At 59.2% G+C, this 103,841-nt stretch overlaps 4 protein-coding genes across 12 annotated transcripts; 2 read left to right on the top strand and 2 right to left on the bottom strand.

The window, feature by feature from the left end:
• Positions 1 to 2,367: 2,367 nt before the first annotated feature.
• On the bottom strand, positions 2,368 to 10,926 carry LOC112586269. Of its 4 annotated transcripts, none has more exons than XR_006552527.2 (4): positions 10,511 to 10,884; positions 10,120 to 10,271; positions 6,429 to 6,498; positions 2,368 to 5,779 (listed from the first exon to the last, which is right to left on the bottom strand). XR_006552527.2 is itself a non-coding variant. In XM_025290480.3 (3 exons), exons 1-3 carry the CDS (start codon positions 10,638 to 10,640, stop codon positions 5,411 to 5,413), a joined length of 960 nt encoding a protein of 319 aa, XP_025146265.3. In that variant the 5' UTR covers positions 10,641 to 10,884; the 3' UTR covers positions 2,368 to 5,410. The 4 variants fall into 4 exon arrangements, 2 of the variants coding, with proteins under 2 accessions (XP_025146265.3, XP_044802219.1); XR_003110729.3 differs by having other exon boundaries at positions 10,120 to 10,316; positions 10,520 to 10,884; XM_025290480.3 differs by having other exon boundaries at positions 10,120 to 10,884.
• Positions 10,927 to 10,991: 65 nt separating this feature from the next.
• On the top strand, positions 10,992 to 22,973 carry DGKQ (diacylglycerol kinase theta). Of its 3 annotated transcripts, XM_025290469.3 has the most exons (23): positions 10,992 to 11,396; positions 13,035 to 13,114; positions 13,696 to 13,795; positions 14,151 to 14,236; positions 14,306 to 14,431; positions 14,636 to 14,789; positions 14,865 to 14,936; positions 15,035 to 15,135; positions 15,219 to 15,439; positions 15,528 to 15,618; positions 15,717 to 15,771; positions 15,868 to 15,929; positions 16,206 to 16,356; positions 16,698 to 16,736; positions 17,309 to 17,424; positions 18,864 to 19,015; positions 19,131 to 19,279; positions 19,357 to 19,535; positions 19,732 to 19,832; positions 19,934 to 20,080; positions 20,217 to 20,328; positions 21,306 to 21,458; positions 21,676 to 22,973. In XM_025290469.3, the coding sequence occupies exons 1-23, from the start codon at positions 11,123 to 11,125 to the stop codon at positions 21,775 to 21,777; spliced, it is 2,823 nt and encodes a 940-aa protein (XP_025146254.3). In that variant the 5' UTR covers positions 10,992 to 11,122; the 3' UTR covers positions 21,778 to 22,973. The 3 variants fall into 3 exon arrangements, with proteins under 3 accessions (XP_025146254.3, XP_025146256.3, XP_045022258.1); XM_025290471.3 differs by lacking the exon at positions 13,035 to 13,114 and having other exon boundaries at positions 14,197 to 14,236; XM_045166323.1 differs by lacking the exon at positions 16,698 to 16,736.
• TMEM175 (transmembrane protein 175) lies at positions 22,268 to 43,088 on the bottom strand. Of its 2 annotated transcripts, XM_006067379.4 has the most exons (11): positions 42,737 to 43,087; positions 31,389 to 31,549; positions 31,222 to 31,260; positions 29,720 to 29,817; positions 28,120 to 28,171; positions 27,962 to 27,997; positions 27,382 to 27,465; positions 26,860 to 27,024; positions 25,272 to 25,350; positions 24,998 to 25,133; positions 22,268 to 23,955 (listed from the first exon to the last, which is right to left on the bottom strand). In XM_006067379.4, the coding sequence occupies exons 2-11, from the start codon at positions 31,539 to 31,541 to the stop codon at positions 23,283 to 23,285; spliced, it is 1,515 nt and encodes a 504-aa protein (XP_006067441.1). In that variant the 5' UTR covers positions 31,542 to 31,549; positions 42,737 to 43,087; the 3' UTR covers positions 22,268 to 23,282. The 2 variants fall into 2 exon arrangements, with proteins under 2 accessions (XP_006067441.1, XP_006067442.1); XM_006067380.4 differs by lacking the exons at positions 31,222 to 31,260; positions 31,389 to 31,549 and having other exon boundaries at positions 42,737 to 43,088.
• Positions 43,089 to 43,187: 99 nt separating this feature from the next.
• GAK (cyclin G associated kinase) lies at positions 43,188 to 96,613 on the top strand. Of its 3 annotated transcripts, XM_025290466.3 has the most exons (28): positions 43,188 to 43,446; positions 57,918 to 57,979; positions 58,652 to 58,711; positions 59,617 to 59,731; positions 61,720 to 61,862; positions 64,452 to 64,577; positions 66,014 to 66,103; positions 67,256 to 67,391; positions 67,609 to 67,721; positions 69,210 to 69,267; positions 70,604 to 70,727; positions 77,733 to 77,782; positions 78,253 to 78,401; positions 78,723 to 78,845; positions 79,640 to 79,773; positions 82,819 to 83,013; positions 83,366 to 83,483; positions 83,806 to 83,885; positions 87,172 to 87,365; positions 87,799 to 87,942; positions 88,030 to 88,422; positions 88,646 to 88,825; positions 89,273 to 89,383; positions 90,361 to 90,477; positions 94,296 to 94,520; positions 94,968 to 95,116; positions 95,736 to 95,912; positions 96,128 to 96,613. In XM_025290466.3, exons 1-28 carry the CDS (start codon positions 43,302 to 43,304, stop codon positions 96,227 to 96,229), a joined length of 3,813 nt encoding a protein of 1,270 aa, XP_025146251.2. In that variant the 5' UTR covers positions 43,188 to 43,301; the 3' UTR covers positions 96,230 to 96,613. The 3 variants fall into 3 exon arrangements, with proteins under 3 accessions (XP_025146251.2, XP_044802216.1, XP_025146253.2); XM_025290468.3 differs by lacking the exons at positions 43,188 to 43,446; positions 57,918 to 57,979; positions 58,652 to 58,711 and adding an exon at positions 58,726 to 58,893 and having other exon boundaries at positions 59,583 to 59,731; XM_044946281.2 differs by lacking the exons at positions 57,918 to 57,979; positions 58,652 to 58,711; positions 59,617 to 59,731; positions 61,720 to 61,862 and having other exon boundaries at positions 43,322 to 43,446.
• Positions 96,614 to 103,841: the final 7,228 nt, after the last annotated feature.

Below are 103,841 nucleotides of genomic sequence, written 5' to 3'. Positions count from 1 at the left end.
GTAGCCTAACGCTCCGGCCGGGTAGCTGCTCCATGGCTGAAACGGCGACGACTGGACGGTGCAGGGAGGTGACCGGATGTGGACCCGTTTGGAAGGTGGGCTAGTGGCCCTTAGGAATTTGGCCAGAGCTGCGTGGGGACCTGCGGTTTTTCTGAGAGAGGAGTCTGTTGTAAAGCAACCGGGGTGGTCCGGGGTCTACGCTGCTTTTGAGAAGTGCAGCGGACATCTCTGTGGACGCTGGGCAGCCTGGCCCGTGTGTTGGGCGAGGTGGGATCAACAGTGTAAGTGTTTCAGCTTCGAATCGCACACGCACACTGCCAGTTTCTGTGCCACTTCACTTCCTCCACCAGACATCTCGGGGCTCAGGGAGGGGCCTCCGGCACCCACATTGACCTCCCTCGACAGCAGAGCCCGCCCGGAGTCCACCCTCGTCCGCTGTCCCCTGGGGTGAAGACGGAGAGGAGCTGCTCACTTTCCAAGAGTGACCGACGCCATCCAGCCACTGCATGGAGCCGAGCTGTGCAGCCAGAGGAGAAGGACAAAGGCAGCAGAACCCAGGAGCGTCCAGGTGAAGTGCAGACGGCAAAGCCAGAGCGGGAGCCTTCAACGCAGCTGGAGGAGAAAAGGACCCCTTACCTCAAAGAGCCAGACAGCGAGAAGAGCACCGAGCTTCCATCAGAAGCTACCAGAGCCAGTGGAAGGGAAAGGAAAACAAAGTCGATTGCTGTCAGCCAGGTCGTCTAAACCCAGCAAAAAGTGTGCTTTGAGACGAGGTCAAAAGAGACACTTCCGAGGGTCCAGCTCCGAGGACATTCGTCACCACCCACCCTCCTTGATGGTAACTGGTGTCCTTCCAGGAGGTCAGGGATCCTCATGGGAAGGAAGAACGTGTGGCAGAAGTGTCTGTCGTCCGCAAACCCGATGGAGAGCGACCCCCACACACGAGAGCGCTCGTGAGGCTTGAGACAGGTCCCGAGACGGAAGCCCCTGAACACAGTTGCCAGGAGCTGTGAGGGGCGCAGCGGTGTGCGGGTGGCTGGCCGCCCCGTGCCCTGAGTGGAGCTGCTGCCCGGAGGGCCTGGCAGCTGCGATTGAGTCAAGGGTCTTACAGTGAGGAGATGATCCTGGGTTATCTGACTGGGCCCTAATGTCCTTGTCGGGGGGAGATTTGACATGACAGAGGCCCCGTGGGGACTTCAGAAGAGAAAGCCTCCTGAAGACTGCCCTAAACTCTGTCCTCGGGACTTGTTTCAATCAGGCGTGGTTAGACCAAAGGACACAGACCCCAGAGAAAAGAGGCAGGCCCACATGGGGAGGCCGAGAGCAGAGGAGCATTATTAAAGGATCCCATGTGCAGGGCATCTCGAGTGCCCAGTGGCAGCACGCGTCCCCTTTAACAGAGGAAAGGGCAGTGGAAAGCTTTAGAAGCTGGCATGGGGGTGAGTTGGCCAAGGTGCTTGAATAAAGGGAGATTCAGGCCTGGAACGAGACAGAGACCTGCCTGGAGGCCCACTTGCTGGACTGGAGTTTGGAGAAGGCTGCCCGAGGAGGCCCGTCTGTGTCTCAGCTCAGCCCTCTGGGCGCCCTCAGGGCCAGGCTGTGAGACTGACCCTTGTGTGTGTCAGCCCGAAAGAACCAGCTCTCCCTGACCCCGTGCGTGGCCTTCGTGCGCCTGGAGACGTGCAGGATTTCAGCGTATTCATGTGAGACCGGAGAGTCCTAAAGTCCTTCACTCCTAAGCGGGGATTTTAGGCGATGCTTGGACAGTGTGATTGCGTGGGAATGGGCCACTCGGGGGGCCCGCTGCTGGTGGGCTGAGGTTGGATTCGTTCCGTCACCAGGGCTGAGGGCCAAGGGTAGTGGGGCTGCATGGAGCCCTGTCACAGGGTGGGAGGCGTGGTATGGCTGGAAGCCCCCTTCGCAAGTCCAGGGATGCCCACACTGAGACTCCGGTCGTCCCCCAGGTGGCCAGGAGGTCTGGGGGGGAAATGCGTTGCCCCCAGACCCAACAGAGACTGAAAGACGCTGGATCTGTGTGTCCCTCCTCCTCCTTGGAGGAGGGCGTTGCCATGGTGAGGCCTCACCTGTGCTTGGAGGAGGGCACTGCTCTGGTCCTGGGCTCAGGGCCAGGCCTGCCCTGGGCAGCCTGGGAGTGGGGCCAGCGGTGGGAGAGGAAACCATTCTGGGTGCTGGCGGCCGAGGCCTCGGTGCTGACCCTGTAGAATTTCGGATGTGGGGGCCCAGCAGCAGGACCACTGCGGGATGGCGTGGTTTTTTTCCACCTGAAATTTTCCTGGGAAAAGAACAGGCTGAATTAGGCTTCATTCTCCTCTCGATGCCCTCAGGTTGGTTTTTTTCCTTTCAGTCTTTTCTCCTTCTTCATTTATTTATTCATTCGTTTTTCTGTTAGGATTCTTGTCCCTGTCTCTGGCTGGAGAGAGGGCCAGGGGCCCTGCCAGCGGCACCAGCAGTCTTTCTCTTCTTCTTTCTCTTAAACAAAAGTCTGTTTTCTCTCTTAAATGAGCCCTGGCCTCTATCTCTAAGCAGCTAAGAACGGTTTGCTTTTATCTGCCCCCATCAATCTCTGACTGTATTGACGATTTTTGCTCATTTCATGTGTTCTTTCCTGGAGAAGGGAACCAGGATTCTGGCCTGGAGAACCCCCACGGGTCGCAGAGTCGGACACGACTGATCCCCACTCCAGGATTCTGGCCTGGAGAACCCCCACGGGTCACAGAGTCGGACACGACTGATCCCCACTCCAGGGTTCTGGCCCGGAGAACCCCCACAGGTCTCAGAGTCGGCCGCACTGAGCAACTTTGTCTCACTTTCCCTGTGTTCTTGGTGCTCTGGCCTCTGGGGCCTTGATCCTGGAGAGGCTACCCCCCCAGGACTGCACCCCCTTCCCAGATGGGTCCAGAGCCCTCACCCCAGTCGGCCCTTCACCTGCACTCATGCGGTGCCTCATTATGCCCCCCAATCACCCCCAGGCTGACAGTGGACAACCAGGGGCTGCCCCGGCGCTCAGGCCTGCCCGAATCATTCAATCTGCCCAGTCCTGAGTTTCCTCCGTGGTCCTGTGCTGCTCACCACTCCTTCCTGCCAACCCCCTGCGAAGGCTCTGGGCCACGCTTTCTTCACTTCTGCCTCCTGACCCAAACCTCTACTCTGGACGTGCTGCCCCTTCTCTCAAGCAATGTAAATAATAAATTCTTCGTCCAGAGGCAGTGTCTCCCTCACTTTACCACATGTGATTAAAACAAACCCTGGGCACAAATTTTCGAACAGAGATGTCGTGCTGAGGCTCTGACGATGGAGGAGGGGGCCTCGGGCTCCAGAATGCCGAGAACAGGGCTCAGTCACTGGGCGGGAATGCGGAGCTGCCCACAGCCTGAACACGAGACTGGACCATGACACGGGAGCAATGGAACTGCGTGGCACTGGGCAAGGAGGGACAGAGGCACCAGGGAAGGTCCATGCAGCAGCCTGGGTTCACACAGGGCCTCGGCCACATGCCCACGAGGCTTTGTAAAATTCGCTAAATGCCATATGTAAAGTAGACAGCCAATGGGAATTTGCTGTATGGCTCAGGAAACTCAGAGGCTCTGTATCAACCCAGAGGGGTGGGATGGGGAGGGAAATGGGAGGGGAGTTCAAGAGGGAGGGGATATAGGTATACCTATGGCTGATTCATGCTGAGGTTTGACAGAAAACAAAACTCTATAAAGCAATTATCCTTCAATAAAAAATTTTTTTTAAAACTTGCTAAATGAAGACAACGTGACCACGGTGGTTCCCACACTCTCTCGGGTGCCCCGTCACACTTCCCTCTGGCTGGAGTGGTCCTGGAGGGCACTCTGGGGGTCTGGCCAAGGGGAAGTTGGTTCTGGGAACATCAGTTGGGGGTCAGTGGGGAAGCCACTTGCTTGGGAAGTCACGGCCAGACATCCTGGAGTAGAAAACAGCTTCCAGGAACTCCTATCGCAGCTGCCCAGCAGGAAGGCGTGAATCACACCAGCTTTGGGAGAGGATTAAACATCAGCTGACTTAACAGGAAATACTGACATCCACAAGATACCGAGGTCCCTGACTGCCAGCGACAAGGACATAATGTAAGGAGCTCCGTCAGATCTGCGGGGGCATTTAGATTAGTCACAACCCAAGAAAGGACACAGCTTACAGATGAGAGAAGTTGACAAAGTTCTCTCCAGGTGTTTCAGCAGTCTTAACTGTTCATATGATACAATCAGTAATGACTCGTCAAGGAAAACTCTTGTGAAATAGCAGCCACAGGACTCCCCTGGTGGTACAGTGGATAAGGATCCACCTGCCAACGCAGGGATCCAGGTTCGAGCCCTTGTCTGGAAGACGCGTGCCTCGGAGCGACTGAAGCCTGTGGGCCGCGACTCCTAACCCAGAGCTCCAGAGCTGCTCGAGCCCTACTGCACAACAACTGATCCCCCGCTGTGGCTAGAGAGTGTCCCCTGCTCCTCAAAACCAGGAAAGCCAGAGCACAGCACAAACACCAGCGCAACCAAAAATAAGTATGCAAATAAGCCCCCAAAGTGGCCCTCACCGTTTTCTGATCAGTTATGCCAGAGGGACTAAATTCTCTCTCTCTTTTCTCCCTGGACTATGATACTGTTGTAAAGAGAGACAATAAGAAAATGCAGCTGAGGGAACTCCCTGGTGGTCCAGGGGTTAGGATGCAGAGCTTTCCCTGCCCAGGGCCTGGGCTCAATCCCTGGTTGGACAACTGAGCTCCCGTAAGCTGTCAGCGCAGCCCCAGACACTTCTAAACCGTGGATGATGAAGAACCACAGTGGGGTGGCAGGCACTTACGAGTAACAGTTGTCTTTCTCTAGATCTTGTGGTGTTTTGTGCCATTTCTTGATTTTTTTCATGTTTGATTTCTTGTGATTTTTTTCCTTCACATTCTAAATAAGTATGTTTCTAATGTTATCAAAATGATTTTGCCTTTTTTGAGTTAGGGTCCCATCGACTTCAGATTACCCCAAACCTGTGCAGGCCCAGCCCCACACTGACCCGGTCACGTGTCGGCCACCTGGCGATATGCACTGCGCCTCCCGCCCACTGCCCTCTTCCTGGGTCTCGGGCACTTTGCGGCCTCGGTGTGGGCAGTGCTCAAGCAGGATGCAGAGGCCCTCCCCAGAAGGCAGAGGTTGATGACTGGCCGAGAGGGAAACACAGAAGGTCGCTCACCACCGAGTGGCTGGAGGGCCAGCCAGGTGAGGGGAGGGTGCAGACGTGGCCCCTCCCAATATTCCCAGGTCCTGTCTCTGTGAGCCCGCCTGCTCGCGAGGCCCCGCTTGTCCGCGCCATCGGCACTGGGGGGCCAGCGAGGGCACTGCAGATGGACGTGCGCGGAGCCGCGGGAGCGGTGCTCCCCTCACTTCCAGAAGAGCCGTCTTCCTGCCCCTGAGCTGCGTGTCTCCTCTCTCGTGCTTCTGGGGGTGACTTTGCGGTTTTCGTGGCCCCGGCCGAGAGCTTGTTGCACCCAGTGACCTGCATGCAGGAGGCCGGACGGGCCCCATTGCGGAGGCCCTGTGCCGGGCGGGCTCCGTCCAGGCCGCGCGATGGTGCTGCCCGCGGGGTCAGTGCGGCCGAGCCAGCGACGGTGCGCTCGCGTCGGGGAAAACACTATGATCCAGGAAAGTTGAGTCAGAGTTCCTGGAGACCACATAGAGCACGACTTTGAGAATATTGAGAACTGACTGTAATCAACAGAAGAGCCATCTCCAGAATATATAAAGAACTCCTGCAAATCAATAAGAAAAGGAGTCTTAATAGAAAGTGACCAAGACATCTAACCATGCCTCACAGGAAGTGTTGCAGATGGCACAGAGGTCCTATGAGGTGCAGGCCTCCCTTGCCATGCCGCAGGGCAAGAGCCAGAGCCACGTGGACACTCTGCACCCTTGCCAGAAAGGCTGACGCTGTCCAGGCGTGGTAAGGCTCCTGCACTGCTGGTAGGAGTAAGAACCTTTATTTTTGTGTGAAGTTTTGGAAAGCTGTTTGGAATTTTCTTCTAGAAGCGAATATGGCATGTTCTACTTCAACAGACAGGTGGGCATGTGTATGTGTGTATCCAAACACACAGATGAGAATGTTTCCAGAAGTATTTTCCATAACAGCCAAAGTCTGGGGCCAACACTCAAGCTTGCTAGCATGGGTCTGAGTGATAGCACAGAGACGGCAGAGCAGACCCCCACACGCCCCCAAGCGTGAGCAGCAACAGAAAGGCCTGCAGTGGGCTCGAGACAAGGCGCTGGGAGAGGACGTCCTGGCGGAGCAGAGGATGGGAACCTGCCTGCCAACGCAGGGGACATGGGCTCCGCCCCTGGTCTGGGAACCACATGCTCTGGGGCGACTAAGCCGGCGTGCTGCAACTACCGGGGCCCACGCACCTGCAGCCCGTGCTCCGCAGCGAGAGAAGCCACCGCAACGAGGAGCCTGTGCGCTGCAACTGGAGGAAGCCTGTGCAGAGCAATGAAGATCCAGTGCAGTCAAAAATAAATAACATAAATAAAATTATAAAAAGAATTGTTGGGACACCTGGCAGGTCTCTGTATTCTGTCGCTCGCCTAGGTTCCCGCACAAAATGCCACAAGCTGGCTGGCTTAAACAACACTGATTTTCCCACTGATTAAACTCTAGCCTCCATGGAATGGTATTTGGGGCTGGGTCCTTGCGGATAGTCAGGGTTGGAGGTCATTAGGGTGGGGGCCCACGACAGGTTGTCCCAGGAGGCCTTACAAATAGCTGAGAAAAGAAAAGACACGAAAGGCAAAGGAGAAAAGGAAAGATATACCCATTTGAATGCAGAGTTCAAAGAATAGCAAGGAGAGATAAGAAAGCCTTCCTCAGTGATCATTGCACAGAAATAGAGGAAATCAGTAGAATGGGAAAGACTAGAGATCTCTTCAAGAAAGTTAGAGATACCAAGAGACCATTTCATACAAAGATGGGCTTAATAAAGGACAGAAATGGTATGGACCTAACAGAAGCAGAAGATGTTAAGCAGAGGTGGCAAGAATACACAGAAGAACCATACAAAAAAGATCTTCACGTCCCAGATAAACACGATGGTGTGATCACTCACCTCGAGCCAGACATCCTGGAATGTGAAGTCAAGAGGGCCTTAGAAAGCATCACTACGAACAAAGCTAGTGGAGGTGATGGAATTCCAGTTGAGCTATTTCAAATCCTGAAAGATGATGCTGTGAAAGTGCTGCACTCAATATGCCAGCAATTTGGAAAACTCAGCATTGGCCACAGGACTGGAAGACGTCAGTTCTCATTCCAATATCAAAGAAAGGCAATGCCAGAGAATGCTCAAAGCACTGCACAGTTGCACTCATCTCACACTCTAACAAAGTAATGCTCAAAATTCTCCAAGCCTGGTTTCAACAGTACATGAACAGTGAACTTCCAGATGTTCAAGCTGGTTTTAGAAAGGGCAGAGGAAGCAGAGATCAAATTGCCAACATCCGCTGGATCATCAAAAAAGCAAGCATCTGCTTTATTGACTATGCCAAAGCCTTTGACTGTGTGGATCACAACAAACTGTGGAAAATTCTTGAAGAGAAGGGAATACCAGACTTGCCTCCTAAGAAATCTGTATGTAGGTCAAGAAGCAACAGTTAGATCCAGACATGGAACAACAGACTGGTTCCAAATAGGGAAAGGAGTACGTCAAGGTTGTATATTGTCACCTAGCTTATTTAACTTAAATGCAGGGTACATCATGTGAAATGCTAGGCTGGATGAAGCACAAACTGGAATCTAGATTGTCAGGAGAAATATCAATAACCTCAGATATGCAGATGACACCACTCTTATGGCAGAAAGTGAAGAAGAACTAAAGAGCCTCTTGATGAAAGTGAAAGAGGAGAGTGAAAAAGTTGGCTTAAAACTTAACACTCAGAAAACTAAGATCATGGCATCCGGTCCCATCGCTTCTTGGCAAATAGATGGAGAAACAATGGAAACAGTGGCAGACTTTATTTTTTGGGGCTCCAAAATCACTGCAGATGGTGACTGCAGCCATGAAATTAAAAGACACTTACTCCTTGGAAGAAAAACTATGACCAACCTAGATAGCATATTGACAAGCAGAGATATTACTTTGCTGACAAAGTTCCATCTAGCCAAAGCTATGCTTTTTCTTATAGTCATGTATGGATGTGAGAGTTGGACTATAAAGAAAGCTGAGTGCCAAAGAATTGATGCTTTTGAACTGTGGTGTTGGAGAAGACTCTTAAGAGTCCCTTGGACTGCAAGGAGATCCAACCAGTCCATCCTAAAGGAAATCAGTCCTGAATATTCATTGGAAGGACTGATGCTAAAGCTGAAACTCCAATACTTTGGCCACCTGATGAGAAGAACTGACTCATTTGAAAAGACCCTGGTGCTGGGAAAGATTGAAGGCAGGAGGAGAAGGGGACAACAGAGGATGAGATGGTTGGATTGCATCATCGACTCAACAGACATGAGTTTGAGCAAGCTCCGGGAGCTGGTGATGGATAGGGAAGCCTAGAATGCTGCAGTCCATGGGGTCGCAAAGAGTCGGACATGACTGAGCGACTGAACTGACTGAACCACGACAGGATTAGTGTCCCCTCTGCTCCCCAAGTCAGCGAGAAGATGGTGTCTACAGGCCAGACACTCACTCATGTGAACCCACCACGCCAGCTCCCTGATCTCCAAGTTCTAGCCTCTAGAACCAAGACAAATAAGTATCTGTTGCTGAAGCTGCCTGTCCAGAATTTTAAAAGTACCAAAGGTTTAGATTTAAGTTTTGTCTAAGTAGTGAAGTATTTGTTGTTCAGTTGTATCTGACTCTCTGACTCTTTGCAGCCCCATGGACTGTAGCCCTCAGGCTGCTCTGTTCATGGGATTCTCCAGGCAAGAATACTGGAGTGGGTTGCCATTCCCTTCTCCAGGGGAAACTTCAACTAGAAGCTGCTAATTATTTTGGAAGGTATTCTAAGAAGGTCGTGGGACGGTGTGACAGAAGTGTGTTTGCCATTTTATTTAATATGCTGGATCAGAAAGCAGTTAAAATCTGCAGAAATGGTTGGATGTGAATTTTTCTTTTCAAGATGTTTCCCCTGCTTTCTCCACTTTCTCACAAATAGAAAAGCTACCTCCTGAAATTCTGTGTCCTTGGGAGTCAGCTGGTTTGGATTACGGGGGGTGGGCTTCAGTAGAAACCTCTGCTTCTCATAGGTTGAGGGGTGCTGAGGACAGGAGGAGGGGGCAGGCAAGGCTTCAGGTTGTGGGGAGGGGGGAGTCCTGCATGAACTACATGCTTCAGGACGCAGGGGCCGTCTGCGGAGCCCTGGGGAGGGGTGTCCTTGCCTTTGCAGCGTCACCACCCAGGGCTTTGCTCCTCTTTGCCCCTTTGGATGTCTGTCCGGGTAGCTCAGTCCTGGCTCCTTCCATCCGTGGCCAGGCACCACTAAGTGGCATTTCCCGGCCTATTTTTCAGTTTGTTGTTGTCCTTCTGCCCCTGAACTCAGCCCAAGGGGGGCAGGGATGCCAGCCTGGCGCCCAGTGCTCTAACAGGATAGGAGTACCCCAGCAACCCAGGAGTGTGCTCCTCTTTGGGCCAGTCCCCGCCCCTCCCCTCCCCGCCCCCCGCCCCTCCCCTCCCCGCCCCCGCCCCTCCCCGCCCCGCCCCCGCCCCTCCCCGCTCTCCTGCCCCTGTAGCCCCTCCCAGCTGGCCCAGCACTCTTCCGGACATTTCCTCCCTACTGCGCCCTCTCCCGGGACATTGCTCCCCTGGCTGCTTCCGTGCCCGTTTTCCTCCTGCAACCCTTGCTCACCCTGCCAGGCAGGGGTCTGGCTTGAGGGAGGGCAGCCAGGTGGGTCCCAGGGAAGCCCCTTGGCCCAAGACACCCATCTTGGCAACTTGGATGACAATCCCCCGTCAGGCCCACAGGGGCAGGAACTCTGGAGCGCGGGTGGCCTCTGTGGACACCACCCCCACACATCCCAGAGACAACGCTGGGGGCAGGGTGAGGGCTGGGATTCACTGCCCTAACTGGGAGTGCGGTGGGGGGCTGGTCTCCAGGAGGCCTGGGGTAGGGTCACCTGTTGGGTCGCCCGGATGGAAGGAGGCAAAACCCTTGGGCTCCGCAAGGGGAAGATGAGGAGGGGGCTCCTCCTGCAAGGAGAACACGCGAACGGGCGGGGCAGCAGAGTCCCAGTGGGTTGAAGGCCCTGGCCAGCGCTGGCTGGGAGACCTGTGGTGATAAGGACGGGGGCCGGCGTCCGCGTCTCCGAAGACCCTGCAGACAGAGCCGCCCACCCACAGCTGGTGGGAGCACGCGGGAGGCCGGCCCGCCCTGACCCACGGCCATATCCTCCGCCATGCACACCCAGACTGGGGCCCAGGACCTCACCCTGGGAACACCCCCCACCCCGAGACACCAACACCTTCCCCGCCCCTCTGACTCCACATGGGGTCCCTTCCAGGCCCTACTCTGAGTACTTGGGGCTGTGCCGCACGCTTGCCGGGTCGCACGGAACAACGGGCAGGATCCCAGGGCCGGTGGGAGGAGTCCGTCTGCACAGGCGCACGCCTGAGCCCCGCAGGTGCAGACACCTTGCATCGGTGTGTGGAGGTCTTGTGCCTGCTTCGTCGGACCACCAGACCCATCCACCCGCCGGCCGGACCCAGGACGTGGACCGGCTCCCTGGCTCCGCAGGTCGGCCCCGCCTACCCCCCGCCCACCTACAGGGCCCACCCCCGTCCGCCAGGCCCCACCCCAACCGGCCCCTTCCCAGGGCCGGCCCCTTCCAAGGCCCCGCCCACCCCGCAGGCTCCCCCACCCCCATCCGGCCCCTTCCCCAGGTCAGCCCCTCTTAGGTCCCGCCCACTCAGCAGGCCCCACCCCGCCCGGCCCCTTCCCCGGGCCGGCCCCGCCCAAGGCCCCGCCCCACGGGCGCGCGCCTGCGCAGTGAGCACGGGCGCAGTCGGAAGCCCGGCGCGGACCGCGGGGACCGCGGGGACCGCGGGGACCGCAGCCCCGGTTGCCCACAGCGCGCAGCCCGCAGTCGTCCGCCGCCGGGGCTCGGGCCGCCCTGGCTGGGGATGGAGGCGGCGGCCGAGCCCGGGGCCCGAGGCTGGCTTGGCGGCGGCTCCCCGCGCCCTGGCAGCCCGACCTCCAGCCCCGAGCTGGGCGCCGGAAGCCGCTCGAGATCGGGGCCGGGGTCCGGGCCGGGGTCGGGGCCGGAGCGGTCGGGCGCCAGGACCCCAGGGCCCGCCGCGCCGAGTCACAGCTTCAGGAAGGTGACGCTTACCAAGCCCACCTTCTGCCACCTCTGCTCCGATTTCATCTGGGGGCTTGCCGGCATCCTGTGTGACGGTGAGCGCCCGAGACCACACCGCGGACCCCAACCCCTGCTCTCTGCACTTCCAGCAGGGGCCTCCCCGGGACAGAGCCCCTTGCCCTCGGGGCAGGAGCTTGCCAGGCCCAGACCTCCCTGCGGAGGCTATGAAGACCAGCTCCTCGCGGGGTCTGGGGGCGTCAAGCGGCCGCGGCCCCTCCCCAGGACGATGAGGGAAAGAACCGCTCCCTGGGCGTCCTCAGCTGGGTTGGAACCCGGTGAGGGAAGAGCGCGGCAGCCGCGCAGGGCCGGTGCAGTGCCTGGGGACGAGGCCAGCCAACCCTGGGCAGGTGCAAGGGCCAGCAGCGTGGCCAGGCAGGTCTGGCCTGGGCCACTGGCTCCCCAGGGCTGCTGCTGGTCTGCTCTCTCCTGGGTGTGTGCTGCTGCCCACAGGGCTGCCCAGGTTCAGACTCCCAGGGAGCTGGGCCAGGCCTGCCACCCCGAGTGTGACGTGCCCCGACAGGGCCCCAGCCCAGCCGCCAAGCGAGCCTGGTCGGGCGGGGAGGCTCTCCATCCTCCGGCTCCTGGGCGGCTGACACATGCGTCTCAGCAGGGGACGGGACGGGGCGGGGCGCCTCTGCCCTGCCCAGGGAGACAGGCCTGTGGCTCTGGGGACCGAGGGGCCTGGGGCCTGGTGTGCTGAGGAGGCTAGGCTGGGTCTGGGTGGAGGAGCTGCCAGGGAAGTAGCCGGTCCCCCTCAGAGGTAGGACCTCCTGCCGGTGGGTGCTAGGTCTGAGGCGTTAAGGAGCTTACGGAAGGGAAATGGGGGTGATGTGCAGACACTCTCCCCAGCTCCGGAGGGTGAGCTGGTGACCTCGGCACGCAGAGAGGCCTGGCAAGGGTGTGGGAGGAAGAGCGCCTTCCCCTGCCAGGGAGCACCCAGGATGTGTGAGGGGCAGGGGCTCTCTCTGTGGGCCAGAGGAGGAAGCTGAGCGCCACCTGTCCAGAGCTGCCGCCTTCCGAGGCTGTGCCAGGCGGGCCCTCACCCTGCTGCATGCCTCCCCAGGAGGGAGGGTGCCCCCTTGCTGCCTCTGTGGGCCTTGTGAGCACAGCTCATGCCCTGGAGCCTCTGGGCCATCTACCTCTCTGGGCAGGGCATCCTGGTCCGTCAGACTAGCTCTGGTCTGGGCAGGCACCTCGTGTGTGGGAGGGGTAATTAGGGGTGTATGCAGTTGTGGGGAGCTAGAGAAGGGTGTCCCTGGAGAAGTTGGTCTAGGGGCAGGCAGAGATGCAGGAGCTGGCCAAGTCCCTGCCTGTCTACCCACTGCCAGTAGAGACTGGAAGGAGCTGGGCCTGTGTGAGTCGGGGATGGGGGTGGGGGGTGGACAGGGCCTGCTCAGGACACCAGAGCACATGGTCATCCCGGATGGCCAGAGCCACCAAGCTGCTCCTCACTCAGCTCTCGGGGGTGGGGCCGAGGACCAGGCTGTCTCCACGCTCTCTCCCTACCCTGACGGCCAGGGCTTAGGCTCAGGAAGGTCTGGGAAGGTGTGAGGGTGGGCCCACTGTGATAAGCTGTCTGCCCTGGCACGGCCTCCCTCCCGCATGCCAAGCCCTGGGGTCTCTTGATTCCTGGGCAGGACAGGGGCCAACTCACAGGGCTCCCGTTCCCACAGTTTGCAACTTCATGTCCCATGAGAAGTGCCTGAAGCACGTGAAGACCCCCTGCACGAGCGTGGCTCCCAGCCTGGTCCGCGTGCGTATGGAGCTCAGCAGCCGCACCTTTGGGGGAAGGGCGCAGAGGGTCTGGGGGCCCAGCTCCTGTGGTGGGGGCTGGGCTGGGAGTGCCCCCTCGCACTGCATCCCTGTCCCCAGCCCCTCCCAGGGCAGCAGGGGGCCTCCCTTCCCCAGGGCTCTGACCCCGTCTTCTCCCGGGTTCTTGGTACCCAGCAGCCTGTGGCTGGGCTTCCCACCGCCTGTACTCCGTCCAGCTGGCCCCAAATGCATCGGCAAGGAGAACAGGCCTGGGGGTGGCCAGCACCTGGGCAGCTGGGTCAGGCCTGGGCCAGGCCAGCTGGGCCTGAGCTGCAGAAGGGGCTGTCTGAGGTCACACCCTGGGGCTGCCCCAGTCAGTCCCGGACAAGGAACAGAGGAGTCGGCATGCCAGATGGTCCCCAGCAGGATCCCCTGGGAGCATAGAGGGGCCCAGAGGCACACACAGCACCCCGTCAGCAGGGCTCGGGAGGACTGAGGGGCCAGGGCTGGTGATGGCAGCTCCCTGGGCAGAGGAAGGGGGGCCTGGGGACCCAGGCTGAGGCCAAGCTCTGTCCCTCCCAGGTCCCGGTGGCCCACTGCTTCGGCCCCCGGGGGCTCTACAAGCGCAGGTTCTGCTCCGTGTGCCGGAAGGGCCTGGAGGCGCCGGGCCTCCGCTGCGAAGGTACCGCCAGCCTCCCGCTTGGCCCAGCTCCAGGGGCCTGGTCTCTGCGGCCCGGGCGGCCCCGCCCCCATGCGGTCGGGCCGCAGGTCTGGGGTGGGGGTGGGGAGGTGGGTGCGGGGCATCGCAGGGCCGCCCCCTGCGTGCAGAGGTGGGCTGGACGGGAGAGACGCAGAGAAGCTGGTTCCCATCCTGCCACGGGGTGGGGGTGGGGGGCTGGTGTTTCCTGTCTCTCATCAGGGGCCCCCAAACGTTCAGGAAAGTGAAGTCCTGGGAGGGGCAGACCCAGGCCCGAGCAGGGGGCGGGCAGGGTCGGTGGGCAGCGACAAGAGGCCCCCTAACCCTGCCCGCCCCCCAGTGTGTGAGCTGCACGTTCACCCCGACTGTGTGCCCTTCGCCTGCAGCGACTGCCGCCAGTGCCACCAGGACGGGCACCGCGACCACGTGAGTGCGCGGGGCCTGGGGGAGGCCGGGGAGCGCGGCCTGAGGAGCCGCTGACGGCGCTCTCCGTAGGACGCGCACCTCCACCACTGGCGGGAGGGGACCTTGCCTTCCGGCGCGCGTTGCGAGCTCTGTCGGAAGACTTGTGGCTCCTCGGACGTGCCGGCCGGCGTGCGCTGCGAGTGGTGCGGCATCCAGGTGGGCGCGCGGGGCGTGGCCTCTGCGGGGCGGGGCTGGCGTGCGGGGGTCTGGGTCTTGGGCACAGCTCGTCTGGATCGCGCTGCCTTCCGGCCTTTGAGGGTACAGGGTAGACTCAAGTCTCTGGTTGGGGGCACTCGGTGTGGGTCCGCCTGGCCTTCTGCGCCGGAGCCCCGCGCTCGAGCCGCACCCGCTTCCCTGCAGGCCCACTCGGTCTGCTCCGCGGCGCTCGCCCCCGAGTGCACTTTCGGGCGCCTGCGCACCCTGGTCTTGCCCCCCGCGTGCGTGCGCCTCCTGTCCCGAAACTTCAGCAAGATGCACTGCTTTCGGATCCCCGAGAGCGCGGCGCCGGAGCCCGGTGAGTGGGGCGGCGGGGAGGGGTGGCCGGCGCGGGGCCGGGCCCTGACTGAGGCCGGCTGTGACCTTCCCGCAGGGGACGGGGAGGACAGCGCCGACGGCAGCGTCCCCGCTGGCCCGGGCCGAGAGGTGGGGACGCCTGAGTCCGGTAAGTGCCCCCTGGCTGTCCCCGCTCCCACACCCCGAGCCCGACTCCCCCGACCGGCCCTCACTTCACGGACTTGCACGCACTCCCCTGCGGCCCAGGCAAGCAGACTCTGAAGATCTTTGACGGCAGCGACGCGATGCAGCGAAACCACTTCCGTGCAGTCACGGTCCCGCGCCTGGCCCGGAGCCAGGAGGTGCTGGTAAGAGGGGGCCCGGCCGTGGGGGACCGCGGGCACCCACAGGCCTGGCCTCAGCAGGCCCTACCTTTGCTCCCCTCTCACAGGAGGCGGCTCTGCGGGCTTACTACATCTCCGAGGACCCTCAGGGCTTCCAGCTGCAGGCGCTCCCCACGCCTGTGCAGCTTGGCGACACCGCGGCCGCGGGAAGGGTCTGGAGCGCTGGGCCCGCTGAGGAGGAGGGCGGCAGAGCAGCTCCCGAGGCCTGGGTCCTCCGCGCTCTGCCCCGCACCCAGGAGATCCTGAAGATCTACCCGGCCTGGCTCAAGTGAGACCAGGTCCCAGCAGGGCCGTGGGGGGTAGGGGGGAAGGAGTGCAGGCTTTGCCTCCGCAGCTCCTGAGCGTGTCCCCTGCAGGGTGGGTGTGGCCTACGTGTCCATCCGTGTGACCCCGCAGAGCACTGCCCGCAGCGTGGTGCTGGAGGTCCTCCCGCTGCTCGGACAGCAGGTGTGTGCCCCCCCGCCCCGCCCGTGTGCCCTCCCCGCCAAAGTCTTGGGGTGGCAGGGTCCCATCCAGGCCTGATACCCTGAACTGTACCCCCGCAGGCCGAGGGGGTCGAGGGCTTCCAGCTGGTGGAGGTGCTCATGGGCAGCAGACAAGGTGAGGGGGAGCCTGTAGCCCACTCCTGACCGCGTCTGCCCGGGGCTCCAGGACACCTGGGTGTCTGGGGCTAATGGTGGCGTCTCAACCCTGCAGTCCAGCGCACAGTGCTGGCGGACGAGGAGCCCTTGCTTGACCGGCTTCGTGAGATCCGGCAGGTCAGTGGGTGCGGCCACTGGCCCCCGGCGAGCCACTAGCCTTGGGGCATGGCCTGTCCCTTGTAGACGGGGACCCTGCCTGAGGACACCAAGTCCGCGCTGGCCAGCAGCTGGCCATCCTGGCCCGCAGTGCCTCCCTCCCGACGTCCCCGTGTGTCCCTCCTCTCCTGTCCTCCCCTGTTCTGGGGGCTCTTGGTCCAGGACGTCTCCCCTTTGGCCTCTGTGGGAGGAGTGGGGGGTGTCCCTGGTGCCCTGCTCAGTGTCCCCTCCCTGCAGACGTCCCTGCGGCAGATGAGCCAGACGCGGTTCTACGTGGCTGAGACCAGAGTGCTGGCCCCGCGCATCTCTCTGTTCGTGGGCGGTCTGCCACCAGGCCTGTCCCACCAGGAGTACCGCAGTTTGCTGGATGAGGCCGTCGCCAGCAAAGGTGCGCCTGCCTGGACTGTCTCCCTGGGCTGGTGGGGTGCCTGGCCAGGGTGGGGGGCAGGCCAGGAGACCTGAGGGGGGCCCTCCTGCTCCCCGCTCCCGCAGTCATGTGCCAGAATGGTTCCTGACAAGAGGATCTCGGTCCTCACGTCTGAGGCCCAGGGCCTGTTACTTCCTCTGGAGGGTTTCTGAGCCTCCTGATCTGGGCCCTGGGGCTGCCCTGTGCCTGAAGTAGGCGGCACTTCTGGGAGAGTGAGCTTCTCTCTGGTCTGGGAGGCTGGGTGGCCACAGGCCCTGGGGGTGGGTCTCCGGCATCCAGTCACAGTCCCCCCATCTTTGCAGCTGCCCTGGTGACCGTGAGCCATGTGTATTCTGCCCAAGGTGAGCCACCGCAGACCGTGGCCAGGTCTGGTCAAAGGTCACCCCCAGAGCAGGCGGGGGCAGACCCGCCCTCTGGCTGCACCTCGTTGGGGGCCTGGGGGTAGGGGAACCTTGGTGTTTGTTTCCTGGCTCCCAGCTGTGAGGCTTTTGCTAAAACATGACTGAGGTGCGGAGAACATTCTCGCCACAGCCTGTCCTGCTCGGGTTCCAGCGTTTATCCTAGGAAACTTTAGATCTCCCCAGCAGGACAGTGTCGTGGGGCACGTGTCCCCCCCTGGGGGCCAAAAGCAGCTCCCAGCACCCTCCATGGTTCCGTGGGCCCTGGGGTGTGTCTGCCCCACCCCACCTCCAGTAGCCTTGCTCTGTCCACCCAGCATCTCCCGTCTCTGAGCCTAGCCATCCTTGAAGGCCTCCCCCAGGGGAAGGACTCATGCATGCCTTGGGACAGGCTGGCCCAAAGTGGGCGTGGCCAGAACTGGGGTCATTCCCCCGCAGCTGGGGCCCTGGCCCAAGACACTGTGGGGGCGGGGACCTTCAGACAGGCACCCGAGCTCACCGCCCACCTGCCACAGGTGCCGTGGTGCTGGACGTGGCATGCTTTGCAGAGGCTGAGCGGCTGTACATGCTGATCAGGGACACGGCTGTGCGTGGCCGGCCGCTGACTGCCCTGGTGCTCCCTGAGGTGCTGGTGAGTGGCGCCAAGGCGGGCCTGGGGGTGTGGCTCCCATGTGGTTTGTCTTTATCTTGGGCCGTTGGAGCAAAGTCCAAATGTCTGCTGCAAGGCCAGCTCACTCCTCTGGAGGGGCTGAGGTCTGACCTGACGCCGGCTGGCCGGCCCTGCAGGGTGCACGTCCTCAGGCTGTCACGTGTGTGACTGAGTGGGCAGCCCTGGTGCAGTCGTGGGCTCTGGCCCCGCTCGCCCTGCCCTGGAGGCCCCCGGACCCTGCTCGCACCCTGGGCCTCCTCAGTAGGTGGTGCTCCCTGACACCTGAGGCTGTCCTGAAGTCCCAGCAGGGCCCCGGACCCTGCCCTCTGCTCTGTGCCCTGGTCCACCTCTGGTCCTCAGCCCTGCTGGCTGCCAAGGGCACCTCCCATCACCAAGGGTGTCGGTGGCCCCCGACCTAGCTCAGGTCAGGCAGAATTACAGCACAAAGAGTTCAGGCTGTGGCTGGGGGCCACACCTTGCGGTCTCTGCTGCCTTGGCCAACCGTCCAGACAAGGGCGTGGAGATCGCAGGCCCTCCTGGGGATCCTCCGCCCGCACTGTGGCCAGAGACAGGTGGGTCCTGCTGGCCCTCTCCCCTGGCAGCTGCCTGCCCCGGCGAGCAGGTGAGTGCTGCCCGCAGGCCGCCCTGCCCAGGGGCTCACACGTGCCCTCTGTGCGCCCACATCCTCGAGCCATGGCAGAGCCGAGTGCCCTCACTGCCCACGGTGTCTGTGCCTGTCTGTCCCTCATCACCCAGCGGCCCCTGTGGCGGGGGCCCCAGCCCCCCACCCGCACCGTGTGGAGACCCCAGGCCCCCACCCCCACTGTGTGGAGCCCCCAGCCACCCTCCCCCACCGTGTGGAGACCCCAGCCCCCCACCCCCACTGTGTGGAGCCCCTAGTCTCCCACCCTCACCAGTTGGGGACCCCAGCCCCCCCCACCACCGTGTGGAGACCCCAGGCCCCCTCCCCCACCGTGTGGAGACCCTAGTCTCCCACCCTCACCAGCTGGGGACCCGTGCTCTCTCAAGTGCTGTTTCTGCTGTGTGCGGGGAGAGCCTTCACCTGTTGCTGGGGTGAGGCGTGGGGTGGCCCTGTGTGCCCATGTGCCCCTCCTGACTGCCGGGCGGGTCCTGGTGGGCTTCCTGCCTGGACTCATGGGCCCGTGGGCCAGGTGGGGGTGGGGCCTGAAGACACATCATGGCAGGGGGCGCCATGGCCATCGGTTCAGGGCTCCAGGCACCTTCCCTGCCCGTTGGCCAGTGGTTTGTGGGTGCTCTCTCTACTGCCGGGGGTGGCCGCATGGCCTCCCTCCCAAGGAAGGCTGGCCCCAGACCGGCTTGGGGGGCGGGCTGTGGGTTGGGGGAGGCCCGGCTTCCCCCGGGGGCTGCCCCGCAGCCCTGACACAGCCCGCATCTGTCAGCACACGAAGCTGGCCCCGGACTGCCGCCCCCTGCTCGTGTTTGTGAACCCCAGGAGCGGAGGACTCAAGGGCCGTGACCTGCTCTGCAGTTTCCGGAAGCTGCTCAACCCCCACCAGGTCTTTGAGCTGACCAACGGGGGGCCGCTGCCCGGGTGAGCACACCTGGAGGCGTGGGGCAGGACCCTCGCGGGCGCCCCCCTGCCCCGGGGTGGCCGCGCCCCACTGGTCTGTGGGGGTGGCGGACATGCCCTGTCTCCCTGCCGCCAGGTTCCACATGTTCTCCCGAGTGCCCTGCTTCCGGGTGCTGGTGTGCGGCGGGGACGGCACTGTGGGCTGGGTGCTCGCCGCCCTGGAGGACCTGCGGCACCACCTGGCCTGCCCGGAGCCTGCTGTAGCCATCCTGCCCCTGGGCACAGGTGGGGTCGCCAGCCTGCCGGGGGAGGGGGGCCTGGCGCGGGGCCGGTGTGGAGGCAGCCTGTCCTGTGGTTCCCAGGGAACGACCTGGGCCGGGTCCTGCGCTGGGGCGCGGGCTACAGCGGGGAGGACCCGTTCTCTGTGCTGCTGTCAGTGGACGAGGCGGATGCCGTGCTTGTGGACCGCTGGACCATCCTGCTGGACGCTCACGAGCCTGCCTGCGGGGAGGACAGCGAGGCAGACGCAGAGCCCCCCAAGGTACCGGCGTGCCCCGGGCGAGGGCGCGGTGCCCTGTGGGAGGCAGTCTATCCTCATCTGGGCCACGCCCCAGCATCGCTGCGAGTGTGGTTCCCAGGATGGGCAGCTGAGAGCAGGGCCATGGGTGCTGGACTTGCGGGAAGCGGGGAGCCCCTAGGGGTCTACAGGGGCCAAGGGAGACACGTCCTGGCCTCAGATCGTGCAGATGAGTAACTACTGTGGGATCGGCATCGACGCAGAGCTGAGCCTGGACTTCCACCAGGCGCGGGAGGAGGAGCCCGGCAAGTTCACAAGCAGGTCAGGGCGCAAGGGCGGCGTGGGGCTGCCCGGAACTTCCTGGGGGCTTAGCAGCCGTGACCGGGGGCTGGGGCCCCTTGTGACGCTGAGACCCCTGCCAGGTTCCACAACAAGGGCGTGTACGTAAGGGTCGGGCTGCAGAAGATCAGCCACTCCCGCAGCCTGCACAGGGCCCTGCGGCTCCAGGTGGAGCAGCAGGAGGTGGAGCTGCCCAGCATCGAGGGGCTCATCTTCATCAACATCCCCAGGTGCCCACGCGGCCCCTGCCCTCCTGCCCAACCTCCTTCTGACCTGCATGCCCCCCACACATAGGGCTCCCAGGCTCTGGCCCCCGCCCTCCTGTCCAGCCTCCCTCTGACCTCTGTGCCCCTCCCTCTCATGCAGCTGGGGCTCAGGGGCCGACCTGTGGGGTTCCGACAGCGACTCGAGGTTCGAGAAGCCGCGCATGGACGACGGGCTGCTGGAGGTGGTGGGGGTGACGGGCGTTGTGCACATGGTGAGTGTGGGGTTGAGACCCGGGCCTGGGGTGTGCACGGGGAGCATGGGGACCGGGAGACTGGGGCCCGGGGTGTGCACACGGGGAGCATGGGGACCGGGAGACTGGGGCCTGGGAGGTGCACACGGGGAGCGTGGGGACCGGGAGACTGGGGCCTGGGAGGTGCACACGGGGAGCATGGGGAAGGGGAGACGGGCCCGGAAGGTGCACACGGGGAGCGTGGGGACCGGGAGACTGGGGCCTGGGAGGTGCACACGGGGAGCGTGGGGACCGGGAGACTGGGGCCTGGGAGGTGCACACGGGGAGCGTGGGGACCGGGAGACCGGGGCCCGGGAGGTACACATGGGGAGCATGGGGAAGGGGAGACAGGGGCCTGGGGTGTGCACACAGGGAGCGTGGGGACTGGAGACAGGGACCCGGGGTATGTACACGGGGAGTGTGGGGACAGGAGACGGGCCCGGGGTGTGCACACGGGGAGCATGGGGACTGGAGACAGGGTCCCGGGGTGTGTACACGGGGAGTGTGGAGACAGGAGATGGGCCCGGGGTGTGCACACGGGGAGCATGCGGGCATGGAGACAGTGGCCCGGAGTGTGCACCCGGGGAGCGTAGGGACCGGGAGACCGGGGCCCGGGAGGTACACATGGGGAGCATGGGGAAGGGGAGACAGGGGCCCGGGGTGTGCACACAGGGAGCGTGGGGGCTGGAGACAGGGTCCTGGGGTATGCACACAGGGAGCGTGGGGACTGGAAACAGGGTCCCAGGGTGTGCACACGGGGAGTGTGGGGACTGGAGACAGGGGCCCGGGGTGTGCACATGGGGAGCATGGGGACTGGAAACAGGGGCCCGGGAGGTGCACACGGGGAGCGTGGGGAAGGGGAGACAGGGGTCCAGAGTGTGCACACGGGGAGCGTGGGGAATGGGGACCAGGCCCTCGGTGCCGCCCGCGGCCCGCTGAGCCTGGTCCCCCTCCACCAGGGCCAGGTCCAGAGCGGGCTGCGCTCAGGCATCCGCATTGCCCAGGGGTCCTACTTCCGTGTCACTCTCCTCAAGGCCACGCCCGTGCAGGTGGATGGTGAACCCTGGGTCCAGGCTCCCGGGCACCTGATCATCTCAGCTGCGGGCCCTAAGGTACATCAGGGTGGGCTGGGAGCAGGGCTTGTGGCTGGTGGGCAGTCCAGCCATGGCTGGTTCTTCTCTGGCCCTGAGAGGTCACGGGGCCGGATAAGGTGGCCAGCCCTTAGCCACCACTCCGTCCCCTTCCGTGAAACCGGCTGAGACGGTGGCGGCAGCTCTGGGGCCCGTGGCCAGGCGGCCTGCGTTGTGACAGCCGTGTGCCCTGGGACAGGTCCACATGCTCAGGAAGGCGAAGCAGAAGCCCAGGAAGGCGGGGCCCCCCAAGGATGCACGAGCAGATGGGGCGCCGACCCCTGAGGGGGACCCCAAGTAGAGGTGTGTCCTGGAGCAGTGGTCAGCGGCGGACAGATGTGCCCACAGCTCTAGCCTCTGGCCTTCCCGTCTCTTCCCCATGCCACGCGGAGACTGCTGGGTGGGTGGTGCGGGGCTCCCTGGGGCCCAAGTCGCTGTCCTGGAGGACACACCCCCCCCCCCCCCCCGCCCGGGGCCCCTCTGCCACCTCTGGGCCCCTGAGCTGGGCAGCACCAGACCTCAGCAGTGCCCCGAGACACCCCTGCAGGGCAGCAGGCTGTCTGGGCCTTGGGGGTGCCCAGCGCAGTCACGGAACACCCCAGCCACTGGCTTCCCTGGCCACGCGGTGTCTGGCTGGCCCAGTCTGGAGTTCTGCAGGGACCCTGGCATGACTGGGCTGGGAGAGGCAGGCCCTGAGGAAGCCGGGTGGGCCTGGCCCCCAGAAGGTGTGTGGTGCCCGGGAGGCAACAGGAGCTGGCCTGGCCGGGACCCCTGAGGAAGTGAGGCGAGTGTGCGGCGGGAGAGTTTTAATCGGCTGGGGAAAGTGCTTCGCCCCCCACGTGTTAGCAGTCAGCACACGGGAATCGGCTGGGGAAAGCGCTTCGCCCCCCACATGTTAGCAGTCAGCACGCGGGCTTTGTGTCCACCGAGCAGACTCATCTCTGCTTCTCCATGTGGAGACGGGGGACGCAGATGGGCTGCCAGGCGGGTCACTCAGAGCCCCGGAGTCCAGCGGCCCAGAGCCCTGTCTAGGCCCTGGAGGAGCCTGGCCCAGCTGCCTGGGGACCCCGAGGCTGTGAAGGAGGGTCTGGAGGCCCCTCTTCTGACTGTTCGGTCCCTCTGCCTTCGCACTGGCTCTGCCAGGCCTTCACCCTGGGTGGCGGCCCGCCCTGACACTGGCCTCGACCTCAGACACGGCCCTGCCCAGCCCTATACCCGCCAAGCTCGTGCCAAAGCCACCCGGACATGGGCACCGTGAGGGCTGCGGGCCTCCAGTGCCCGGTGTGCGTCCCTCGGGCCTGCGTCCGGGGCTGGACTCAGCTTTCGCTTTGCAGCCGCACCGACTGACGGGAGCTGCCTGTCACTGTCGCTCGGGTGGACGAGTGCTCTCGTGTAAGCGAGTCTGAGTCTGTGTGAGCTCTGCACCCCTTCGTGTGTAATCTACCCCCTGAAGGTGACCGTAATTTATATCTTGGACAAATAGAGTCTGGGCATCCAGCCCTGCTGCTGTCCGTCTCCTGCGTCGCTGTGCCCGGGGTGAGTCGTGGGGGTGCTCTGGCAGCCTGCTGGGGCCTTTGCACTGGGGTGTGGACTGAGTCCAGGGAGGGCCTGGGCCCGCTGTCCCAGGGCCCCCGCCTCCCGCCAGCCCTCTGGGGCTCATCTCTGCTGCCTTGAGCAGACAACAGGCACAAGCAACACAGTGAAGCTGCCGTGAGACTCTTCTCTGCAAAGTGGAAGTAATCCGAGGGTCTGAGGCAGAACATGAATCTTCACGAGGCCCTCGAGGTGGGGCGGGGTGGGGCGGCGCTAGCAGGGGGCAGGGAGCAGAGGGGACTGGGCCTCGTCTGCGGCCCCAGGTGCCGGCCGCGCGAGCATGGGCCCCACCAGGCCCCGCAGGGCCCTCAGGCCAGCCAGCGCCAGGCGCACCAGGAGCCGTAGCAGCAGGAAGGCGAAGGGCACCGCGATCTGCATGGCGTGGAAGATGGCTGTGCTGAAGCTGCTCAGTGCGCAGGTGCAGGCGAAGGCCAGCAGGCTGGCACAGGGGTACAGGGCAAGCTTGGCGAACATGAACGCGTGCTCGCAGCCCCCAAAGCGCGCTGAGGGCTGCAGCGTCTCCCCCTCCTGCAGCAGCGCTGTGGTCCAGATGGCGAACTGGAAGATGCTGGCCAGGAAGATGATGGCGCAGCTGATGCGCACGCTCTCCAGCTCGTCGCGGGGCTGCTTTGTGAAGGCCGACGTCTGCTGGTAGGCCAGGGGCAGGCCGCCCACGAAGGCCAGCGAGAGTGTGTTGAGCAGCCCCATGGGCTGCGTGGCCCTGCGGATGTGCAGGAACAGTGAGTGGTGGGCGAACCAGAGCAGGCCCACCGTGGCGAAGGAGCCGAAGTAGGCCAGGAAGTGCGGTCCAGACTCGCCCAGCGCGGCCACCAGGCTGCCCTGGAACTTCTCCTTCACGTCCTTGGCGTCCGGGACGTTGTCCTCGCTGAGGGGAGAGACACACCAATCTGCGGGGGCCCCGCCTCTGGCATCCGGTCAGCGCGGCCGCCCCACACACTCGAACTTTAGATGAATGAACAGCACCTGCGGAGCTTTTGCGGCTCTGTGTTGACACACGCAGTGCTGTTCACCTGAAGTTCAAGTTCAGCCGCAGCCTTTGTTGTCTAGGCGGACCGCAGCCCTGCCCGCCAGGCCCCAAGCCTGCAGCCCCTCTGGCGTGCACGGGTGGTGCTGTGAGGCCCCACCCCCCTGCAGGGGCCCATCCGTGGGCGTGGCCCCGCAGGCCTTAGGGGCTTTGCCCGGGCCCAGCTTGACTATAACACGAGTCTCAGGCACACAGGAGGCCGTGGACAACAGCCACATGGACAAACCCGGCGGCCGCATGCACGCTGCTGCGGGTGGGGACAGGAGACAGAGCCTGGGGGCTCCCGGGGAACCCCGTCTGGGTCCTCGGGCTGTGCCTCTAGGGGGAGAAAGGAACCCTGACCCATGGGGTGCCCAGCCACAGCTGCCCCTCACTGCCACCCAGCAGGGACGAGGTGGGCAGGGCTCTGGCTCAGGGCAGAACCTCAGTCTGAGCCTCAGAGATTTGTGCCCATGGACATTTGCTCCTAATTTTTAAAAATTCACAAGTTACCGTAAGAAAAGTCTACTCAGAGAAGCTTAGGAGCATCAAGACTTTACATGATCAGATACAGAACATAAAATCAGAGTGTTTAAATGTTAATAAAATATGAATGTACTGAAATATGGCCAAGGAACAAAAAAAGGCTTTAAAAAGGATGGAAGATTTGAAAAAGGAGTAGATAAAACACTTAGAAATGAAGATATGACAACCGAGGCTGGAACTCTGACAGACGTAGAAGCTGCCTGGCTAAGCGGCAGAGTAGGGGACAGGAAGCTGGGGGCCGCCCACCCGCCGCCTGCCGCCCGCTGCAGCCGCCCACTGCCCGCAGCTCCGGGGGGAACCGGCCCTGTCCGGGGCCCTCGGGTGGGAGCCCCTTGGGAGGGTGGCCCACGGCTCTCACCAGATGTCCAGGATGAGCAGAGTGGCCACGATGGCGTAGACCCCGTCACTGAAGGCCTCCACCCGCTCCTTGCTGAGCGGCTCGTGCAGGTCAAAGGTGAAGACCTCCACGCTGTGAGCCGGGGGCTCTCTGGGGCCTGTGGCAGGCCAGGGAGGGTGGCCGAGCCCTCAGCGCTTTGGGCCAGCGGGGGGCCCTGCAGGGACGCCCAGCCCATGCTCTGCGGGCCCTGGCGGCAGCCCCGAAGCCCCCCAGGACAGTCCCACCAGGCACCTACCCACAAGCTGGGCTCTGCACCAGCCAGCGGCCTTGCTCACGTAGGGCAGGAAGATGACCATGGCCATCAGCAGGTATGACTGTACGGAGAGAGCGCTTCAGGGGAGTGCTGAGGCCCGGGGGAGCACGGCCATGGCAGGATCAGGGCGCGCGTGCGCGTGTGTGTGTGTGTGTGTGTGTGCATGAAACAGCAGGCCGAGTGGAACCTGAGCTGGGTGCGGGGTGGGGGCTGACCAGGGCCGAGGGGTGTTAGCCCATGGGAGGAGCAGGCCCCGGGCCCGAGCGTCAGCACTGGGGGAGACGGGCCAGACGGAGGTGGGGATGGTGGGCCAGGGAAGTGACCGTGCTGGGAACTGGAAGCTGGGCCCAGGACAGCATCCCGGATCGGGGTGGGGGGGTGGTGCAGTGAGTGCCTGGGAGGATGGGTGAGGGCTCACAGCGACCGTGGTGGGGACTGGAAGGTGGGCCCAGGACAGCATCCCAGATCGGGGGGGGGGGGGGGCAGGGTGGTGGTGAGCACGCCCGGAGGATGGCCGAGGGCTCCTGGGGAGCTGTGGGGGCGCTGGGCAGGGGGCTCTCCCAGGTGGTGACAGGCAGGTGCCCCAGGCAAGCAGGTGAGGGGATGAGGGCCAGAGCCCCCGTGGGAAGGGGGGACATGGCGGGGGCGGCCTGGGCCCCACGAAGGCCCCCCGCTGCTGTTACCACGCAAGGCTCCAGTCGCCTCCCTGCCCGGGCGCCTCATGGCGCCCACAGTGCCTGCCCAGGGGCCTCTGCTCTGCCTGCTCCTCACCCAGGCTGCTCATTCCACACCAGCTGGGCCCTCTGTCCTCCACACGACAACCTCCACTGCCTGAGCCCAGCCAAGCCGGGGGGCTGACCCACCCACAGTGCAGACGCTGCAAACCCCAGTCCTGCCCTCTGTCTCTGAGCTTCACCCCTGCTGGCCTGCCCTGTCCATGCGGAGCGCCCACTAAAGGCCACGGTCAGGGTCACCACGCCTGGCCCCTGACCAGCAGGAGTGGGGGCCACTGGGAGGTGCAGCCCCCACATGGTGAGGGGACACGTCATCTCCCCTGCCCCACCCGTGGCCTGAGCCGGGGACCCTGGACCCTGGGCCCAGCCCCCAGCTCCACCCTCCAGGCTGTGGCTCTGCGGCCCTTGCCAGTCTATTTTAAATTTGGAATTCTCTTGAAACATTTACTAGACAGTTAAAATGCACTCCTTCACACTTCTTGTGATGCTTGGGTTTAAGGGTTCACTCTGCTTCACCACAGTGCAGGTAAAGGCAGGAGCTGCCCGCGTCGCCGCTGGTGGGGCTTATATTCCCGCCCGTGTAAGTGCAGCGTCTCCAGCTGCAGCTCAGCCAGGACAGAATCAGGCGTCTCCCTACGCTCTGTCTCCGGGCACTCTGAGGGGCCAGCCCACCGTGCCTGCAGCTCCCTTTCCTCCACTTCTGCCCTTCCTGGCTCAGGAAGGTCTTTCCATACTCCCTCTCTCAGTGGGTCACAGCCCCACACACGTGTAGAGGGCCATGCATCCCAGGCCTGCTGGTTTGCGCTGTGGTGGCGCTGGGCAGGTGCTGGACTCACCGCGGGGTAGAAGAAGAGGGAGAAGCCAGCGGCGGCCAGGCAGAGCGCGGGGCCCTGCACGATGATGCCCAGGATGTGCTGCCGGTAGAGGCCGCGGTGGGCAGAGCGCTCGATCTGGGGGCTTAGGAGGTGTGGGAAGTGGAAGGCGTAGAGCACGATCAGCGCCTGCGGGAAACGCTGCAGCTACAGGTGGGCTCACGCGGGCGCCACAGGAGGGCCGGGGGCGAGGGCGGTGGGACCCTCGCGCTGCTCGGGCGGGCGTGGGGTCTCAGCCCAGCCTGAGGGCGCCGGGCCCCATCTCATTCTCTGTCCACATCAGGACGGGGGCTCAGGCCCCAAGCGGGTGCCTGGGGCAGGCACGCCCTGGCAGGTACGGTCTGCACAGCCCCTCAGCAGGGCCCAAGCCCACGGTCTGCACGGCCCCTCAGCGGGGCCCGAGCCCACGGTCTGCACGGCCCCTCAGCGGGGCCCGAGCCCATGCCACAGCTGTGCCCTGAGACACAGGAAGGGGTGGCATCCTACCTGCACGGCCCCGATGGCAATCACACACATGCAGAACAGGAAGATGCCCAGAGGCACCTCGGGGAAGGTCACCATCAAGGAAAACTGCAGCCAGAAAAACCCACAACATCAGGGCCCCCGCGAGTCCGCTGGGCCATGCCTGGGCCACTGTGAAGCCATCAGGGAAGGGAGCATCTCTGCCACAGGAGCCCTTGGGCTGAAGCTTGAAGCCTTTAAAGCTGAAGGTTTTCAGGCTCGTAAAGGCTCCCCAGACCCCAACCCTCTGTGACGCACTGCGCTCACAGCATGGCCCTCCCTCCGAGTCCAGGAGCTGCTGGGTGAGCAGATGGTGGGTCACCTGCAGACATGAGCCCAGCTCGGCCAGGAGGCCGGGAGCTCCGGGGGCCAGGCAGGCGTCTCCCCACCCCCACCCCCACCCGCGCCCCGTGACGGGAACTGGCCGGCTCCCGGAAACCTCTGCAACCACATGGTCCAGGCCGACTGCCCACGAGTCTGAGAGCTTTAGGAGGGCGTGTTCTGGGGTCAGTGGAGGGCGGCTGGGCCTGGGGTGGAAGTGGGGCCGGAAGCCCCTGTGACTCACGGTGAACGGCAGGAAGGTGATGGTCATCATGCAGGCCTGGGAGGGAGTGGGTGTGGCTGAGGGCGGCCGTGGGGCCAGCCCTGCACACCCAGCGCTGACCACCGACCCTGGCTCCTGGAGGGTGGAGCTCTAGCCCAGGAACCGAAGCAGAGACTCACCAGGTTGAGCAGGGCAAGCGTGTCATCTATTTTCCCAACAACTTGGAACAACCTGAACAATTCAAGGAAAAGAACAGAAGTCACTGTGAATAAATGTGGCTCTGATGGCGTGAGACACAGACACTCTCCCGACGGCTTCACACTGAGATGGGAAGAGCCCCGAGGACGCGGCCTGCTCCCCCCAGGCAGGTCTCTGCCAGGCCAGGGCCCAGGGCACACGAGGGCCCAGGCGCTTCTCTCAGTCAGAAGCCCAGGCCGCGGCCCCTGCGTCAGAGAGTGGGGGTGCTGCTGAGCCCCGGACAGGCCGCTGCTGGGCTGACTGGCGCCGGCCATGCCCGCGGCCTGTGCGGCTCCTGGCAAGACTGGGACGGGCAGCCCCTGGGCTGCCTCACTTTCTGTGAATAAGGAGGCAGGGAGGGATCCCTCGAAGCCTCGACAGGGGTCACCTGTGCCCACCAGAGATGCCCACTCTGCTGGAGACACACGTGCAGGACGGCGTGGCGAGACACTCACAACCTGCATGCCGCCGCCTCGCAGGCTCGCCTTCTTGCGCCCCCAGCGCCCCGGCGGGGGGTGTCTCCACCCTGGGAGCCTCCTGGACCCCCCGCCTGTAGGGCTCATCACCACAGCTCTGGGGCCTGGCTCCCCTGGGGTCTGGGGGCCTCCTGGACCCCCTGTCCATGGGGGCTCATCACCACAGCTCTGGGGCCCGGTTCCCCTGGGGTCTGGGGGCCTCTTGGAACCCCCGCCTGTGGGGCTCATTACCACAGCCCCAGGGCCTGGTTCCCCTGGGGTCTGGGGGCCTCCTGGACACCCCACCTGTGGGGCTCGTCAGCACAGCTCTGGGGCCTGGTTCCCTTGAGGTCTGGGGGCCTCCTGGACCCCCCACCTGTGGAGCTCATCACCACAGCTCTGGGACCCTGCTCCCCTGGGGTCTGGGGGCCTCCTGGACCCCGTCCATGGGGGCTCATCACCACAGCTCTGGGGACCAGTTCCCCTGGGGTCTGGGGGCCTCCTGGACACCCTGCCCATGGGGGCTCATCACCACAGCTCCGGGGCCCGGTTCCCCTGGGGTCTGGGGCCTCCTGGACCCCCCACCTGTGGGGCTCATCACCACAGCTCTGGGACCCTGCTCCCCTGGGGTCTGGGGGCCTCCTGGACACCCCGCCTGTGGGGCTCATCACCACAGCTCTGGGACCCTGCTCCCCTGGGGTCTGGGGGCCTCCTGGACCCCCCACCCATGGGGGCTCATCACCACAGCTCTGGGATCCTGCTCCCCTGGGGTCTGGGGGCCTCCTCGACCCCCCGCCTGTGGGGCTCATCACCACAGCTCCGGGGCCCGGTTCCCCTGGGGTCCTGAGGATGCTTTTCCTCAGTGCTGTGCCCAGCACCCCGTCATCGTCCAGGCCTGGGGTGTGCTGCCGTGGCAATGTGCCCATGAAAGCAGTGGTGTGGGAGAGGCCTCCGTGGGGAGCGGGGAGGGGCAGCCGTCCACCCGAGCACACCCACCGCCAGCCTGACCCTGGGCCAGGCGAGGCCACACCTGCTGGGCGCACATCCCACTGGCTGCCTCCCAAGCACAGGCCCTGGCCCGCTGTACCTCGTGTGGGCTGCCCAGGCCACAGTCACGATGAGGAAGGTCATCAGGTAGACGGCAATCCTGGTGGCGAGGAGCCTCTGGACACTCTTGTCAAACTCCTGCAACAGAAGTGCCTCCCACTGACCCCATTCGCCTGGGACAGCGCTGCACCCTGGGACACACCCAGGCTTAGCCTCGTCCAGGCTGGCCCTGGGGTCCCTCCTGACATGCAGCCCCCTGGAATGTCTGCTCTGGAGGCAGAAAGGCCTCAAGCCTCTCCCAGGACGTTGGCAGCGTGACCACAAGCCTGGCAGCCACAGAGAGTTATGGCATTGCCAGGTGAGTGGTCCCGAGGCTGTGTGAGGCCTGGTGAGAGGCTGTGTGACCGCATGCCAGGCAGCACAGGAGAGGGCTCACGCGTCACCGTCACTGGAAACTCCAGACGCAAAACCAACGCCTCGCCCTGTCTGCGGGTCCTCTGAGCCCATGTGAGCAGTCCTGGTTTCCGGATCCCCGGGTCCTGTGGTCTCAATGAGCCTTCTCCTTGGCGCTGGCTGCCAGCCACAGGGCGCCCGCCCCAGCCCACGGCGCCCGCCCTGAAGGACTGTCCCAGCCACAGTCTGGCTCAGAGCCCTTCCGGGCCAGTTGGCACACAGATTGGGGACTTCCCCATGGTGGTCAGCAGCGAGGCGCTCCAGGCCCACGGGTCCCCGTCACCTTCGGCATCTCCCGCAAACACCTGCCTCCCTGTTCTGAAAGTGGTGGCACTGGAGTCCCCAGAAGGTTCCAGAGCAGCAAGAGCGCCCAGGCCCCGTGGCATATGGCTTTCCTGAGCGCAGCCCGCGGGCCCCCGTGGGGAGGCGGCTCCCTGGAGCAGAGAAGGCCGCACGGCCCTTTGCCAAGGCCATCGGGCTCAACCCGCATCTCGGTCTCGTTCAAACTCCGTGAGAAGCAACGACACCACCTGTCTGAGAAGATTCCCAGCAGCATCCAAGCTGGAGCCAGACCGTGGCCCCATGCTGGCCCTGCACAGACCAGCGCCAGAGTGGCCACGAGGGGCTGAGTGCGGCCCTGGGCATGCACACGCCCAGGGACTTGTCTCCTCCCGGGTCAGGGCTGGCCTCGGAGGGGCTGGACGTGTCGCTGTCTCACTTACCCGGTGGAGACGCTCCAAGCTGATTAGCAATGGGAACGTGGCCTTACCTGCTTTCCCACTCCCCTCCCTGCTCACACGCTGGCCCCTCCGCTCCCCAGCACCTGCTTGGTGGGCCGCCCCAGGGGCCACGGCACAGAGCAGGGGGAGTGTGCATGCCAACCACCAGGTGCCCCCGCCCTTCTCAGGTCTCCTCAGGGCTTCATTCACAAGCCAGGACAGGGCTGGCAGGCTCTGGGGGAGAGGTGGCGGACAGCCTGGCCCCAGCCCCCCAACCAGGTGCCCCCAGCCAGGAGCCCGGCCTTGAGCCCACGGGCTGAGCCTCCCGGGCCCCGCCTGCATGCCGTCACCGCAGACCCTTCCCAAGTACCTGCTCTGGGGAGATCTCTGTGTGGGTCACAGGCAGGATCTACAACAGACACAGCGTGGGTCCAGGGATGCTCCCTGGGCACTGACCGCTCCCTGGGTGCCTGTGTTGGCACTCGGGCTGGCCCAGCCGCCCCTCCTGCCCCTCAGCAGCCCGGGGCCCCCACGGACCATCACGGTGGCGATGATGGACAGCAGCGCGTCGCTGAAGCTGAGCATACGATGCGAGTGCTGGGTCCCCGCGGCCGCGTCCTCGTCTGGAGAGCCGGCGGAGACGTCTGCCTGCCCCTCGAGTGTCGGCTCCGGAGCCTGGGGCCCAGACATGGTGGGGCCTGAAAGAAGCACGGGTCTGAGCCGGCGTGGTGCTCCTGGGGCGGGTGCCTCAGAGGGATCTGCTGGGTCCTCCGCTAAGTCAGCTTCACAGGAAACTGCCAAACCATTGACGGGGTTTGCACGCCCACCGCAGTGAGCGCTGCAGCTGCTCCCCTCCGGGTTTGGAGGCTCTTTATAAGTTTGATGACTTTTCAATCTTAGCTGTGCTGACAGACACGCCATTCACTGTGCTTCATACTGACCAGCTGAGTGTCCCCGCGTCCCCCCTTTTCACCCGTGCACCTTTTGTGGTAAAGTGCCTACTAGAATCTTCAGTTCACTTTTTTTGGGGGATTATTTGTATTCGTGTTGAATTTTGACAATTCTTTCCACATTGTGGTTAGAAGTCCTTTGTTAGAAGTGTAATTTGCAGACATTTTCTCCAAATCTGTGACTTGCCTTTCCTTCTCTTACCAATCTTCAGGAGGATGTAAGTTTCTTTTTTAAAATTTTTATTTATTTGACTGCCTCGAGTCTTCATTGCATCATCCAAAACCAGGGATTGAACCTGTGTCCCCTGCACTGCAAGGAGGATTCCTATCCATCAGGGAAGTCCCTAGAAGAATATAAGTTTTAAATTCTGATGAACTCTACCTTACCACTTTTTATTTTATGGATTATTCTTTTGGTGTCATATCTAACAATTTTTAGATATGCTGAACCCAAGATCACAGAGATTTTCTGTTTTCTTCTAGAAGTTTTAAAGTTTGAGGTCTGACTTTTGGCCTATGATCAATTTTGAGTTTTATATAACATGCAAAGTACAGTCAGGTTTCCCTTTCCTGCAGATGGATGTCTGATTATGCCAACACTTCTTGTTTAAACGGCTGTCCCTGCTCCACTGAACTGCCTTTGCAGGCACCTTGGTCAAACGCTGACAGACGCATTCGCAGGGTGTCTCTGGGCGCGCCCGTCCTGCCGGGGATGAGGTGCTCGTCCTCTGCGGCATCACACTGCCTTCGTGCAGCCTCACGGCAGTCCTGATGTCTGCTCGAGTCCTCCAGCTTTCTTCCCTGTCCAGACCATTTGGATGATTCTCGCTCTTTGCCTCTCCCTCATGGTCTCCCGCTTGTCGGGGCCTCATCCATAGTTCCTCAGGCAGAAAAATGGGCTATAGCGGCCCTCACTGCCTGGCCCACTACTGGAGCCGGCCTGGGGTCCAAGCCAGAGAAGGAGGACTGGAAACGCTGAAGCCTCCGGCGTGCGTCATGCGTCAAGTTCCAGCCCCCTTTTCAACGTGTTGCCTTTTGTGCACGTTCTCTTCTAATATTTTGCCCAGAGTTTTCACCTGTCATCAGCGGGAGGGGCTGGCGCTAACAGAATCCTTTTACTTTACAAAAGGGAGGGCGACGGAGCAGGGGAAGGTGGGACGGAAGGGCGTCTGACAAGCAGGACTGGAGGCGGTGGGCTTCTTTGGGGCCAGCTTTGGGGACAGACGCCCATTACATGGCTTCCTGCACTTTTTGCATGTTTAAGTTGTTTTCAATTAAATTTTATTCAAAAATTCAGTAAAGATCAAATATAGACACAGAAATTCTCAACAAAATGTTAACAAATGGAATTCTGTAACATACAGAAAGAATTATATATCATGCCAAGTGGGATTCATTCCAGGCATGTAAGGTTGGTTTAAAATTAAAAAATCAATTACTGTAACACACCATATAAATAGCAAAAAAGACAAAAACCATCATCTTAATAAATGCAGAAAAAGCATTTGACAAAATCTAACACTTCTTCATGATAAAAACTATTCAACAAAATAGGAATGTAAGGAAACTTAATCAACCTGATAAAAGGCAAACATCATACTCAATGGTGAAAACCCTGAGAAACGGTCCCATCTCAGACCAGTGGCGTGACAAAGGCCTCTACTCCCGACGTTGTGCTGGGACTTCCAGACATGGCAGCTGAGCAAGGAGAACGAGCTAGAAGGCACACAGAAACCGTCTTTCTCTGTAGACGATGTGATGCTGCACAAAGAGAACCCTAAGGAACCCACACAAGGAAGCTGTTAGAGTAAATGAGTCCAGCAAGGCTGCAGGAACAAGAGCAACGCATAGAGCAGCTGCATTTCTACTCACCAGCGATAACCAACCCTACAACACATTTAAGAAAGCAATCGCGTTTATAATAGTGTCAAAAATACCCAGGAATAAATTTTTAAAAATGAATGTAAAACATGGTTGAGATTAAAGAAGGCCCCAATAAATGGAAGACATCCTCTGTCGAAAGATTAGAGAACTTAATATTGTTAAGATGGCAATACTTCCCAAATTTACCTACAGGTTCAACACAATCCCTCTCCAAATTCCATCTGCCTTCCACGTAGAAATTTACAGTTCAGTTCAGTTGCTCAGTCGTGTCTGACTCTTTGCGACCCCATAAATTGCAGCATGCTAGGCCTCCCTGTCCATTACCAACTCCTGGAGTTCACCCAAACTCGTGTCCATTGAGTCGGTGATGCCATCCAGCCATCTCATCCTCTGTTGTCCCCTTCTCCTCCTGCCCCCAATCCCTCCCAGCATAAGAGTCTTTTCCAATGAGTCAACTCCTCGCATGAGGTGGCCAAAGTACTGGAGTTACAGCTTTAGCATCAGTCCTTCCAAAGTACACCCAGGACTGATCTCCTTTAGGATGGACTGGTTGGATCTCCTTGCAGTCCAAGGGACTCTCAAGAGTCTTCTCTGACAGCACAGTTCAAAAGCATCAACTCTTCGGCACTCAGCTTTCTTCACAGTCCAACTTTCACATCCATACATGACCACTGGAAAAACCATAGCCTTGACTAGACGGACCTTTGTTGGCAAAGTAATGTCTCTGCTTTTGAATATGCTATCTAGGTTGGTCATAACTTTCCTTCCAAGGAGTAAGCGTCTTTTAATTTCATGGCTGCAATCACCATCCTCAGTGATTTTGGAGCCCAAAAAATAAAGTCTCTCACTGTTTCCACTGTTTCCCCATCTATTTGCCATGAAGTGATGGGACCAGATGCCATGATCTTCGTTTTCTGAATGTTGAGCTTTAACCCAACTTTTTCATTCTCCACTTTCACTTTCATCAAGAGGCTTTTTAGTTCCTCTTCACTTTCTGCCATAAGGGTGGTGTCATCCGCATATCTGAGGTGATTGATATTTCTCCTGGCAATCTTGATTCCAGCTTGTGCTTCATCCAGCCCAGCGTTTCTCATGATGTACTCTGCATAGAAGTTAAATAAGCAGGGTGACAAGATACAGCCTTGATGTACTCCTTTTCCTATTTGGAACCAGTCTGTTGTTCTATGTCTGGATCTGACTGTTGCTTCTTGACCTGCATATAGACTTTTCAGGAGGCAGGTGAGATGGGCTGGTATTTTCATCTCTTGAAGAATTTTCCAAAATTTGTTGTGATCCACACAGTCAAAGGCTTTGGAAGAAATAAATGTTTTTCTGGAACTCTCTTGCTCTTTCCATGTTCCAGCAGATGTTGGCAATTTGATCTCTGGTTCCTCTGACTTTTCTAAAACCAGCTTGAACATCTGGAAGTTCACAGTTCATGTATTGCTGAAGCCTGGCTTGGAGAATTTTGAGCATTACTTTACTAGCATGTGAGATGAGTGCAATTGTGCGGTAGTTTGAGCATTCTTTGGCATTGCCTTTCTTTGGGATTGGAATGAAAACTGACCTTTTCCAGTCCTGTGGCCACTGCTGAGTTTTCCAAATTTGCTGGTATATTGAGTGCAGCACTTTAACAGCATCATCTTCCAGGATTTGAAATAGCTCCACTGGAATTCCATCACCTCCACTAGCTTTGTTTGTAGTGATGCTGACTAGAAATTTACAAGCTGACCCGAAAATTCATATGGAAATGTAAGGAGCCTTTGGGTATTTAAGGAGCAGCAAAACAATCGTGAGAAGAACACCGCTGAGAACTCACACTTCTCCATTTCAGAGCTCAGGGCAAAGCTGCGGTGGTCACGTCAGCGCAGTGACAGCACAAAGACAGACGGGAGGTCGATGCACGACTCAGAGGCCAGAGGCAAACCACTATGCTCACACGCCACTGACTTGCAATGAGTGTGTCACGACCATTCAATGGGGAAAGAACAGTCTTTTAAACAAATATTGCTGAGACAACTGGATATCCACGCACAAAAGAATGAATTTGGGTATTACCTCATGCCACATACAAAAATTAACTAAAAGTGGATCGAATGCCTAAATGTAAGAGCTAAGACATTGGAGAAAATCTGCATGGCCTCACATTCTGCAAAGAATTCTTAAATGTAACACCAAAAGCACAAGCAACAACAAAAATAAATTGGAGTTCATCAGAATTGTGATTTTGGTGTTTAAAGGCCACTATTAAGAAAAAGACAACCCACAGAATGGGAGAAAATATTTGCATATTATGTATCTGGTAAGAATCTAGCATCCAAAATATAAATAGAACTCTTAAAACCTAGCAGTAAAAAGACAACCCAATTCAAAAAACAGGCAAAGGATGTGACAAGACATTTCTCCAAAGAAGATATTCCATCGGCCAATAAACACATCAAAAGATGTTCAACATCATTTGACTGCATTGGGAAAAGCAAATCAAAACCACAAGACATTTACCCCCCAGGATGGCTATCACACAAATCGATGAAGGACAGCAGCAACTTTTAGTGAGAACTCAGAGAAAACAGCAACTTAGTGCAGTGCTGGCGGGAACATGTACAGTACAGCTGCTGCGGAAAATAGAACAGAGGCTGCTCAGAATTTTAAACAGAGAATTAACGTTGCTGTTGTTCAGTCACCAAGTCATGTCTGACTCTGCAACCTCATGGACTGCAGCATGCCAGGCTCCTATTCTTCACTAATTCTCTAAGTTTGTTCAAACTCACGTCCACTGAGTCAGTGATGCCATCCAACCATCTCATCCTCTGTCACCCCTTTCTCGTCTTGCCCTCAGTCTTTCCCAACATCAGGATCTTTTCCTGTGAACTGGTTCTTTGCATCAGGTGGCCAGAGTATTGGAGCTTCAGCTTCAGTCCTTCTAATGAACATTTAGGGCTGACTTCCTTTAGGATTGACTGGTTGGATCTCCTTGCTGTCCAAGGAACTCTCAAGAGTCTTCATCAGCACCACAGTTCGAAAGCATCAATTTTTCAGCTCTCGGCCTTCTTTATGTCCAACTCTCACATCCATACACGACTATTGGAAAAACCATAGCTTTGACTATATAGACCTTTGTTGGTAAAGTGATGTCTCTGCTTTTTTTTTTTTTTTTTTTAATACTTACAATGTATATTTATTATCATGCCAGGCTCCTCTGTCCATGGATTTCTCAGACAAGAATACTGGAGTGAGTTGTCTGCTTTTTAATATGCTGTCTAGATTTGTCATAGCTGGTGGCTCAGACGGTAAAGCATCTGCCTACAATGCGGGAGACCCAGGTTTGATCCCTGGATCAGGAAGATCCTCTGGAGAAGGAAATAGCAACCCACACCAGTACTCTTGCCTGGAAAATCCCATGGACAGAGGAGCGTGGTAGGCTACAGCCCATGGAGTCGCAAAGCGTCGGACACGACTGAGCGACTTCACTTTCCTTTCCTTTCTCCCAAGGAGCAAACATCTTTTACTTTCATGGCTGCAGTCACCATCTGCAATGATTTTGGAGCCCAAGAAAATAAAACCTGTCACTGTTTCCACTTTTTCCCCATCTCTCTGCCATGAAGTGATGGGACCAGATGCCAGGAGGATTAATATAGGATCCAGTAATTCCACTTCTGGGATTTCCACTTCCTCAGACTGGGAGGTGCACCTGAAGTAAGCCAGGACTAAGTCACAAAGAGCACTTCAGCACCTTCATGAGTGTGGAAATTCCTGTGAAGAGTGTGCAGGGCTTATATACTTTTCCATATATATATATATATATATAGTATTCCATATACAAGGGCATTATCAGATATTTTCTCCCAGAGTGGGCTGCCTTTTCATTCTCTCTCTCATATATATGTGTGTGTATGTGTATATGTACATATACATATATATTTAGAGCTTCCCAGGTGGCTCAATGGTAAAGAATCCACTGCCAATGCAGGAGACACAAGAGATTCAGGTTCTATCCCTGGGTGAGGAAAATCCCCTGGAGAAGGAAATGGCAACCCACTCCAGTATTCCTGCCTGGGAAATCCCATGGACAGAGCAGCCTGGCGGGCTACAGCCCACAGGGTCAGAAAGAGTCAAACACGACTGAGCACGGACGCACATACACATTCAGGTCGACAGACTGCTTTTCAAAGCAGTTTTGAGTCTGCAGAATAACTGAAGGGCAAGTGCAGAGAACTCTCAGTCACCAGTCCCCCTCCCCGACTGTCCCCATCATTAACATCTGACGTTAGCGTGGCTCAGGTGATGAGCCAACATGGACACATCATTGTATTGTAGCTTTAAGGGTGTTGACAAGTGCATGCCTGTGTTCACTGTCACGGCGTCACATGAAACAGCTTCCAGCCCTAAGACCCCGTGTGCTGCCTCTATTCATCCCTCCCCACCCGAAAACCCTGGCAACCACCTATGTCTTCACTTGTCTTCAGTCTTGCCTTTTCCAGAACGTCGTGGAGCTGGAATCTGCAGTACGTGGCGCTTTCAGAGTGGCTCCTTTCACCTGGTAGTGTGCTTCCGAGGTCCTCTGTGTCTTTTTTGTGGCTTCTGGCTCATTTCTTTTTATCCTTGCATGATACTGTTTTATCTGTGTACCAGTTCATGCACTCACCTGCTGAAGCACATCTGCAACATACACTGTGAGGTCCCTAAGTCTGGTGAAGTCCTGTTTATTGACTCTTGTTCTTCATTTGTGTTGTTTACTGTTTTACGGCTTGTTCTTTGGTGCCATATTAGAAACTCTCACGGGTGGCTTTCTAGAAGTTTTATGGGTTTTTTTCTGTATATGATGCAAGGTATGGATTAAGTCTTTTTTTAAACATGGATATCCAATTTTTCCAGCATCATTTGTTGAAAAGACTATCCTTTCTCCAATTAATTACCTTTATTCAAAATCAACTGACTATATTTATACTTGTGGGTCCACTGATCTACTTATGTATCTTTACAGCAAAACCACACTATTTAGATTACTGTACTTTTATAAGAACTGAAGTTATATAGTGTAAGTCATAAAAATTTGTCCTTGTTCAAACTTGCTTTGGCTATTCTAGCTCCTCTGCTGTTCCAAATGAATGTTAAAATCATGTGTCAATTAAAAACGTATGATAAGATTTTAACTGGGATGACATTGAATGTATAGATTGATTTGATGTCCTAACAATACTGAATTTTCTAAATTAATGAATACTGTGTAACGTTCCACTTATTAAGGGTTTTCAGAGCAAAGTTGCCTAGTTTTCAGTTATACATCTTGCATCTCTATTACGGATTATCTTCAAAATTTAGTATCTGTTGACACTATTGTAAATAGTGTTTTTTCTAATTTCAACTTCCAATATTTGTTGCTATTTGGAAATAGAACTTTTTGTTTATTAACCTTATATTCTATAACTCTGCTAAAACCATCAGTTCTAGTAGCTCTTTTTGTAGTTTCCACGATTTTTTTCACCTAGAGTAGTGACTCCAACTGAGGGCAGTTTCCCCTTCAGGGACATTTGCCTGGAGACCCTTTTGCTGCAACAGTGGTGTGTCGCTGGTGTCCAGGGCCTGAGGGAGAGGTGCTGCCAAAGGCCCTGTGCTGCGCTGGGAACATCCCTCCTCCACCCACTATCTGGTCCACAATGTCCGTGGCCAAGGTGAGGAAAGTCTGACGTGGACGATCATGTTATCTTCAAATAAACATCTTACTTATTCCTTTCCAACCTGGAAGCTTTAATTTCTTGTCTCATTACACTGGCTAGAGTTTCTAGTATAATGTTGAATACTTGTTCCTCAGTCTTTCATCATTCCATTGTGTCAGCTATAGGTATTTCACAGATGTCCTTATCATGCTGAAAAAGATTCATTTTACTCCTAGCTTGCCGACAGTGTTTTTTTCTTAAAAAAAAATCAGAAATGGATACTGAATTTTGTCAAATGCTTTAAAAAAATTTCTTTTTTGGCCACATGGCATGTGGGATTGAACCTGCACTCCCTGCAGTGATAGCGTGGAGCCGTAACCACTGGATCACCAGGGAAGCCCCATCAAATGCTTTTCCTGTGTCTTGTGTGTGTTAGTTGCTTAGTCGTGTCCGACTCTTTGAACCCCAAGGACTGTAGCCCGCCAGGCTCCCTCTGTCCATGGAATTATCCAGGCAAGAATACTGGAGTGGGTTGCCATTTCCTTCTCCAGGGGAATCTTCCTGACCCAGGATCAAACCAGGGTCTCCTGAATTGCAGAGATTCCTTACCATCATAGCCAGAAAGAAGTCCCTAAATCTCGAGATGACCCATTTGGTTTCCTTCTTCACTGTAATAGTGTAAATTACATTAATCCATTTTTTAACATTAAGCCAACTTTGCATTCCTAAGATGAACTTCACTTGGTCAACGTTGTATCATCCTTTTCATATAGTATTGCATTCAGTTTGCTAAAAAATGTTTTATAAGAATTTTTATTTCTGGTATGAGAATACTAGTCTGCAATTTTCTTTTGTTGTAATGTCTGTGTCAAATTTTGGCATTAGAATAATGCTATCCTTATAGATTGAGATGGCAAACATTTCCTTCAGTTTAAAGAACCCCTAGAAAATTGGTAATATTTCTTCTTTAGCTTGGTGGAATTCCCAGGAAAGCCATCTAGGTATGGAGTTTTCTTTGAGGAAAAGTTTTAAACTATAAATTCAATGCTTTAATAGTTATAGGGCTATATTGGTTTTTCTATTTCTTCTGGAGTGAGTTTTAGCACTGTCTTCCAAGGAATTTGTTCCCTTGGTGCAAGTGATTGAATTTATTGGCAGAAAGTTGTTTGTGTTCTCTGATTATCCGTTTAGCAATGACATCATCACGTTCACTCATGATATTGTCAGTCTTTTTTTCCCCTTGTTCAACCTGGCAGAAGTTACTCATTTATCATCTCAAAGAATCAGCTTTTGGTCTCATTGATTTTTCTCTATTGTCTTTTATTTATTTCTGCTCTAATACTTATCATTTCTCTTTTTGTACTTAAGAGTTTCATTCACTCTTATTTTTCTAGTTTATTAAGATGAATGATTTGAGACAACTTTTGAAATGCTGCATTTTCATTTTTTCCATTCAGTGTACAATTTTAATTTCCCTTTTGATTTCTCCTTTAATCTATGGGTAACGTACAAGTGAGTCAACAGGTTTTTAAATATTTGGATGATTTTCCAGATACATGCTATTAATCTCTAGCTTATTCAATAGTAGTCAGGGAACATCTTTGTCCAGAACATGAAACATCCTGGTAAATGTTGCTTATATATTTGATAATGTGTACCCTACAAATGCCCATTAAATCCAGTTGGTTGATGGTATCACTGAACTCTGCCACATCCTTGGTCATTTTCTGGGTATTTGTTCTGTCATTACCTGAGAAAGTAGTATTGAAATTTCCAACTAAAACTGCGGGTTTGTCTCTCTCTCCTTGTAGAACTATTAGTTTTTGCTTCATGTATTTTGAAGTTTTATTATCAGAGACAGAACTGTTGAGGATTGTTACATCTTCTGATGAATTTACCCATTCATCATTATTAAATCCTTCTAACTTCTGACTGTAGTCTTTGTTATGAAATCTACTAGAGGGACAGGTTTGGTGACAAAGACCGTGCACGCAGCCTTAGGCGTCATGTGTGGGGTGAGCCGCCTCAGAGCACAGGCTGCGAGTCCAGGAGGGTGTGGTCCAGAGACGCAGAACTGGATAAAGATGGCGCTACGGCAGCTCCTCAGGAGCATGAGTGTCAAAAGCACTCCAGCAACATGAAATACAAAGTCTGAACAAACTCTCGTCCCCAGGGGAGTCACACTGTCTAGAAATCTGCACCTGGTTGTAGGTCACACCAGCACAACCCACATCCTCTGAACTCAAACACACCCTGGGCAACATCATGCTTTCCCGTGTGATTCGCTAGGTCTCCCACAAAAGCTACTTTAGATCTTTTTCGCACTGTTTCAATCTTAGCTCCCTTCTCAGTTTCAGTAGATGTTTTCTTCTCCTTATTCACAGTAAGAAGTCATTAGAGAATTCCTTCACTTTAATTCCAACAGACATACAAAGGTACTACACCTTCCTCCATTTCCTTTTATGAGAAGCGATTTTCCAAAGCAAATGCTTTCCTATGCTCTGGACATCATCCCCTCCCACCTTCTACGGGACCCCTGTGCACCTGCCCTGCCCCTGCTAGCTGGCTGGAGGCTGCCCCAGTCCCCACCATCACTCCAGCTTCACTCTCCACACCAAGGCAGAGTTACCTCCACTTACCATCTGTCTTCCTTTCTATACTCCTCCCCTTAGGTTAAAGGGAGCTTTGCAATGAAACAATGTTATTCTTGGCAAGGTCACCAAAGATCTCTTTGTTGCTAAGTCCAACATACAACTTTCACTCTTTTCCCTACTTTTAAAGGGGTATGTGTCACTTCTAATTACCCTCCCTTCCTTCCCCCCATCTTCCTGTGGCCCTGGGATGCAATGCTCTTAGTTTTATTCCTGCTTCCTTGGCTGTTCCTCCCCTCTGAGGACCGCATCCCCTTTCTAACCACCGAGTCCCCTCAGGGCTCTCTTCAGCTGCCACGTATATGCTAGGGACACCCAAACACAGCCTGACTCCTTCCTGAGCCCCCAACCCTTGTATTCCATTTAGCAGACGAACACTGGCTGGAGAAGCCGTGTGACTTGTGTGGACTTCAAGCTGGATCACTAACTGTACCCAGCAGACCCCGGTCAGCTGGCCGTGTAATGCCACTGCGGAGCACGTTTTGTCACCTCAAAGGCGGGGTGGGAGTTCTCCGAGATGCTCCAGGGTCACTAAGGCGAACACTTCTAAAAGGATGTGGCAAGCAGTAAAGCCCTGTACGCACTAACCTGCTTTATTACAAGGATAACACACACTAGCCTGTCTGGAGAGAGATCTCTGTGAAACTCCGGGCGGGTGACGATGCTGTCTGGGGATCCGGCTCCAGGGCCCCGCGCCGGGACCAGGAAGCGGCCCAGGGGCCAGGCGAGCGTTGCTGTCTTACCTGCGGGGGCAGCTCTAGGTGGTGGGTGACACCCGGGAGTCTGGGTCCAGTGCCGCCAGATCTGACTTTTTTCTACAGAAGCTACCAATCTCGGTTTCTAAAATTGAGCTTTTCAGTTCTTTAGTGGGAGCAACTAAAAAAGACGGACATTGCCAGCGCCCTGGCGCTCCGCGCACACAGCCCGCAGCTCCCGCTGCGCAGCCAGGCCCCGGGAACTCCCGAGCGCCAGCTTCCGCGGAAACGGCCAAGCGGGGACGGTTGGGCGCGCCAGGTCGGGGGCGAGACCTCCGAGGGTCGGGCGCCGCAACTAGCAGGCGCGCGACCCGGAAGCCCCACCGAGGTCCGCAGGCGCGCGACCCGGAAGTCCGCTGAGGCCGCGGCGCCGCGCACGCGCGGCCCCGGCGCGGCGGAAGTGCCGGCGCTCTTCCGGGCGGGTCGCGCCCCCCGCGCCTGCGTCGCGGCGTCGGGCGGAAGCTGGTGCGGCTCGCGAGCGGCGGTTGCCGAGCGGACCCGGACGCGCGCGGACCCCGAGCCCTCGGGCCGGCGCCCGCCGCGGGCCCCCGCCATGTCGCTGCTGCAGTCCGCGCTCGACTTCCTGGCGGGCCCGGGCTCCCTGGGGGGCGCGGCCGGCCGCGACCAGACGGACTTCGTGGGGCAGACGGTGGAGATGGGCGAGCTGCGGCTGCGGGTGCGCCGGGTCCTGGCCGAAGGTGAGGGCGGCCGCGGCCGGTCGGGCGGCGACTGCGGGGGAGGAGGCCGGCCGCCGGTCGGGCACTTCCGTGTAGGGCCGGGCCGGGCCGTGGCAGTCCCGCCGGCGGGTGTGGGCCGACCCCCGGCCCGGGCGGAGGCTGGCCCGGCGGGCGGGACCCCCGCGGCTGGAGGCTGGAGTCTGCAGGCGGGCGGTGCGGCGGGGGCAGGCGAAGCCGTGTCCCCTCTCGCTCCGAGGGCCACGGTGGGTCGGCGGACGCAGGGCCGGCCCCCTGGCTACCAGGAGCCCGAGCGTGGGTGGCCGTAGTCCTGGCCTCCTCAGGCGCGGGTACACGCTGTGCGGTGTCCGCTAGCCGCGCTGCCTCTTCGCCCCTGAGCGTCCCTCTCCCCAACCTCCGTCTGAGACCCCAGGCGAGTTTCCGCAGGACGAGCCAACAGGTGTGACCGCTGCGGACCTTGCTTGGCAGGCCGGGCAGGGCCGTCTTTGGTACTTCCGCGTGCCGTCTCTGGCTTCCTGAATGTCCTCTTTACTTCACGCAGAGTTTCCCACCCCTGTTGGCGCAGCCCTGCTCCCTCGGCCAGATTTTGCTCCTTTGTCTGCCCAGGAAGATTCCCTTAGCCGTGGCACTTAGCAGCTGAAGGCGTGGCTTTGGGGCCGGTGCTGAAGCCGGAGGTACCCCCCTGATTTCGCAGCCTTGCTGCACCTGTGCTCAGTTTGAGCTGGGGAGTGCTGACTGTTCTGGGGCCCTCCTTCCTAAAGTCCTCAGGTGGCCCTAAGGCCAGAGCACCACCACACACTTTTTCTCCACTGTCAGAAACAGATTTTCGGTGTGACTGGGTGAGAAAACCTCAGGCTCTTCTTTCCGAAGCAGAGGCCAGTGTATCTAGTAATGAGAAGTGTTCCCCCCCCATCAGTTCATTTATTCTGAAAACACCAGGCAAGTGTTTTGATTCTTTAAGAAATTCACAGTGCACAGTACATGGTTTCTACCTTGTGGAAGTTCAGGTGAGACACACGCTCTGATGACCAGAGGTCAACAAAGTGCAGGGGGTCCCCTGGTGGGTAGACAGTGGGCTCAGCTGCAGGCCCCGCGGAGGACGGGGCCTGGGGGAGGGTTGGGGAGGTGGCTCAGGAAGAGAGGAAGTCCTGCTTGTGGCTTGACCCCCAGGATGAAGAACTGGGAGAGTGAGTGCCCTGGCTGTGCAGCACGTGTTCCTTCGTTCTCCCAGCAGGTCAGGAGCCGTGGATTTCCCGCCCTTAAGCTGGAGTGGTAGCCTAGGGCTTGTGAGGCTCGTGAAGCTGTTTCTGAACTGGGCCAGTAGGAGACCCGTCTGAAGTCCTTCACGTACAATAGCAGCCTGAGGGCGTGGGCTTCTTCCATAAACACGGGGAGGGCACCTCAAGACTCCTGGGCACCTGTGTGGACAGTAGCAGAATGTTTCAGGTTCTAGAAAGGTAGAGTGTAGCCTGTAGGTCCTGGGATACAGCGCTGAGAGTTGGGAAACAATCGCACCATCAAATGTACTCATGTTTAATACTCCTGTAATTAAGTAAGTATTCTCACTGTGGGGTAATTAGGTCTTTAAATAGCCTCATATCAGTTCATGTCAGGGTTGCCCCAGCTGAGTTTCTCATCAGGTTTTGCTCTCAAATGATTTAGGGAGAAAGCATTGGTTTTCAGAGCTTTTTGCAGTTTATAACCTGAAATGGGTTGTTGGGTAGAACTGTGGAGCTAGATAGCTTTTCAGAGTTTGTTCTAAATTTTCACTTTTTAAGAACAAATGGGCTCCTCTGGTGGCTCAGATGGTAAAGAATCTGTTCACAGTGCAGGAGACCCAGGTTCTATCCCTGGGTCAGGAAGATCCCCTGGAGGAGGGAATGGCAGTCCACTCCAGTATTCTTGCCTGGAGAATTCCGTGGACAGAGGAGCCTGGTGAGCTATAGTCCACGGGGTCACAGAGGGTCGGATGCAACTGAGCGACTGACGCACACACAGGCACACTACTGCGCGTCCGCGGCGTCACGGGCGCCGCTGAGCGATGAGGGGCATCCGTGGGGCCTGTCCTGACTGCAGGAGGGCACGGGGGTGGTGTGTGATGTGGACTGAGCTGGGTGTGATGGAGAGGACTGGGCCCTCTGCAGGGCCCTGCCGCGTGGTGCCTGGGGGGCTTGTCGGGGGCCCTTGGGCTGTGGCGGCTCCTGTGGACCCCCCCCCTTTCCACTTGGGAAGCGTGGCTGAGCCCTGAGCCCCACGGCTCACCAGTCTTGTAGTTCTGTTGCCTTCTCGCTTGAACACTGGGGTCTTGTCATCCCTCTGTCTTTGCCCTTGACCCTGGACCTAGAGGCCTGAGTGCGGGCCTTCTCTGCCAGGGAAGGTTCCAAGTGGATGTTTCTTCCCCAGACATCGCAGAGCACGCAGCCAGGCCTCCACCGCAGGGCTGCGGGCCCAGGTGGGCACTAGTGGCCCTCAGGACGCAGTGGCCCCCGTCTCGTGTCCCTCTCAGCTGGCCCTGCCCCTGTCATGTTGGTGGCTTTACGGTCAGCCTTTAACTGCGGCGACAGTGCCCAGCATAAAACAGTAGTGACCCCACAGCAGCACTTGTGGGGTCCTGGCTGCGTGGGGTGGTCACGGTGGCGGTGCTGAGCTCAGGGCTGTTGGGACCTTACCAGGCCACCAGGAGTGACGGTGGAGTTGGGCGGGAGCCCACGAGAGGCTTTGGTCCGAGGGAAGGCGTGGGTCCGTCTCAGGTGTGTCCTGCAGGAAGTGGTGTCCAGAGGGACTCCTGGTAAAAGCAGCTGCTGGCGCGGGGTCGCTGGGGGCCGGCCGGGAGCCCAGTGCAGAGGCCGCTGTGCTGCGAGGCCTGCGGTCGTTCCCCAGCACATGTCTGCAGACGCCTGGGGGCCAGGGAGGTCACCCTGGGCGGGACTCCGCGGGGAGGCGCGCTCCTCCTCCTGCTCTCTGGGTCTGCTCCCCTCCAGGGCCCCTGTCTGCGTGAGCGTGCTTATCCCTGCAGGGGCGTGATGAGCGTGTGTGTAGTGGGGGTCCTGGAATTCTGCTCCATGGAAGTGTCTGCTTCTCAGCAGCAGTGCTGAGAAAGTGTGTCAAGGTCACCTGACCTGCTTCCCATCCTGCGGCACCACCCGGCCTGGGGCTTGCTGTCCCGCCAGCGGGCCCCACCTCCCCTGGCCCCTGTCTGTGACCCTGCGCTGCGGGAGGGACAGTCACCTGCCGCCTCGGAGGCCCTCCCGGACTCCACCCGCCCCCACCCTCCTCATTTTAGCTGGTGTAGGGAAAGAACAACTTAGCCAGGATGGTGGGGTCAGTCTCTTGCCCCATGTTTTGTAAATACGTGGTTATACAGCAGCTGGGATCACGTAAGGAGGTGCACACATGTGTCGATGCGCCCGTTTGGCCACGGGCCACCTTTGGTCTATAAGCACGTATAAGCCCCACCTGAAAAGCCCTTGCATCTGCACTGAGGCCAGCCCAGAGAGAATAAACGTGTCTCCTGTTCCTGCCGCTCCTGGACTTTTCTTCCAGCTTCCGTGCTCACACCTTGCCCATCCTGGGTTCAGCGAACACTGAGATACAGCAAGACAGTTGGTGTAGGCGGCAGGGTGCCCCGTGGCAGGGGAGCCTGAGGCTCCCGTGGGTGGAGGAAGCCGGCGGCCCCCGCAGAGCAGGCGGTGCGGGTGGCTGCGGCCTCTCGGTGTGGGCCGTGGCGGCCTCGCGAGTCTGGAGCTTGGTTCCCTCTCCCGCTGCGGACCTTGGTGTGTTTCCTGCCTGGGACTGGCGTAAATGGAGCTCACAAGGACGGTCCACTGTGTGCTCGCGTGCACGAGTTTTCTGTTCTTTGGGTGAAATGCCCGGGAGTGGGTTGTGGGCTTCTAGTCGGATGGAGGGTTGACTTTACATGAAACAGCCACACGCTCTCCACTGGGGCTCTGCCACCTCCTGCCCCGCGGCCTCCCCAGTGTGTGATTGTCCTGATTATACCCGTTCTCCGGGGCGTGCAGTGGCTGAATCTGCATCCTCTCCATGGCACTATGTTGAACATTTTTTCACCCATTAATTAGCCACTTGTGTATCTTTTTGTGTGTGAAATGTTTCTTAAAATCTTTTTTCCATTTTTTGGGGGCGGGCAGGAGTTGTGGGAGTATTTTTTTGTTTTTTTTTAACTGTGGTATAATGAGAATTTCATGACTACTCATGGATAAACCTGGGAGTATTTATTCTAGATCCAAGTCCTGTTTTTATATAAGACACATACACAGAGATACACACGTGTGTGGGGAAGAGAAGGTAAGCCATTTCCTAATTCCAGAACATGAGTTCAGTCACTCAGTCGTGTCCAGCTGTTTGCGACCCCGTGGACTGCAGCACGCCAGGCCTCCCTGTCCATCACCAACTCCTGGAGTTTACTCAGACTCATGTCCATTGAGTCGGTGATGCGATCCAACCATCTCATCCTCTGTTGTCCCCTTCTCCTCCTGCCTTCCATCTTTCCCAGCATCAGGGTCTTTTCCAGTGAGGCAGTTCTTCACATCAGATGGCCAAAGTGTTGGAGCTTCAGCTCAGCATCAGTCCTTTCAGTGAGTATTCAGGACTGATTTCCTTCAGGATGGACTGGTTGGATCTCCTTGCAGTCCAAGGGACCCTGAAGAGTCTTCTCCAACACCACAGTTCAAAAGCATCAATTCTTCGGCGCTTACCTTTCTTTATAGTCCAACTCTCACATCCATACATGACTACTGGAAAAACCATAGCTTTGACTAGATGGACCTTGGTCAGCAAAGTAATGTCTCTGCTTTTTAATATGCTGTCTAGGTTGGTCATAGCTTTTTTCTCAAGGAGGAAGCGTCTTTTAATTTCATGGCTGCAGTCGTCATCTGCAGTGATTTTGGAGCCCCAAAAAATAAAGTCTGCCACTGTTTCCACTGTTTCCCCATTTATTTGCCATGAAGTGATGGGACTGGATGCCATGATCTTAGTTTTCTGAATGTTGAGCTTTAAGCCAGCTTTTTCACTGTCCTCTTTCACCTTCATCAAGAGGCTCTTTAGTTCCTCTTCACTTTCTGCCATGAGGGTGGTGTCACCTGCATATCTGAGGTTATTGATGTTTCTCCCGGCCGTCTTGACTCCAGCTTGTGCTTCGTCCGGAACGTACCCAGTCACAGCCGTCTCCGCGGCGCCCAGCACGGTATCCCTTTATGTGTCTTATGTGCTAGTGTTTCTATTTTTTAAAAACTTTTCCTTTTGAGGTCATTGGAGACTTACGTGGAGTTGAAAGAAAAGATGCAGACAGGTCTAGGCACAGCGCCTGGTGGCAGTGTGGAGAAAACTGTGCTTACAGCCAGGATTCGAAGCGCCCGGCCCCCGGGGATCCCTGTGGCCCCTGGAGAGCGTCGGCCTGCCCCCTCTGTCCTTTGTCCTCGGGAGAGTTCTGTGTAAACGGGGTCACGTGCAGCCTCTCAGAACTGGCTGCTTTCACCCCACAGGATTCTCGGGGGATCGTCCACGTTGCTGTGTCCTAACTTTTTTTGTCTCTGCAGAGCAGTCCACGGTGTGGATACACCATAGTTCGCTTAACTTTTCTCCCACTGAAGGGCATCTGCGTTGTTTCCAGGTTTTTTGATTATTTGAAATAAAGCTGCTGTAAGCATCCACGTGCAGGTCACTGTGTGGCTGTGTTCATCTTTCTGGAATAGGTGCGCAGGTGCTGGTCACGCGGCAGTTGGCGCCTTGGTTTTAGAGAGCTGCCTGCCTGTCTGTAGAGCTCCACGCTGTCTGCGCTCGCCTTTTCGGAGGAGGGGCGCCTGCCTGTGCTCGGCTGCCGCAGGCTGCAGCCTGAGATCAGGGAGCGGGAAGGCACCTAGGAGCTCTCTCCCCTTGGCTGTTCTCACTCCCCTTACTCTCAGGACCCCAGTCCTGTTGCATCGGGACCCCACCTTCTGACCTCATTGAACGCCAGTCACCTCCCTGCACACCCTGTCTCCAGATATAGCCACGTTGGGGTTAGGGCTTCAACTCGTGACTTCTGGGGGGACGGAGTTCAGTCTGCTGCAAAAAGGGATCCGTTTCTTTGCGTCCTGCCAGCATTTCGTGTTGTGTTTGGTGGTCATTCTGGCAGGTGTGTAGTGACGTCTCATTGAGGCTTTAGTCTGCATTTCCCTAAACGCTTATGCTTTGCTTATTTCCGCCTGCCCGCGCTCACAGGTGAAATGTCTCTGTGTCCTCTGCCTCTTTTCCAGTCATCTTTCATTGTTGAATTTTGAGAGCTTCTTGAGTCCTCTGTCCAGTGTGGTTGCCAAGTGTTTCCTCTCAGGCTGCTTGTCTCTGGCCTCTGAACAGGGTCTGTTGTGGATTAGAGGCTCTAACTTTGATGAAGTCTGTTCTATCGCTTTTCCCTGCTGAATCCTGCTCTCGCTGCCTGGTCTGAAAACTTTGCTGAGCTGTGCATCTCCAGGATTCTCTCCTGTGCTGTCTTGTGGTTTGAGACATTATGCTCTGAGTTATCGTGTAAGGTTTTTATTTACACGATAGTGTAATAAAAATAAGATTTTTATTTACACGAAGCTCTTTATTTTGCCTGGAGCCGTCCAGTTGAAAATACCATCCTTCGGAAACTGTTTTTGCAATTTGGGCATATTTGTGTGGTTCTGTTTCTAGGGCTTTTCTCATTTGTTCCATTGATCTACAATCTTTCTGTCCACCAGTACCACACAGTCTTCGTTACTGTAGCTATACAAAATTTGAAATTTTTTTTTTGAGTTAGGAAAAATTTTTTAAATGCAGAAAAGTAGAAAGAGCAACAACAGAGCAGATGCCTTTGTCCCTACTCCAGGATATTAATAAACACTAATTTGAAAATGGATTCCTCGTAGCCCAGTTGATAAAGAATCTGCCTGCAATGTGGGAGACCCAGGTTCAATTCCTGGGTGGGAAAGATCCCCTGGAGAAGGAAATGGCGACCCACTCCAGTGTTCTTGCCTGGAGAATCCCATGGACAGAGGAGCCTGGCGGGCTGGGGTTCAAAGAGTCGGACACGACTTCACCACCACCAGCAACTTGAAAAAGGTCATCTTTGGTTCCGGAGCTTTTCTAGACAGTGAAGCAGCACAGATGCTGTGAAGGCTCCGCTGCCCCCTGCCCCCGCTGCGCTTCTGTCTCTCTCGAGGCAGCCAGCGCCGTGAACTAGTGCACGCCCTTCCTGCTCGTCTTTGTACTTCCGCTGCATGTGCTGCGTTCACACCGTGCGTAATCTTGCTGTGGGGTGTTAAATATAAGGGACTGTTTTCATCTCTGAAGAGTTTGTCGTAATGATCTGGTTTGCTCAGCACACCGTTCTGGTTACCCACCGTGCCAGACACTGTCCTGGGTGCCTGTGATGGAGATGCTGACAACTCGGACGACATTTGTGCTTCGAGCTCACAGCCTAGTGGGAGAGACAGTGAAGAAGTATCCAGATAGAACCAGGTATCAGAGGATGCTGGGGAGGAGAAACGGCGTGGGGGGCGTGCGGGGAGAGTCAGGGGAGTGAGGTGAGGGCCAGTCAGGCCAGGCCCTGCAGGGCTGTGGCCAGGGCGTGGCCCCGGCAGTCGTGGGCCTGGTGGCTGAGGAGGCGCGGTGGTGTCGGTCTGGCTGTAGCGAAGGCCCGAGGGCGGCCCCAAGGATCCGGTAGCCCCGCGGAGGTCGCTTTTCTGTCCTGGGCGTTTCTGGTGGAGTCCTTAGGAGTGTTTGCTGCACAGTCTTACCATCTGCAAGTAAAAGCAGTCTTAGCTCTTCCGTTCTTTATTCTTCTAGCTTTCTTGCACTGTTAGGCTCACCGATGAAATGTATTACAGTTCTGAGAACAGGAGAAACCCTTGCTTTGTTCTGGATCTGAGAGAGGACCTTTCAGTCCTGTGTTAGCTCTTAGTTTTTTGTGGTTGCCATTTCTTAGATTGAAGAAGTTTCTGCTTCAATTCCTAGTTTGATGAACATTTTTTAAAATGTTACTGTTTTGAAGGATCATGATGGGGTTTTGCATGTGGGCGGAAGCTTTCTCGGTGTCTGTCGAGGTGCCTGCCCTCCCTGTGTACAGTGTGTACACAAGAGTGTGTACCGTAGTGTGTGTACCACAGTGTGTACAGTGTGTACCGTAGTGTGTGTACCACAGTGTGTACAGTGTGTACCGTAGTGTGTGCACCACAGTGTGCACCACAGTGTGTACGCAGTGACTGTTAGCCTTGCGCTCCTGGGCGGCCGTAACGTACTGTCCTTGCTGCAATCACTCCTAGTGTTTTCTGATCGTTTCTGGTTTCTGTGTTAATGAGTGATTTTGATCTGTAATTGTGTGCTTATTGTTTTCTCTGCCTCAAAAAAGAGTCTGGGAACTGTTCTCCCCTCTTGGCACAGACTTCGCGGAAGGTTGCTGTACTTCCTTCACTTAGATGTTAGAATTCGCCAGTGGAGCCATCTGTCTTCCAGTTTCTGTTTTCTGGATTTTCATTTATTTCTTTTCATCTGTTTTTATATGGACTTACTTCATGTTCTAGCAGCTGTGTTGAAATAAAACTGACAGAGTGACTCTGCATGTATGTCAGCACTGTATGTTCTGTGTGTGTTCGTGTGTGTGCTGCATGTATGTCACAGCACTGTATGTTCTGTGTGTGTTCGTGTGTGTGCTGCCTGTATGTCACAGCACTGTATGTTCTGTGTGTGTTCGTGTGTGTGCTGCCTGTATGTCACAGCACTGTATGTTCTGTGTGTGTTCGTGTGTGTGCTGCCTGTATGTCACAGCACTGTATGTTCTGTGTGTGTTCGTGTGTGTGCTGCATGCATGTCACAGCACTGTATGTTCTGTGTGTGTTCGTGTGTGTGCTGCCTGTATGTCACAGCACTGTATGTTCCACGTGTGTTCGTGTGTGTGCTGCATGTATGTCACAGCACTGTATGTTCTGTGTGTGTTTGTGTGTGTGCTGCATGCATGTCACAGCACTGTATGTTCTGTGTGTGTTCGTGTGTGTGCTGCCTGTATGTCACAGCACTGTATGTTCTGTGTGTGTTCGTGTGTGTGCTGCATGCATGTCACAGCACTGTATGTTCTGTGTGTGTGCGTGTGTGTGCTGCCTGTATGTCACAGCACTGTATGTTCTGTGCGTAAAAGTGTGTGTGCTGCATGCATGTCACAGCACTGTATGTTCTGTGTGTGTTCGTGTGTGTGCTGCATGCATGTCACAGCACTGTATGTTCTGTGTGTGTTCGTGTGTGTGCTGCCTGTATGTCACAGCACTGTATGTTCTGTGTGTGTTCGTGTGTGTGCTGCATGTCACAGCACTGTATGTTCTGTGTGTGTTTGTGTGTGTGCTGCATGCATGTCACAGCACTGTATGTTCTGTGTGTGTTCGTGTGTGTGCTGCATGCATGTCACAGCACTGTATGTTCTGTGTGTGTTTGTGTGTGTGCTGCCTGTATGTCACAGCACTGTATGTTCTGTGTGTGTTCGTGTGTGTGCTGCCTGTATGTCACAGCACTGTATGTTCTGTGTGTGTTCGTGTGTGTGCTGCATGTCACAGCACTGTATGTTCTGTGTGTGTTTGTGTGTGTGCTGCATGCATGTCACAGCACTGTATGTTCTGTGTGTGTTCGTGTGTGTGCTGCCTGTATGTCACAGCACTGTATGTTCTGTGTGTGTTTGTGTGTGTGCTGCCTGTATGTCACAGCACTGTATGTTCTGTGTGTGTTCGTGTGTGTGCTGCATGCATGTCACAGCACTGTATGTTCTGTGTGTGTTCGTGTGTGTGCTGCCTGTATGTCACAGCACTGTATGTTCTGTGTGTGTTTGTGTGTGTGCTGCCTGTATGTCACAGCACTGTATGTTCTGTGTGTGTGCGTGTGTGTGCTGCCTGTATGTCACAGCACTGTATGTTCTGTGCGTAAAAGTGTGTGTGCTGCATGCATGTCACAGCACTGTATGTTCTGTGTGTGTTCGTGTGTGTGCTGCATGCATGTCACAGCACTGTATGTTCTGTGTGTGTTCGTGTGTGTGCTGCCTGTATGTCACAGCACTATATGTTCTGTGTGTGTTCGTGTGTGTGCTGCATGCATGTCACAGCACTGTATGTTCTGTGTGTGTTCGTGTGTGTGCTGCATGCATGTCACAGCACTGTATGTTCTGTGTGTGTTTGTGTGTGTGCTGCCTGTATGTCACAGCACTGTATGTTCTGTGTGTGTTCGTGTGTGTGCTGCATGTCACAGCACTGTATGTTCTGTGTGTGTTTGTGTGTGTGCTGCATGCATGTCACAGCACTGTATGTTTGTGTGTTCGTGTGTGTGCTGCCTGTATGTCACAGCACTGTATGTTCTGTGTGTGTTCGTGTGTGTGCTGCATGCATGTCACAGCACTGTATGTTCTGTGTGTGTTCGTGTGTGTGCTGCCTGTATGTCACAGCACTGTATGTTCTGTGTGTGTTCGTGTGTGTGCTGCATGCATGTCACAGCACTGTATGTTCTGTGTGTGTTCGTGTATGTGCTGCCTGTATGTCACAGCACTGTATGTTCTGTGTGTGTTTGTGTGTGTGCTGCATGCATGTCACAGCACTGTATGTTCCGTGTGTGTGCGTGTGTGTGCTGCATGCATGTCACAGCACTGTATGTTCCGTGTGTGTTTGTGTGTGTGCTGCATGCATGTCACAGCACTGTATGTTCTGTGTGTGTTTGTGTGTGTGCTGCATGCATGTCACAGCACTGTATGTTCTGTGTGTGTTCGTGTGTGTGCTGCATGCATGTCACAGCACTGTATGTTCTGTGTGTGTTCGTGTGTGTGCTGCCTGTATGTCACAGCACTGTATGTTCTGTGTGTGTTCGTGTGTGTGCTGCATGTCACAGCACTGTATGTTCTGTGTGTGTTTGTGTGTGTGCTGCATGCATGTCACAGCACTGTATGTTCTGTGTGTGTTCGTGTGTGTGCTGCCTGTATGTCACAGCACTGTATGTTCTGTGTGTGTTCGTGTGTGTGCTGCCTGTATGTCACAGCACTGTATGTTCTGTGTGTGTTTGTGTGTGTGCTGCCTGTATGTCACAGCACTGTATGTTCTGTGTGTGTTCGTGTGTGTGCTGCATGCATGTCACAGCACTGTATGTTCTGTGTGTGTTCGTGTGTGTGCTGCCTGTATGTCACAGCACTGTATGTTCTGTGTGTGTGCGTGTGTGTGCTGCCTGTATGTCACAGCACTGTATGTTCTGTGTGTGTGCGTGTGTGTGCTGCCTGTATGTCACAGCACTGTATGTTCTGTGTGTGTGCGTGTGTGTGCTGCCTGTATGTCACAGCACTGTATGTTCTGTGCGTAAAAGTGTGTGTGCTGCATGCATGTCACAGCACTGTATGTTCTGTGTGTGTTCGTGTGTGTGCTGCATGCATGTCACAGCACTGTATGTTCTGTGTGTGTTTGTGTGTGTGCTGCCTGTATGTCACAGCACTGTATGTTCTGTGTGTGTTCGTGTGTGTGCTGCATGTCACAGCACTGTATGTTCTGTGTGTTTGTGTGTGTGCTGCATGCATGTCACAGCACTGTATGTTTGTGTGTTCGTGTGTGTGCTGCCTGTATGTCACAGCACTGTATGTTCTGTGTGTGTTCGTGTGTGTGCTGCCTGTATGTCACAGCACTGTATGTTCTGTGTGTGTTCGTGTGTGTGCTGCATGCATGTCACAGCACTGTATGTTCTGTGTGTGTTCGTGTGTGTGCTGCCTGTATGTCACAGCACTGTATGTTCTGTGTGTGTTCGTGTGTGTGCTGCATGCATGTCACAGCACTGTATGTTCTGTGTGTGTTCGTGTGTGTGCTGCCTGTATGTCACAGCACTGTATGTTCTGTGTGTGTTCGTGTGTGTGCTGCATGCATGTCACAGCACTGTATGTTCTGTGTGTGTTCGTGTGTGTGCTGCCTGTATGTCACAGCACTGTATGTTCTGTGTGTGTTCGTGTGTGTGCTGCATGCATGTCACAGCACTGTATGTTCTGTGTGTGTTCGTGTGTGTGCTGCCTGTATGTCACAGCACTGTATGTTCTGTGTGTGTTTGTGTGTGTGCTGCATGCATGTCACAGCACTGTATGTTCCGTGTGTGTGCGTGTGTGTGCTGCATGCATGTCACAGCACTGTATGTTCCGTGTGTGTTTGTGTGTGTGCTGCATGCATGTCACAGCACTGTATGTTCTGTGTGTGTTTGTGTGTGTGCTGCATGCATGTCACAGCACTGTATGTTCTGTGTGTGTTTGTGTGTGTGCTGCATGCATGTCACAGCACTGTATGTTCTGTGTGTGTTTGTGTGTGTGCTGCATGCATGTCACAGCACTGTATGTTCCGTGTGTGTGCGTGTGTGTGCTGCATGCATGTCACAGCACTGTATGTTCCGTGTGTGTGCGTGTGTGTGCTGCATGCATGTCACAGCACTGTATGTTCTGTGTGTGTGCGTGTGTGTGCTGCATGCATGTCACAGCACTGTATGTTCTGTGTGTGTGCGTGTGTGTGCTGCATGCATGTCACAGCACTGTATGTTCTGTGTGTGTTCGTGTGTGTGCTGCATGTATGTCACAGCACTGTATGTTCTGTGTGTGTGCGTGTGTGTGCTGCATGCATGTCACAGCACTGTATGTTCTGTGTGTGTGCGTGTGTGTGCTGCATGCATGTCACAGCACTGTATGTTCTGTGTGTGTGCGTGTGTGTGCTGCATGCATGTCACAGCACTGTATGTTCTGTGTGTGTGCGTGTGTGTGCTGCATGCATGTCACAGCACTGTATGTTCTGTGTGTGTGCGTGTGTGTGCTGCATGCATGTCACAGCACTGTATGTTCCGTGTGTGTGTGCGTGTGCCTCTACAGCTGTCACTGTGAAGGTGGTGAGCAAAGCCAGCGCCTCCGAGGTTCCCCCCCCCGGGCCACTGCTCCCCTGCTCTCTGCTACTGTGGTTGCTCTGCTCGCTCGCCTCCCGTGCGTGAAGTCGCGTGCGTGCTCCTTTCCGGCCGCCGCCTCTCAGCGCGGCTGCTCGCAGTCCTGCTGCTGCGTGTGAGCAGCAGCGCATCCGGCCACGTAAGGACGGCCGCTCCATCCACTCGCTGTTGACGGACACGGGTTGTTCCCGCTGGGGCTGCTATGAACATGCATGTATGAGTCTTCGTGAGGACGTGTGCCTTTATTTTCCGTGGGTAAATACTCACAATGTGATGGCCAAGCTGTAGAGTTGGTGTGTGTTTAGCTTTTGAAGAACTCTGCAAACTGTCTTCCAAAATCATGATACTGTTCTGAATTCCTGTGGGCAGTGTATAAGCATGCAGTTGCTCCACACTTCAATCAGTATTTGGTAGGTTGGTTTTACAATTTCTAGATGCTCTAATAGGTGTATCATAGTGCACTTGTGGTTTAAACGTGCTTATCCCTGGTGGATAATGACGTGTTTTCATGTGGTTACTGGCCGTCTGTTTATCTTGGTTGACTGTCTTTTCATATATTTTGCCCCTTAAAATGTTGTTGAACTGAACTTTGGATTTTCTGTATATTTTCTGGATAGAGGTCCTTTGCCAGATGTGTGATTTGCGAAGTCCAGTTAGGGACTTATCTTTTCAAGCTCTCAACAGTGTTTCCAAAAACCAGTAAAAACCGGTTTTTAATGAAGTCCATTTATCATATTTTTCACTTATGGATCATACTGTTTGGCTAACGTAGGGTTTGTTAAAATGGTTGATTTTTTGTGTGTTGCTCTTACATCCCACAACCTTCCTAAACTCATTTATTACTGATAGTAGCTGGAAGGAGTAGGTATCAGCTTGTCTACGTAGACAATCACATTGTCTGGATGCCTTTTATTTCTTCTCTCGCCTGATGGCACTGGCCAGCGCTTCCAGCGTGATACTGAATGGCAGTGGTGAGGACAGGCCTGATGCCTGCCTTGCCCTGGTCTTAGAGGGAAGCGTCAGGCCCCCACCCTGAGTGTGGTGTTCGCGGAGGGGCTTCCAGAGACGCCCTCATCAGGCTGAGCTACTGTCCTTCTGCCCCCGTTTGCTGAGAGTTTTAAATTGCATGGTGAATTTCTCACTGTAGGAAGCCAGAAAAGACTAAGAACTCGGACTAGAAGTGGTCGGAGACGCTGGTCAGACCAGCTGCACCTGGTTGCCATGTGTCATCCTTCTTTATCATCGTTGGGTTTGGTTTGCTAACGTTTTGTTTTATGTAGAATCAGCGTTCTGTTAGGAGTTGTCTCATCCACGTTTGTGGATACGAGTCACTTGTTTCCAGAGAGCTGGCGTCGATGGTGTTGATCTCCTTGCCCTGGTCTCTGCCTGTGAACAGGGTGTGTAGAAGGCGGTCACGTAAGCCAGGGCCGCCGTCACGGCGGGACACAGACTGCTGGCCACAGTCCAGTGTGTGCCTTTCTCAGTCAAGGTATTTTTAAAGCTAAATGTTAAATAAAACTGATATCTATTTTTCTAATTTTCAGGAGGGTTTGCATTTGTGTATGAAGCTCAAGATCTGGGAAGTGGCAGAGAGTATGCATTGAAGGTAATAAAGGGGACAAAGGTTTTGTGGGTTTTCCTGTGTTTTAAAGGAAATAAATCTCTAAGTGACACTGTTTCCAAAGGTTTATCCCCGCCCCTTTAGTTGATGTTTCTTTTTTACAGTCTGGGTCTGTTTGTTACACTTGTTTCTTCTGCAGTCTCAGAGGACTTGAAAGCTGTGGGTTTCAGCTTTGGGGTGGCCAGGGGAGGGGAGTCAGAGCTGCCAGAGTAAGGGTTCCAGGAGTACCAGGCGTGTGAAAGCAGCCGTGTAAAGCGGCACGTGCACAGTGGGTGTGTGAGCCGGGCTCTCGGGTGGGCTGCTGCGTGCGCCCCGTGGTCTGTCCTGAGACTCTCAGGCGGCCTGCTTGGCCTCAGCGGCAGTGGCCGTCTTGGGGTGCGGCTGGGCTGGGGCGTGCACTTGGACTCTGGGGCCCCAAAGTAGACCCACATCTCTCATTTTCCTCCAGCCTGTTGGGTGAGAAGCCTCCTGCTTTTAGTTTTTCTTACGTCCTTGGATCACAAAGGACCATTTCTGAGGCCCTCTAACCTGGCAGGTTTCTCCGTGGGTCAGATGGTAACACACAGTCAGGTGGGGGCAGCCCTTAGATGCTTTGTGTTCAGTGAGAGTAGACAGGTGAGGCCCTTAATCCTGCCTCTCCGCTGTTTCCTGCTACAGAGATTGCTGTCCAACGAAGAGGAGAAGAACAGAGCCATCATTCAGGAAGTGTGTTTCATGGTATCCTTTTCCAGGGACTGAGCCCGAGCCGGGCCCGCGGGGAGGCCCGCCGCCAGCTGTGGCTGCCCTCGGCTGCCCACTGCCCAGTGACGCCCTCTCTGTGTTTGCTTCATTGGACTTGCCCGTAGCCCGTGTCTAGTAGGAAGGCGTTTTCTTCCTTGTTCTTTACTCTGAGAGTAATGGTAAGAGATGTGTAGCATTGGGAGCGATAGTGTCATTCCTGCCAAGAGGTCTCAAGCTGGGGGTGGGCAGCTCCCTGCCTCCGCCCTGCCGCTTGCCCAGTGACCTCATGTGGTGCCCGACTCCCGGCCAGTGGTTCTGTCCTCAGCTCCCTGCCAGCCCTGGCTCCTATGGGCTCCGTGTTGTCCTCTGAGCAGCCCCCTGGTGCCTTCACCCTTCCCAGAGGGCAGGGGCCGTAGGCGTCCGTGCATGGAACCTGGATCGGCGGGCTTGTTTGGCTTGGCTCTCCATTCCCACATGCGTGCCCCTGGAACTGGGGTCTCACCCTTTGCTGTCAGAATCTGTTCTCCTCCATCTCGAAGCTCTGTCCACTGTGAGCCTGCCAGGCCCTGGGCCTGAGGGTCCTCACCGCGCTGGGCTTCTTGTGGCCTCCTTCAGCCTCACCTGCGCCACACCCTCTACCTGCTACCCCACCCAGCCCCTGGCCAGGTGTGTGGCCGGCAGCGGGGCGGGGGGGCTTCTTCAGCACCTTTCCTTCCCTTGTGTCCCGTGTCTTCCTGTCCCCCTGGCTGCCTTCCACCTGCTCCCCGTGCTGTTTTTGTGGTCATGCACTCAGATTGTCCTTAGTTGGAGTTAGTGTTCTGACTTCAGTGTCTTAATATCATGTATATATTTGTTTTTAAACATGCAGACTTACGCATTCTCCTTTAACGAGACACCTGCAGAAAAAACTTTCAGGCCACCCAAACATTGTCCAGTTTTGTTCTGCAGCATCGATAGGAAAAGAGGAGTCGGACACTGGGCAGGCGGAGTTCCTGCTGCTCATGGAGCTCTGCAGAGGTGAGGTGCCTGCGGCTGGGCACCACCCAGCAGGCGGGACGGCTCCTGGGGTCTCCTCTCCGGAGACGCGGTGGTTGTCAAGGAGAGAGTGGCTCCGTCTGGCGGGAGCTCTCTGAGTGGCTGCATCCACCCCCTCACCCCCGTGCCTGGCTGAGAGCAGAGCTGGGGCTGTGGAGGGGCGGCTGTGCTGTCGGGGTCAGGCAGCAGGAAGCAGCCAGCGGCCGTGGCCGGAAGCGGGCGGGGTGGGCGGGGCCGCAGAGGTGGGCCTGCGCCCTCGCCAGCTCAAGGCGGTGGCTCTTGCTGTGCTCAGAGAGGAAGACTTGTGTCCGCTGACAGCAGCGGGGAGCCCGCGCTTTCTCACAGCTTCTTGGGGCAGAGTGGGCAAGTGGGCGGGCAGTGGTGCCCAGCTCCTCAGGAGAGGTGAGGCTTCTGTTGGTGGCAGAAGCAGGGTCCCCGCCTGGAAGGTCGGGCTCCTCTCATCCCCTCGCTGAACCTCTGCCCTGTGCTGGGCCCGTGTGGGCAAGACAGCTCTTGGAGCTGGGCAGCACTTCTGAGGCCCGGCAGGCGCAGAGGACTGGCCAGAGGGCCTGGCGCTCGGGCAGGGGCCGCCAGATGCCCTGCTTGTCCATCCGCCACCGGCAGTGCGTGGGGCTGCTGCGAGGCCAGGGGAGAGCGGGGAGACTGAGGCAGGGGGCTCCCCGGAAGGGAGGGAGGAAGGCACCCTGAGGGGTCACGGCCCCCAGAGGAGTGTCCCAGGACGAGGGCGGGGGCTGTGAGTGCAGGCGTCCTTCTGTGAAGAAGAGCAGAAATGGGGTGCGGTGGTTGCTGGGGGGCCGTCTTGGGGACCACAGCCAGGAGGAGTACAGGATCCCCACCCTGAGTGGAGGGGACCGGGACCCCATCCCAGGTGGAGAACCCAGGACCCGGGGTGCAGGGTGCTTTTGTCCCAGCAGCATGGGCACCGGGGCTCCCATGGGGACTGGTGTGTGGGATCCTGTCCGGCGCTGGCCGTGCTGCGGGCGCCGCTCCTGGGTGCTCACAGTGCAGTATGGGTGCTCAGCTCAGGTCAGGCGCTTGGCTCTTCGCTTAGCTGGTGGTTGGCGTCACAGTCTTTCACCTGCAAGACAGAGGTGCCTGCTAACTGAAGACGGCGTGACGCGTGAGCCTATAAAGCAGCCTGCTGCCTCCGCGCCCGCACATTCACATGCGCCCCGGAGGCGGCCTGGGGCGGGGCTGGGGTTGCAGGGCGGTGCAGAGGGTGCCAGTCACGGGCCTCGTGGCTGTGTGCTACTGCCCTTTGGTTCCACGTCGAGTGGAGCCAGGGGTCCCATAACGTGTGGAGGTCACTTCCGGGAGCGGAGGCAGCCTGGGGCCCTGGACGGGGATGTGCAGGCGGGGCTCTCGGAGGAGGCTTCGGGATGTTCAGGGCAAGAGCAGGGTCGGGGTACCAAGGCAGGTGAGTTGTGGCTCCTGGGAAGCTGGCCCAGTGAAGACAACACACGGTTGCAGAGGGAGCCCCTGTGGAGAGGGCCAGTGGCCCCGGGCTCCAGCCAGTTCCAGCAGGACTTAGGTCCCTGTACCAGAGACAGGAAGGAGCGCCTTGAGGTGGGGACCCCTCGGGGGGCAGCCTGGGGTGGGGCCCAGAGCCTGGCCGCCCTTTCTGTGCCGCATGGAGGGCGTATCCACTGAGATGTCAGGTGCACAGCCAAGGACCGCTGTTCCCTAAGGAAGCTCAGCGGCCGTTTCTCCAGACGTGTCTGCCAGGACGTGCATGTTCGGGGGCGTGGTCCCTGTAGTTGCTGCATCACGAAGGCTCCGTGGTCGGAGGCCTCTGCTGCTGCGGGGCAGACTTCCCCTCCAGGGCTCTGTAACCCCAACCGGGTGCTGGCCAGAGGGCAGGGCAGCACCACGGCGGGTGCAGGAGGGCAGCAGGCCCGGGCACTTGGCCTCGGCAGTTCCCTGGTGATGTGAGTTTGATTCTCTTTTAGGGCAGCTGGTGGAATTTTTAAAAAAAGTTGAATCGAAAGGTCCGCTCTCGTGCGACACCGTCCTGAAGATCTTCTACCAGACGTGCCGGGCGGTGCAGCACATGCACAGACAGAAGCCGCCCATCATCCACAGGGACCTCAAGGTGCGGCCCCGCCCGCTCTGCCCGCCCTGCTCACCGCGTGTGGGGGCCCGTGTGCTTGGCTGGCGCCCCGCTGCCCGGCAGCCCTCCTGTCCCCAGCTGGGTGCTGTCCCCTGCGGGTGAGGGTGTGGACGGTCGTGGGTGCAACCCCTGCGTGGAGCCGAGGGGAGGTGACGTCCCCTGGGCTGCTCTGGGCAGGCGTGCTGCCCGCCTGCTTCTGGGCACTGGGCGGGAGCGCTTCCCGCGGGGCTGCCACGCGCATGGGTGCACACGGGAGGCTGCCCTTTTCCTCCTGGTGCCGCCACTGGCGGGGAAGGGGCTTCATGGTCATGACTTTGGGTTTGTGGCTTAATGATGTGTGCTTTTGCTGTGTTTATACTCATCAGAGTCCTTACTCTTCAGTTAACTGGGTGTCTTTTGCTTTTTTTCTATTGTCTAGTGGTTGGTTTTTGTATATTCTTACAATAATGTTTTTTAAGTGGAACATGCTACAGGTGTTTTCTGTGGTCTGTGGCTTCATTTTAACAATAGCCCGGCATCCACGAAGCCAGGGCCCCGACTTTCACCGCGGCTCAGGGTGGCGGCAGGCCCCCTCTACCCTCCCCGGTCCGACTTGCTAAACGCAGACCCCACATATGCCCCTTCCTGCCAGGAATCTCCGTTTGCTTCCTGCACGTCCAGCCTGTGGCCAGCTTTCCCGTTTCCTCTTGGGGCATCTTGAACCTTGGGGAGGCCCCAGCACTGGGAGGTCCTCGGGAGGTGGCGGGCTCCTCTCTGGCTCAGGAAGGTGAAAAGCTGGAAGGATGACAGCTCGGCCTGGGGCGGACTGCTCAGTACCTGTGTGCCGGGTCCACGGCTGCTGGTACTGTGTGGGGACCCCCTCACGAGCTCCCTGTGGTCTGTCCTCGGGGGTCTTGGCGTGGTGCTCCATGGAGGGGCAGGAAGGACCCGGGAACCCGGTCGAGTGTCAGGCCTGGCACGTCCCAGCTGCCACGGCTGTGCGCCCTCTTCAGTGTGGGGTTCCTGGTGTCCTGCCGGCCATCATGCGAGTGGAGCCCCACAGTCTGTATGCTCGGCGTCATGATTTCAGCCCCTTCCATCTTGAGAGGCCTCGATGAGTAGGGCCTCCATCTTGGTGCTGGGCCTGGCCCTCCGCACCCCTTCTCCACACCGTGGTGGCCCCTGTCCCAGGACACCCTTGTCCCTGGGTGCCAGAGGCTGTCTCTGCGATGGACACCCCACCACGGCCCCTGTGCCTGCGCGTGGCCGGCCCTTGGTGGTGTGTGTGTGTTTGGCTGGCCTTTGCTCCTTGTGCGGGGTTTGCCTGCCTTGCCCTGTCCGTGGGGACCCGGTGTCCTGTGTGGCAGTCCCGTGTCTGTGCTGGCCTGGCAGACTGTACTCCTGGGGCTGCTCTCTCACTCCCTTGGGCATTCCTTGTGTTAGGCGTGAGTCATCTCGATGCCTCGTGAGGGGTCTTCAGCACCCAACCTTGCTGCTCCCTGGTCTCTGTACCAGAGCGGGTCCCCCGGACCGTGCGGCTCTTGTCAGCTCTTGGTGTCTCTTCCCGAGCCGGGACCCTGCAAAGCGAGCCGTGCAGGCACCCTGGTTCTCAGCGCCTCTTAGTCACGTTCATACTACGCTGGGGTCTGTTAACGTGCAGCGCGTTATGCCCAAAAGACAGTGTCCATCTTTTCCATTAAAAATACTTGATTGCTGAAAATGCTGACTGTTGTTGGAGCCCTTCAGTGGGTCTCACAGTAACATCAAAGGCGGCTGATCACAGAGGGCGAAATATCTGAAGCGTTTCAAGGATTATTGGACGGGACACGGAGACAGACACAAAGTGAGCAGGTGCTGTTGGGAAAAGGTGCCTACAGACTCAAGGACGTGGGGCTGGCACAGACCTGCCTGTGTGAGAAGCGCAGGGAAGCGAGGCTGGCCTGTGATTGTTCGGCTCAGAGTGTCGGCTTCTGGTTGAAGTTGCCGTGATTCCCCCTCCGAGAGACGGGCTGACAGGCTGGAGACGTCCTGGCTGCTGGGTTGGTAAAGGTGCTCTGACCTGGGTCATGGAGTGCTGGTCTCCTGACTCTTCCCAGGCAGCGGAGGAGTAGAGCCCCCGTGGCGAGTGGGCTGGTGGTGGGGCCTGGCTCCCGAGCTGCGGGCAGGTCTGTGTCCTCCTGTTGGGAGGCGAGTCCCAGTCCCTGTTTGATGCGGATTTAAGGTCTCATTTATTCACAGTTTCTGAATAAGAGGTCTTCTCTGTATCTTTTGTTGGGTTTTTTCCTCAGTTATTAATGTGTTTGGTGACTTTTAAATGGCATGTTAATTTTTTTCATCTTTTAAGTTTTCTAAGGGTTCTTATTGTATATATCCTACATTGCTAGGTTATCTTTGATCTGTGGTGGATTTTAACTTTGTTTATCTGAATGTCCCATTTTAAGGTACACACACCAGTTTTGGTCAGAAAGGAGTGTCCCCTTTGCCCAGAAGATCCCTGGCCAGTCTGCCCTTCGGGCCCTGCCTGCCTGGCTCCCCGCTGTCCACAGCGCAGCCTGCAGCCCGGCCTCACAGACCGTTTCCTGAACTTTGCAGGTTGAAAACTTACTGCTTAGTAACCAAGGGACCATCAAGCTGTGCGACTTCGGCAGTGCCACGACCATCTCACACTACCCAGACTACAGCTGGAGCGCCCAGCGCCGGGCCCTGGTGGAGGAGGAGGTGAGTGTGGCAGCCGGGACACCACCGCCGACCGTGCCTGCCCCGGCTGGCTCTTCCCTTGCTTTTTTCTTGATGTAGCAAAGCATGCAGCATAAAATTTCCCACCGTAACCGTTTTTAAGCCTGCGGTCCAGCGGCCCTGCGTACATCCCACCGTAACCGTTTTTAAGCCTGCGGTCCAGCGGCCCTGCGTACGTCCCACCGTAACCGTTTTTAAGCCTGCGGTCCAGCGGCCCTGCGTACGTCCCACCGTAACCGTTTTTAAGCCTGCGGTCCAGCGGCCCTGCGTACGTCCCACCGTAACCGTTTTTAAGCCTGCGGTCCAGCGGCCCTGCGTACGTCCCACCGTAACCGTTTTTAAGCCTGCGGTCCAGCGGCCCTGCGTACGTCCCACCGTAACCGTTTTTAAGCCTGCGGTCCAGCGGCCCTGCGTACGTCCCACCGTAACCGTTTTTAAGCCTGCGGTCCAGCGGCCCTGCGTACGTCCCACCGTAACCGTTTTTAAGCCTGCGGTCCAGCGGCCCTTCGTACGTCCCACCGTAACCGTTTTTAAGCCTGCGGTCCAGCGGCCCTGCGTACGTCCCACCGTAACCGTTTTTAAGCCTGCGGTCCAGCGGCCCTGCGTACGTCCCACCGTAACCGTTTTTAAGCCTGCGGTCCAGCGGCCCTGCGTACGTCCACGTCGAAGTGCAACCATCACCTCCGTCCATCTGCAGGGCTTTAGTCATCCCAAACGTGGCGCTTTAAAGCATCACGTAAAAACCTGCCTTCAGGGTGGTTTGGCAGTTAACCACAGGAGCCCCCCGGGAGACTGGTGGGCGAGTTCAAGCCTGTGTGAACAGCAGGTGCCGCTGAGTGGGCACAGACGCCCCTGGGCCGGGCGGCCGTCTACATACTCACACTGGGCTCTCGTGCTGGGTGCACGAGCTCGCAGACGCGGCCCCGGAACGCGCACTGGCAGAGAGAGCAGTGCAAGACGAGCAGGCAGGGCCACCACGGGCAGCACCTACTTCCCGTCGCCGCTCTGCACACTCCCTGGAGACCGCGCTCCCTGGGGAGCACCCACGTCTCAGAGTCGCAGACGCGTCCTCTGCCTGCGGGTGGGCAGTGAGCCCTGGGGCTGGTCTGTAGCTCGCCCTGGGGCTCGGGGTCATAGCGCCTGGAGCAGGTCCTGAAGCCTTGCAACCCCTGCCCACCACGCACCGTCCTCCACTGTCGGTGGTTCACGAGGACCCCTGGGCACCGCTGTCGTGGTTGCCGATTCTTCGCGTCCATGGTGCTGGTCCCGTGTGCTCAGCACGCTCCGGGGCCCCGTGCAGAGCCTCGTGCGACCGCCCCGGCCAGGCCTCCTGACCGGCGCCAGGCCCCGCGGCCCGGGATTGCCACGGCAGCTGTGACGGGCCTGTGCCTTTTCCTCTGACACGTTCTCCTCTCCAGATCACCAGGAACACGACCCCCATGTACAGGACGCCGGAAATTGTGGACTTGTACTCAAACTTCCCGATTGGCGAGAAGCAGGACATCTGGGTAAGGCAGCTGGCCTGTGTCCCTGGGCAGCCTGACTGGCCCCCCGGGGCCCTGGGTGAGGCTGCGGCCGCCCGGCCCTCGGCCTCCCTTCCTCTTCCTTGGCTCTTCCTTTCCTCTGGTGGTTCTTTCTCCTCTTCTGCGGCCCTTGTCACGCTGTTAGTGGACAGGTGCTGATGGCGGGGTGCTGAGGGGCGGAGGCCGGTGTTGCCTAGGCCCAGCCCAAGACGGGGCATTCCTGCATGCCTGGACCTGAGCTCACCTGGTCCGAGCCCTTTTGTCGGCTAGAGTTCACAGAGCCACAGCCTGCGTGGCCGGCGCTGGCCTTCCGGATGGCCTTGCAGCTGTGCACTGACCTGGTGGTGCCGGAGCCGTGACCGGGCCCCAGGCCCAGGGTCTCAGGAGGTCAGGCCCGTCGTCTAAGACACATCCCGTTGGCGTAGGGCGGCCCTGTGTACGCTGAGCATGGGGCCTGACTGAGCAGGTGTCTGCTGATCCCTTGGTTCAACATGAGAGCTTGGAGCTCGGGGAGCACTCCTCCTGCCCATCCGAGGGGCCCTGTGGCCTCCCTGATGCCCTGAGAGCAGCACTCGGGGGCCCTGAACCCCCACCTCAGGGCTCCCATCCAGGCCCATCAGGCCCGCGGCACTGCCATTGGGGGGGAGCCCTGTGCTGGTGAGTGGAGACTGGTGGACACGCGTGAGCTGGTCGACCCCAAGTGGACACCTTCAGCCTGTCCCAGCCCAAGGACCGCATGCATGAGCTGGAAGGCGGGCCTTGGCCTGGTCTGGGCCCCACTTGCCCCTCACCGTGCTGGACAGTCTGGGTTCCCTGTCCTCCTGTGGCAGGTGCCGTGGTGGAGGCAGGGAGGGGACATTGACGTTTGGGTGCAGGGCTGGCAGCCCCTGACTCGTCCCTGGCGCTCAGCTCGAGCCCAGAGGAGGCCCTGCCACTCGCCCTCAGAACGGCCACTTGGCAGATAGATCCCACCCTGGGGTCGGAGCTTGGTGTCTCGAAAGGACCTCATCAGAGAACGGAGGGTTGGGCTTTGTTGGCTGCGCTGACCTGGCTTGTCTCTGCGCCCCGTGAATGTGGACCATGGCCAGCGGGCAAGGCATGGCCGGGCAGAGCCGGCAGGCCTCTGTGTCTCCGCAGGCCCTGGGCTGCATCCTGTACCTGCTCTGCTTCGGGCAGCACCCCTTTGAGGATGGGGCGAAGCTTCGCATCGTCAACGGGAAGTACGCGATCCCCGCCGACGACACGCGGTACTCCGTGTTCCATGGCCTCATCCGTAAGTCCCAGCGCAGCACACCCCACCTGAGCACGTGTCCTGAGTGGCAGCTTCTGTTGATCTTGTTCTTCACATCGTCCTTCCCCGCTTGCTTTTAAAATCAGTAGTGTAAGCAAGACACGGGCCTCCAGGGCCCCCTGCCCTGCAGAGCAGGGGGTGCTGCTTGCCCGGGGCCCCAGCCCAGCTGCCCTTAGAATGAGCTCTGCCTCTGCCGTAGGTTCCATGCTCAAGGTCAACCCGGAGGAGCGGCTGTCTGTCACCGAGCTGGTCAACCAGCTCCAGGAGATCGCGGCTGCCCGCAACGTGAACCCCAAGTCACCCATCACCGAGGTGGGCCTCTGCGTGCCGCTCGCGATGACGCTGTCTGTGTCGCGTTAGAGCCAGGGGGTCCAGCTCCACTCAGTTCTCGCGGAGGGAGGAGCCCCCGGGGTCGCCTCAGGGGCAGTGTGCCGCGCTGTGGGGTTCCTGGAGCCGGGAGGCAGAGCCCGGGGCGGGGCTCAGAGGTTCAGAGCAGGTGAGGTTCAGAGAGGCCAGCAGCGAGGAGGAGAGGGCCGCTGAGGCAAGTCGGCCTGGGCTGCCCCATGGTCTTTCCAGAGAACCTGGGCACTTGGGTGGTTCAAGTCTAGGGTGGTGTTTGGGCCCAAGATCTAGGGGCAGCCAGCCTGCGTGTGCCCCCGAGGACGCTCCACAAGGAGGGCAGAAGTGCTCGGGGAAGGACACAGGCCTCTTCCGCTGGGGCTCACGAGCACGTGCTGCTCTCAGTGCATCTAGAGCCAGGAACCCGTGGGCCAGACAGCAGCCCATCCCTACACCCACTGACCGGGGCCTTGTGGGAGAGAAGTCAGCAGGTCCTTGGGGCAGCATGGGCGCACCAGCCCCGGTGGACTCAGACCAGGAAAGCACCAGGCAGGAGGCTGGGCTGAGGGATAAGCAGGAGCCCATGGGGAAGGGATCAGGAGAGTCAGAGGCTCTGTGTGCCACGGCCCGGGCCTGGTGCCTCGAAGCACGTTCCCTGCGGCCCGGGCCTGCAGCCTCGGAGCATGTTCCCTGCAGCTTCCGAGGTGGTGTGGAGCCTGTAGTCCTACCAGGAGGTGCCCCGTGTCTTTGGGAAGCTGATGAAACAACAAAATGAAGTTTCTGATTTCTGAGTAAATGACACAGTTGAGCTAAGACACGTGGGTGTTATTTTTAAGACTCCTTGGAGCATTCCATTTATCACTGGCCACTTTCAGCGCATCACGTACCACAGAGACCATAATACAGTGTTTCTTGAGTCTAATGTGACGTTAACCTGAAAGTAAGAATGCTCTTTGAAACTCCACAAGAGACCTCAGAGCACGCGTTGGGTAGCTGCAGAGAGTGGACGCGGAGCTGCAGTTGCTCTGGGCGGCTGAGCGTGAGGCTGGCCCTCGAGTGGGCTTGTCTGGGCCCGTCGCGCGGTGCCTCGTCTCTCCAGGGTGGTTGTGGTGTTCGGATGGCAGCTGGTGTGGCCTCGGGCTCAGCCCACGGGACCCGCACTGTGCTCTGTGGCTGCGCTTCGTGGCGGCCATCCTGCCCGAGCCTCCACGGGTCCCCGTGCTGTGTCCTGTCGACGGCAGGGCCTGCAGCCTCGGTGGCTGGGGTGGGTTCACGGCTGCTGCCTGTGTTGTGAACAGAGCCGTGTGCCTCGGTGGTACCAAGGATCAGCCCTGGGGTCCAGGGCTCGTCGAGACCCTGGGGGGGGTCCTTGGTGGTTCTGTAGTGAGCCAGGTGGAGGAGGGTGGACTCTGGGTGACGTGTCCCAAACGCCTGGCCTGACCTGAGTTTGCACCTTTCCAGCTCCTGGAGCAGAATGGAGGCTACGGGCACGCAGCCCCTCCCGGCTCCACGGGCAGCAGTGAGTATCCCCGGGACCCTGGTTCACGGTTCCTGAGCCGCCCTAAGACTCAGCAGGGCTGCCCTTCGGTGCCCTTCGCCACAACCGGCGAGGGGGCCAGAGGCCGGGCGCCTGCCGTCCACCCCCTCCCCGCCATCGGGCAGCCTGGGTCCTCCGAGCCCCAGCCTCACCCGAGGGGCTCTGGGGGTCTGCGTGTGGGCTGCCTCAGCCTCAGGCCCCTGGGGGACTGGGCAGCCACACAGGTCTCCGGCGCGCGTGGCCCCTGCCCAGTGAGATGCAGGTGTGCCTTCAGGCCAGCCCGCAGTGACCCTGGGGGTGGCCCCGGAGGAGGTGTGTGAGGGAATAGAGCGGCTGTGTGGGGCCCGCAGGGGCATCGTCTGCTCACCATGAGGCGGGCTCGGGTGGGGAGGTGGGTCTGGCGGTGGGCGGGAGGCCAGTGGACTTGGCTCACAGCTCAGACGTGTTTGCTGAGAGGGTTGCTCTTGATCTGGTAGTTAGCCTGGGGCTTCTGGGGGCCGGTGCAGCCAGGCCTGAGTGCAGCTGGCCCGGAAGGTTCCAGACACGCCTCTGCCCCGTGTCTCCAGGGCCATCCCCACCTCGCTGTCGGGGTCATGTTGCAACTCATCGCCTCCAGGGCTGATACCGGCAGCTGGCTGGCCCGTGTCCTGGCTCCTTGTCCACTAGTGTGGCTCTGGCTCAGCTGCCTCCCTGGGGTGCAGTGTTGGGGGCCACCTCGAGGTGCGTGGACAGGCGCCCCACATGCGTGCCAGGCGTGGGGCAAAGGGCTGGCGTAGGTGTCACACACGTGTTGCCACCGGATCCAGAGGCCGCAGGCCCCCCGCACGGGAGCGCGTGGACCCTCCTTCCTGTCCTCACCCCGACTTACGCGTGCACGACTGGGGTGCAGCCGCGCCCTGGACCCTGGTCTCAGGGACTTCCTGAGCCGCACACAGCCCTGCTCCTGCCCCCTCCCCTCCCCTCCCCTCCCCACGCATCTGCAGCCTCCGTCTATGGGCGTGCTCGTACCTTGTGTCCCAGCCTGGTCACCCCCGCTGGGCTCCAGCGTGTGTTTGTCAGAGGCGGGGTCCCGTTGGTGCCCAGCAGGCATTGGGAGTGAGTTGAGTGAATGTCTGGGACGTGGGAACAGCCTCACGCGCCCAGAGGCTCTGGCCTACTGATGCACCCAGGTCCTGCTCTGGGCTCACTTGTACCCAGTTCATTCCTGTGCCGGGGCGTGGAGTGCAGGTGGCCATGTGGGGGACACCTGGCCCCGGTGGAGGGACACACAGGCCGCTGCGGCGCCTGGAGCTCCGCACAGGCCTCTCTCTGCTCGCAGGTCTGGTGGTCGCTGAGTACGAGCAGCCCTATGGCGGGTTCCTGGACATTCTGCGTGGGGGCACCGAGCGCCTCTTCACCAACATCAAGGACACCTCCTCCAAAGTCATCCAGTCCGTTGCCAAGTGAGTTGAGGGTGCACAGGCACGCGGTTCTCTGCTGTGCAAGTTTTGAAGCCTTGGGTGCAGACCTGCATCCAGACGTGCAGAACCCGCACTTAGGGCTGGGTGAGCGTGCGTGCTCAGTGTCTGCTGGCCCCCACGTGAGCTCAGGCATCACCACTTTTCTGCCCTCGTGCTGGAGGCCGTGTGTGGGAGACTGTACACACTGGCTCCGGGCCGCATCTCTCCTGAGGGTGGGCCTGTCCACGGAGACGGCAGCCACGCACGCAGCCTGCAGTGCCATCCTCCAAGCGGTCTCAGCTTTGACCAGGGAGCCCCGTAGAGTTGGGTTCCGTCTGACATGTGCCCGCCTTGTTGGGACGGGGGGCCTGCGTGTCTGTGCTGTGAGCTGCTGGGTAATGCAGCCCCCACATGGCCATGGAGGCCTCAGGCTTGTCTTCTCTGCTGTGGTTATTGTTGTATATTCCCAGCTGTTGGGGACACAGGCAGGGGCTCACGTGCTTGTGCATGAGTATACGTGCACGTGTGAGTTGGCGTGTGCGTGCATGCTGTGTGATCTGTTGGTGGACTCGGTGGCGCCCCAGTGCTTTGCCTCTGACATGACCGTAGGAATGAGAGGAGCTTGGTGTCCGCCCAGTGCAGGCTCTGGCCGGGCAGGGTGCCTGCTTGCTCCTGCACGCTGCGGCCCTTTGTGGTGCCCGGGCTGCACCTCGTCTCCAGCAGGAAGGTCAGAGGCACGTCTGTCTGTCTGGTACCTGGCTCCCCAGAGTCCTGGTCCGGTCGTCGCAGGCTGCGCAGGTGTGAAGACCTGAGGCCCGGGCGGGGCGTGGGCGGGCGGAGGGCCCTGCTCGGGGCCTCCCTGTCAGCTGTCTGTGCTGCTGCGTCCCAGCGGGGGCTGGCCTGGCCTGTGGCAGCTGCCCTCCCACCTGCAGCCCTCCTTGCACGTCTGCTGCCGAGGTGCCCATGGCCGCACTCACATCCTCCTGTCTTCCTCCCAGTGGGGTTCATCGTGGGGTCTCGGGTGGACCCGGCAGGAACAGCAGGCCGACAGCAGCCAGCAGACTTGAGAGAAGCCACTGGGCCTTGCCGAGGAGAGAGGAACCGAGTTCCCACGAGGCTGAGGTGCACGCCTGTGGGCCAGCCTTGCTGGCAGCCTGTCTGCGCACCAGGGCCAGGCAGGTAGCCGCCTCCTGCCCGGGTTGCCCCGGGGCTTGTGAAGCTGGTCAAGGTACTGGCGTGAGCACACTTGCCCAGGGGCTCCGTGCTGAGGCCTGGCACAGTGATGGCCCTGGACTGTGGCCTGTTACCGCACTCCCTGCAACAGGGCCAGGATGGGGTGGACGGGACCTCAGGTCCTCCCTCAAAGCAGGAAGGCCGCTCCCCACACAGGCCAATACCGGATGTGGGGACCCAGCTCAGGACGCTGGCTGGGGGAGGGGCATCCCTGCGGCCACCGGCTCGCAAGTGTGTGGGGAGTGCACCCTGGGCCTCGACCCCCAGGCAAGTGGATGGTTCCCAGGGACCGGCCTTTGTTCTGCGGGTCAGACGAGCATGGCGGCCACGATGCTTGAGCTCACCAGGGGCTTCCTCCGGGTTTGGCACAGGGTCCAGTCAGGGCCTGGTGACAGGGCTCCTCCAGGGCCACTCCGCTCCGGTGCTGCAGGCGAGACCCTTTCTCGGGGTGTGCGGACCCACCCTGTGGCCTCTGGCTCGCAGTCCTGATCCTGAGCTCCTGCCCATCCGTGGTCTCTTGTCGGTCTCTCAGCACTTTTAGGCTCAGGCCCCGTACGTCCATGCGTCCCGGATCCCACACGCCAGGTCTGCACGGCCGCCTCCACCAGGCGCCCTGAGTCCCCAGCGTGCTGGTGCCTTGGCCCCTCACAGGGGCAGCGGGGCGAGTGGCTGGGCTGTGCCAGCCGCCCAGCAGTGAGCGTCCTGTGTGGAGCCGCGGCCTCTGGGCCTGGGGTGCAGCCCTCTAGCCTCATGTCCGCGTGGACTGCTGCTCCATGCTTTGCTCTGTCTCACGATGGGTGCTCGTCTCTCCGCTGACTTTGTGCCACATGCTGTAGACGGTGCATGTGGTGAGCGTGGCCGGCGCTCTCCCCCGCCTGCTGCTGGCGTCGCTCAGGCACAGGTCTGCCCACGCTCCTCTGCGCCCTCCACCTTCTGCCCTGGAGGCCTTTCCTTCCCGGGCTGTCAGTGACGCGGGCCTGCCCTGGCCGTCCCCGGTCGGGACTCCACGCTCTCACTGCTGTGGGCCTGGATTCTGTCCCTGGTCAGGGAACCAGACCCCTCAAGCCGCATAGTGCAGCCAGGGGGAAAAAGAAAGACACACTGTAAATGTTTCAGTATATTGGAGATGTAGCTTTGATGGCTCTGTGGTTGCACGTTTGGGTTTCCGACACACCTGGACCTTCCTTTGGGGACTTTGCTCAACCCCTGCGCACCCCCAGCACAGGAGGCGGACACGCCCTCTCCCCACCTGAGGGAGTCAGCTGCCCTCGCTTGGCTCTGCCTCACGTGGCCGTGCGGTCTCTGAGGGTGTGGCGTGTGTCCCCCTTGCAGCCCGTTTCGGGAAAGCTGGTCTGCAGGGGCTGCTGCTCCTGGTGGCTGCACGGTGCAGGCAGGGGTTGGGGGTGGGCGGCAGCAAGAGTGACCGCCCCGCCCAGGCCGGACGTGCAGAGGGAGCCCCCCGCCCCCCCGCCAGTGAGGAAAACCGCAGCAGCGGACTGCAGCGGGGACGCCGGCTGTCTGTGAGTTTGGGGGGTTTACATTTCAGAGGTCATGTCGCTGCTCGGTTCGTCTACAAATTCTTTGCTTTGAAGATGAAAATCCTGACACTGTTGCCACAGATTTTGATCCCAAAATTCGCATGTAAGTTACCAAAATTGCCAGCAATGTTTTTAAAAATAAGAACAGAGACAAACCTTATTTTATGTCAATTTTTTTCAAGTATCTGTTGTTAGATGTGTTTAGACTCACCCGTGACATGTACTTGGGGGGGTGGTATAAAACATGAGCTGTGAGTCTAAAGAAAATAACAGATTAATGAGTTTATGTTAAAAAGAAAAAATTGGATCTCATTTAATAACAGCAAGATACAGTAGGTCTGATCTGTTAACAGATCTGATCATGAAAAGCTGTTTCTTAGGAAAAGCTGATAAACTACGGAGAGATGTTCTTATGCCACCAGAGCAAGAGGTACATCTTAAGTGTGACCAAAGCATGTAAGCCCTGGAGAAGTTGTTAATAAATTTAACTGACTTAAAAATTCTCTGTTCGTTGAAAAAGCACGTTTTTTTAACAAGAGAATGTGGCAGTGGGTTGGGAGTAAAATACGTTCAAACTGTGTGAGTCAGGATGAGTATCCCCAGGATTATAATGATGAGTATCCACAGGATTATAATGACGAGTATCCACAGGATTATAACGGGCTTCCCGGGAGGCCCAGTCGGTAAAGAACCCATCGGCAGTTGCGGGAGACCTGGGTTTGATCCCTGGGTTGGGAAGATCCCCTGGAGAAGGGAAATGGATACCCACTCCAGTATTCTTGCCTGGAGAATCCCGTGGACAGAGGAGCCTGGCGGGCTGCAGTCCATGGGTCACAGAGTTGGTCATGACTGAGCGACTTAGCGCGTGAAGGTGAATGGCTTCCCAGGTGGCGCTAGTGGTAAAGAGCCTGCCTGCCCATGCCGGAGACACAAGAGTCGCGGGTTTGGTCCCTGGGTGGGGAAGATCCCCTGGAGGAGGGCATGGCAACCCACTCCAGTACTCTTGCCTGGAGAATGCCATGCACAGAGCAGCCTGGCGGGCTACAGTCCATGGGGTCGCAGAGAGGTGGACACGACTTAGTGACTAAACAGCAGAATGAAGTATGAATAAACACAAGAGGATGCTCAGTTTCGTGTCACTCGTAGACGGCATCGTTGGGTTGCATGTTAGTTGGTGTATGTCGGTCAGTGGTGTGTGAAGTGCTTATTGGCACACAGGCCAGCCTCGCTTCCCTGCGCTTCACAGACAGGTCTGTGCCAGCCCCACGTCCACGAGTCTGTAAGCGCCTTTTCCCAATCTGCTCACTTTGTGTCTCCACGTCCCATTTGGTAGTTCTTGAAATGCTTCCGATGTTTCGTTATTATTGTACTTGTTGTATCTGTGATCAGTGAGTGGCCTTCGGTGTTACTATGAGACCCGCTGAAGGGCTTGGACGACACTTCGCATTTTTTAGCAATTAAGTATTTTTAATTGAAGGGATAGCACTGTCTTTTGGGCATAACACACTGCACGTTAACAGACCCCAGAGTAGTATGAACGTAACTAAGATGCGCTGGGAACCAGGGTGCCCGCACGGCTCGCTTTGCTGGGTCCTGGCTCACTGCCGGGGACTGGAGCCGAGCCCGCCATGTCTCCACAGCACCTGGGGTTGGATTAGTAGGGATGAAGCACAAGCTGGAATCAAGATTGCCAGAAGAAATATCAATAATCTCAGATACACAGATGACACCACCATAATGACAGAAAGCAGAGAGGCGTGTTGATGAGTGTAAAAGAGGAGAGTGAAAACGCTGGCTGCAAACAGCGTATTAAAAAGCAGAGATGTGACTTTGCTGACAAAGGTCCCTCTAGTGAAAGCTGCGATTTTCCCAGTGGTCACGTACGGACGTGAGAGCTGGGCCATAAAGAAGGCTGAGCGCCAAAGAATCGATGGTTTTGAACTGTGGTGTTGGAGAAGACTCTTGTGAGTCCCTTGGACAGCAAGGAGATCAAACCAGTCAATCCTAAAGGAAATCAACCTTGAATAATCATTGGAAGGACTGATGCTGAAGCTCCAATACTTCGGCCACCTGATGCTAGGAGCCGACTCCTTGGAAAAGACCGTGATGTTGGGAAAGAGTGGAGGCAGGAGGAGAAGGGGATGACAGAGGATGAGATGGTTGGATGGCATCACCGATGCGATCGACATGAGTTTGAGCAAGCTGTTGGTGATGGACAGGGAAGCCTGGAGTGCTGTAGTCCATGGGGTCGCAAAGAGTCGGACACGACAGAGTGAATGAACAACAACTGTTTTCTAGTCCTTGTTGCTTTCTTGTTTTTAGTTTTTTGGTTTTTTTTTTTTTTTTCCTTCTGTTTCATAGAGGAGAAGTCAGGGAGTATATCCCCAGTCACTGTCCCCATACAGTTCTAGATCACAGCTGGCCCTCAAGAAGAACAAATGTGAGATCTGAAAGGTGAAAGAGAATAAGAAATCTTTATTTTCTCAGAGCAGTGGTAACCAGACGTGCAGGCTGAGATCTCACAGCAGCTTCCCAATGAGCTGATGAAAACTATGCTTTGTGACTCTGCAGTGGGAGCTGGTGGTTCTACTTGAGCCTTTTCTATGATCCCATTTTCTCTCCTTGCTCACTTCACCACTTATACGCCCTTTCTTTGCTGACTTCAGTGGTTGCCCTGGCACGTGCAGTCACCAGCTGACCCAGGTCCGCTTTGAGATAGCACGCTATTCCTTCCAGGGAAAGGTGTGCTTCCTGACTCCACAGAAACCCTGCCGCCTCCCTCCTGTCCCCACGTCACTGCTGTTCATGTCTCCTCAGTTCTTGAGGACAGTGTCTCGGGGCACCGAGTCCTGGCTGGTGGTTTTTCTCCCAACACTAAATATCTGGCTTCACTCCTTGGCTGCATGGTTTCTGGGGTGAAGCCAGGCATAATTGTTACCGTAGCTCCCCCAGAGGTAAAGTGTCCCCTGCCCCGAGCTGCTTTCAGGATTTTGTCTTCACCTTTGATTTTTCCTGAAGTTGAAACTGACATGCCCTAGGGTAGCTTTTCTGGTGTTTGTCCTGCGGGGTGTTCTCTGGGCTTCCTGGATCTGTGGTTTGGTGTCTGATGCTGATTTAGATAAATTCTCACTTAAAATGTATGGCGTGTCTTCTGTTCTCCCCTCTTCCCTCCTTTTGGGGTCCCTGTTATGTCACAGGCTCACCACACAGGCCTTGGATGCTCTCTGCTATCCCCCAGCCTGTGCTTTTGGGCTTTCGGGGATTCTGTTGAGATCTAGCCCAGAGGTTCCTCCCCAGCCACGTCCAGTCTACTCAGCATCAAAGGCAGCCTTCTTTTCTGCTCAGGGCCTCTACCTCGCATTTCCTTCTGGCTCTCCCTTAGAAGTTCCACCTCTGCTCACTCTCTGTCTGACCCGCACACTGCCAGCTTTAACCGTCAGCACCCTCAGCACGTCAGCCCCAGCTGTTGCTGGTTTTTACAGCTGCTGGGTCTTCTTGCTGCGTGGGCTTTCCTCTGTTGCGGCGGGGAGGGCTGCCCTCCCGTTGCGGCACGCAGGCCTCTCGCGGGGGCTTCTGCTGTTCTGAGCATGGGCTGCAGGTTGTGTGGGCTCAGCAGTCATGGTCCCCAGTTTCCAGAGCAGAGGCTCAGTAGTTGTGGCACTTGTGAGGCACGGTCTTAGTTCCTCCGTGGCATGTGGGATCTTCCCAGATCAGGGATTGAACCCTTGTCCCCTGCAGGCACATTCTTAACCACTGAGCCGCCAGAGAAGCCCCAGCCCCAGCTGTGTAAGTTCCCAGTCTGGTAACTCCAGCCTCCCTGCCATGTCTGGTTCTCACGCATGTTCTGTCTCTTTAGACTGTTTCTTGGCACTCGGTGCCTCGTGATCGCTTAGCCGGACATGACGCACCACGCCAGCAGCTCTGTCTTCATTTTTGTCGTCATCTCTCTCCCAAACTTCTCTCAGTGTCCACCTTGAGTAGTGAGAGGATAAAGGTCCTTCCTGTCGGGCCCTGCCTCCCCCTCGTGGTTTATAATTTCTCCTTCGCCTCGTAGGTAGGTGACACTCCACACGTGCACATGTACACATGTGTGCAGTCACCCAGGCCCATGTGTGCACACTGACGGGCTGCAGCCTGAACCCTGCAACCTCTCAAGGACTCGCTTCAGTTTCGGCTCCCATGAGTTAATCGTAGAAATTTCCTGTAATAACCAAGTTCCCTTTGTTTTTAATCCCAGCTATGCGAAGGGAGATCTGGATATTTCTTACATCACGTCCAGAATCGCAGGTACGTTTGCCAGCGTTAGCTGTGAGGATGTCTTCTGGTTCCTTCCCGTCTGGTGACGTGCGCCAGGTGCCGGCCTCGGGCGTCTGTCCATGTGTCCAGTGTGCCTCCAGGCCCTGCAGCCGGCAGTCCTGTGTCAACCCAGGACCCCGGTCAAGCCCCCTCCCTGGTCTGGAATGTTCTGGAAGGCTGAGGTCCTGAGGGAGGTGATGCGAGGCCACACATACTGTCCAGACGCTTGGAGACCCTGTGGTGCTTCGGGCCGTGTAGAGGCCACGCCTCAGGAGGGCCTTGGGGACCCCGACCAGGGATCCTTGCGGATCTGACGCACGGCAGGGCAGGGTCTAGGGGCCTCTGATCCCCCCTTCTCAGGACCACCGTACTGACGGGCCAGCAGCCGCGAGCAGTGGGGCCTCACACGGCTGACCGTCCGGCCCATGGCTGGAGAGGCTGCAGGGGCTCCTGTCTTTCAGTCATGTCGTTCCCGGCGGAGGGCGTGGAGTCGGCCATCAAGAACAACATTGAGGATGTGCGGCTGTTCCTGGACTCGAAGCACCCAGGCCGCTACGCCGTCTACAACCTGTCCCCGCGGACCTACCGGCCCTCCAAGTTCCACAACCGGGTGAGCAGCGGCCTTGTGCCGATGCTTAGGGTCCACCCCAGATGCCGCCTGGGGGTTGGAGGGCGGTTCTCAAGGATCTCTGAGCATCACTGAGCCCGTGGTGCCTCCAGAGGGAACACAACACCATGCAGTCTCTGCTGTCACTTGGCCCGTGGACGCTGTTTACAGTGTAGAGACTGAGGCGGATGCAGCAGTCTGCAGCTCTGGCCATGTGCGCCGGAACCTGGCTCCTGAGTCCTGCTGCACGCCTGGGGCGGGCAGTGTCGGGTGGTGTGGGGAGGCCCGTGTCTGCACCCCGCTGGTGAGCCGCCCTGCCTGCAGGTCTCCGACTGCGGCTGGGTGGCCCGGCGGGCCCCGAGCCTCCGCAGCCTGTACAGCCTCTGCAGGAACATGCACGCCTGGCTGCGCCACGACCCTGGCAACGTCTGCGTGGTGCACTGCATGGTGAGCGGGCCAGCCTCCCCGGGCACTCAGGACAGAGGGGACCTCCAGGCTCCCGGGTGGTGGCACTGGGGGTGAGACGGGTGACCGTCTGGGCGGGCTCTCCCGGGGCTCCTCGCTGAGCTGCCCCACTTCGGGTGACACCGAGCACCAGCCACCCGCCGCTCCTGGCAGTGGCTCTGCTCGGGCCTGCGGCCATGGCCCAGTCCTGGTGCCCCAGGGTGGGTCCTGTCGTTCCAGGGCGGCAGACCTTGGAGGGAACAGTGGCTGTCGGGGAGGGTGGGGGGCGCAGGCCTTGCACCTGCCGTGTCCACACCTGGGCCCCCCAGCAGAAGGGCTTCTGGCAGAAAACCGTCCTCACGGTGGTCTTCCTGCCTCTTTGGTGGAAGACAGGGGGTCCCCTCAGGCAGCACCCGTGTGCGGAGGCTGGTCTGCCTCCTGGGACCCCGTGTCTGACCCCCTTCTGGGGCTGAGGATCTGTGGACATCTTGTCCAGTGGGGCGCCTGCTGGAACCTGCCCTCGGAGGCCAGCACTGCCGTTCTGCTGTTGGTGACGTCAGGCAGGAAAGACGATGGGGAGGCATGAGGGTGCCCGTGGGTGGCTGGGCACAGGGGTCGGGTGGGGACTGTGAGCATGTGCTGTGTGTGGTCTGCCACCTCAGGCCTTCTGTGGAGCCCTGCATCCCTGCTTCAGGTGGGGTTTCCTTAGCCCCTCGAGGAGCCTTGGCCTTAGGCAGAGGCCATGACCGTCCCGGGGGAGTGAGCACCGCCCGTACACGCCCCACGCTCTGTCCTAGGACGGGAGGGCGGCGTCGGCCGTGGCTGTGTGCTCCTTCTTGTGCTTCTGCCGGCTCTTCAGCACCGCGGAGGCCGCTGTGTACATGTTCAGCATGAAGCGGTGCCCACCGGGCATCTGGCCATCCCACAAGAGGTATGGTGTCTGCCGTGGGGTGTGGGTGTGGCATCGGGGGCACACAGGCCTGTGGGTGCAGTCGGGTGGCTTCACTTCCTGCCCACCAGGGCCCTTGAGCAGTACCTCTGTCTGTTCCTGGTACCTGCTTTCCCAGTGTCGTGGCCTCTTGCTCGGTGGGCAGGGGCATGTGGCCTGCTGGCTCCATTTTGCAGGTGGAGTGGCGTTTGGGGGCTCTCTGGCCGCACATGAGGGCAGCACCCTCTCTGTGCTGTGTCCACCACATCAGGGTCTGTGAGACACGTGGGTTTCCAGGCTGTCTTTGCTGACCACTTACACGAGATGGTTTCCTGGGTCTGCATCTGGCTCCTGCCCACCCACCGCCTTTCTGGGGCCACTGTCTGCACCCAGGCCAGCTGGCCTCGCTTCCATCCACCTCGCAGCAAGAGGGAGCCTGGTGCTCTGTCTGAGGAGTCATTAGGCCCCTGGAGTCCCTGGAGTCCCTGGAGTCCCTCCTCTGTGGGGAGGGCCTTGGAGCAGGGAGAGCCAGGGCCCTGACCATGGGGGAAACTGGGGAGCGTCCAGGCTGGTGAGGCACCACTGTGGGTATCGCCCTCACTCGGGGTGGCTGTGTGGCCTGGACGGTGGGGTGGGGAGCTTGCCCCTCTCCTGGTTGTCGGCCCAGCCTGTTGGCTCACTGCCCGGGGCAGCACCTTGTCCCTCACCCCCCTGAGAGGGCTGGCCACACTCTGATGTCTTCTGTGTGGCTCCAGAGGGTGGGGGGTGGGGGCCCATCCACTGTGCAGAAGGGGCAGGAGAGCCAGGGCTGGGCTGCCAGGCAGGCTTCTGACCCTTTCAGCCCATCAGCCTCCCGTGTGGGCACACCCAGGGCTCCCAAGCTGTGCCTGCAGGGAGGGCCCTGCTCAGGGTTGTGGTCAGAGGCAGCAGTGTTGCTGCTGGTGTGTGTGTGCCTGGCCCTGGGCCCCCTAGTAGACCCCAGGCTGCTGCCCTGGAGGCGCGCAAGTGTGGAGAGGGTCCACCCCCTCCCGCCCCCAACAGCTCAAGAGCAGCACCAGCTCTGAGCGCACGGCTTCCCCATGCCTGTCGGAGAAGCTGCCTTGGAGCCTTCGGCTGGCCGCCAGCCCCAGGAGGGACGGGGCCCACAGGAGACGCAGGCGCCCCAAGGACAGGTTGGCGAGGGAGGCTGCCGCTCAAGGGGCATGCGGTCACCCTGGGGACATTCAGATGAGGCAGCCTTCACACGAGACTTGGAAGCGTGCCGGAAGTGTGGGGTCACTGGTCCATGTGTTCGAGACTCTGACGAAGTGGGGGCTGGAGGCCATGCTTGAGCAGGGAGGGAGCTTGTCAGAAGTTCTGTGCCCTGGAGGGGCGTAAATGCCATTGGGCGTGTCAGACGATCCAACAGACGCACCCCCGGGGCCCTGTGGGAGACGGAGTCCAGAGGAGGTCCTGATGATTCCCCCAACTTAACGGAAGAGCTCGAGCCTCAGACACTCAGAGGACACAGCAGGGTTCAGGCCAAACCAGAAGGCGCACCTGGGCCGCTGGAACCCACCCCGGGCTCTCTCCGCACGGCCAGTGTGGGTGCCGAGAGAGACACTGAGGCCACAAGGGGAGCCCCAGGGCGTGCTCGGGTGACCCAGGAGCTCGTGACGGGAAGCATGGGCCGGTTGTTGGGAAGCTGCTTCGTGGCCCTGTGGGCCTGCGCCCTCATGGCCAGTGTGGGTGCCGAAAGAGACGCTGAGGCCACAAGGGAGGCCTGGGGCGTGCTCGGGTGACCCAGGAGCTCGTGACGGGAAGCATGGGCTGGTTGTTGGGAAGCTGCTTCGTGGCCCTGTGGGCCTGCACCCTCATAGAGGTGGGCAGGGGCGTGTGCGGGCCCTGCCCAGAGGCTGGAACCCCAGTCGTGTCGCCCGCCCGCTCTCACTGCCCAGGTTGCCTGCTCCTCTCAGCCTTGGGTCTTGAGTCTGCTTCCAAGCTCACTCAGGCTGTGGACGTGGGTCATGGGTCTTGGCTTCTTGCTGTTGGTGAAAAGTGCCCAGATCTCCTGGCGCATGGTGGGCGGTCCTACCACAGCTCTCACGAGTGGCGACAGTGCTCTGGTAACATGAAGTGTGACAGTTGTGGGTTCAAATTCAGTCGTGGCCCCTGCTTGTTCCCAGGAGACAGGTTAGACCAGGGCCAGAAATGGCGGCGCCACGGGGAGGGGGCGGGGCCACGCAGGGGGTGGCCCCACACTGAGGGGGTGGTGCCTTGCAGAGGGGCGGGGCCACGCAGAGGGGGCGGGGCCTCAGGGAGGGGTGGTGCCTCGCAGAGGGGCGAGGCCATGCAGAGGGGGTGGAGCCTCAGGGAGGGGTGGTGCCTCGCAGAGGGGGCGGAGCCTCAGGGAGGGGTGGTGCCACACGGGGGCCAGGCCACAGAGAGGGCAGTGCCTCAGAGGGGGTGGAGCCATGGAGCCATTGAAACCCGAAAGGAGTCAGGAGCAGGTTGCAGATCCACAGAGCAGGACGCGGACAGTCTCCGTGGCCAGTCAGGCAAGTTGGTGGGTCAGATCAGAGCCACAGCATGTCCCACGATAGAAATGTGCACTCGGAGCCCTCGAAAAGGCCCAGTCTGGGCCCTTAAACTGCAGCTGGTTGAGAACAATAGAAATCATGTGAGACGTGTTCCCAGGCCATTGAGGAGTTAATCCGGAAATCAGGACAGCAAGACTGCTTTGGAAACCCTAGATGTTTCCAAGGGAAAAAACCTACTTCTGAGTACCCGTGAATCAGAGAGGAAGTCTCAAGGGAAATGTAAAGGCATTTTGAACTGAGTGAGAATTACATCAGATTCATGAAATGACACTAGAACGTTGCTTTGAGGGGAATTTCATGTGAAATGCTTACATGTGATTGAAAAAAGGATGTCCTGACAGGATCCAGAGACAGGGAACATGCATGTGACGAATGTGACGTAGCGTGTGGGCTGCACGTGGAGCACGTAGATGATCCCCGTGGGCTGAGTACAGAGCACACGTGACCCGGCTTGCCTCCTGCCTTCCAGGTACATCGAGTACATGTGTGACATGGTGGCCGAGGAGCCCGTCACGCCCCACAGCAAGCCCATCCTGGTGAAGGCCGTGGTCATGACCCCTGTGCCGCTCTTCAGCAAGCAGAGGAGCGGCTGCAGGCCCTTCTGTGAGGTCTACGTGGGGGATGAGCGTGTGACCACCACGTCCCAGGAATACGACAAGATGAGGTGGGCTCGGGCGCAGGCCCTTCTGTCTGCGCAGCCTCGTGCTCCTGCAGCTGTGGGAGGCGCCTGTTCTCTGGGCTTGCAGCCGGATGGTGGGCCTCGGTGTGGTGGGGCTGGGAGAGGTGAGCCTGGGTGGGGTGGGCTGGAGGCAGGGCTGGCAGAGCCCTTGGGGTTCCTCCAGGTCTTTGTGCTGAGTGGTTCCTTGGACGTCATTTCCTGGAGCATCCTCCTGCCCAAACCCTGACATAATTTGGTAGAAAAATCACGAGGCAGGAGGAAACACGCTTCGGTCTTCGTCAGCATGTGCGCCTCTCGCTTACGTAAGGGAACTGCTTGTTTTGGTTCTGTTCTCCAGAGACTTTAAAATTGAGGATGGCAAAGCGGTCATTCCCCTGGGCATAACAGTCCAGGGGGACGTGCTCATCATCATCTATCATGCGAGGTCCACCCTGGGAGGAAGGCTGCAGGCCAAGGTAAGGGGGGTGCCAGCGGCCCTGGGCTCACAGGTGAGCTTGGCCCTTCGTGTGCAGTGAGGGCCCCAGTCTCGCCTGTGTGGCAGAGCTGGTCGGCAGCCTGCACCTGCCCTCTGCACGGGCCCGAGGGCCTGCTGGGCTATGGCCTGGGGCTCCCCTGTGGGCCCAAGGAGCTGCTTGTCAGCAGAGGCGCCACCGTGATGTCTCTGTGTCCCCGCCACCTGGAGCCCTGCCTGGGGCTCTGAGACCCTGGGACCCATGAGAAGCCTGGCGGGGCCCCCACCCAGCCTGAGGACGGCTGCTCCTGTGCTCCCGCCCGCAGATGGCGTCCATGAAGATGTTTCAGATCCAGTTTCACACAGGGTTTGTGCCTCGGAATGCAGCCACTGTGAAGTTTGCCAAGTATGTTGGGGCGCCCCGCAGGGGGATGGGAGGGGTTGGGGCACACAGGCCCCCCACCGAGGGTGGGGTACAGATGAATGCCGCACGGTGGAAGCTGGCAGGGGCCCAGGAGGGCTCCTGCAGGAGGTGCCACGCGGGGGCTGCTCGTGGTGATGGCTCGGGGGGCCCCCAGCATCAGTAGTGTGGGCCAGAGGTGCCTCTCGTGTTTCTGCGTGTTGCTGCTCCTTTAAGAGCCTCGAGGCTCGTGTTTCCGCGTGTTGTTGCCCTTTAAGAGCCTCCAGGCACGTTCCCGTCTGTTAGTGTGTTTTCACGTTGGCTCCCTGCGTTCTGTTTTATGTGACAATAAGACAGAGATGAGGAGTGTCACATCTTTAGGCCTCAGGTTTTTTCTCCTTCAGGGAGGGTGCCTCAGGGCTTCCATAGGCCTAGCTTCCTGAGATGTGTCTCCTTAGAAGCCAGATGATGAAGACGAGTAAGCAGAAGATGTGCGCACATCTAAGCTGGGGAGCGGCATTTACTGCCTGGGTCATGTGTGCTGGGAAATACAGGGGTTCCACTGCAGACCTGTAGGTAGACAGGAGGAGGTGTGACTCGGGGGCTGCCACAGCCGGAACTGAGGGTTCCGCCGCACGTGTGGTAGCAGAGTAGACGTGGGAACGTGGTGGACGTAGGGATGTCGAGTACCGGGGAGAGGCCAGGCAGCCCTGTTTGGAGCCTGAGGAAAAAAGGATACAGTGGAGATCGTGCTGGGAAGACCCCTGGCCGGAAATTTCCTGAAAGGGATCTGAGAGACATCAGACCATAGAATCAAAACTGGAAACCGGGACTTCTCTGGTGGTCCAGTGGTTAAGACTCAAAGCTCCTAGTGCAGGGAGCCTGTGTCCGATCCCTGGTTAGAGAACTAAAGCCCATGTGCTGCAACTGAACGTCCAGTACAGTCAAATAAAAAACAAACCGGAAACAGCAAGCAGCTCTTAGAAGGAAGGGATGTCAAACTGCTGAAAACCAAAGATGACCTTTCCAGTGCCCCCGGGGTGGCCTTCACAATAAGGAGACCAGCAGCTGCTGTGCACCCGCGCAGTGGAGCCGAGTTGGGGCACTTACGGGAGAAGAGCATCACCAACTGCGAAGTCCGTGTCTGGGGGAATCATCCTTCAAAATCACAGCCAGTCAGAGATGTTTTCAGGCAACGAAATGTTTGCAGCACGTGTGTCATGCATGGACCTGTTAGGCCGTGTGCAGGACACGTAAGGAAATGGGGGTTGGAAAGAGAAAGCACCCATTAAAGGTGGGCAGGAGGCTCCTGGCGCTTCAGAGGGATGGCATCCACATGGCCTGTGAGCTCCTGGGCAGGCTGCCACGTCCCTCGTTGCCTGGGAAGCAGTTTAGAGCTGTGAAGACAAGTAATGCGCCAGGAGCCACGCAGAGTTAGTCTTCTCGTGGTGAGAACTCCTCGTGCTGAGAACCACTGAGATGGCCGTAGAGTTAGAGTCTTCTCGTGGTGAGAACTTCTCGAGATGAGAACTGCTGAGATGGACGCAGAGTTAGAGTCTTCTCGTGGTGAGAACTCCTCGAGATGAGAACCGCTGAGATCTCCGTCTCAGCGACTTTGATGCGACAGCGTGGCACCATTAGCCCTGCCCCCAGAGCCTTAGGCTCAGTGGCTCCAGATTAGGAAGAGGCCCAGGGCTGTTGGTGGTCGGATGGTGAGTGAGACACGGTGTCACGTCTGTGACCCCTGGTGTCTGCTCGGGCCTCCTTGGGGTCCCCACGGCCTGAGAAGCGGCCACCCCTGGGGGTGTGGTCCTGCTTGTGTCTGGAGAGAGACTGGTTTTACTCTGTATGGACAGGGGAGCTGTGCTTCACCTCAGGTCAGGCCTCTGGAAGTGGACTCATTGGTTAAAGAGGAGAAAGTGGTGCCTGGCGGGCTGTTGAAAGAGGACACTTCTCAGAAGGACTCAGATTCTTCGGGGGCCCTCCTGTGACGGGGGTGGGGAGCAGGTGTGAGCGAGGAGGGGGCAGTCTGGGGCGAAAGCCAGTGCGTTTGTTCCCTGCCCAGTGGGTGGGGCTGGGCCCTCTGAGACCCCGGCCCTTGAGGGGCGCTGGGGGCTGCACCTCGTGTCATAGACCTCATTGTGTCCTCACTGGCTGTGAAGACCCTGGCCTGGGGGCCGCCTCTGGGCTGGACCGGGCGGGGAGGCGGGGTGGGTGGCCGCCAGCATGCTGCTGGGAGTGGGCCCCGGGGCCCTTCCGCCCTGGAGCTGAGCTTTAGCGGCCTCGCGCCCTCTGTGGGCTGGTCCCCACCTCGTGGACGGGCCCGTCCGCAGGCCCGTCCCCGCCGTCGCCGTCGGGCTTTCCTGCTGTGGCCCCTGCACCTTCTCCTCCCGACGCTGGCTGGCCCTGTGTCGTGTTCTGGGGGCGCCCCACCGGGACCCGAAGGAGAGCCCTGCGGCCCGGCAGCCGCTCTGCCTGCACCCACGTGGGCCTGGCCTCCCCCCACAGAGGCCCCTGGTGCCCTCATCGTGCAGAGGGGGCCAGGGCCATGAGGAATGGGAAGGACTGACCGGGGGACGTCACTCTGGGGTCACGCATGCTTGCTCACCCCGTGTTGTTGGGTCGCGACACCTCTGGCCCTCGGGGACCTGCCACTCCTTTTTAGCTCCTCCTCTCGTCGTCTTCCTGTTTTTACACGCATGACCAGTAAGTAACATGAACAGAAGTCAGCGAAGAACCCGCCGTGGGCCCCTGCCGCCGGCTGAGGAACCGGGGTGCGTCAGTGCCGTCCTCAGGGGCCCTCGGCGGGAAGGAGCAGGCTGGAATTCTCTGCAGGTGGAGGGCCGCAGGCCTCAGGCTGCCTGGTGAGCTGGCTGCCGCGGCCAGGCTGCTCCCACCCCGCGGGGGTAGGCCATTGCCTCTCCAGCAGCTCCCAGAGGTCTTGGTTTGTGGACGTCTGTTCACAGGGGTTTTGCCAGGATGGATGGCATTGTTTTTATTTGAACCTGCATTTTACGATCTGAGAGCCTGATCCGATTTGAAGCCCAGGACCTGAGGGGTGACGGGAGTTGGGCTCCTGCTCTGAGGGTGTGGTCGGGTCTTGCTGCACACAGACCCCGCAGGCCCCTCTGATCCTTTGCTCAGTGGTGGCTTGCATGTCCAGAGCATGAGGTGCGGGCGTGGTGCCCGCCGAGAACACGGCCCTGCCCTGCGCTTGCATCCTGGTGGACGTTGGGGTGACCCCCAAAGTGTCCGTGGTCCTTCCTAACCTGCGCCTGGCCTCCAACTGCAGGTATGACCTGGATGCTTGCGACATCCAGGAGAAGTACCCTGACTTGTTCCAAGTGAGCCTGGAGGTGGAGGTAGAGCCCAGAGACAGGCCTGGCCGCGAGGCCCCACCCTGGGAGGGTGCCGGCATGCGAGGGCTGAACCCCAAGATCCTCTTCTCCAGCCGGGAGGAGCAGCAAGATGTCCTGTCCAAGTTTGGTGAGATCCAGCGTTGGGGGCACACCTGCGGGGCCCCTGCAGAGGTCATCCTGGTGACCCCCGTCCGCGGGGTCAAGGCCTCTTTCCAGAGCGCTTCTGAGTGAGCGCCGGAAGCGTGCTGGTGGTGACCCTGGGGCTCTCTTGGCCACAGCACAGGTTGCCTGTGTTCTTGGCGGGCTTTTTTTCCATTTTATTACGTGAGGTATAGCTAAGTATTCCTAAAAAGCATGTGTACCTCTGTGAGCACATCTGTGTGCATGGGTATACACGTGTGCACACATGTGACCCAGAGCAGCCTCGGGCAGCAGTGGTATCCATTCACAGATGGGCCCGCATCGGTTGTCCTGTGGGTTCTGGACGTGGAAGCTTGTCCCAGCCCTGGGCCTGGTCCTGGAGCCCTGAGTGGGGGGCCTGACACCCCCTCTTCCTGCAGGGAAGCCGGAGCTCCCCAGGCAGCCTGGGTCCACCGCACAGTACGACGCCGAGGCCGGGCCCGCGGACGCCGAGCCCCCCACGTCGGACTCGCCGCACAGCAGCGTGGATGCCGACCACTTCCTGCACACACTGGACTGGCGGGGTGGGTCGGTGGGCCTGGCTGCCCCTTGGGGCTCCCCTTGGCGCCCCCTCTTGCTGAGCCACAGCCGTCCTGCTGTCTTCTTTGCAGAGGACCGGGACTCCACCACGGGCCCGGAGGGTCACCTGGCCGAGGAGGGTCCCTCTGCTGTGGCCGAGGACGGCTGTGTGAGTGAGCCATCGGATGAGGAAGCCCCGACGCCCTCTGCAGAGAGCGGGGACACAGGCGATGAGGACGTGCCCGCCCCCGCCGCGCCGCAGGAGGACAGCGTGGACCTCCTGGGGCTGCACGCGGAGACGGGGCCTGTGCCCGCCCCCCAGGCCCCCGGCGGCCCCCCCAGCAACGCAGACCTGCTCGGCTGCCTGCTCGGGGCCCCGGGCCCTGCTCCGGAGGGTGCTGTGGGGGGCCTGCTCGACGGGGATGCGGCCCTGCTCTTCAGCAGCCCAGCCCCTGCGCCTCGCACCCAGACCACCGCCCCGGCCGGTAGGTGCTGCTGCCGGGAGTTCTCTGTTACTCAGGCACCTCGAGCCATCGTGAGGCGGGTGCTGGTCAGCACTAACCCCCACACTTGGGGCCCAGGTGCCTGGGGAGGGTTGTCCCAGGGTGGGCACCTGATCTGAGTGTGCATGGCGGTGCCCGCACTCACGCCTGCCTGGGCTGAGTGTGCGTTGCCATGCCTGCACTCACGCCCGCCCGCTCGGTGTAGCCGCAGCTGACCCGTTCGGCCCGCTCCTGCTGCCGCCCGACGTGGACACCCCCCCCAGCTCGCAGCCCGACCTCTTCGGGGAATTCCTCAACTCAGACGCCCCGGCCGCCCAGCCCGCGCCCTTCCCCTCCACCCACAGCGCTCCGCCGCCAGCCTGCAGCACCGATTTCCTGCGTCTTGGTGAGGGCAGCCTCTGCTCCTGGGTGTAGGGTGGGCGGGCACGGTCTCAGGTCCTCCCTCCCCCGGGACGGGCGCACAGCTGGTGTCCACACTGTGCACCCTGCTGGGTTCATGGGGCGGGAGGCAGGTTTGGGGGTGTCTGTGTGTGGCTGGCTGCAGCAGGAGGAGACCCCTGGAGAACCTCTCAAGTGAGGAACCAGACGCTGGTCTCAGCACCGCCCTCAGAGTCTCCACTTGCTGACTCCTCACGCCCTGTCCTCAGCCTGAGGGAACCAGTCAGAGGGTGGCCCGGAGGGTGTGAGCCTGGGGGGCCCCTGCCCGGCCACCCGAGCAGGGGATGGGGGTGCCCCGCAGACGGGACTCACAGCAGCCTGTCCCCTGAGAGCCCGTGTGAGGCTGTGTGTCCACCCCGCCGGGGATCCTCAGAAAGCGTCATTGTCTTCCCAGGGGACCTGCCTGCCGAGCCCAGCAAGATGACAGCCTCTGCCAGCCACCCCGACCTGCTGGGAGCCTGGGATGCCTGGGCCGAGGCGCCGGCCCCCACGCTTGCTGCAGATGGTTAGTGGGGAGACTGTGCCCTCCCCAGCCCTTCCTTCCCATACCTGCGCTGGTTCTGAAGTTTTCACCCCATCTGTTCCTTAGTGCCTCCCGCAGGGCCCCGGGGAGGCTGCGGGCTGTCCTGGTCTGCCCTCCTGGGGCCGGGAGGGCGGCGGGCCTCCCACTTGTCATGCGTGTCCTGTAGGAGGCACCCGTGCTGAATTCTGCTCTGGAGGCAGCGGCGTGTGTGAGGCTCGTGACGTGTGCCCTCCCAGTTCTGTTCATCTGCAGGCCGTGACTTTACAGACGTGTGTGTGCACGCTAAGTCACTTCAGTCATGTCTGTCTATAACCCCATGGACTGCAGCCTCCAAGGCTCCTCTGTCCGTGGGGTTCACCAGGCAAGAATCTTGGAGTGGTTACCGTACCCTCCAGGGGATCGTCCCAGCCCAGGGACCGACATGGGTCTCTCTGGGCTCCTGCCCTGGCGGGCGTGCTCCTAATCACTACTCCTAATCACTAAGCCCTTCTCGGATGGGACTCTGGCGGTCTGACAGGCTGTCAGCTCTTTGAGTTTGCTGCTTTCATTACGAGTGAGGTTGATTACTGTTTCGTATGGGTCTGCTTATTTGTGTTTGAGAACTGCTCCACGTTCTTTATTTCTCTGCATCAGAGATTCACCCTTTTCCCTTTAGTGGATGAGAGCTCTGTCTGAGCTGCCGTCACTTGTAATGGCCTCACAGTGACTCCTCAGTGACCCAGGAGTTGGGGCAGGACAGTCTGTAGAGTTATGGATAGCGTGGGAACGCGCACTCACGCTCTGGATGGGCTCTGAGGGCCGGCGGGGCGGGCCCAGACGATTTGCTCGGGCTGTGGGAGCGCCGCGCGGGGCCTGGCCCCACGTGAGGTGACGGCGCCCAGCGAGGCCTGCAGCACAGCAGCCTGGCCGAGGCTGTGCCACCCTAGTGCGCGGGTTCTGACGCCCCTGCCCTTCTCCAGGCCCCTTCTTCTCTCCTGGAGACCAGCCAGCCCCTTCTGGCCTTCCGGCCGGCCAGACCAAGTCTCAGAGCCAGGACCCGTTTGCAGACCTCGGCGACCTCAGTTCCGGCCTCCAAGGTAACCTAATGGCCACCTGAGGCCGTGGGGAGCACCAGGCCTCTCTGGGGGGGGCTCTGCACCCCCCTGAGGCACGTGGGGAGCACCAGGCCTCTCTGGGGGGGGCTCTGCACCCCCCTGAGGCATGTGGGGAGCACCAGGCCTCTCTGAGGGGTCTGCACCCCCCTGAAGCCATGGAGAGCACCAGACCTCTCTGGGGGGTCTGCACCCCCCTGAGGCACGTGGGGAGCACCAGGCCTCTCTGGGGGGGCCTCTGCACCCCCCTAAGGCCGTGAGGAGCACCAGGCCTCTGTGGGGTCTGCACCCCCCTGAGGTGCGGCCTCACCCAGTCCCTCAAGGGCCCAGCAACAGCAGCAGGTGCCCCTCTGCCTTCTCTCAGGAGCTTGTTGCCAAGACGATGCCAGGAGCTGCCAGCGCAGGCACAGGGACTGGCTCCTCTGCCGGCTCACGGCGTGTGGGGCCAGCTGGGGGCTGCCTCAGCCCAGGACGGTGGAACCTGCCTGCCCCCCTTGGGGTGTGGGGCCGGGGTGCAGAATTCACCACCGTCACTGTCCTTTCTGAGAAGCCCTCTAAGGACGTTGGTTCTTTGGAGGCCATGAGTGTGTCTCATCCCTTGGCAGTTGGGAGGCATGTGGAATTTTAGGTGAAAATAACATCTCCAGACACTTTCCGGACTTTCACAAGGTTTCATTGTCTCCCTGAACGTGTTCCTGGAACTGCGGGTGTGTCTGGGCTCGAAAGGCAGGGCCACCCAGAGCCTTTCGGGTGCTGCCTGTGGTGGAAAGGACTTCTCAGGATCCGGGGCGTCTGTTCTCAGGGTGGAGCCCCACCTTCAGCCCGGCACTGTGACCCCAGACGTCCATCACACCCCCCTCAGAAAACAGAGTCCTGCGTGAAGCTCATGGAGCCGAATGGAGAAACAAACCCACATTCTAGCTGGAGACCTCAGCATCCCTGTGTCAGCACAGACGGAGCCGCAGACAGGGGCCAGCGAGGTGCGGGCTGCCGCGGCACACTGCCCAGCAGCAGGGCCCACGCAGCCGGCAGGAAAGGCCACGCGCTGGGCCATGGGCGACCCTCAGCAAGGGAGAACGGAGACCACACGGAGCGTGTCACTCCCCGGCCGGCAGAGCCGAACGGGAGGTCGATGGTAGTGAGGTAACTCAGAAGTCGAGCTTTTCAGAACAGAATGGCACAATTCTGAATGACACTTATGTGGCAAGTCTTAAGGGAAATAAAACTCTGTCAAACGGAATGAAAGTGAAAACACAACATGGCTAAGCGTGAGGTGCGCAGCTAAAGCGGTGCCGGGAGGGAGACGTGTGCCGTTGAGTGTGCAGTTTGGAGAAGAGGAGCCGGCTCACTGGTGGTGTGAGTTCTCAGCTAAAGATGCTCGTGAAGCAAAGTAAGCTCAAAGCAAATAGAAGGAAGGAAATCATGAGAAGCCCAAATCAGTGAGAAAGAGAAGAAACTAGAGAAAATGGGAGGAAGGAAATCGTGAGAAGCCCAAACCAGTGAGAAAGAAAAGAAAACTAGAGAAAACGGGTTGATCAAAACGTCAGTTCTGAGAAGATCAGTAAAGCTGACAAATCTCTCCTAAGATGGATTAAAAAGACAGGTTAGCACGAGTTGTCCACAGAGCCTGGAGGCGCCAAAGGAAGACAGACTCACGGCCTCAGCCCCACACCTGGGCCTGCTGGGGAGGCAGGTTGTTGGAGAGGGTCTGTAACTGTGATGAACGTGAGCTCAGTTAGAAACCACCCATGGAGGAGATCTCTAGGCCCAGCTGGATTCCCTGGACAATTTTACCAAGTGTTTAAAGAATACCAGTTCTGCACGGTCTTTTTAGGAAGTAGGAAGAGGAGGGAGTATTTTGCAGTTGATTTCATGAGGCTGGTATCACTCTGATACCAAAACCTGATGGAGACAGTGCAGAAGAAAACCAGAGGCCCCAAGGCAGCATTGCTCACAGACAGAGACCAATGTGAGAGCACGCCACGGCCAGGCAGGGCTTGTCCCAGAAGGCACGGCCGGCTCAGCACCCTCAAACCCATGAGCAGGGCCCACCGTAACTGGCTCCGGAGGGAACTGTGATCATACCCACGGTGCAGAGAAGGCGTCTGCGGAGCCCAGCCCACCGTGGGGAGCACTGCCAACAGGCCGGCGGCTCGCAGCCTGTAGACTTGAGCCAGCGCGTCTTCAGAGTCCTGCCGCCTGCCTCACGCTGGGTTTTGGAAGACCGCACACTCTCCGGGGCTGAGCCCGGCAGTGCATGAAGGCAGGAGAGGGGCAGAAGGGACAGGCAGTGTGGCCGTGTGCAGACAGTTAGGGTTTCCCAGGCAGACAGCTGTCTGCCTGGGAAAGCGCTTCATGTCCCAGGACGCGGGAGCAACAGACACACCAGGGCTGCTCCTGTTGGCTGGCAGCGCCCGCAGGCTGGCAGCGCCCGCAGGCTGGCAGCGCCCGCAGGGAGCCCCCAGTTCAGAGCAGCACTGTCTACAGTCGCCACAAAAGAAGGAAGAAGGAGACGCGCGGCTCTTGGCGAGCGGGCACAGGACTTGTGAAGCTGTGAAACAGGTGAGGAAAGAGGTCGGGGAAGGCCTCGGAGACTAGCTCGCCGCCCAGAGACCAGCGAGGGGAAGGCTCTCCAGCAGTGGTCAAGGGGTCAGCTTAGTCCCCACCGGAATTCAGTCGGACTCACTGTAGAATTTATTGGAGAGTTGGGGGAAGTGGTCCGTTCAGCCCACTGGGCCCTGGCGGACTCTAGCTACTGGAATTAGCCCTGCGTGGTGTGGGCAGGGCAGGCACACGGGTCCCGGGGCAGGACGGAGGAGCCGGAAGACAGCGGTGCAAAGCTGTTTGTAGAGGCGCTGGGCCAGGAACGCGGCCTCGCCCTGAACCTCACACCTTAAACAGCAAGTAAGTGACCACTGCTCAGAAGCGGCTGTAGATTTCTAAAGCCTTGAGAAGAGGAACAGAAAGGTATGTCACCCAGACCGTGATCCATCAGAGAAAAATGGGTAAATTGGACTTAATCAGAAGATTTCGCTGTTCTGAAGGCAGTCAGCAGGATGGAAGCTACAGTGGGGAAAACAGCTCTGAACCGCTCGCGCGCCGGCTCCTGCTCACGTGGGGGCAGCAACAGTGAAAACAGAGCCGGACCCGTCCGCCTTGGGGATGAGTGAGCATCGAAGAGGACGGCAGCCCTGCCCTGTGCCGGAGGCAGCACCGGGCGCAGAGCTGGCGGACGTGGCTCCCCATGGACCCGACCCCTGCTGCTGTTCACCCTAGAGGCGCGTGCGGGCTGCTGGGGGTCCAGCCCCGGTGCACACGGCTGCCACGGGCAGTGGCCTCAGATGGAACCTGCCAGAGTCCTCCACGGCACGTCCACCCGCCAGGCTGCCGGCAACAAGGGGCAGCTGGGCGTGTCCTGAGTGAGAAGACCTATCGTAAAGGCCGCCTGTCCTGTGATTCCACTTCTAGAACGTCTTTGACATGATGGTCTCAGGTCAGAAAACAGGGACGTCTTGACCCTGCTGCTTGCGTGAATTTGTACACACGTGAAGTGGCCAAGGATCATACACGTGACACGCGACCTGCCCACATGTGCCGGTCAGGGGCTGAGGGCTCTGGGCACTGGTTTTGAGCTTCCTGGACTGTGTCCTGCGTGCGAACGCGTGGGGAGGGGAGCCCGCCAGGCGCCAGCTCGACACGGCCTGTCGCGGCCGCCGACTTGGGGCACGGTCCGCAAGGGCTGAGCACCTGCAGGCAGTCCGTGTGGGCCGTCGCTGATGCTCCCACGGAAACTGTCTCCCCAGGCTCGCCTGCCGCAGCTGCTCCTGCGGGCTTTGGTCCCAAAGCAGCGCCCCCTCCCAAGGCCAGCAGCTCCTGGCAGACGAGTCGGCCCCCAGCCCAGGGCACCCCATGGCCCCCCCAGGCCAAGCCGCCCCCCAAAGCCAGTGTACCGCCAAGGCCTAACTACACCTCCAGCTTCAGTGTGATCGGCAGCCGGGAGGAGCGGGGGGTCCGCGCCCCCAGCTTCGGTGAGTATCCCCCTCCGGCCCCGTGAAGTGGGTACAGCAAAGTCACGTCTTGTCTTGTCCGGCTCAGTTCAGTCCTCGGGAAGGGCGTTTAAAGAGACTCCACTGGTGGGAGCCCCTTGGGACAGAAGTTCACGGTTCCAGACCTGTGTCTGGGTGACTTCTGCCCCTGGCAGGCACTTCAGGCGGCCAGGCCACACTGTCCAGGAGCCTTCTCTGCCTCGCTGGCCAGGCAGCGGTGGCCGGGTGAGACCTGACTTCAGCGCTCGCCTCGGGGCGTCCCAACACCTGCCACCACGCCGCCCGCTCTGAAGCCTGCAGCTCAGGCAGCTCCGTTGGCCACTGCCCGTCTCCTTTCTGCGCCTCCGTCCGAGAGGCCCTTGAGCCCCTGCCCAGCACTGGGGGGCAGGCGGGCTGCCTGGGCGCCCCTGACCCTCTGCTCGCCTGCAGGTCCAAAGCCAAGGGTGTCAGAAAACGACTTTGAAGACCTGCTATCCAACCAGGGCTTCTCCTCGCGGGCCGACAGGAAGGGGCCGCGGACCATCGCTGAGATGAGGAGGCAGGACCAGGCCCGGGACTCGGATCCGCTGAAGCTGAAGGTACCGGGGGAGGGATGCAGGCAGCTGGCCGCCGGCTCAGACGTGAGGACCTGTGTGCGGCACTCTGAGGGGAGGGGGATTCTGTCCGCATTCACTGCTCTTCTCAAAGCTTTGGGGTGAAAAATCAGCCATCTCCACGTGGCTGGGATGAGAGGCTTCGTGCTCGTTAAGCTTCTCGCTCCTCTGAGACCAGCCAGGTGTGACGCTGGTCAGGGTCTGACCCGCAGAGGCCCCAGGGTGATGGACATCTGTGTGCTTATGCCCCGGCCGTGGGCGGACAGGTGGGGGATGGGGTTGCGGGGTCCTCTGAGGGGCCCCCTGGAGTCCAGCCTCGTTCCCACCGGGCACTGTGGCCCCAGGCTGGGGACAGGCGGAGGCTGCGACCGCAGGTCACCTGTGGACGTCCTGCCGAGGACGGGGTCCCTGGTTCCGCATGCCATTCTCGTCCACGTCCCGTTCGTCCAGACCTGGGGACATGTTGGCCGTGCCCGGGGGGGTCAGTGCAGAAACTGGGCCACACGTCTCTTGGTCAGAGCCCGGCTCCGTGGGGCTCGCCCCAGCTGCGGGGCTGGTGCGGGCCGGGGCCTGGCGCCCCTCAGTGGCACCTTGTCTCCCGCAGCTTCTGGAGTGGACGGAGGGCAAGGAGAGGAACATCCGTGCCCTGCTGTCCACGCTGCACACGGCGCTGTGGGACGGCGAGAGCCGCTGGACGCCGGTGGGCATGGCCGACCTGGTGACGCCCGCGCAAGTGAAGAAGCACTACCGCCGCGCCGTGCTTGTGGTCCACCCCGACAAGGTGGGCGCGGGTGTGGGGGCTGCCGGATACGGTCGGTGTGGTCCACCCCGACAAGGTGGGCGCGGGTGTGGGGGCTGCCGGATACGGTCGGTGTGGTCCACCCCGACAAAGTGGGCGCGGGCGCGGGGGTCCGCCAGATACGGTTGGTGTGGGTGCCAGGTTGGGGTGGGTGGGTGTGGGGAAAGGCCGCCCTCACAGTGCCATCCACCCCACAGGCCCGGGGGCAGCCCTACGAGCAGTATGCCCGGATGATCTTCATGGAGCTCAACGATGCCTGGGCCGAGTTTGAGAGCCAGGGCTCCCGGCCGCTCTTCTGACCTGCGGGCGTGGCTGCGTGCCAGCTCTGGAGCCGGTGCCGTGAGCGGCCCTTGAGGGTGGCCAGGGCTCCGGCGGCGTGGGTGGGCGTGGCTGCACCCGGTCGTTGCGTCGTGCCCGTGTGCTCAGCGGGTCGGAGCCGATGGCGCTCCCGGCAGGAGAAGAGAAAGCATTCCAAAGCCTCCCAGGTGTCTCCTTTTCTCTCTTGGCCCCAAAGGAAGCGTGGTGCCCGTGCTCCCGCGCGTGTCACGCTGCGGTCTGCCCGGTGGCGCGTCCACGAGGTGGGCGGCGCGCGCTGCTGACCTGCAGAGTCTGTCTGTGAGCGCTCCTGTCTCCCCTGTTATCAGCCTGGTGACACTGTACAGAATTAAACTATTTTCTGATGACCCTCGTCTCTGGCTGCCTCTCCACCTCCCCACCCGTCTGCCGCTGTCCGCGGAGGGGCAGCGCAGGGACCCTGCCCCACGGCTCCAGGCTCCTCATCTGCACCGAGCCAGGCCCCCTACTGGCCCCGGGCTGGGCGGTCAGTTGCAGCAGGAAGGCCGGGCGGTGTGGGCCTGGGGTCAGCAGATCAGGATGGCCGGCAGCGGCTGTGCACCTGGTGGTTTTTGGTTGGAGGTGACAGTTCAGCCTCCTGTGAGTGTCCGTACCCCTGGGCTCGTCCCCTCCTGGCCGCTTGGCACCTGTGGCCTGGCCCTGCCAGAACTGCCGCCTGGAGCGCTGCAGGCTGGCTCTGCACACTCTGCCGGCACTGTACCCGACACGTGAGTCACTGAGGCAGCTGTGATGCCAGGGAGATGGAGGAGGGTGCCACCGGCCTCAGGACCCACCCCACGCTGCACTCTGGGCACGTCCTCAGATCAAGGCTTCACCTGGGAGTCTGGGCAGTTGGACTCTGACCCGAAGCCTCCGAGACCTTCCTGGTCCAGCAGAGGGCGAGCCTGTGGCTCCCGGAGGCCCAGAGGAGGAGGGGGCTCTCGCTTCCCCTCCTGAGGCCCCGGGCCTTCCAGCCTCTGCCCCTGGGCTCCCCCACCCCCATCCTGGGCCATGGGTCTGAGCAGACGGCAGTGGAGAAGGCCGAAGGCCCGGCCGCTGCTCCGTCCCCTCTCTGAGGTGGGCGCCTCACCACCTGGCTGGTGGCCCTCCGTGGGCTGAGGCCTCCTGAAGAACAGTGAACGACCCCAGTAGGCCCGAGGGTGCACACGTGCGCGCCGGGCACCAGCTCAGGCCCTGGAGGGCCCGCCCTGCCCTGGGTCTGGTGGGCGCTCCTTCAGGCCCCCGGCTCTGACTTAGCCCCAGGGTGGGTGACAGCCCCAGTGTCCATTCTCTGGAGACCAGGCGTGGCCCCTGCAGCGGGCCCCCGGGGGCTCGGGAGTGACCCTGGCCCCAAGCCAGCACTGCCAGCCATACCCCACGCGCAGGGGCCGTGGCAGGCGCGCCTCTGCAGAGACCGGGTCTGGACACGGGCCTCCCGTGCCTCTGTGGCCCCAGGACCCCCTAGTCTGGCCACCGCCCGCCCTGTAGAGGCCCCACCCAGCATGTGCCCGAGCATCTGGGTGACAAGTGTCACGAGGGACACGGCCCTCGTCCCATGCGGTCCGTCCCTCCCAGCCCATCCCCCGTGGCCTCTGCTGCTCCCCGAGTCCTGGCAGGCATTGAGCCCTGAGTCTGGAGAAGGTGGGCTTGTGACTCCTCCGCAGGAAGCCCCCTGATGGCAGACCCTCGTCACGTTCCTTCCGCGTGGCTCTCCTGGCCTTGGGGAGGCCATGCGCCCCCGGGGTTTGTGGGCTGGGGACCCTCAGGTGCCGCGGGAGGCCCACATGCTTGCCTCCAGCACAGAAGGTGGGCTGGAATCCCGCCCTTGTTGGATTCCCGGCAAACGCCCGTTTGGAAAGGACTCGTTTCCTTGTGAACCTTCACCAGCACCCGTGGAGCAGCCCAGGAAGACAGGTCAGGCCAGCTCAGCTGCCGACCCCCGCTGGCTTCCTTGCCTGCCCTGGTCATTCCTGAGGCCTCAGAGAGGAACGGCTGCCCCCGGCCCGAGTCCTGGCTCTGCCTTGGGGGACCCAGGGTTAGACCCCCTCAGGCCCCGCAGGGCCCTGGGAGAAGTGGGCCCCTGCTCTTGGCTGTTCCCTTCCCTCCCAGCTGGGGCTGAGCCCACTGCCCATAGGACCAAGCCCCAGACTGCCTGGTGGGCACGGGTCCCTCACAGACCTTGGGAATTGCCCTGTTCCAGCACGTGCGGGGTGACTGTCCCCAGGTCTGTGAACGGGCCCGGGAGAAGCACCCCTGCCCAGGTGGAGTTCGGAGGTGGGAATTCTGACCAAGGGAGACCTGTCCAGCATGAAGCCGGCTTGGACCCCCTTGCTCTGCAGCCACTGGGCCCCCGTCCCCCGGCGCCCTTGGGTGCGCTGGGCCCTGCCAGGAGCCGCCGCGCCTGCCCTGCGCCCCAGTGATGACACAGCTGGGGCCACGGTGCCGGGACAGCCCCCTCTCAGTGCCTGGCCGTGGGGGGCTCGCTGCCCGGAGGGCGCGGCAACACACACAGGACATAGACACAGCACACACCACACGCACACCACACACAGACACACATGACACACACACACCACACGCACACCACACACAGACACACACGACACACGCACACCACACACACACCACACACAGACACACATGACACACGCACACCACACGCACACCATACACAGACACACGACACACACACACCACACGCACACCACACACAGACACACATGACACACACACACCACACGCACACCACACACAGACACACGACACACACACACCACACGCACACCACACACAGACACACGACACACGCACACCATACACAGACACACATGACACACACACACCACACGCACACCACACACAGACACACATGACACACACACACCACACGCACACCACACACAGACACACGACACACACACACCATACACAGACACACATGACACACACACCACATGCACACCACACACAGACACACATGACACACACACACCACACGCACACCACACACAGACACATGACACACACACACCATACACAGACACACATGACACACACACACCACACGCACACCATACACAGACACACATGACACACACACCACATGCACACCATAGACACACATGACACACACACACACACACCATACACAGACACACGACACACACACACCACACGCACACCATACACAGACACACATGACACACACACACCACACACACACCACACACACATGACACACGCACACCACACGCACACCATACACAGACACACGTGACACACACACACCACACGCACACCATACACAGACACACATGACACACACACACCACACGCACACCATACAGACACACATGACACACACACCACACACCACACACACACACCACACAAATACCACACACACACACACACACACCACACCATACACACACCACACACACCACAGACACACACCAGACACACAACACACACAGACACACACCATGCAGACACCACCCACACACCACACACACACCACAGAAACACGCGCCACACACAACCACACACCACACAAACACCACACACACACCACACACACACCAGACACACAACACACACACCATACACAGACACACACGACACAGATACACACCACACACCCCACACATACCCAACACACACCACACACACCATACACACACCACACACACACCACACACACCACAGACACACACCATACTGACACACCACACACAGATACACACCACACACCCCACACACACACCCCACACACACACCATGCACACACCCCACACACACACCATACACAGATACACATCACACACCACACACACACAACACACACACCAGACACACCAGACACAGACACACACCATGCAGACACCACACACACACAACACACACACCCCACACACACACCATACACACACCACACATACACCACACACACCACAGAAACACACACCACAGACACACCATACACACACACACCACACAAACACCACACATGCACAGACCACACACACAACCACACACACACACACCACACACACGCCATACACACACAAAACACACACCACTCACACACCGCACACGCACACACCACACACACAAACCACACACACACACCACACACACACCACATACACCACAAACACACCATACACAGACACACACACACCATAAACACACACACACCACACATACCACACACACACCACACACAGACACACAGCACATACACCACACATGCACATACTATACACACCATACACACACCACACACACACATTATACACAGACACACACCACACACAGACACACACCACACACAGACACACACCACACAGACAAACACACTACACACACCCCCACCCCACCCCCACCTTCACTCCCCTGCCCTCGTGCTCCTGGCACACACCCTCCTCCCTGAGAGCAATGTTTCAAGACCAGGAGCCCCCAGACCCACTTGGGGGGTCAGAACCTTGTCCTTTAGGGACTGCTCCTGGGGGCACTTGGCTTCCCTGGTGGCTCAGCTGGTTAAGAATCTGCCTGCAATGCAGGAGACCTGGGTTTGACCCCTGGGTTGGGAAGACCCCCTGGAGAAGGGAGGGCTCCCAACTCGGGAATTCTGGCCTGGAGGATCCCACAGACTGTCACAGCGAACGGAGGGGCGGGCCCGCGCCAGCCAGGCTCGGGAGGAGGTGTGGGGACGCACATAGATTTGCGGGGACTTGGGCTGGGGCTCTCCAGGAGGCAGATGGGGGAGGGTACATAGGTGTGGGGGCAGAGCCTCGATGCAGGGCGGGGCACTGGGCAGCCACGGGCACTGGTGGGGTGCTGCTCTTCACTCTGCACGCCTGGCCCTGGGCTGGGACTGGTCCACAGGTGCCCAGGCCAGGAAGGAGGGGTTAACTTGACTCAGTCCCTTCCTGGGCTTCTCCTGGGGGCGGAGCGGGAGTCTCTCTCTCTGGTTTGGGATGCCTTCTGTTTCTGTCATTTTTTCCTTTTCTGCATGTGATGCTGTAATTCCCACATGAATCCTGAAAGTACCTCTGCTGAAGAATTGATGCCTTTGAACTGTGGTGTTTGAGAAAACTCTTGAGAGTCCCTTGAACTGCAAGGGGATCAAACCAATCAACCCTAAAGGAAATCAACCCTGAATAATCATTGGAAGGACTGATGCTGAAGTTCCAATATTTTGGCCACCTGATGTGAAGAGCTGACTCATTGGAAAAGACCCTCATGCTGGGAAAGATTGAGGGCAGGAGGGGAAGAGAACAACAGTCGATGAGGTAGTTGGATGGTATCGACTCAGTGGACGTGAATTTGAGCACCACTCTGGGAAATAGTGAAGGACAGGGAAGCCTGGCGAGCTGTAGTCCATGGGGTTGCAAAGAGTCCGACACGACTGAGCCTGAACAGCCAGGGATGGAGTCTGGGGAGGGGGGTGTCCCAGGGCCTCGAGGGCTCCCGCCTTGGAGGTGGATGGAGGTCGCACCCATCTGGGCTGGGCCGGCCCCGCCGTCTGCACTGCAGCGCAGGCCTGGATATCACACCTCTGGGTGTTCCCCCTCCCCCTGCCCCCTCTGCCCCCAGAGGCCGCAGCCTGGCCCTGGGAGGCGGGATGGAGCCCCCGCCGCACCCCCGCCACCCCCAGGCCCTCTGCCTGTCTGCAGTGTGCTGCCTGGGAGGCCACCCTCCCCTGTGACACATCTGGGGGTGGGGGTGGGGCGCGGGGTCGCTCAGCCGAAGCTAGTGGCCCAGGTCTCTCTGGGCCCGAAAGCGACGGCCGCCAGTCTCTCCGGCTCCACTGCTCTGACTCTGCGTGGCGCTTGACCCGTCACACGGCCTCACCTGCCTTTCTCAGCTGCCCACGCCAGGACAGCTCCTGGGGCAGCAGTGGGGCACGTGGTGACGGGCCCACAGTGGCTTGAACTCTGGAGGGATGAGGGCTCGCCGTCCTGCGTCCCCTCGTCGGCCCCCTGAGGGTCCTGAAGGAGGGGGACATGATCAGGGGCGGGCCTGGCCCCTAGGCCCCCTTCCCTCCAGGGCGCTGACGGGTGGGCAGGGCGCCTCCGACCGACGCTGGTGTGTCAGTGCTCTGGCCGCCGCCACGCAGTCACTGGTCTCTGCCCTGTTCAGCTGGATGGTCCCCTGGACTGCACTGCAAGGGCCTGGCTGCTGCAGCCTCGTCCTCGGAGGCAGGCCTCTGGCCACCCCCTACCCTGGGCCTACAGGAACGGGGCCTGAATTCAGCTGCCAACCCCTCCCTGCAAACCCGAGCTGCTTGACCGGGGCTGCCAGGCCCCCTGGACGTGAGCACAGGAGGAGGGGCCTGACCCAGGACCAAAGGAAGATCCCCAAGTGAGCAGACAGGGTCCCTGGGGCCCTCCTGGCACACAGGCCCGCCAGCGGGACCCGCACAGGCCGATCCTTGCTCAGGTCTGAGTGAGGGGGCTGGGAGGGGCCGGGGGGAGGATGCGCCCTGTGGTGGCATCCTTTCTGGGAAGGATTTCTTGAGCCTGAAGCCCACCCCAGGAGGCCCACTCTGTTGTCGGCTGAATCGGTCCTTGCTGGACACAGGTCACCAGCTAAGGAGCCCAGGCCTGGCCTACACGGGGCGTGGGCTGCTCGGGCCCTCGAGGGGCACAGGGAGCCCCGAATCTGCCTCTGGTGGCGCAGCCCGGGAAGGGCAGAGGAGGCCTCTGGGGTGGGGGATGGCAGAGTGATGGGTGGGGTCACTCACAGAGCAGGGACCCCTGGGGCCTCTCGGGGAGCTCGCCCTGTGAGGGTCACGCAGCAAGGGAGTGACCGCTGGACTGAGCAGGGCGTGGGCCCCTCAGCCAGACGTCACTTTTTTTTGGCCTCAGAGACCCCAATGGGAGGCTCGGGCGAGCTGACCCCAGGGTGGGGCGACGGGGGCTCCTGCCGCGCAGAGGCCTGGGGACGCACGGCCGCCCCGCCGCCCCCGCGCCCCGCTCGTGACCCTCTGTGCTCGCCCAGGGCCGCCTGGTGCTGCCGTACGGCCCGCGCCCCTTGGTTGCCCCCCGCAGCAGGATCTGCTTTCAGGCCGTATGAACTCTATGTTTACTTGGGAGCGCGGGGGACTGGGGGGCTCCAGGCAGCAGCTGGAGGAGAAGGGGGGCATGGCTCTCATGGCCCCAGGCCCTGCTCTGGGCATCTCGGGAAGTCACGGCCCCTCTTTCTAACACTCCCCACCCTCCAGACAGCCCCGCAGACAGACCCCTGTGCTGAGGGCTGTGAAGAGACCAGGAAGAGGAGAGGGCTGGCCCCCCGGTGGGCACGAGTGGGCAGGAGGCCAGGGAGTGGACGGCTGGCAGGAGGTGACTGTGGGCTGGGGCCGGGGAGCGGGCTGGGGGCGTCTGCAGGACAGCGTGTCCGCCGGGTGCATTGAGTTGGAGGGGGGAGCGCCCCGTGGGGTCTGGGGCGGCAGGGCAGAGTGCAACTGTGCTCTGAGCCCAGATCCTGGGCCGGCCTCTCAGGGAGGCGGGCCCTCGGTGTTCCTGGGGTGACTGAAGGCCCTGAAGGTCCCTGGAGCGTGAGGAGCAGCCC

Source organism: Bubalus bubalis, chromosome 7, assembly GCF_019923935.1.
Source record: "Bubalus bubalis isolate 160015118507 breed Murrah chromosome 7, NDDB_SH_1, whole genome shotgun sequence".
NCBI lineage: Eukaryota > Metazoa > Chordata > Mammalia > Artiodactyla > Bovidae > Bubalus > Bubalus bubalis.
This window is presented reverse-complemented; position numbering and strand designations above follow the sequence as displayed.

Bases quoted from the DNA above. Each gene is read 5' to 3' on its own strand.
- LOC112586269 (XM_025290480.3), bottom strand. From the start codon at position 10,640: ATGCAAGGTGTCTGCACCTGCGGGGCTCAGGCGTGCGCCTGTGCAGAC. The intron at 6,499-10,119 runs GTGACCCTACCC...TGCTCTGCACAG, and splicing joins CCATCCGGGCGACCCAACAG to GCTTCCTCCAGTTGCAGCGC. The intron at 5,780-6,428 runs GTGCGTGGGCCC...ATTGATTTGCAG, and splicing joins CTGCGGAGCACGGGCTGCAG to GAGTTCTTTATATATTCTGG.
- DGKQ (XM_025290469.3), top strand. From the start codon at position 11,123: ATGGAGGCGGCGGCCGAGCCCGGGGCCCGAGGCTGGCTTGGCGGCGGC. The intron at 14,937-15,034 runs GTAAGTGCCCCC...CCTGCGGCCCAG, and splicing joins GGTGGGGACGCCTGAGTCCG to GCAAGCAGACTCTGAAGATC. The intron at 20,329-21,305 runs GTGAGTGTGGGG...CCCCTCCACCAG, and splicing joins TGACGGGCGTTGTGCACATG to GGCCAGGTCCAGAGCGGGCT.
- TMEM175 (XM_006067379.4), bottom strand. From the start codon at position 31,541: ATGTCTGGGCCCCAGGCTCCGGAGCCGACACTCGAGGGGCAGGCAGAC. The intron at 31,261-31,388 runs GTCCGTGGGGGC...TGTCTGTTGTAG, and splicing joins CCATCATCGCCACCGTGATG to ATCCTGCCTGTGACCCACAC. The intron at 27,466-27,961 runs GTGAGTCACAGG...TTCTGGCTGCAG, and splicing joins TCACCTTCCTGCCGTTCACC to TTTTCCTTGATGGTGACCTT.
- GAK (XM_025290466.3), top strand. From the start codon at position 43,302: ATGTCGCTGCTGCAGTCCGCGCTCGACTTCCTGGCGGGCCCGGGCTCC. The intron at 69,268-70,603 runs GTGAGTATCCCC...CTCTGCTCGCAG, and splicing joins TCCCGGCTCCACGGGCAGCA to GTCTGGTGGTCGCTGAGTAC. The intron at 83,014-83,365 runs GTGGGCTCGGGC...TCTGTTCTCCAG, and splicing joins CAGGAATACGACAAGATGAG to AGACTTTAAAATTGAGGATG.